General features: G+C 31.9%; 10 protein-coding genes, 1 long non-coding RNA gene and 1 pseudogene across 26 annotated transcripts; 5 read left to right on the top strand and 7 right to left on the bottom strand.

Moving 5' to 3' along the window:
- Positions 1–17,330: 17,330 nt before the first annotated feature.
- Positions 17,331–20,711, bottom strand: LOC123892496. Its single transcript, XR_006803202.1, has 3 exons — positions 20,503–20,711; positions 20,299–20,406; positions 17,331–17,555 (listed from the first exon to the last, which is right to left on the bottom strand). It is a non-coding gene; the product is annotated as an uncharacterized LOC123892496 (long non-coding RNA).
- A 2,349-nt stretch (positions 20,712–23,060) lies between these two features.
- LOC123889396 (mRNA-capping enzyme-like) lies at positions 23,061–31,740 on the bottom strand. Of its 2 annotated transcripts, XM_045938716.1 has the most exons (17): positions 31,487–31,740; positions 30,805–30,922; positions 30,006–30,154; positions 29,262–29,345; positions 29,119–29,181; positions 28,768–28,899; positions 28,471–28,671; positions 28,198–28,317; positions 26,927–26,967; positions 25,785–25,947; positions 25,492–25,629; positions 24,791–24,913; positions 24,612–24,710; positions 24,267–24,356; positions 24,105–24,189; positions 23,704–23,834; positions 23,061–23,583 (listed from the first exon to the last, which is right to left on the bottom strand). In XM_045938716.1, exons 1-17 carry the CDS (start codon positions 31,499–31,501, stop codon positions 23,440–23,442), a joined length of 1,896 nt encoding a protein of 631 aa, XP_045794672.1. In that variant the 5' UTR covers positions 31,502–31,740; the 3' UTR covers positions 23,061–23,439. The 2 variants fall into 2 exon arrangements, with proteins under 2 accessions (XP_045794672.1, XP_045794671.1); XM_045938715.1 differs by having other exon boundaries at positions 28,471–28,899; positions 31,487–31,720.
- Positions 31,741–32,380: 640 nt separating this feature from the next.
- LOC123889677 (small nuclear ribonucleoprotein SmD1a) lies at positions 32,381–35,322 on the top strand. The gene is made up of 4 exons (XM_045939116.1): positions 32,381–32,543; positions 32,641–32,717; positions 34,679–34,870; positions 34,986–35,322. Exons 1-4 carry the CDS (start codon positions 32,530–32,532, stop codon positions 35,045–35,047), a joined length of 345 nt encoding a protein of 114 aa, XP_045795072.1. The 5' UTR covers positions 32,381–32,529; the 3' UTR covers positions 35,048–35,322.
- Positions 35,323–36,308: 986 nt separating this feature from the next.
- Positions 36,309–36,926, top strand: LOC123893148 (outer envelope membrane protein 7). Its single transcript, XM_045943071.1, has one exon. The coding sequence runs from the start codon at positions 36,455–36,457 to the stop codon at positions 36,668–36,670; it is 216 nt and encodes a 71-aa protein (XP_045799027.1). The 5' UTR covers positions 36,309–36,454; the 3' UTR covers positions 36,671–36,926.
- A 1,392-nt stretch (positions 36,927–38,318) lies between these two features.
- Positions 38,319–45,908, top strand: LOC123889772 (protein trichome birefringence-like 10). Of its 2 annotated transcripts, none has more exons than XM_045939265.1 (4): positions 38,319–39,336; positions 43,437–43,826; positions 44,045–44,203; positions 44,823–45,908. In XM_045939265.1, the coding sequence occupies exons 1-4, from the start codon at positions 38,933–38,935 to the stop codon at positions 45,187–45,189; spliced, it is 1,320 nt and encodes a 439-aa protein (XP_045795221.1). In that variant the 5' UTR covers positions 38,319–38,932; the 3' UTR covers positions 45,190–45,908. The 2 variants fall into 2 exon arrangements, with proteins under 2 accessions (XP_045795221.1, XP_045795220.1); XM_045939264.1 differs by lacking the exon at positions 38,319–39,336 and adding an exon at positions 41,740–42,483.
- Positions 45,909–48,708: 2,800 nt separating this feature from the next.
- Positions 48,709–52,114, bottom strand: LOC123889932 (aluminum-activated malate transporter 2-like). The gene is made up of 6 exons (XM_045939454.1): positions 51,744–52,114; positions 51,262–51,402; positions 50,873–51,148; positions 50,061–50,173; positions 49,823–49,966; positions 48,709–49,423 (listed from the first exon to the last, which is right to left on the bottom strand). Exons 1-6 carry the CDS (start codon positions 52,051–52,053, stop codon positions 49,076–49,078), a joined length of 1,332 nt encoding a protein of 443 aa, XP_045795410.1. The 5' UTR covers positions 52,054–52,114; the 3' UTR covers positions 48,709–49,075.
- An 8,588-nt stretch (positions 52,115–60,702) lies between these two features.
- LOC123889218 (splicing factor 3B subunit 2-like) lies at positions 60,703–65,276 on the top strand. Of its 13 annotated transcripts, XM_045938454.1 has the most exons (12): positions 60,705–61,201; positions 61,303–61,434; positions 61,880–61,999; positions 62,086–62,188; positions 62,441–62,524; positions 62,708–62,729; positions 62,835–62,901; positions 63,076–63,153; positions 63,359–63,389; positions 64,529–64,648; positions 64,726–64,819; positions 64,927–65,276. In XM_045938454.1, the coding sequence occupies exons 3-10, from the start codon at positions 61,937–61,939 to the stop codon at positions 64,543–64,545; spliced, it is 465 nt and encodes a 154-aa protein (XP_045794410.1). In that variant the 5' UTR covers positions 60,705–61,201; positions 61,303–61,434; positions 61,880–61,936; the 3' UTR covers positions 64,546–64,648; positions 64,726–64,819; positions 64,927–65,276. The 13 variants fall into 13 exon arrangements, 7 of the variants coding, with proteins under 7 accessions (XP_045794407.1, XP_045794409.1, XP_045794408.1 ...); XM_045938451.1 differs by having other exon boundaries at positions 60,703–61,201; positions 63,359–64,648; XM_045938455.1 differs by lacking the exon at positions 64,529–64,648 and having other exon boundaries at positions 60,706–61,201.
- Positions 65,277–68,018: 2,742 nt separating this feature from the next.
- On the bottom strand, positions 68,019–71,094 carry LOC123889789. Of its 2 annotated transcripts, none has more exons than XM_045939285.1 (7): positions 70,937–71,094; positions 70,781–70,838; positions 70,224–70,526; positions 70,092–70,140; positions 69,579–69,673; positions 68,835–68,914; positions 68,019–68,363 (listed from the first exon to the last, which is right to left on the bottom strand). In XM_045939285.1, exons 1-7 carry the CDS (start codon positions 71,071–71,073, stop codon positions 68,306–68,308), a joined length of 780 nt encoding a protein of 259 aa, XP_045795241.1. In that variant the 5' UTR covers positions 71,074–71,094; the 3' UTR covers positions 68,019–68,305. The 2 variants fall into 2 exon arrangements, with proteins under 2 accessions (XP_045795241.1, XP_045795242.1); XM_045939286.1 differs by having other exon boundaries at positions 70,781–70,833.
- A 3,460-nt stretch (positions 71,095–74,554) lies between these two features.
- LOC123890629 (preprotein translocase subunit SCY2, chloroplastic) lies at positions 74,555–81,419 on the bottom strand. Its single transcript, XM_045940267.1, has 13 exons — positions 81,239–81,419; positions 80,702–81,154; positions 79,951–80,039; positions 79,613–79,692; positions 79,401–79,490; positions 78,940–79,031; positions 78,454–78,537; positions 77,826–77,967; positions 77,345–77,461; positions 76,979–77,108; positions 75,951–76,074; positions 75,737–75,843; positions 74,555–75,259 (listed from the first exon to the last, which is right to left on the bottom strand). The coding sequence occupies exons 1-13, from the start codon at positions 81,354–81,356 to the stop codon at positions 75,170–75,172; spliced, it is 1,716 nt and encodes a 571-aa protein (XP_045796223.1). The 5' UTR covers positions 81,357–81,419; the 3' UTR covers positions 74,555–75,169.
- Positions 81,420–85,835: 4,416 nt separating this feature from the next.
- LOC123889408 (mitochondrial Rho GTPase 2-like) lies at positions 85,836–98,426 on the top strand. Its single transcript, XM_045938733.1, has 14 exons — positions 85,836–86,081; positions 86,283–86,415; positions 86,887–87,036; positions 87,543–87,719; positions 87,832–88,083; positions 88,693–88,761; positions 88,896–88,951; positions 91,871–91,952; positions 92,030–92,241; positions 92,384–92,453; positions 92,589–92,701; positions 94,514–94,664; positions 97,682–97,868; positions 98,025–98,426. Exons 1-14 carry the CDS (start codon positions 85,882–85,884, stop codon positions 98,096–98,098), a joined length of 1,926 nt encoding a protein of 641 aa, XP_045794689.1. The 5' UTR covers positions 85,836–85,881; the 3' UTR covers positions 98,099–98,426.
- Positions 90,049–90,166, bottom strand: LOC123893349 (annotated as a pseudogene).
- Positions 98,427–116,187: 17,761 nt separating the features above from the next.
- Positions 116,188–117,447, bottom strand: LOC123889848 (protein FANTASTIC FOUR 1-like). Its single transcript, XM_045939352.1, has one exon. The coding sequence runs from the start codon at positions 117,194–117,196 to the stop codon at positions 116,339–116,341; it is 858 nt and encodes a 285-aa protein (XP_045795308.1). The 5' UTR covers positions 117,197–117,447; the 3' UTR covers positions 116,188–116,338.
- Between the last annotated feature and the right edge of the window lie 6,455 nt (positions 117,448–123,902).

Raw genomic sequence — 123,902 nt, 5'->3', positions numbered from 1 at the left:
CATAAAAATATTGTTTACTTTCTTTTCTAAAAAAAAATATGATTTTTAACAACAAAAAGAATGTTGGGATTTATCCACGTAACTACGATATTTTATTTTGTTATGGACCAAATATATTAAATAAACATAAAAGGTAAAAAAAAATAAAAATTATGCAATAGAAAGAAACAACAACAAAAATAGAAAGAAACAAATATTTTATTTTGTTATGGACTAAATATATTAAAGATTAAATAAACATAAAAAGGTAAAAAAAATTATGCAATAGAAAAAAACAACAAAAAATAGAAAGAAACAACAACAAAAAAAAAAACAACTAAATTAAGTTGGGGGGAAGGAAATCCCCATTAAATCAACAAGAGGGTAGATAGAAAGAAGAGTTGGGCACTGCCTCCAAGAGATCATGTCCCCCTCAAATTCTGCTCCGTGTTTAGCTAACAAGTTCGTACAACTATTGTCTCCCCTCAAGGAAATGATGGAAAGACAAGAGTCAAGGATAATCAATGAACCTCTTGATTTGATGAAATCAAATAACATGTGCGTAAAGGTGAGTTGTAGAAACTCCACCATGAATAAAATTCAAAGTCGACTGACAATGCGATTCACACTCATCAACATAACGAAAACCATTATTCCGATTTTCAAACCATCATGAGCCATGTTAGATTTTTCTTTTTTGTTACATAAAGCCATGTAAGATTTTATTAAAAGAGAAGAGGCATGATTATGCCAAGAATGTACAAGATACAATGAAGCCACCTCTCAACAATCAACACTAACAACCCCAAACTAGAACACAATACTGCATGACTGAAGCTAGTGAAACAAGACACCATACAAGGCATCACCCATGCCTTTAAATAGTGGCAATTGAGAAATCAACAATTAAGAGAAAACAAAGAGGCTGCTCTTCTTTTTTTCATAATCTATTTCATAATTCTTGCAAGAGTTTTTGCTCATATTTAAACTATAGGGTCATGGAGTACTAGTTAAGGGATAAAAGAAAGGTAAATTTTGCAGTGAAATGACATTTTTTATATTTTAAATATTTTGATTACATAATTAGTACTCCGACCGAATGTACTAATTAGTATTTTTTTTTTAACTATATCATATATTAGGAAGACATAAAGAATGGAAACAAAAACCTAAGAGCAAGTTTAGTTTCCTTTGATTTTTTTCGGTTTCTATAATTTTTCAGTTTTAAACCAAGTATGCCCCCATGATTAGAAGCTCTTCGGAACAATTTTTCAATGTAATCAAATTAAGGCCACAAACATGATAACCTTTGAGTCAACCACAACATTGAGGCATATTTTGACTATCCCAATCCACCACAGCATGATAACGGATTGCGATTTGATATTGTAAAGAAGTACTCAGTTTTTAATCTTGGCTGTCGATTATTGATCGGATGGCCCAAATTGATAAAATTATAAAATCACTTTAAAATAATCTTATTTGTACATGTTATATCAAACGGTCCAAATTTTAAACTATGTAAAAATTGTGGTAATTTTAATAGCAGCAAATCTATCTACTTCAGATGATAACCGGACTAGAGAATCTATCTACTTCGCATGGTAATTTTAACAGCAGCAAATCTATCTACTTCTCATGTTAGGTAAATTTTGTTTTTGAGCCATTGATTTAAGTGGAAAGAGAAGAGGAAAAGTAGAAAAATGTGAATTGAATGGTGTGGGTTGAAAAAATTGAGGAACATAAGGAAAAACTAATTGAGAGAATTCATTCTCATAACCGGACATACATACAAGAAAAAAAGTGCAAAAAATGCAAACTGATTATCATATTACACCCAGTGGCGGAACCAGAAAAAAATATCGTGGGTGGGCCAAAAAATAGTCAATTTATTTTTAAATTGAATTTTTTGCTCCTTTATTTTCACATGTTACAATTTTGGTACCAACAAACTATATATTTACTCTAAAATTGTGATTTTTGGCTATAAAGGTGATTTACTGTCTCAAACATTGAATATAAAGATGAAATATCAAATTTGAGACCAAAATTCACAGCTTTTTCCCATTAAAATTCGCTAATTTTACAGCAAAAAAGTAATAAAAAAATAATTAAGATAGGACTAAAATTGCAACAAATGTGAAAATATGGGACTTGAAAAATTTAATATTAATTAAACATATTTTTTTATGTCATTTCATATTTATATATGCTAGTTCAACTGCTAATTTTATCTATTATTATAAATTCAATTAATTATGAACTAACATTTACACTAATATTTGAACTAATATGTGTACCGAATTACTTATAATCATCAATAATATACTATAAATTAATATTTACATTAATATTTGTACATATATATATACCGGGTGACTTAAAATCATTAATAATACATTTAAATTAATACTCTACATATAAAAAAAATTATTTTTTGGGGGTGGGGGTGGGTCGTGGCCCACCTCAGCCCACCCCTAGGTCCGCTGCTGATTACACCCAACAAAAAAAATGCTCTTCCTAGCTTAAACTTCAACATTGTAATTATAAATCGGATCAAAGTTCATCTCAATGATTTTCCAAAATGCCTTCAATTTAGATGTTTTCTCTTCCGACCCCGCCTTTCTTTTATACATCCCTAAAATCTTATTTTGCCCTTTTTGATTTGAAAAAAATTTGAACACAAAATTTCGATTTTTACGAACCAAAAAAATTGGAACACAGAATGTTTCGGTTTTTACTAACCGAAATAAATTGGAGCACAAAATTGGAACAAACAAATTCATCAGAACAAAATTGGAACTAACCGAATGAATTACAATGTTTCAAATGGATTGTTGCTCAATCTATTCCTACCACAAAGATAAGGGACCATGCCATGGAGCAAATGAATTCTTCACCATGAATTGAATTTATGGAAGTGATTTCTTCAGCATGAATTGAATTTATGGAAGCAATTCATAATTTCTTCACCATGAATTGAATTCATGGAAGCAATCACCAATTTTGATGAACTCATTCCAATCAAAGAAAACACCGTGTTGGTCACAAAGACAGCGTGTAATCACTTGGAATTGGATTTGTAAGTACTTAAGTTCGCGAACGATGTTGGTCACGAAGAAAGCGTGTAATCACTTGGAACTGGTAATACAAGAATTATATCGAACGATGTTGCTACAGCTGCAGAATTTTCTCTTTTCAACAGTCCTTATTTTTCGGTTTTTACTAACCGAATAAATTGGAACACAAAATTGGGTTGTGGAGATCTTGTCGGAGTTTCCGTCGCCGGAGCGTTCTCGTTGTGCTTTTGTAGGGATGTGGTGGTGGTTGAGATTTGAGATAGTGATGAAGGTGGAGGCTCTTGTGTGGTTATATAGTGATGGAGGTAGTTGAGAAAAGGATGGAATTTTTTTTTTTTTGAGAAACAGAGCAGGTCGTGAAAACATGGTGTGGTTGCTGTAATTTGAGAAAAGTGAAAACAAATTCGGTTTATATTAACCGAATTTTTTAAACCATGAAAAAAATCGGTTCGTATAAACCGAAGTACCCCTAGGACAAAAACGTCAGTTTGGGGGTAAAAAAGAAAGGCGGGGGGTCGGGAGAGAAATCATCTTCAATTTATTATGTGGTCCGAGCAACAAGGTTTTTTTTTTACGAAAGCTAAATCTAATAACGGTAGGAAAAAAACTCATGGACTAAATTGTTACCATTTATCAATGGTGATAGAGAAACTCTATTTGAAGCATGATACTCCTTTAGTCTTTGTGACCTTGTTGAAATTATTCCAATTTGATTTTTTGCAAATAGAATTCTCAAGACAAAGATTGAATTGTCAAAACTACATGAGATGAATTTTTTTATTTTTGTAGAATTGACAAGACTCCATGAGATGAATTGGAGGTTCACTAGAAAGTACAAAACATTTAAACAGAATTGTCAAGGATTAAACATAGAATTAACAAGACTCCATGAGATGAATTGGAGGTAACAAATGTTGGTATTAAATACAGTGTGCTTATAATATTTAGGGTGTCTTCTCATGTGCACGAGTAACTTTATTTGTCCAATTTGAACCAATTCCTTATTTGCCTTTGATCCAAAATAGGAATAATTAATGTATGATTGATTTAGGAACTCATAAACTTGGCCACACTATATAATACTTTTGGTCAATTATGCTGACCGGTTTTTCTAATATCCGGTTGAGTGCATTTATTTAATACCTGGATCGGGTAATATAAAATGTTGAACTAGAGCGAACCATATCATTTCATGGGTGTATTTACTTTGGTACAACCGCTAACCCTCTGCAAGATACATTTTCTTACACCTTTTGCTTGCTCACGGACCAGAGAGAATGGGAAGAATGCCAAAAAAAATATGTCTTTCATCTTCTCCAATTCTTTTGACATTCTTTATTTCGTTCTTTTTTTACATGTAGAATTGCTTTTTCCGCCAAAAATACTTTCCATTGCTTTGAAATAATGAGTGTTATCTTTTTTCTTTTATCAATGCTAGGTTTGCCAAATGATTTATCCATAACATAATTGCACATGTCTTCAGCTTTTGCTAAACTATCCATATATTCTCTCAACTCTCCTCCTTTAGCTGTCATAAATAAAAATTATGTTATTGATCAACATAACTATTGTTTTGCCTTTGAATTCTGCAACCACAATAAGATTCAAAGCCAGAATTTTTAAAAAATAATTAATGTCAAGTATGTAAATAAACATAAATAAATGATGAGAATCGGTAAAGTTTATCATAGTGCACTAGCCAAATATAAATCAATAGATTTTACCTAAACTTGTGTCTCATTTTTCAAGCCAATATTTGAATGTTTTTGGATAGACCGAAATACATTGCTAAAATAAAATATAAAAAAGGTATGAAATATTGTAGCAATGTGGCGGTGCTACAAACCGACAAACTTTAACAAGGAAAGATAGGAGAGTCAAAATTATTTACATGATTTGACATTCCCTTATAAGGAGAATCGTCTATTAACGTTGTAATTGATTCGTTAAAAAATCTTTTATCCCAACAAAGATTGGAATCCTCCTTATCCCAAAGTTTATTAGACTCTTTAAATATGATTTGCTTGTTAGGATTTTCAATAGTGAAATAAGTTGTTTCGTTGAGACTAGTTCTGCAAATAAAAAACCAAGAAATTACATGATCATAACTACGAAAGAAACTATGTAAACAAATGATGAGATAGATTTTATTAGTCACAAAACAATTTAAGAAATGTTTATCCAGCAAAAAACAAACTTGTGTTTCAAGTCTTTTATCAAAGAGTTAATTATCATGTCAACATTTGTCCTATAATAAATAAAAAAAACGTAAGCAAAATTGCAAAATTATCAAAGAGGGTTGATAAATACTTTTTCTTTGAAGACCATATGGCAACTTCAAAATTATCAAAGAAAAAATTTGTAACTCAAGATAGGAAGACCTCATGAATATTGAAATCTAATTCAATTCAAATGCAATCTAATTAGTAAAAGAATTAATGATTCATCAAAATACAGAGAACATCAATGAGAGTATTGAATTGACTAAGTCAAATATAATCGTTACAAGCATATAATCATCACTCATAACTCTCAAAGATTCTCTCAAAGATTCTTTCGTATTTTATAGCATGTGACCGTTTCTCGTTTATGCTCAATATATACACAAACATTGTAAAGCAATACCAAATCATTTGATTGTTCACTAGTACAGAAAACACTTTTTACATCTGGCCAAAACCCCCTTTTACATCTGGCCCAAGTCAGAGGTAGACGTACGAGAAGTAGTAAGTTTATGCTTTTTACATCTGACATTCGCCAGATGTAAAAGTATCCCCTTTTACCTCTGTTCTCGTGTTTCAGCTGACCAATTTTGTTTTTTTTAATTAAATTGGACCTTTTACATCTGACCAAGTCACCAGATGTGAAATAGTAACTTTATTTATTTATTTTTTTTCCAAAATCCTGCGTTTTTTTTTTATATTTTAAATCCTATTTTGTAACTAAAAAAAACCAAAATAGCATTACAATTCAACATTCAACCAAAATACAATTACATTCAACCAAGTCATTACAATTCAAATAAAATACCAAGTCATTACAATTCAAGCAAAATACCAACTCATTCATCCAAAATGTTATAACTTTCAAGCAAAATACAAGTCATTACAATTCAAAACATCATAATTAATGTGAATCCATTGTAACATCACACAAATTAACCTAGCTAGCTCCTAAGCCTCATCATCGGCAACATCATAATCTACCTCGGGATTGTATAGGTCAAGAAAACAAGTTACCCAGCTGTTTCGCAATTCATAACCTAGCTAGCTCCTAAGCCTCATCATCGGCAACATCATAATCTGCGTTTTTCTGCAAAAATTGATAATTTAACCACCTACAGTCCCATTTCATTAGCTATAGACATTATATCATATACTATAATTACAGTAGAGTTAAATTTGGGTTTTTAATTTAACTCACTCTAAATTCCATAAAATCCTATTGTTGTCGTGCATTTATTAATTATGGGAAACTAAGGTAGCAAAACTCGTACTTACGAGTTTCCATGAAACTCCTCTAACAATCACCAATCTCCAATTTCATACCTTTCTCCAAATGGCCATGTCCTTCCATTTTCATTCAATTCTCAGCTCCAAATACTTCAATCACAGCCTCTTTCTCCAAACAAGCCACATATAATTACCAAGAATGAGATTAGTGATATTTGTAACACCAAAAGAATAGAATAATCCTAGAGAAGCAATCAAAGAGGAAAAATATAAGCAATGAGGAAGCTGTAGAAATTGATATTGGAATGGAATTCTCATATGAATTCAACAAAGAACATGCAAACAGAATTTCATGATAAACTCACCAAAAACAGAATTCAACAAATTGTGACTACTAAAAGTCTAAAACTAACTCTTTTGTAAAAAAAAAAAAAAGAGAGTCTAAAACTAACTAAAAAAACAGAAAAAAGCTGCAGACCCTCACACCTGAAAAAGGAAAAGAAAATTTGGGGATTTGTTTGTAATTTCAATACATTCAGTTCCTATAGTGAAATGAAAGTCTCTCACACATTTAAGTACCAAATTTACTAGTATTTACTAAAAAAAGTATAGGAAACATACCAAAAAAACGTAACATTGCTCCAATGCTTATTTTTTTATAAATGTAACATTGCTAACAAAATATCAATACAATATTCTAGAATGAAATCCTCCAGGGCTTTCACGTTCATGGCCAGGACAGAGGATTGTTAAATTCATTTAATCAAAGGTGAATGACTACAGGACAGAGGAATGTTAAATTCTTTTAATCAAAGGTGAGTAATCACTACTCAGTTCACGGAAACTTTTAACTTTTACCCCTAGTTGGCCAGTGATCAACAAAAAGAAAGGAAAAATCAAAATGAAAACCAACACTGTAAAAATGAAGGTTGAGATATGTTCAAGTTTTGCCTCATTGTTATTCCCTGCTGTTTCACATCACATACATTACATTTGATACTTCTTTCCTCAGCTTGTTCCAAACTTCACATAATTCCATCTCCTAATTACTAAAGACATTATTACACCAAACAGTAACACACAGTTTGGTTTACAATTGTCATTTCAGTGTTTCTGGTAAACATACAAAACCAACAATTTAAGTTGTGGTTCACAACCAAAATTGCGACCAAAACACCTAGATTTCTCATCTTCACAACTACAATTGCAGCCTAACTAACCACATTTTCGATTATTTTCATAAAGCAAGCAACCATAACTTAAAACCTTTGATAAAACCTATAAAACTATGAGGAAAAGTAAAAGTTCACCTCAGGTGTAAGAATAATGGAGCGATTTATATATGTTGCCCAAGACTTGAACAAGTGAGCACCAGCTCCACTAAAAACAAAGCAATTAACAAAGCATGTATATTAGCTAATAGGAAACCTTAGCAATGTCTAAATTCATATAAAGAAACATAACATCGATACTCGTATTAACCTATTAAACACAAATGCCACATGCTTTTCACAATGCAAAAAATAAAACCATCACCAGCATTATTACCTTGGGAAAACAAATATGTGGTTCCTGCCTCCAGATAACCGAAAATAAGGCATTTGGCTAATAACCTAATCATCACATAAACAGAATTTCAGCTAAGTAATTCCTAAGATTCATTTAGAACATTAGCAATACACTTTAAATTGAAACGAAAGAGTTTTTTACTTTAACAAAAGTGTTATTAATTTCTTTGTCGTTAAGTCCACCCATCATACGTGCACATTTAACATAAGATGGAACAAAAAACAGATCTGCTTCCTCCTTCTTTTTCGTCCTGAATCTTGATTCTAAAAGTAACTTGTGTATTTTTACCTGCAAAACAAAAGTAGTAATTAGTAGGGTTTTAGAAAATTATAAATGATCCCAAAACACAACATTTAGGTTTTTAATGTCAATAAAAAAGAGAAACATAAAAAAGAGACTACCAGGGCAACACGCCCACAAACCAAAAGCAGAACAAAAAGATAAAAACCCCAAAAAAACGCACATAAAACCAAACAAAAAACGCACATCAGCAGGACATAAAACCCCAAAAATTACATATTATTATGATAATAATCATCATCAAAGATATATAATGATAATAATTAGAATTCAGTCTTTAACCAAACAAAAAGAAATTAAAAAATTTGAGAATAGAATCGGTACCTGTTTGTGTTTTCAGTTGTAGGGAGAGGAACGATAACAATCTGAGAGAAGCTTCAATTTGTTTCACTGAGCTTCGATTTGGGGCTTAGGGTTCGAGATCCAGATCGAGAGAACCACTGTGAGAGAGAGGACGAAATCGAGATCGAGAGAATGAGTGAGAGAGGACGAGTGACAGTGAGAGTGAGAGATTGTCGAATCGAGAGAGGAATCGAGACGAATCGAGGGTTTGGGTTTGTTCTTCGGTTTTGTTCTTGACATCGAGAGAGAGAGTGTTATATTTGAGTGTAGGTACGCGTCTGAGAGTGTTTTGCACTTGAATCAATTATTTGGTTCCAATTTTTTTTTTTTTTTATTTACTCAACCTGACTTGTTACATCTGAGGATATATTTGCCCAGATATATATTTATTTTAGACAATTTTCGAGATAATTACAGTATTGCCACCGCGTTTAGTTATGCTTCTGGTACATTGAAGTCAGATGTAAAAAGTCTTTTCTATTTATTTTTCACATCTGTGGATATTGAAGCCAGATGAAAAGGCTACTCCATATAGCCTTTTACCTCTGACATATGCTCGTCAGATGTAAACATGATGTGTAATATGTCATATTTGTACTAGTGGTTATATCTATACCAACTTCCAGTATTGTTAAATACTAAATTTGGTTTAAAGTTTTTCAGCAAATTTTGCACAGTCTACTAAGACTCCGTTTATATCAAGAACAATAAGCTTGTTCTTCAAATTTGGAACCTGAGTTCTATTTGGTTGCAAGTCTTTCTCTTGATTCCAATCACTCTCCATACACTTAAAAATCTCAAATAGAGTCAACTCTTTACATATTTAAGCATAGTAAGAAGTAAATGTGGTAAAAGAACTTATACCATAGTGGGTTGAGTTAAAACAAATTTTACGTGGTTAATTAGGTGGCATTTAGCATGGGGAAGTGATAAATTTGTCCACCATGGTCTAGTTGATTTCTAACCATTGGATTAACTATGGAACACAGATTTATTGTAGTCTGTCAACACTAAATTGTTTTCACATTATCTTTCAGTTCACTACCATCCATCTCCTTCACTCTTGTGTTTTTGCTGAGAAACCAAAAAATTAACAAAATTAAAACTAAAATTACAAAGAATTGCTTCTCTCCAAAAGCATGCTTTCTTTTCTTTCTTTAAAACTCTGGGCTTATTATATGCTGATTGTTTTTCTTACCATAGGTGCCAAACGGAAAATAATCCATGATTGTTCTTCCTCCGTTGGGGATATTTTAATCTCAATGCTACCATTTCACAAGAAAGAAACCCAAAAGTAAAATAAAATCAACGTCTCAAACGTAAAACTTGTATGAATCATAGATCTGAGTTTATTGAAATTTAATTACTATAAGATTTATTTTTTGGAAACAGTAAAATTGGGAGGTTTTTATGTTTATGAGTTTGAGATTGAAACAAGGGGCTTCTTGTTTAATTTCTATAATATTGGATATTAGTTTATCTTGCATAAATTTTAGATATATTTTGAAAGTTAGTTTATCTTGCATAATTTCTTGGAAGATTAGTTTGAAAGTTTGAATATGGGTCTTGAGGTTGTTGGTAATGGTTGAGCAGAGGAGGAAGATAGGTTGTAGTGGGTGGATGAAAATAATCAAGTGTTGCTGCAACTATTGTAAAACTATGTTTTCTATTTGATTTGATGGTTAAAAATTAACTTGACCACGGTGGGGAAAACGTTACTAGACCAGGCTAAATGCCACCGGTTAATTAAGGCGAAGGCAAAATCTCAATAGATATTATATGCAACTATCTTGATTCCCAGTTTACTTTTTACCACACGTCTATTTCTTTGGAAAAGCAACGACAATGCTTGCTTAAGATTCGTGGGAGGTCAGACATCAATTGATTAACAATCTCATTTTTGGGTTCTGTGTCCATTAGTTACTGATACGCCACATGCGGTGTATGGTGAACGACATTACAATTTTACAACATGTGAATGTTGTGGTCATGGATTCTGATATCAACTTTTGAGAGATATATTTATCCGAGAGTTGAATCTCTTTATATGGCTGCAAGATTAGCTGGAAAAAAAACAAAAATTCAACATGAGTTCAAAAGAGGGGGACAAATATAAAATATAGAGTTAAATAAGTTTTTCACTCCTAAAAAATTTTAAACTTTCATTTTTAATTCCCGTAAAAAAAGTGTTTACGGAAAATAAAAATGGAAGTTTAAAATTTATATACACTTTTTTTACGGGAATTAAAAATGGAAGTTTAAAATTTTTTAGGAATGAAAAACTTATTTAACTCTATATTTTATATTTGTCCCCCTCTTTTGAACTCATGTTGAATTTTTGTTTTTTCCCGCTAATCTTGCAGCCATATAAAGAGATTCAGCTCTCGGATAAATATATCTCTCAAAACATATATATATCCCACTACACATTTCCTCCATTCTGTGGCAAGGACATGTAAAATGGAAAGATTGAAACTTACATCTTCTTCACTTTGGCACGGACATGTAAGAGTATGTTTGTATCCAACTTTGTACTATTATTGTAAAAAAAAAAATCAATCAATCTTTGTAAGATACTCATTTCTAAGAGAAAATGTCTGTGTAATTTATTTTATAACCGATTCATAACAAATAGGAACAATACAAAAGGAAATACTTATAAGAAATGAAAAAACAATGTAAAATGAAGTTATTAGAAAATAAAATGCAGTTATTACCAACCATCAAGGCAAAAGTGCACCCGTAAATTCCAATTTTACCTTCACCTCCTTTGAATATTCTTAGACTTGAGTGCAAATTAACCCAACTTGTAGCTCCCCAAGCAAAAAAAATAATATCATCTACGTCTGTTCACGTGCTTTGAATGTATGTTGTTGTTATTATTTACCATATAACCTATGACAAGTAGAGTTGTGGGTCGACAAGCTTTGTCGAATGCTGCATCGTCCGAGTTATCATTAACTCCATTTATGATGCTAACAAAATTATAGAGTTTTATCTCGTTAATGTGAGATAATCTTCTATGTTAACTGATTTGTTGTCCATAAAGTTATTTCCCGTCAATTGGTAAAGTGGTTATCATTAGAATGTCATGTATGTTTTAACACATCTCACTACTTCTAGCACTTTGTAACATATATGATATGGGAACGGGTGCCTTCAAAATAGGCCAAAATACAAGACGTTCTAATGATAACCGATTTACGAATTGATGGTAAACAGGTGGTTGTGGACATTGTCTCGCATTAATAGGGGTGAAACCTGAAGAAGGTAAAAAACACGAGATGGAACTCTATAATTTGGTTAATATCATCAATGGAGTTGATGATAACCCGAAAGATGCAGCACTCGACAAGGCTTGTCAAATCACGACCTTACTTGGCATAGGTTGTATGGCAGATAATAATAGTAACAACACCATACACTCAAAGTACGTGAACATTGTAAGAGACGTAGATGATATTAAATTTTTTGCTTAGGAAGCTGCACGTTGAGTCAATTTGCACTCAAGTCTGAGAACATTTAAAGGAGATGAAAGTAAAGTAGTTGGAATTTACGGTTGCACTTTTACCTCGATGGTTGGTAATAACTTCATTTTATTTTCTAATACTTTTTGTTTTGATTTTCTTTTACATTGCTCTTTCATTTCTTATAGGTATTTGCATTTGCACGTATACCTAAGATTGTTCATATTTGCTATCAATCGGGTATAAAAGAAATGACACCAACATTTTCTCTTAGAAATGAGTATCTTACAAAGATTGATCGAAAAGAATTTTACAATAATAGTACGAAGCCAGATATAGACACACTCTTACATGTCCTATCGTGCCAAAGTGAACAAGATGTAAGTTTCAATCTTCCATTTTTTTTTATTTTTTTTTATATTTTAGGCTTTCTCCATTAGTCAATAACTTATTGACTTCGGAGTAGGGAGAAAATGCATAGTGGTACATAGATTAAAAATGAAAATTTAAAATTTTATAGGAATGAAAATCTTATTTAACCTTATATTTTATATTTGTCTCTCTCGTTTGAACTCATGTTAACTTTTTGTTTTTTTCCAGCTAATCTTGCTGCCATATAAAGAGATTCAGCTCCCCGAATAATATATCTCTCAAAAGTTGATATCATAATACATGACAACAACATTCACAAAACACCACATGTGGCATATCAGCAACTTATGGACATGTAACCCAAAAGTGATATTGTTGATCAATTAATGTCTGACCCTCCCACAAATCCTAAGAAAGCATCGCGGAATCTTTTCCAAAAAAACAAACTGGTGGTCAAAAAGCTAGGAATCAAGAAATCTGCATATAATATCTATTGAGATTTTGTCTTCACCTCAACAACCTAAAATTTGTTTATCTCAACCGTCTAAGGTATAAGTTTTTTTTTATTACATTCACTTCTTATCGTGCTTAAATATGTTAAGAGTTGACTGTATTTGAGGTTTTTTAGCATATGGAGAGTGATTGGAATCAAGAGAAAGACTTCCTACCAAATAGAACTCAGGTTATAAATTTGAAGAACAAACTTATTGTTCTTGATATAAACGGAGTCTTAGTAGACTTTGCGAAGCTTGCTGAAAACACTAAACGAGATTTAGTGTTTAACAATAATACCAGAGGTTAGTATAGAGATAACAATCAAATGATTTGTATTCAATTTCTATGATTTTTTTTGTCAGGTAGACTAGTGGCTAGATTCTCCAATAATGTCTCTGGTAGCTACCATTTGAGCTACACTTATGAGACTTAATTTCTATGATTTTAATACAGTGATTGTGAATATATTGAGCATAAATGAGAAACTGTCACATGCTATTATTGCTATAAAATAAGAAAGAATATTTGAGAGTTATGACTTATGAGTGATGATTACATGCTTGTAACAATTATATTTAACTTAGTCAACTTAATGCTCCCATTGATATTTTGTATATTTTTATGAATCATTAATTATTTTACTAATTAGATTGCATTTGAATTAAATTTGATTTCAGTATTCACGAGACCTTTCTATCTCGAGTTTTTGGAATTTTGCTTTGATAATTTTGAAGTTAGCATATGATCTTCAAAGATAAAAATATTAATCAACCCTCTTTGATATTTTTGATAATATTTGAGTTTTGCTTATGTATTTTTTTTATTACAGGACAAATGTTGACATAATAATTAACTCTTTGATGGAAGACTTGAAACACAAGTTTCTTTTCTGTTGGGCAAGCATTTCTTAAATTGTTTTATGACTACTAAAATTTCTCTCATTCATTTGTGTACTTAATTAGTTTCTTTCCTAAATATGATCCTGGAATTTCTTGATTTTTAATTTGCAAGACCAGACTCACTACACCGAAACCACTTACTTCAATCAAGAAAACTCTGACAAGAAAATAACATTTAAAGAGTTGAAGAAACTTTGGGATATAAGGAGGATCCCAACCTTTGTTTGGAGAAAGGATTTTTAACGAATCAAATATATTGTTAATAGACGATTCTCCCTATAAGGGAATGTTGAATCCTGTAAGTAATTTTGACTCTCTTTTCTTTCGTTGTTAAAACTTGTATTCTTTCGTTGTTAAAGCTTGTCGATTTGTAGCATCGTCATATTACTACAATATTTCTAACCTTTTTATATTTTGTTTTAGCAATACACTACGGTCGATCCCAAAATATTCAAATATTGGCTTGGAATATGAGACACAAAGTTTAGGTAAAATCTATCGGTTTATATTTGGCTAATGCATTATGCTAGGCCTTACCGATTCTCTTAGTTTTTTTTATTTGCCTACTTGACATTAATTTTTTTTTAAAAAAAAAAAAACTTATGGCTTTGAATATTATTGTGGTTGAAGAATGCGATGACAAAACAATAGTTATGTTGATCAATAACATAATTTTTATTTATGACAACTAAAGGAGTGGAGTATATCTGGGTGGTTTAACAAAAGCTGAAAACATGCACAATTACGTCATAGAAAAATCATTTGGCAAACTTGAGATAAAAGAAATAAAGATAACATTCATTAATAAGCAATTCTACATATAAAAAATGAAATAGAGAATGTCAAAAGAATTTGTGAAGATAAATGGCATATTTTTTAGCTTTCTTCCCATTCTATTTGGTCCGAAAGCAAGCAAAAGGGATAAGAAGCTGTATCTTGCAAAGGGTTAGCAGTTGTACCGAAGTGATTGTTGGTGCTTTAGTGGTAAAAGTGAACATTTGTTTTTTAACTTTATTTATTTTTTAAAGATTATGGCTACATCAAGTTTGAACATGGTTGGAAGAGATTGTGTCAAAAGTCTAATTTTAGAGGTGACGATATGTTCGAGTGCAAGGAAGTGTACGAATCATGGCTCATTTATGTGTCAAAAATTGGAAGCGCGAGTGATGATGAATTCTTTTAATGTTCATGGTTTATTCGCAGGGTTAGGTTTTGTTTTGAAAATGGATATAAGTTTTGTTTTGTTGCTGTAAAATTTATTCGATCTCATTTTCCTATTATTATTTACTTGATTTTATTTGTATTTATTAGTTAAAATCATTTTATTAGCATTTTACAAAATAAATAGGAAAAAAAATATAAGGTCCTCCAAAATCGATGTCGCAGTTGAGTTAATACTTAATAGTATAAAATAAACAAAAGTTGAAGACATTGGAAATTACCTTTTGGATGATCAAATCTTGTACTCCCTTGCTATTCCTGCTTTATCTGATCTTGTCATTTCCTATATGCATGTGAAAAGGACAATTCAATTTGTCTATCTATCCCATATTTGACCAAAGTTTGTGTGGTTGGGGTATAGAGTTGATAAATATTTGTTAACCGCATGGATATGAATTAGTTTGAGTTAAAAATTGGTCATGTATCAAAAATCTTGTGAAAGAATGAGATTATATATTAAGGAGAAAGACATGGAACTATATATGAAAACAATAATATAATGGATGAAACAGCTAGTATCATAAGTTCATAACATAATAGTCAATAAAAAACTGTAAAAATTGAATAACTTAAGTTAAGGTTTCATAAGACATAAACTGTTATCGATTTAATTAAAGAAATTACGGTCGTTAATATGAAAATGTTGATGAATGACAAAACTAAGTGGTCTTTGATAATTTATTTTTTTTGGTCAAGGGTCTTTGATTATTTATACCATGAAAAAAGAAACTTACAGGAATTGGTGCAGATATGTTAGTAAACATAAGATAAAGTACAACATATGGTGTACATTACATTCACCGATCCAAACTAAACATAAGATATTTAACTAAACAAATACATGAAAACTTAAACAAAATAAAGTACCAATATCTCAACTTTCATTCATTACATTATATTCCTCAATGGACTTCCTAACCTGCGGCAGCAGAGAAGAAAAAAAATTAGAATGCTTGTAGCAAATTACTTAACCCAACTAAATATAGATCAATATAATAATAATAATAATAATAATAATAATAATAATAATAATAATAATAATAATAATAATAATAATAATAATAATAATAATAATAATAATATGTGTTAATACTATGGTTATTTCAAAGTTTCTATATAGATATTATTTTTATTTAATAACCACACAAACAATTAGTTTCTAAAATCATTTACAACTACCCTAAAAAACGTAAAATTTAAAGGGATTATATTTTTTTGGCCTTAAATTTTATATTTGTTTTCATAATTTTTTTTTTGAACGGCAAAATGATATTTATATATAAAAAACGAATTGGAAAAAAGTACAAGTGGTACTCAATCCACTTCTAAAGAAAAAGTACAAATAGTACTTCACCCAATCCGAAAAAAACCATACCCAAAACTATTTAGCTATACAATCAAAAGGATTCGTACACCACTCATAAAACAAGCAAGGTGTACCAATTTTTTTTGCCAAAAGCCATTTCCAAGAAACAAGCTTAATTATATCCACCATCTCTTGTAACTCTACAATTCACCCCAAAAAAATCCTATCATTCCGAGAGCGCCATAAAGTCCAAATGACCGCATGCCAAACCATAAGAACACCTTTTCTACCATGCTTCTTATTTGTTTTCATAATTAAATAAAAGTTTCAGATTTTAAGTTTCCTAAACTGATTTCTAAACTAAAGATTAATTGGTGATAAGGAAAGAATAACAAGGGCGAAGAAAACATTCTTACAGGTAAAATCTATTTGTTGGTCTTTTAATTTGTTTCTTTCCCCCACTCATATATAACTCCAAATTCACTGACAAAATATTTAATCACATTATCATGATATATGAGACATTGATTTGTCAGTGTATTTGCAAACTAAAATGTTAAATTAACACAACTTTCTCACTCTGAGATGGGACTAATGTCATTCTTCAAAGTTTTATGGGCATATGTGAGAATGGAACACTATGATACTAATAATATAAAAAGCGTCATGCTAACCGGTGCCCCGGGGCACTGGTTAAGGAAACCAAAATTAGAAAATTTTGAAAAGAAAATAACACTTTTTAAACTTTCGAGAAGTTGACTGCACAAATTTCAATGCCAAATTACTATTTTTGCATCCTTAACTAGTGCCCCGGGGGCACTGTTTAGCATTTTCCATATAAAAATACCTTTGGGCTCCATCAAAGTTGTGTAAGCCATTTTGGCTGCACTCATCTGAGCATCCTTCTTTAGTTCTACATTTTTCACATGCATGATAACTCAACCATTTTATCTCCACTTTTGCATCAAATGATGGCATGTGATCTTCACCATATTTTTCGGTGATATAAATCGGCTCAGAATAAGGTCATTCCTTTTGTAATAATTCGTGCAGGAGACCCTTGTAATTTATACCTATGATGACAAATTTGACTTTATTAGTGTGGTTATTTTATTACTTTGTTACTTTCTAGTCATGTTATTAAAACTTTCTAGTTTGCGATGAAGAATTAGGGCTCGTTTGGTGCGCATAATAGGATAGTGACAGAATATGATATATAATAGGATAGTGATAGGATAAGATATCAATAGGATAACAGTTATTCCTAATTATCCTATCGTGTGTTTGGTGCACACAGGATAACAAACATGATAACTATTATATCATATTTTTAATACATATTTGTTCATAACAATATGATAAGATACATAACATATTTAAATGACAAAATTACCCTTGTAAAACAATTGTTATTTTTTAAAAATTATATTGTAATACTTTGAATTTTATAAATAAAAATATAAATAAGTAATCAAATAACTTTAAATTTTAAATACAAATCATGAGAAAATAAACAAATTAAGTTTTTTATATGAATCATGATCAAATAAATAACTCAATTATACATGTTAGATAAGCTAAATAAATATATGATATATCTCATATGTAAATAATAAAACTACCATTGCAAAAGAATTATATTTAAGTTGTTATTAAATTTAAATTAATATTCCTATTTTACAATTTTTTAATAATTAGTTTACTTTAAAATGTTGTAATTTTAGGAGAATTTTGATTTTTTAGATTATATAAATTACAAAATTACCCTTGTGAGAAAATCACATATATATTTAAAAATTAATTATTTTATTATTAATTTACTATCAAATTATTTTATTATTTATATTTTATTAATTTTCAGTTTTTTATTTTAAAATATATTTTATAGAATAAATCAACAATTTTTTTTCTTATCATATCTTGCTGGTAACCCAGGTCAAATTCAGGATAAGGATTTTAACTAGAGAAACATGATAGGATAAGCTTTAGGATTAACTTATCATATTCTGCCGTGTCACCAAACACTGGATTAAGGCAGGATATGATACAATTATCCTATACCGTCTCTTATATGTGCACCAAACGGTCCCTTAGAGAATATAAGACCCTTCTTTTTAATATAAGACACCAATTAATTCAATTCTCATGAAACAATTTATTTTTATTTTCTAAGACACCAATTAATTCAAGTATATTACGCGTTTTAGCGGTTGTGACTAAAGGCTTCCGTTGATATATGGTAGTTTTCTTCTAGTTTATATGTACCTAAGTATGACTTCCCCTTCTTCTCCATAAACAGAGAACTCTGTCATCAAATATGAAAATTTTTAAAATTTTGAGTTTGGATTATATAAAGAGCTACAATTAGTTTTGATCCTCTTTTTTAAGTTAAAGTTGATTTATAGTTACTTTGGCATATATGTTCTTAAGGAATGAAAACACAATATCATCAAGTTAGGAAGAAACACTTCATGACTGATCGTAGGCCTGATTCATCGCAATTCAAATGCATTAAACTAAATAGATCATCCAAACAGAAAAAATCAACTTTGATATAGATCATGGAAACATAAAGCAAATTTACACATAAAAAATAAAATAAAAATTATTGATTAAATAATAATATTTACATCTCTCTGCCTCATTAAAAACCTTAATAAAGGGAAAAAGAGTACAAAGATTCAAATTTCAAACATAAACATAAATAATAAACCTACTCTTTTTTTCTTTTTCTTTTTTTTTTCAAAGATAAACATACTACTTAATTAATTATATGTGAGAAACACAATTCTTTCATCTCCTTACATGGTGATCTAAGAACCACCACCAACGAGCTCCATCAATGTGTTCTTAAGACCATCTAATTTTTTTGCAATTTGATCCTTTATCATATTAAAGGAAGCCAATATGATAAAGGATCAAATTGCAAAAAAATTAGATGATCTTAAGAACACATTGATGAAACTCGTTGGTGGTGGTTCTTAGATCACCATGTAAGGAGATGAAAGAATTGAGTTTCTCACATATAATTAATTAAGTAGTATGTTTATCTTTGAAAAAAAAAGAAAAAAAAGAAAAAAAGAGTAGGTTTATTATTTATGTTTATGTTTGAAATTTGAATCTTTGTACTCTTTTTCCCTTTATTAAGGTTTTTAATGAGGCAGAGAGATGTAAATATTATTATTTAATCAATGAATTTTTTATTTTTTATATGTGTAAATTTGCTTTATGTTTCCATGATCTATATCAAAGTTGATTTTTTCTCATTTGATGATCTATTTAGTTTAATGCATTTGAATTGCGATGAATCAGGCCTACGATCAGTCATGAAGTGTTTCTTCCTAACTTGATGATATTGTGTTTTCATTCCTTAAGAACATATATGTCAAAGTAACTATAAATCAACTTTAACTTAGAAAAGAGGATCAAAACTAATTGTAGCTCTTTATATATAATCCGAACTCAAAATTTTAAAAATTTTCATATTTGATGACACAGTTATCTTTATGGAGAAGAAGGGAAAGTCATACTTGGGTACATATAAACTAGAAGAAAACTACCATATATCAACGGAAACTTTTAGTGACAGCAGCTAAAACCATTAGTATTCAAAAAATGTGGTTTTGTCACTGCCAAATTAAAGTTAATATAACATACCCTACATTTTTATATGTAGATTTAAAAATAATAAAAAATAGGAAAAGATAAATATTCAGGTATTTGTGATGTAGGGGCACCAAATACCAATAGTATATGTTGATGAATTTTTGGTAAAAATTTAATGGAACAATTTATGTTAAGATAGAAATCGGTTACCTGATTTAATCAAAAAAATTACAGTCGATAACATGAAAATGTTTATGAATGACAAAACTAAACACTCATCTTCAACCATTGTACTGAAGCTCCGAGCTGTTCAGTGAGCTAGAGATTGTGGACAAAGATTTAGTACACAAAGAAATACCATAATACACATGAAAATAAAACTAATTAATATGAAGAAGTAAAAATTCCATGTACCTGAAGTTAAACCAATAACTTTTGTTGCTAATTTTTTTCTCATCTTTGCTTTGCTACTTTGAATTTGAATAATGCTAAAGTGTGTGGTTTCTTTGTGTATCGAGTCTGGCTACCCTTTATATTAGATTGAAGATTATTTGATGGGACCCTTTAAGCTATAGTTACATTTACAGGTTACACCAATGACATTAACTCCTCATTAAAACATATACCTGGCATGGTTTGTGAAGAGTGGTTGAGAAGTTGTATCGTCGTGTTGTCTAGCTTTTGTAGTAGGTGTATCAAAGGTAATTGGTGGACAGCTAGTGTGTCTTAATGTATTGTGTTTGGGTCGGGCTAATGGGCCGACCCATTAGTCTACGACTTGGGCAATTTGGGCTTCAAAAAACATGGTCCAGATGCAATCAGATCTTTTTGGCTCAAGTCCATGTACTCCATGTGAAAATCGGGCTGGGTTGGACTAGTCCATCGGGTTTCGGGATGGCCTATTATCAAAAAAGTTAATGCAATTTTGTAAAAATAATATTAATTAAAACATAAAAAATTATCATCTAATTAAAAAGTTATTATAAAAAATATAGTTAATTGTGTAAGCTTGTTATATTTACCTAAAAGTTTTTAAAAAAAAAGTAAATTTATGATTTATTAATTTGATTTAATTTTTTTTAGGAATCAAACTAGAGTTTAATTGATATTTGGTGATGATGTAAAATTTATTTACACTTGCATACAATTATATCTCAATAAAATTGATAATTACGAGGAACTAATACATAAAAGTAACATAAAAAAATATTGAATAAACGGAGAAAAAAATAAAATGAAATGGACTGGGCTGGCCCATTAGCTCACATGGCCCATGTAGGCCATGCCGGACTCTTAAATATGTGGCCCAAAAATAATTGGGCCGGACTAGGCTGGTTCATATATATAGTCTAGCCCATCGGGCTGGGCTGGGTCGGATCAGCCCATTTGGCAGCTCTAATTGTGTAGTCCAATTTTTGAATAAATAATATGGTGTTATATTTTACGTTAAAATTTGAGTTTATGATGTTTTCTTCATTGAAAACACACACATAAAATGGAGATCGAGGTTCAAATCCCGGTCATGGCGTCTGACACTAACAATTTCGACATTTTTTCAGTTGAAGTAGGATTTATGGACAATTTGAGTTTATATCTTATAGCTTGTCAAAATAAATTTATAATAGAAAAAAGATATGTTTGGTAATTATATTTTTTATGAGCTTATTACTTATTTTTATTAATTATTAATTTATAGTTTAAAGCTTAATCTTACTTAAAAACAAAGTCTATATATTTACAATAAATAAGTCTATATATTGTATTCTTTGTTATTCGATCCAATTTTTGAACAAATGATAAGGTGTTATCTCAACAACTTTTTATAAAATGTAGGTAGAGTGTTTAATGATGTGGGTGATCAAGCCATAGGTAATCTAATTTAAGAAGAGTTGCTAAGATCGAAAGGAAACCCGAAGCTGCTCCTTTCTTCTTTTCTTTTTTCTAGAGTTAAATATATTTTTCCCTATAATTTTTCATAATTTTCATTTTAGTTTCTAAAAAAAAAATTCACACATTTAGTTCCTGAAATTTTTTTCCGTCAATATTTTTAGTTCCTATTTTTTATTCAACTCGTATATACTTTCAAATTTTTGAATGATTTTTTATATTCACCTTTATAATATTATAAGAAATCTCCGATAAAAATTCAGAATTTTTTAACATACATGAATTATTTATGAATTTTTATGTGCAAAAAACTAAAATTTTTTTTATTTAATTCATCTTTTGTTAAAAAAAATTAAAATTTTGTAACAGAAATTCATATAATGTACTAAACATGACCCCAGAAAAAAAATTTAAAATTGTATGCACAAGTTGAATAAAAAATAGGGACTAAGAACATTGAAGGGAAAAGCTTTAGGGACTAAAAAGCATGAAAAAAATCTTCAGGGACTAAAATGAAAATTTTGAAAAATTTTAGGGACCAAAAAATAGGGCTATTGCCCAAAAAGAAAAAGTCCTACATAGTTACATAAATATTCCTATGCATGTAAGTCCCGGAAAAATCATCGAAAAGAAGACTTGATATTTCACTCGGAGGTGTCCCCATAATATAAGTATTAAAAGAATCCAAAGAAAAACTAAAATTAGCCGGTCAATCAACATTTCTATTTCCTTCCCGCAAGATGTGATTGAAATGCATCCGCTAGTTCAATTATAACGGAGGTGTCATTGCTCATATTTAATTAAATATCATATTGGGACAATCTGGGATACACCGGAAATAGAAAAGAGCACACCATTCATTAATTCATGTACTTGACTACAACAACATAAGATTCAAATCAGTAGTGACTAAAGACAGAAATTAAGTACATAAACAAAAAACAGAAATTAAACACAATATTATAGATGAGTCAAACTAGTGACACATTCGCTAGATGACGTGATTTCTTCGTGTAAAATAAGTATAATACTCTTTTTTCTTTCTTTCTTTCTTTCTTTTTTGGTTACAAAAGGGAAATCAGACCTTATTTGTAAAGATATTAGTGGATGGAATATTGTATTAACATACCCCTGTCAAAGCCATTTGTGTTGAGCCTTTTTTTTTTCTTTTCCAACAAGATCTTAGGAACTAGTCTTTGCTTTATCTTAAAAAAAATAATACATAAAATTGGCAAAATTGCTAATATACAACAACGATCAAAATCTTATCGGCCACAGACAATATCAGAGAACCTAAACCTCTTTTTCAAGGTAATTGGAGGGATGCTATTGAGAATGAATGAATGGCGTAGTCATGTAATAACTTAGGCAACAAAATTGCAAAGCTTTACTCGTGTTTGTTAAGTCTTGCTTGCTCTTCAATTAAGTACCACTAAATTGGACATGCTTTGTTTTCATGGTAACTCACTTGCGTCGTGAAGAGACCATATTCTGGTGAGCCTTGATATCCCTTTGTATTCTGTCTGCATACAAGGGTAGCCGAATGATCTCACTAATCTCATTCAACAGGACCTCTTCTGTGATATTATCCTTTATGCTTCGCATTACCTGAATAATTGTTTTTTACAAAATACAAAGTTTAAAAGGGTTCTCTTACTTGAGCTAATTAAACAAAAACATGGATAGTGTGAAGAAAGCTTAATATAATGGAGAATATAATAGTATAACCTTTCTATAAGTATTGATATCATTTGGAGTTGCTTTATCGGCTCTTATCCGCATACAGACCCAGTGATGCTCCGCAGCATCCCAGTAGCACTCAATAATCCTCCCTGAATAGGCAGAAATATCCGTCGCATCTGAAAATCATTTAGAGCAAATAATTAATTAAAAGTCATGGCTACAGATACAATATTTAGTTAAATCAATCAGAATTATTATGTTATAGTTATACAGACTCGAGCAGATATGAAGTTTTGCTCAAGGAATATTTATAGCTTACAACACAAGCCAATCCATGCATGGCCAAATATTGGATCATTCATTTAAAGTAGCTATCAACAACGACGACACAACCTAAACGACCAACGAATACACTACAATGGTCTAAAAAAACAAGAGACCACAACCTTTAAAAATAACAGCATTCCCTTCCATTAATTTCCTCTTTCCGCGTTCAAACAGAAAAAGCAGGGGTCGGTCACCGGCTCCCACCTGTCACCACCACAGAGTGAGTTAACGCCACATGAACTAAATTAATTTCTGAACTCAAGGTAAAGTAATTAAACAACCTCAAAGTGAAAATCAACAGAGTTCATCTCAGGGTATTTCCACTTCAGAAGACCTTCATGTGTGCGAGGGACATAGGGATCATCCCAACCCTGATAAAATCCAACATAAAAAACATCAAACAAGTTGTGAAGGTATGTTCAATGGTCAATAATGACTCATATTTCAAAACAAGAATCAGCTGAAAATTTTTGGACCGCTCACTAGCAGAGCATCAATTCTATACAGCATTCTCAAAGACCCGACTTTCCTAAAAGCCAAGCATTTATTGATTCAACGGTGTTATACATCAAAGCTCAACTGGGGACATTCAGTATTTGAGAGAAATACTAATTTCTAATTATTACCTGGAATACAAGGCCATCTGATGAATGTGAGAGTTGTGGAATGAATTTATGAAGGAGCTTTGACACAGTAGATAGTAACCAAAAACCCTTCCTCCTCACCTGAAACAAAATACAAGTATTTAAACAAATAGCTAATCCTACTAGAAACTGTTTCAGAGTAGAAATATCATTATACGTACACCAAATGGTTCCAAGTCATATCTATAATAAGGACTTATACTCTTGGAAAGGGCTTCTCTTTCCATGTTCCGAGGTTCAATTACTTCTTTCTCCAGCAATTTCCACCTTTCATAGAATGGCATCTGCATGCATTATAACCAAAATGGTCAAGTTAAAAGTCTGCCAAGCATATGTGTAAACACCAATCAAAGACTTTCAAGGACCTCGGCATGAATTAGTGTATTTTGCACCATTTTTGAAATGTTTTACCAACAATAAAAATACTCTCGGGATGTATTTGGCCTATTATTAATTACAAGTTTATAACTTAACAATCAACACTACGACCCTGATAACGACATTTTAAATTATTTAATCATAAGCTATAAGTAGCTGAAGTTAACGATACGGATTGCTCAGTGATCCCGCTCAAGGCTCCATAACACTCAGAGGTAAGCTTAAATCCAATTAGAAAGCTTACAGATGCTCAGTCAATACAGGATTGTTGGGAGATATTTATAAAACTGATTAATTCGAAGACCTTTCTAGCAAGTAGCAATATAATTCAGTGTTCAACTGAACACTAAAACATTGATTCAGAGGTTGCAAAATATATATAAAAAAAACATCAACTGATCTAAACTTATGAATAAAATTTGTAGAATGAACCAACCAAGAAGTCAGTAAAATCTTTATACTACGGTTGTCAATCAATGTGTACCTCTGTCAGAGAAACTTGATTGATTGCTATCAGATCATAAATGAGGTATCTTCTTTCTTGCTTATGTGTATGTGGATCTGTGTCAATAATCATCTCCCCATCAAGTAATGTGTAGTGGTGATTCCTCTCAGGTGTACCCTTGAAGGTTTTATGATTAAAAAGAAAAAACATTCAAGAGTTATTCATTAGAGAATCAAATATATAATTTAAGGAGCCACTGATCTTCCAGATTTCTAGGTATATACGTATAAAATTTAATTGACAACAAAAGTGAAGTGGATAAACATATATACCCCATTTGAGTATCTGCAAGGAAACCGCATACAGATCCTTTGGAAAAGAAATTTTCTGTCAATTAAATAACATCCATCCCCAGTGATTAGCATCATATACCGTGTCCCATCAGCTTTCCATGTGGCGTAGTAATACCTCTGTCTTAAGAGTTGCAAATTTTCCCTGCAAAAACAAGTTCATCGAACATTATTTGGCAACAACATAGAGGATAATTAACAAAGACAGATATTTAAAATGATTATTTTAATAGATTACTCTCCCCTCCCATGAACGTAAATGAAAGTATTCCCTTTTTCTCAACATAATAAGTACTAAACATTTATAGGAATAGAAGTGCTATTTGACCACAAAGCGTCTATTAAGGACTAACTAACAGATCCATTACCAAATCTGTTGGGATGAACAGCATTTTAAAGTTTATTGTAGCATATTAATCTGGAATGAAGCAAAATGATTGAGGCCAAATTAAAATATACATATAGAAATCTGGAATGTGAACTTGCACCATTTTAATCTATGCAAATTTCTCAAAACCCAGTTATGATAGTTTTAACTGATGAAAATTTAGCTCAAAATTTAACTGATGAAAGTTTAATGTAGTATGGAACCATGACTTCATTAACATCCTGGTGTAAGAGTTTATACATCTCTCCTAGTAAGACCATGTTATGTTTCTGAGCCTGTTATAAGTTATAACTATTTTTTTGTCTATGCACAATCCAGGTATGTAGGTAAAAGTGAATGTAAATGTTAACCTCCTAAATCTATGCATCAAAAAATCTAATCAGCTTATGTTCCTGGGCGCTACTAACTCTCCAGCAGCATAAGTTACACAGTTAACCCCTTCTATCCTTTGAGAACTGCTAAATTTATGCCAACCAGTTTTACAAAAGATATTGCTAAACAAAACTAATCAACTGCACAAGATGCTCTTTTACAATGAATGACTGAAGCAAATTTGCAATTAAACCAATAAAAGCAAGTTGACATTTTAGAACACATTCCGGATATTATTACTTCTTTTAGAATTGATAAAAAAAACAAGTCCACCCATCTCTCAGCAATAGCGAAGCCCATCATGAAGTTATTATAATTCACAATGCCATAAAAATCAAAATAATCAGATTTGGTAAGTTTCGACCTGTTCAGAGAAACAGGGTGTGATCCGGGAAAGCCTTTTCCCTGAAAAGAGATAATATCAAATTTGTGTAGCAAAAGATAATGCAATGCAATCAATTCTTAGTATAAAAATTTAATTTTTCCATACCACACAATAATTTGGCTTCATCATTTTTAGTAATATCGGAAGGAAGTATTAGAGATAGGGAGTAGATAAATATTACAGCAGACAATAAGAATAATTCTAAAAAGAAAAGAAAGAAGAAACAGAGGACTCTAAAATCCTGACAAAAAATATCAATGTATTCTTAGATAGCCGTCAACTAAGCCAAGCCAACATCTCTGCAGACTACTCACAAGAATGTTCAAAATATAATCAAATGACTTTACACTAAAAAATGGAGGCCAAAATAATGCTTAAAATTTTAGCATATCACTACACTAATTTGTCCTAAACCAAAGATAAATAAGAATATTTATACTTTATTACTTTACATAAAGTTGCTAAGACATGGAAATATTGAACCCATGCACCAATACAGGATAATAATACTCAATATTTTACCATTTCAAAATCCATAATTATTGTGCAACCTTATTTATTCCAAAATTAAGGCATTAGTGTGTCATTGTGTAATAGATGGTCATTTTTGTTCTTTCCAAGCAGTTAAAGTTTGAAAAGGAATGTCAATGGGCCTTAATTATAAAATGATGGAGCATCACCTGAAGCCATTAAAAAGGCATTCTACACTTCAGAAATATATAAATATAAAACAAAAATAAACTCGGAAAAAAGATACTTGTTAATATATATATATATATATATATATATATATTGTACATACAGGTTGAAGTGACTAATACAGGAAATAAGTATGAATCTTCAGAAATTTATAAAAAAGAAACTACAAAGGTACATAATACATGCCAATAGTGAACATGAGACAAGAGACAGAGATAAGTGACAAATAGGTTTTGAGGACAATTACAAACACTGCCAATGTGTAAAACATCATATTTGCAATATTTTTTAAATAGCTGGAAGGCTTTATTTAAAAATGACCATCTTTCGAGAGTATTAACAGATTAAAATCAGGTATATTATTAAGAAATAAAAAAATACAATTTACTGGCTGAGTTCAAGAAAATAAAAGCATGGCAGGTTTAGTGATTCCCTTATATGACAGTGACATAGTGTCTCTCCATTCCATATCTGATTATACAAAATATGATGAGTTTAAGTCATGTTGAAGACAAATATATAGAAATCAACAAAAAGCCACAAATACCCACCCCTTTGCCCATCTTGAGCAGTTGATAACAAACTTCTTGCATTGGACGTAGCTGGTTTGAAGGAATAGGATCTCCCAAAACATCATCATTTGTCATTATTTCATTCCTCACAATATTCTCCTAGAATATCACCAAAGTTACCAAACATAAGTAAAATATACAACTCCCAGAAAATAGTTGAAGTGAATTAAAGTTTCTTAAAGATGATTTCAACAAAGCAACCATATCGTCTGAGAAGGTAACCATGTTATGCAAATGAGAATGTGCATGTACCTGATTCAAAATGTCTGTATAATTGTCTGTAGCTGAGACAGACACGCCATGATAGTCAGGGTCAGGGAGGCTCTTCCATTCTGGAGTTTGTGGACAAACAAGATTTTCAGGCTTATTTTCATTAAAATACATGTACAGGGCGTCAATATAATCCTGCTTGTAAATTCCTGGGGGACGTGCCTGAGCAAATTTATTTATTGCCTGGAAGGTAACAGGCATAAATGTGCACAACATAAAAGTTATCAGTGTAAAGTGGCTGTTGAAACAAACCTTTGAACAATTTATGGTTTTACTCACCTCAGTGACAGAAATTGATTCTGTACGCACAAGAAAGCTAACAATCATATAACCTGTACGATTATGCCCATGAGTGCAGTGTACAAGTATATATTTCTTTGTGTTTGGTCTTCGAGAGCAAAAATCCAGAACCTAAAAAGAATGTCTAACCGGTTAAAACCTCAAGTGAGTTATCATGAACTGTACCATCATACCTAGAAATGCTAACAAAATTTGAAGAAAAAGCAAAATTGAAACTTTTTACTATTAGTCTGTGAGCATTAATCAGGTACAGAATCGAAACAAAATAATGAGTAGAAGTAACACACATGAACTGCAAGTTGACAGATTAATATTACAAATGAAAGCTACCTCATTGCAAAACTTTTCTACAGATTCATCATCGGGTACAGAATCTCTTCCTTTGCATCTTATCTACCACAAGCAAGTCAAAATTACAAACCCAATTGCAATTGATGCTTCAAAAAACAATAGCATTAAATATCATATGCTACCTTTACATGGCCAATCCCTTCTTTTTTCCAATCTGATAATTGATAGTAACGAGTAGTATTTGTAAGATCAATCACTAAACCAAGCTGCAAATTTAATAGAGTTGAGCATTAACATGCTGGTGCAGCAAAAAGTATTCAGACAAAGTTATGCACAGGACAAGTATAAAACAATAATACCGAAAGATACTCTTAAATTGCTTAAAGTCTTCATTTTATTATGTCAACCTTTGGTTCAACTATTCAGGTGAGGTAACAGATAGAACATGTAAAAGCCTCCCTATGTTGCAAATTTGGCCTTTTCTGTATTTATTAACAAGCAAAAATGAAATCTAAACACTCACTACCTTATTCTTCCTGCTTTTTATGTCTTTTTACTCAAACCCTAAACTGACAATCAAATGGTGCTCGTCCAATGAAACTTACTTTGGAACACTAAATTTCTGCAAAGCCCGTGAACAACAGAACAAGTTCCTTTAAATGTTGTGAAGTAATTAAAATATAAAATAAGAGCATGTTTGACAATTTATATATATTTTTCCAAATCACAATGTTAATCACATAAAAAGATGACAAGTCGCATCAAAATGTTTAGCGAAACAATTCTATTGATGAATTTAAACAATGATATCACGGCTCATGCACACCAAAAATATACTATTATCTCCCTTTATGTTCCTGGAAACATGTAAATCCCAAAGTAGAACAGATTTAACAGAGTATATTGATGGCATCTGGTAAACTCACTTCTCTACCTAAAGCTCTCTGTTGATTAATTGCTTGCTTGGGAGTATATCTTTTATTTGGAATGTAATCATTGAATGATTCACCAAGGGGAACCTTTGAAGGGATTATGCATCCTAGTTCTTGCCCATGTGCTGGGCAGTCTAACCAACCTGTAATACAAATATTAACTAAACATTAAAAAAACAAAACTGGAAAAATAAAAGCATAACATAACAGTGATAAATATTTTTATAACTTACAAGAATAAAAGTAAAATATTAGTTCTCAAGAATTGAATTAGTGTGTAAAGAAAATTGTATCATTAAATCGGACATGAAAATAACTTACCAGAAAACCAGGCATGTGTCATTACAAAAATAAAATGACTAAATATTTGAAGAAAAATGCCATCATCGGGCAATAAGGACTTGCAATAATCATTTGAAAGGATGTATTTAACTTGAAAAATTCCAAACAAAACAATGCTATCTAGAAACAAGGTATTGGTTCATAATAACGGCTATGAAACATCCCTATATATTGCAATACCTACAGCATATAGTTAAGAATTCCACAAAAACAACTCCCTCGTATTGAACTCTCCTAACATACACAATGCAGGAGTAAAATCCTTTGGATGCTAAAGGTAACGTATAGCTTCATTTATTTACATGGGTTTTTTAATTTGTATTCAATTCTAAAATGGAAGAAAAATGCAACTTTCTTATCTGTTATCTCAATTTTTGAAACTACGAAACAGTTCACAAAATTCATTAACCAAATCTTCAATGTGCATTACATACAATAAAATAAAACCCACCAGGAGGAAGTGCATTCCTATCATAAGGTGTAGAATTTGTATTATAAGTTCTCGGTTCATGCCCTCGATCCATCTGAGGGAGCTTTCTTTTCAAATCTCTTCTTGCATTTTCACCATTCTGATACATAAACAACTCATAATAAGAAACAGCATAAAAGCAACCAAACCACATAACATTAAGATTGCAAAGCCCGATAGTAAAAGAACTTGAACATGAATAACAACAAAAAGAACATATTCATGTTTCTATCAAAAAATGCACTCACTTCTGCATAAGAGAGTTCACTAAGCAACTAAGCATCATCTCAATACACTTTCATTCATATATTGATAATCCAATATAACCAATCAAGCAAATTTTCACAAAGAAAAACGCACAAAACATCATTGAGGTGCAGTCTTACTTTAGTTGCTAATTAGAAAACCAAAATTTTCAATGTGGAATTGAATTTGGGAACTCGCATAAGATTTTGAAAAGTTTTGCATCATCAAATTACAGTATAATACACAAAATCAATGAAATCAATGTTAATTATTTCAACAAACAGCAAATTGAATTTTAATATTAGTACTAAGTTAGTTATGAATCGTGATAATTGATTAATCTATATTAATTGAATTTGCAAGTAAGAAAACCGAAGAAATGAAGAATTGCGGTTTGGAAAAAGGAGGAATCTAGTACCATTTGATAGCTCATTGGATGGATTGGGAAAGAGAATGAGAGTGGAGCGGAGAAGAAAGGGATTAGGGTTTTGGTTGGATGTAGAAGAATATGAATAAAGAATAATTGAGATTCGGAAGTGAAGAAGATTTTCAAGTTGAAATTAAAAAAAGATGTGTTATGTTTTCTTTGTTATACGCCACCACGCAAAAGCATATAATACGAGTCTTCTTCTGCCTCCTTCAGGAACCGACGTAGCCGCATTCTCCTTTATCTCTTTTCAATTTCATTTCATTATTTATGAAATTGCAGTTTGGTCCCTATTTTATTTCATATAAGATTTTGGTCCTATTTTTTATTTATTAAATTTTTTTTTTGTCATGTAAAATTAACGAATTTAATTTTTGTCCCTATAAAAAAGTCACATGCTTTTAATATTTTTTAATATAATATGAACTTATATATGATCGAATAAATTCTTCTATCCAGTTTTGTTTTTGGTTCATAGTTTGAGGCTAACATTAGGATAAAGATGGGTATTTGAGATGATTATAGTTTTTGAAAAAATTGATAATTGGAGGTAAGTCTCTTTGTGTTAGATTTTTGAGTCATATTTGCATAGGAGCATTTTTTTTTTTTTACAATAACCATCTCTTATCATTTGTGAATCAATCCCGTTTGCTACTGAATTTTTTCTTTTCGCATGCGGCTCACGCCATTCGAGGTGGCCCAGCATTCATTCATTTTTTCAAATGGTTCGTCACATAAGAAAGTTATTAACCGTTTGATCGTTTTGACTACTTTTAAAGAAGAACTATTGAGAAAAAAAAGAAGAAGAACTATTATTATTATTATTATTTATTTTTAAAATTTGTATTTACTTATTTATTATTTATTTCATATTTTATTTTCTAGCGGTGGGTTTCTTTCTTTCTCGCACTGAGTACTGAGTAGTACTACTAAAGACTAGTGTCTCGTTTGGAGCCGAAAAACACCTCATTCACTGTGCCGCGCGATCTGCAATTTTTCCACCGTGACTCCGCTCTTCTCCGTCCACCGCCACCATGAAGCTCGTTAGGTATCCCCTCTCTCGTTTACTCGTCTCTTTCGTTTTTCTTTACTGTTTTCTTTTTCAATCTGAAGCTAAAATGTTTATACGATGAAATCTCGACCAGGTTTCTCATGAAGTTGAACAACGAAACTGTTTCAATCGAGTTGAAGAATGGTACTATTGTTCACGGCACCATTACAGGTACTCTTCCGCTTTTGTATTGTTCTCCACATCCTCGTTTCGTTGACGCTTTTGTTAAACCCTAATTTTGCTCTGTGCTTAACATTACCGCGTTTTAGTCTTTGATGCTCACTGGTTTCACTATTGCTTAACCTAATGCATCTTTTGACCTAGTTCTCTAAACGTTACCCTAAAAAAAAAATTAAAAAATTATTTGACAATAGATTGTAATTTTTTTGTTTGTTGTGCATAGTATCTAAATGATGAGATTTCACTTGTATGTTCTTATGAAGCAGGAGATGATTTAGCTAGTGTATATTTTAAAATATTGAGATTTCACATATGCTATGTGTGCCTAAACATAATAGGTTATTTTAGGTTCAAAAAGGGTGAACAAAGAAAAGAGTTCTATTTAACTAGTTTAAATTGCATTTGCACATAACATAGTAAATGCTTGGGATGCTATGTGTGTGTGACATCTGCCCATGCCCATTCTCTCATTTTTAGGCCAATAGAATAGAATAGACCATATAAATATAAATAAACTATGTTTTATTATCATTATTATTATTGTTATTCGGTGTCGGATGGATTGAATTCTAAGTAATTCATTAGTTTCTTACAATTTCATATTTATTAATTATGATATCAAGTGCGTAGGTGCTTACACTTCATATTTATGAAATATGATATCAAGTGTCTGTTAGCTGAGGTAGGTTTATCATAATCAACAATTATCTTATGAGGAGCTTCCACCGTGAGATTTTAATTAGTAGTTAACTCGTATGAACAAATTCCTGTCATGCCATGGCAAATGGCTAGTAGTAACTACCTGCTGTTCTTGTTAAAAAAAAAAAGAAGTAACTGCCTGCTGTTTTCAAAATGTCGGTGCAATAGGTTACTTTTACAGCGTATCTAATATGATATGCAGTCGTTTTTTTATTAGTTAGGGGTCAGATGTCGTTGTTCTGTATGGAGTCAGTTGTAGTTTTCTGCTTCTTTTTATATATTTACATTTTTTAGACAAAAATTTCTAGTAGCCTCTAGGCGGCTTGTTTCGCTTTGTTCAAATTGGTATAGCCTAAGATAGGCTTGTTTGTCCTGGCATTTCTTTGACATTCTGGTCTGGGCTTTTTCTAAGAGAGTTGTCAATTCTTTTCACAATGAATGTGATAATTCTTTTCCTATCGTTGGTTATCCTTACACAATGAATGTGATAATTCTTTTTTGTTTGAAATTTAAACAATGTATTGCTCTCCCCTTATTTGTACAATTGGTCTGTAGGAAGATGTTTGATTTCAATTCTCTTCTATTGTTGTCAGCTTATTGTTTTTTTATTATACTCTGCAGTATTTATTTGTTTATATATTCTTACTTTTATTATAGCTGTCATATGCTGCAATACCATCTGCCATATTTTGTATACTAACTGATGCAATTTTGTTTGATAGGCTAATGAATTTAGAGTTCCCGTACTGCATTAGTCCATCTGCATCATTTTATAGCCTATCTGTTACATCTGTTCCACTAGTTTAGCCTTACAACTTATTAATCCTTACTTGACGGAAACACACTATTCTCCTTCATCACTTCCAAAGTTCCAATTGAATCCCCTGAATTTTGTTGTCTTTGATTGTAATTTTAGAATGTCTGTAGTCCAGGCGGTTCTTCCATCTTCATGAATAAGTAGCGAATGCAATCATTTTCTTTTATGCAATGTTTATAATTAGTTGAAACTTGAAAGTAGACATGGTTTGTGAGTATGATGAATCCTTGTATTTTAGACTGGCACTATATTACTACTTATAATCCATATACAATCAAATTAAGCCCCAAGGAATTTCCTTGCCTATAACAAGTGAATACATATCAGCTCATGTCTAACTAGTAACTAGTGAATGTTTGTGCTTTCATCTGTGTGGGGTTAGAAGTGTTTGGGAGTATTAGTTGTACTGATATTTGGACTTATTGCTTTGCTACAGGTGTTGATATCAGTATGAATACACATTTGAAAACAGTCAAGCTAACTCTAAAGGGGAAAAATCCAGTTACTTTGGATCATCTCAGTGTAAGAGGCAACAACATTCGATATTATATCCTTCCCGACAGCTTGAATCTCGAAACTTTACTGGTTGAAGAGGCTCCTAGGGTCAAGCCTAAGAAGCCAACTGCTGGTACTGTATACTACTATTTGATTGTTACTATGATGTTTTTCAATCAGAGCCATTATGTTTAGTTGGATTGTCATCTTGGCATTTCTAATCGTCAAAGCTTTAATTTTAATTGCAGGGAAGCCTCTGGGGAGAGGACGGGGGCGAGGACGTGGACGCGGTCGTGGTCGCGGCCGTTAAATCGTGTATCACAAGTTTTATGGATTTGGTTGTACCTTTATTGTAGGGAAATTTTCTGTGCGGTTTGAAAGACATCAACTGAGTGTTATTGTTAATTAGCTGTGGAGTGTTAACGATGTTATTTTCTGACATAAGTGCTTTGTAGATCTAGTTTATAATCCCTAATGAGTAATGTCAGATGCCAATCAACTGAAAGAAGTTGCCTACGCAGGCAACTAGGTTATAAGGAATCGTTTATCGGCTGCCTTGGTAATGGAATGGTTGTGTTAATTTAATAGTTGTACTTTCTTTTTTGAAGCAAAATTCAGTACTTTTGTTACATATATGTTGCTTGAAAAAAAAATGATAAATTAGCTGAAAGTTGAAAAGTTATTTGAAAATTCCAAGTTAGTAACTTAGTATTGAATTAGAAAAGATTTGCAAAATTATCTGATAAATATATAATAGAATGATATAAAGGAAAATGTTATTGTGATCTTTTAATTTAAAAGCATGTTTTCTACTACAGTATTTCTTATTGCAATTATGTAGTCTGGGATGTCATCATAACGAGTTTAACTTTTCATTAACAAATGACAACTGACATTTGTTATTTTTAAAAAGTATTTAAGTCAATATTCCGTAAATATTTTGAAATAAAAAGTAAACATACATATTACATGGACAATTACAAAATTTGTTCAACTTTTATTTATTTATTTTTGATCAAGTAGTCTAGTGGCTTGAAAATTTACCTTAAAGGTGAATAAGTGAAGCGTCCCGGGTTGAGTTCGAATCTGGGCTCCTGCACATATAGTGCGATGTCTCTGTCAACTGAATTAAGCTCACGGGAAAAACTTTTATTTTTATTTTTATAAAAATAAAAATTAAATTTGTATCAAGTGAGACACACATCTCTAGGGAAAACTACAAACTTTATCAAGAATTTACGATGAAATTTAGGCTCAACTTCAACCATTGGTATAAAAATGCAATTGACACATTTATATCATTTCAAAAGAACTTTTTTTGTTATAGGAAATGAGATATAAAGAAGGGAAAAAAAAACTAAGGAACAAACCCTATTAAAGACTAATTTGGTATCTATAACGAATATTGGGGACCAAATTCGTACTAATTGATTTACGTGATAGATTGAGTAAAAAACAAATAATTAGTTCTGAAAAATAAAATAAAATAATTTTATGCGATGGTTATTAATTACGTGTAAAAAACAAAATAAGGTAGGTGCCAATTTAAAAAAGTTACGTTTGTGATTTTGTGGTAGAGTGGTAGGGCTTAGGATATATCCAGTATTTGGGATTTTGTGTTGGGGTTTGTTTGTGGTGTTCATAATAAATTGAAAATTTGAGAGTGTGAGAACACGATTGAATAGAACGAACGAGAGAAGCAAAGCAACTGAAGCAAATGGGAAAGGCAAAAGAAGCGATTGTGGTGGTGGGAGCCCTAGCATTTGTTTGGCTAACAATCGAGCTCGCTTTCAAACCCTTCCTTTCTCAGACCCGTGATTCCATCGACAAATCCGACCCGACCCGTGACCCTGACGATGATGCTCTTGCCGCTGCCGCCGCCGCCGCTCCTCCTCCTGCAACCGACGCTGGTGATGCCACCGCAGATGCCTAAATTTGACTGTGGCGATGTCGCTGTTGCTGTTTATTAGTATTTCTTTCTTTGCATTTTTTAATATTTAAATCTTATCATGTGTTATGTTATGTTATGTTATGTTATGTTATGTTATGTGATGTGCAATTTTAGGATTAGGGTTTTAGAATTGAATAATACCATCTCTCTCCCCTTGTCTTTTTAACTTTTGCAATCATGGTGTAAAGAAACTACTGCAATTTGCAACTGCAAAATCATGATAATTCCTTGTTACTGTTGTTGTTTTATCCACCTCGTGTAATTCACCATGAAAGAAAGTGTGTTGTTGTAACCGGAGCAAATGATAGCTCCATGTACTAATTATCGAGCTAAAGTGATTAATGAGTTTATTTTAGGACGAATTATTTGATAGAATTTGTAAAATTAGCTGACCGATTTCTATGTCGACTGCCTTTGTAAAATTAGCAGCTGGTAAACATTTGGATTCTATCAAATTGTTTTAGTGTCTGATCAATGACCGACTAATTCGAAAACACTAATTTTACCGTCCACTTGCGGGGGTTAGTATATAGTAGTTTATTTTAAGGGTAGATTCTAATGGTGGCTCAATCACAGAATTTCCCTCTCTACCATATTTTCCCAGCCTCTTTGATACCGTAGCATGACCAATATCAACTTAGGATAAGGCCTAAGCTAAGGGTAGGTAACAACCACATAAAGCACACCATAACATAATGGGCCACACATTGGTTTTATTTATTTAATCACAACTATAACAAAGACTTTTCCATTAATGTAATGGAAACTAGCTAGTAATTGACTTTAGAAACTAAATACACAAGAATAACATGCTACAATAAAATAACTTAAAGAATAAAATATGTCGACATATGTTAATATGATCCAAATTTTAAAATACAGGAATTTAACCGATAAACTTAAACACAAAATTATATATGATTTTGACATATGCTTGCAGTTTTAAAAACTAATAATTGTCATGTTATTCTTGTGTATTTATTTATTTTCTCAAGTCAATTAGTACTAATTTAATTTCCATAACATGTAATAGTGGGGGCAAAATGGGCAACGCCATGGACTTGATCGATAAGCTGGCACATAATTAGACAGCTTGGATGGGCATTCATTGATGACCTATGACTATGAGTATGACAAATTGACAATACTAGGAGGAAGGAGCACACACGGACACGGCTATGCCACCAAAAAGATTCTTAAAAATATTTTGTCTATATTCTTAGAAGCTTAAAATATTTTTATTTTGACTAAGAAGCTTAAAATTTACAAAAATAATTACTTCTATTTTTTATTTTTATCTTGAATATAAGTAAATTTCATTACTTTTACTCTATTTAATTTAATAATAGCAAAGTGATTCTAAACTCACACACATAAATAGAAAAATCGGAGTTCGAACTCCGATAATGACGTTCGACTTAACAATTTAAAGTATGTCAGAATCATGGTAAGTGTGTCAGAATCACGGTGACCCGTAATTTTTAAAAACTAAATTTTATAATTTTTGCAAAATTACGGTGGATCACCGTGATTCTGACCTACCAATATAATACCATACATAGGTTTAGACAATTAGAAGAGAATTACTTCCACGTCTAATTGTAGGCAATTGTGTGGTACAAACTATTCCATACTCATTCCATTCATTCCGCTGCACTCACCACACGTTTCATTAATTAAGTAATTTTTTTCTAATCATGTCACCTGTATTTCATTTACAATAGGTCAATAGCCCCTTATCTTCGGACGGGTTGCCTCTGGTCACTCAACAACGATTTCGTGCGTTTCAAGTATCTTACTTGTTCAATTAAGATTAGATAATTTAAAACTTAAGAATCATGTACGATTAAAATGAGATAATTTCATATAACATCACTTAGATGAGATGCTATAAGTCTCGTATAGTTTAACTAATATTTTGAATGTGATAATTGACTTGAACATGCAACAATATTAAAACTTTTAAAAAGAGTTTGTCATCGTTTAAGTTTCACAAGATTTAAAAGATTAGTCTTTACGGTTTTATAGGAAATATACCCGATTTATAGAATTAAAGAAATAGACAATTTTCATAAGTATATTTATTTAGTTAGTAGCTACAAGAATGTTGAAATATATGACTTTAGAATTCTCCATTTCTCTCTTCCTCTTATAACCTTGTTCTTGTTCTACTTCTTGTTCTTCTTCTTATTCTTCATAAACTCACTCAATCAACAAATCTTTCTAAGAATAAAAAAAAATACCATGACCCACATGGATTTTCTCAAGAAATTCAAACGCTTTAACCCATTAGAATCTTCTTTAACAATCCTTGGATTCTTCTTTCTTTCCATTCTCTTCTTCATTGGATGTTTCTTCTATGTTGATTATAAAAGTATACTACTTCATTCTAAGGGAACCAAACTATTTTCATTCCATTTTTCTTCTCCTTCACCTTCTCCCCCTCCTCCTCCTGTTGAATTTTTGACTCAACAAGGCGATAACTGTGATGTTTTTTATGGAAATTGGGTTTGGGATGAAACTTATCCACTTTATAATTCTTCAAATTGTGCCTTATTGGATGGAGGTTTTCGTTGCTCTGAGAATGGTAGACCTGATAGTTTTTATACTAAGTGGAGATGGCAACCTAATGATTGTAACTTGCCAAGGTTTGGACTAATCCCTTTTCATATTTTCTACCATTTTGGTTTGATTTTGGACTTGTTTTTTGTGTTTTTATTTTGGTTCGTAGAAATTGCTCAAAATATGATGACAAAAAAGTTCTTTTGTTTATTGGTGTATCAATGTTTAGTTTTTGTCTTATGGAGTTGATTGTTTATAATATCACCTTTCATAAGCTTCCTTGTATTATATATTTTTCCAAAATCAGTTTTTATTTTATTTTATCAGCTACCCTTATGAATTTGTACTAGGAACTAGGATTTTTTTTAGTGTTTTTTTAGGTTGTTAAATGTGTTTAAAAAAGGTTATAATTAACTATAAATAATAACATCTAAGGATGTCAATGTCTATCTGTTAACGGAGTTTCCCATAAAAATTATCTATTTATAGCTCTAAAGTCGAATATTTTTTCCGCATGAAAATGGGAATGGAGGGAAAAGTTCTCCCGAAAATATTTCGGGGCGGAAATCCGGGAAAGTAACCTCTACCATTTTGCTTTTATATTTAATAGAGTCTAAATTAAGTTGCCCTGCATAAATTTGGTGGAATATATATCTTAAACCCATAAAAAATGTGTTGGAAATTAAACATGGTAGAGTATGGTATAGTAGCTAGTAGTACTTCCTGAAAATTAATGCCATATTAAAAATTTAACATATTGAATTTTTGAAAAGAAATAAAAATAATACGTTGAAACTTAGGGAGTACCTTTTTTTATTTACTTGTGGTTTCCAATTCGAATCCATTTTTATTATTTTGTGGTGCTTCTTTCTCCTACCCTTATATTATTTTATGCTGCTTGAGTCACAAAGGAAATTCCTATTTAATGGGACGTGCTTAGGACTTTCTTTTTGAGAAAAATAGATAGAAATAGAAAATTAGAAGAAGAGAATAAGAAAAGATGGTTACTTCCACGTCAAATGGTACCCATTATTCCATTCCCATTCTCATTCCATTTATTCCCTCCACTCTCCACACACGATTCATTAATTAATTAATAATTTTTTTTATAAGATTAATTAATACTACTATCATGCCACTGGTATTTTATTTTATCACTAATATTTTAAGAGTATTGCTAGTTAGTAACAAATATTTATATGTGAAAGAGAAGAATTCACAAAATTAGAGAAATTGACCTATCAAAATTGGCTAATCATACATGGGAGGGAGGGAGTGATTATAATTTGTAAATGTTAAATGTTGCCACATAAATACAAAATAATTAGTTTCTAATGCAAACAAAAATACAAAATAATTTTTAACTCCACAATTCATAAGTCATTTTAATCCTTAAAGTTAAATATGACGATTAACTCATTCAAAAATGCTAATGTTATGCTCTCTGACTCTTCCTATGAACACAACAAAGTGGTGATTAAAAATAATCCAACGGTCCAGATTAACTTTCTAAAATCATGAAAAAAAATCCCAAAACATCTCCCCTCCACCCATCTCCCTCAAAATTCAAATGATTTATGGGTTTCAAGCAATTCACGGCCCATACAAATCTCTGTGATTTCAACTTTTTTCTTCCATGTTTTTATCTCTGTTGGTACTTATCTGGCTTTTTGGGTACATATATAATTTATCTCCATTTCCCTATCTCTTTTTTTTGTTTTCCCCTTCAATTTTATTTTTATGAGTTGTTGCACCAGATCGGTGATGGCCACATATTCTCTCTATCTCTCCTTCTTCATTCTTCTAATGTTTCTTTTGCCTATAGTATCCACTCCAATTTTTTGTCTATCTCTTGCTCTCACTTTCTCTCTATTCATGGTCTGGGTTTCTTTTGTGAAATGAGGCTTTTATTTATGAAAGACACATTTGATTTGTTGATTAAGTTGTTGATGAATGAGTTTTTAAATGGTGCTAGGATGATGGATTTCAAGACAGTGAGGGAGAAGTGATTTTTGTTTTTGAGGGAAATGTTTTGAGAATTTTTTATTCATAATTCAAAAAATTAATCTAAACGGTTGGATTTTTTTTTGTTTACGATGAAGCTGATGATCGAACATACGACATTCTTTGGCATATTATTTAAACCTCTCACCAATAGATCAAATTCAGTAGCTTAAACCGTTGAATTATTTAATCATCACGTTACATAGCAATTCGGATCAGGATTGCCACATCATCTTTTTTGACTGAGTTAACAATCATATTTAATGCCAAAAACTATAATGACTAACATATTTGCATAATCAAAAACTATTTTATATTTTTGTTTTAGTCAGAAATCCAAAATCCATTTGAAAGTGAGTTATTTTGTATTTTTACTTGAATCAAAAATCAAATTTTCAGCTAATTGCATATTCAAAAACCAAAATAGCTGTTACCCTATTATTATTATTATTATTATTAAAAATTATTATTAAAAAATAATAAAATAAAATAAATTGCCGCCCATTCCCCCAAAAATATAGGGGAAAATAAATACCAATAAATCCCACACCCTTTAACACAAACCAATCCCCAACTTCCTTTTTTATAACTCCCACTTCATTCATTCATTCATTCACACATCAAAAAACTTCCCTATTTTCCATCTTCACAAAAACCACTTCCATAACAAAACCACTTTACCTTTTCCAACCATTCATTAATGCTTCTCTTTACATTCTTTGTTTCTTAGTGTGGACCCCACTTTTAACCTTGTTCTTGTTCTTCTTCTTCTTACACTCACTCACTCAATCAACAAATGTTTCTTCTGAAAACAAAAAAACTACCATGACCCACATGGATTTTCTCAAGAAATTCAAACGCTTTAACCCATTAGAACCTTCTTTAGCAATCCTTGGATTCTTCTTTCTTTCAATTCTCTTCACTGGTTGTTTCTTCTATGTTGATTATAAGGGTATACTTCTTCATTCTAAAGTAACAAAACCCTTTTCATTCCATTTTTCTTCTTCTCCTTCACCTTCTCCTTCTCCTCATCCTGTTCAATTTTTGACTCAACAAGGTGATAACTGTCATGTGTTTGATGGAAATTGGGTTTGGGATGAAACTTATCCACTCTATCATTCTTCAAATTGTTCCTTCTTGGATCGAGGTTTTCGTTGCTCTGAGAATGGTAGACCTGATATTTTCTATACTAAGTGGAGATGGCAACCTAAAGATTGTAACTTGCCAAGGTTTGGATTAACCCCTTTTCATATTTTCTACCCTATTGGTTTGATTTTGTTTTTGGAGTTTTTTTTGTGTTTTTATTTTGGTTGGTAGAAGATATTGATGACCAAAAAAAGTTCTTTTTTGTTTATTGGTTAGTAACTTAGTATCAATGTTTAGTTTTTGTCTTATGTAGTTGATTGTTTATGATATCACCTTTCATAAGCTTCCTTGTATTATATATATTTTTTTCCAAAATCAGTTTTTTTATATATGGGTCACTCTTATGAATTTGTACTAGGAAGTGTTTTTTTTTTTTTTTTTGAGGTTGTTGAATGTGTTTAAAAAGGTGTTGCTTGTTGGTATGAAGTTGATTATGGTTTTTCCTTTTTGGTTTTCTTCTAGTGAAACTGAATAGTCCTTGTCTATGTAACTATGTTGCTATTTTCATTATGATTAACTATAGACAATGGCGTCTAATTCAAGCCTAGCAATTAATTAGTGTGTCTATATTTCTTTCTCCAAAAGGAAGAAAGGAATAATTTTTAAGTTGGGGTTAAGCTGTTTTGATGTTTACTACTCTTAATTTGACAGTTTATTCTTTTTTTTCTTACTTTTCTACCTTTACTAAATGTATGTTTGGCATCATGATGAGTATGTCAGAATCACAGTGAAACTAAATGTATGTTTGGTATCACGATGAGTGTGTCAGAATCACGATGATAAGTGATTTTGTAGAAGCTACATAGTGTAGCTTTTTTGGAAAGTCACTGTAAGTCACCGTGATTCTGACATACCCACCGTCATACCAAACATAGGCATTCTTCTCGTGTGCCTGCAATTGTATGCGTTTTAATTTGCTTCATATGGAGTATTTTGTTTATGCATATAATACAGAGTGCTATGTTACGGCAAATTAGTTCATGGCATGTGCCAAATATATAACATGTTTATTTTCTTCTTGTTTTGCTTGTAACAGATTCGATGGAAGGAAGATGTTGGAAAATTTACGAAACAAGCGGTTAGTTTTTGTTGGTGATTCGATTGGAAGGAACCAATGGGAATCACTACTTTGTATGCTATCTTCTGCTGTTACAAACAAGAGTTCTGTCTATGAGGTTAACGGGAACCCAATTTCAAAACACACCGGCTTCTTGGCATTCAAGTTTGCAGATTTCAACTGCACGGTTGAATACTATAGGTCTCCGTATTTAGTAGTTCAAGGACGGCCTCCTCCTGGGGCACCTCATGGGGTAAGATTGACTTTGAGAGTGGATCATATGGACTGGAATTCTCATCGGTGGAGAGATGCAGATGTGTTGATTCTCAATGCTGGACATTGGTGGAATTACGAGAAGACCGTCAAAATGTAAGGATTTCTTTTTATCATTGTTCCTTTGTGATGGATTGTTATTCTTAATAATTCAATCTTCGAGTGCTACCTTATCCTAGCAGATTGATATTATTTTCTTTTCGTTGAACAATGCAAAAGCTGGACACTATTATTAGCAAGGAATGAATTTATATGAAGACTATTGTTATTGTAATTATATGTGAGTTTGATTTTGGTCTTTTTTTATTGCTTAGAGGTTGTTACTTCCAAATAGGGGATAAAGTGAAGATGAACATGTCTATAGACAATGCATTCAGAGTATCAGTTGAGACAGTAGTTGATTGGATTGCTCGTGAAGTAAACAGGAACAAAACATATGTCCTTTTCCGAACTTATGCTCCTGTGCATTTCAGGTTTGCCTAAATTTTCAATCAAACTTACCTGCACTTTTCTCTTTATTTGATCGAAGTTTGTCTGTTATATGTTTTTAAATGCAAAATTTGATCACAATATCATTCCTTCTCCAATAAACACATTAGGATTGATGAAATGATATTGGTGTGAGCTTAACTAAATTTTACTATTACATAGTTGTTTTAGAGGACCTTGCCTTTCACTACTGTTTTTGGCAAGCATTTTTGTTCTATGAATCACCGACACAATCACAGGCACTGGATGCGATACTGGTACAAGCACGTGAGTCAGTTTCGACACAAACACCTGTCAGACAATGCACACATTCAATCTGAAGTGTTGGTGCTACATAATTTTGTTTATTGACTAAATTTTCTATATAAGTTTGACACAAATTTTAATACTCAAGACACAGAACTTTCTGCATCTTAAGGGCATTCCTTTTAGCAGACACGTGCTTAGTCTTCTATGACTTTTTATCTCATTTATGTTACTTTTTAAATGTTACATAGGTTATTCTTGTTGTCAATGTAGAAATTCTGAAATTTGAATGGATTGGTTTCTGTCTAGCTGATCTTGTTTTGTTGCTTACCATTACTTTCTTTGTGAATGTATTAGGGGTGGTGATTGGAATACTGGCGGTGGCTGTCATTCGGAAACACTACCGGATTTAGGCTCCTTGCCGGCACTGTCTGACGATCATTTCAGCACCGTCACCGATGTCTTGTCACAACACGCGAATAAATCCAATGTTTTGAATTTGGACTTACTTAATATCACACAAATGTCAGAACGGAGGAAAGACGGCCATGCATCTATTTACTATCTCGCGAAGGGCAAAGTCTCTATGCAACGGCAAGACTGTAGCCATTGGTGTCTCCCCGGTGTTCCTGATTCATGGAACGAGATTCTTTATGCTCTTATTCTCAAGAAGAAAGCTTTTTCGGAGCGTAATACAACAAAAGTTTCTCAAGTTTCACTATAAATAGTCTAGACAGTTTGCAGAAAATCAACATATACAAATCTTCGCCACAAACAATCATTCTCTGTCATCGGTGAATGACATGAAGTTCAAAGCTAAATTTGCCATTTTTGCGGTCAGTTTCACTAATTGTTGCAACTAACTATTTGTTAGTTTGCCCTGTCTTGTTACAAAGCAAAAAAAGTTAACATGTTTGGTTTAAGAAAAATGTCTGTTGTTTCCATTTTCCAATTTTTACTAAGTTATAAACACATCATTTTAATTTCACCTTATTTCTTTTTTTTTTCAAGATTTGTATACATCATAAACTATACAAACTAGTAGTTTTATTATGTTGTACAAATCCTTGAAAATTTGAAATAAAGTGAAAAAGATTAGTGTTTATAATTATTAGTTAAAATTGAAAATACAAACAGAAAATGTTTTCTTAAATTGAACATGCTTGTTGACAAAAATTCATGCAAAATGATTGTTTTGACCCACTTTGTAGTGGTCTTCCATTTTAGATTAATGTTGGGATGGTGAATTTGAGGGATAGCAAATAGCTTATAGAAAATTAATAATCACTGAGATATACACTTGATGTATCAGAAAGCATATACAAATCTCAAGTGACATTTGCTCTTGAAAAGAGTAGTGGAAGTTATGTCAAGTTTTTTGTTACATTTTGTACATACTATATATTTTTTGTTGGTTACTTGGTTTCACTAGTAATTCCTAAATGTGATGCTTTGCATTTTGCTCCTAAATCCAAGACAATTTACAAGGGTTGGTCTAGTGGTGAAGACTCTCCTTAGAGTTTGCTCCACTTCCTGTGTTGGGCCAGTCTATATAGAAGGAAAAAAAAACCCCTGACTTTAAATGGACAATCCCACAAGTAGGTTGTGGGATTGATGTCCCTCGGATTAGTCAGTCCTTGGACCAGATACCGTGTCTTAAAAAAACAATCTCAATTCGTACCCCTAAAATGCAGGGGTTTACCGGAAGGCGGAAGCATGCTTCCGGTACTATATTTTGACAAATTTGAGCAATACAGGGGGGCGATTGAGAAGCTGTCTAAATCCAATAATAAACTATACTAATATTATTACGTTTGTGATTTAATTTAAGTTAAACGGTGACCAGCTCTAAAATCGATTGATGCATGTAATCTAGTTCAAGTTTCAAGATCTATTTGAATGATTCCAAATCATACAGGTTACTACTAGTGTGATTTTTTATATTTTTTGACTAAAGGTTACAACTAGTGATGACATTACTTGAGAGTGTCATTATGTACTTTGCGTGAGCCATACTTACTACTCAACATTGTATTCGATAACATCAAAAGTAAACTTAAATTTGAAGTCATTTTCTTTTATTATTGTGTTCTTATAGTAATAGTAATAAACAGATCCAAAATATTCTTCAGAAACATATCCAAATAAACGAGGCATAGTATCAGTTAAACAATTGGCCTTTCCCCTCGTGAAGATAAAATTTTGCATTTGATCTCTCATTTAACATGCACAAGAATCATAGGGTCAAATCCCATGTAATTTATCATAAATAGTAAAAAGGAAAAATCTTAGCAGCAAATCTTTGAACAGCAAAATACACATAAACTACCAACACTGCCATAATCTTAGCAGCTCGATCACATAGATTACAACAATAACTACTAGTAAGATCAATTGCACAAATACAATAGACATTCATTAAACACAATAATTTTTTAATTGTAACTAACAATAATTGTTTCAACAATTTCCTCATGTGTTCCACAAGTTCTCAATACTAGTTAAACTAACAAACATGAAAAGACAAAAATTGCTACTTCAAGTTGAAACTATCAATTGTCACGAATATCGAGGCCTAACTCATCCTTACAAAACCGGCTTGTAAGTTGAAACCGACTTATACACTTCAAATTCTTTGGTGCCACTACTAGGTAGGTTTTCATCATCGTCCATATCGGGATAAGCTATGTGTTTTCCTACAAGAAACAAGTCTCCCTCCAATGACTCTACAAGATATGCTCTATCAACATAATGATTATAGCCCCCCAGATGAAACAACATTAGGAATGACCTCCATCTTTGCAAAATAGATTTTTGAAGGGATTTAGTAGGGTTATTTTTGTACCTTTGAATATTCATCCATCTTTGCAACCCAACCATGACTCGAACCACACAACCTCTTGCTATGATGTACTTGTAGTTGAAAGTGGTAAGTTTTGTTGGTTGAAATCCCATATAAACATTTCTTTGTTCTACACTTTCTTTTGGGAATCATAAGCATGGGCAATACATTGTTTTTGACGATTCTGATAAATAAACTTTGCGATTGAATACCAATTCTTGCATAACACACTGAAATAAATGTGATCTATGCGCTCTACCAACTTGTCAAAAATCAAACTTAGAGGGAGTGCTTCTAAGTTTCCTCAATCTACCACTACCTCCATTGACAAAGAAATTAAAGATACTGAAAATCAAATGGTAAAATTGGGAGTATATTTATAGGATTTCAATTTCAATTTCAATTTGAATTCAAATTATATTTTCTGTTACAAGTTAGTTGATTTTCAGTTACATTATAAAGTGGAGAAGTTAGTTTATATCTATTTCTGTTGAGGCTTTTCATTTTCTGTTATAAGTTAGTTGATCTTCAGTTACATTATTATAAATACATACATAGATACATACTAGTATTCAATATTCATTCATTCAACCACATTCAGATTTTTATTTCCACACTCTCAGCACTCATTCATCCTTTTCCTTTCTCCTTCAACCTTTTCTTTTCTTCAAGAAGTCAAAACCCAAGATCATGCTTCCATTTGTAAAACATGTTCTTTTTGGGACCATATCAACAGTATCATCGAATTGAAGACCCTCAGGCGTGGTCGAGGCCACTGGTTAGGTAGGTATTACTCCGGCGAATTCTCCATGGCTGCGGTTCAGGCAAATAGGGATATGGAAGATAAGTGCCAAGTTGAAGTTGGCATTGATGCACTCTTTGTTGGAATTTATGATGGCCATAAAGGCGACACGGCTTCCACCTATCTTTGAAATCATATCTTCACTGAACTATTAAGTGAGTCTTCTTTTCATTAAAAAAAATTGTGTTAAAAAGTCTCACATCGGATATGAGATGACCTTGACAAGTGTTTATAAACAAAGTGCAGTCCTCGCCTTACAAGCCGGTTTTGTGAGGATGGTTTAGACCCATACTTATTTCTAATAATTTCTAACATTGTTCATTCTTCTTTCATTTTCATTCTTTGTTTCTTTCTCATTTGCATTTTCATTTCATTCATATGTGTTTGTTATTATCTTAATAACATTGCCTATTTTTTTTCTTACCTTTAATTCTTTGAATGCTGTTCTTTGAGTGTGGATATGGAATTGAAACATGAACTGAAATTTAAAGGAATAAAGTGATTCTATATCCCAGAATTGTTTTATTAAATTATTTTGTTCTTCTTAAAGAAATTATAACTGATGTGATGTTTTGAGGCATAAGATTCAGTGCACATTGTTTGAACCCTATGTGGATGAGCTCAATAATTTTATTGTTGCTGGTGATTACAACAATGCTGTTGTTATTGTGCAACTTGCTAAATAGAAAATAGAATATTTATTTAAGCCTTTATTTCTATTTATTTTTTTCATTATCATGGTACAAAGACGGTTAATTTGTATCATATACTACGTCAATTACCTTTTTTTTTATATTGACACATACGTCAATTACTTAGAACTTAGAAATTAGATAACGCACTCAAGCCCATTTATAGTTTATGAGACAAAATCTTGAGTGGTTAATACTTAATACTAATAACTTCATATATATGTACATATACATATAGAAATCTAGATTTTCTACCGCCAACTTTATCATATATCTATGAAGAGACTGGAGTCACACGGGTGCGAAAACCGGCTTTATCTTGAAGTTCCCCGGCCTCTATAACCAATTCACCTACCTTCTCAACCACTTCCATAAGCAAAAACACCAAGCTTGCAATTGCTAGCATTTCACCATTCTCAAATTCTGAAATATTGGAGGTTGAAATCACCAAACTCAACTCTTCTCTAGTTGTTTTCAACTTAGCTATAATGTTTTCCCTTTCTTCACATTTTCTCATTTTTTTCAAGCTATCTCCAACTTCTCGTAGAGTCCAAACAACCCTTGACCCAATTGCTTCACACTGTTCTAATTGGGCTTTTGATCGCTTCAAAGTTGCAGTGGGCTTAAGAAACAAAAAAAAAATAATCAGCCCATCAAATATAATTTCATTACCTTTGATTATTTTTGTTTTGTTTTAAAATTTGTTCACATTTATATTTTATTTACTAAAATTTGTTCACGTTAAAATTAATCAATTTACTATGTGTGACATATTAATTTTAGTCATTACATAGTTCATATTTGAGTGACTAAAATCAAATGGTTCACATGTTCTATTGACTAATTTAAACATAAACAAATATTATAAAGACTAAAAAAACGTAATAAGCAGGCAAAAATAAAAAGTGATGTATTTACAATAATAAAGAAAAACAATTTTTTACTAGTGTTAAGTAAATTTTGATATATTTTTTGTGACTAAAAATATTTTTAAACACTTGAATGTAAAATAAATAAGTACATTTTTTGAGGCTAGGAGGCAACGTTCCAACGCAAGAATGAGTGAAGCTAGTTCTCGAAGAATCTCTCCAATCTTTAAGTATTTTTCCCATGGGTAGGAAAATCCAAATTTTCCATGCCAAGGTTCCCACTTTGCAAAATTTGCCTAAAAAAAAGAGAGTAATATATTTTGATTCCATTTCTCAATAAAAAATTATAAGCATAACTTAAATTAAAAAATTGCAAATACTAGTAATTACCAATGATTCATCCTTTGACTTGGAGTTCAACACTGACTTGCAAACTGTGAAGTTGGTAGCATCGGGTTGATTTTCCTTTTCCTTGACTGATTTTGAACATTCCTCTAAGCAACCTAAAATAAAAAACCATAAGCTTCTTTTGAGCTTAACTATAGTATAGTGTTATATATGATGTAATCTCATCCACTCATTCATTATATAGAAGAATTTTATATTTGAGCATGGCAGTCTTTGTTAAAATATTTTGGCCAGCATAGATTTTTTTTCTTATATATATAGAAAATAATTAGGAAGTTATATACATATATATATATATTGAATATATGTATTTTTTTTATATTGTCATTGAGTTTAAATTTCACTCTCAAAAGTTAGGCCATAAAATAAGAATATCCAACCACATAGATTGAAAAATTTAATAATGTGATACTTCAATACATAAAGAATATTGAATTCGGGTGTTTGAGAGAAGCGACCATATAAGATACCGAAATTTTAGAGATACCTATTTATTTTTATTTAGGATCTGTTTAGTTGGAAGAAAAAAAGTGGAAATGAATGAAAACACATAGATCGAATAATGAACTTGAACTAAAATTTAGTTTAAGTTCTTTCGATATTGTATTTTGCTTCTTTCCTCAACTCTTGATCAGCTCCAACTTTTGTTGTAATTGTTGTTTATGTCTCTTTTGGTTGATATAGGGACCACATATTTGGTCATGAAAATATTTCATTGTTGTTTTGATATGTCAACAACTAAAAAAGCATAAACTATATAATATATTATGAGAGAATATTATATAATATAATACCTTGAATTGTATTTGCAAGATGGTGGAATCTAGAGACAATGGAATCATGAAGTTCATCACTGGCCCACAAAGGATAAACAAATAAATTGACACAAATAGCAACAATGAAACCCATTAGGATTGTCAATAAACGTTCTCTTGCTAATTCCCAAACTTTAACTCCTGGACGTGCCCCAGATACCACTACTAGATTGAATGTTAGCATAAATACCACCACTCCATAATCATATCTGTTCTTTATTTTTGGAACTAGTCGAAAATATGTAGCAAATGATCCTGTAATAATAATATATATGTCACACCTTATGTTATATATTAATCACATGCACTTCAAACTAATTACTACTATATACAAGAAAATAATGGTAAGATATTTATCAAGAACTTACCAAAGATATATACTGAAGTACTAATGAAAATTGAGTTGCCAACTCCTCCAATGTTTTGTGCCAAAATTGCTGCTAAGCATCCCAATCCTCCTCCAACAATAGTCCCTATTCCACGGTTGAAGCCTTTTCCAAGTGTAGCTCCTAATTAAGTATAACATGTTCATCAAGAGGCATTACTATGAATTGGATCAAGTTGAATATTCACACAGTTGAACGCAGTAATGAATTTTAGCTGTTGATTTGAGATTGAACGGTCTAGACCGCAGAGTTAAATTACATAGTAAAATGATCTCAGCCATAGTTTAAATCCGATAGCTGAGAGCTGTAACTGCATGACGCAGTTACAGCAGGAAATCCAATTCGCTATAAATTTTGTGAAAAAAAGAAGTTGCATTACTATATATATGCAAAAAATATGAATTGAAGTAATATTTCATAACTTAATTATATATGTTATAGCTAGTGAAAGTATATATTTATACCTGCATTGAATTCAAAGATGACAACAACAGTCATGATAGCCCACATTGCATTTTCACCAACTTGATCAAAGAGAGGATTTATAATGTAAAGAAGTGAAACCAAAACAAGTGAGAGTCCTACTTTGATGCTATGAATCATCTTCTTAATGTCATGTTCACTTTTTATCTTCCTCTTATTGTTGTCCCTTGGAACAAAAGAACAGTTGATTTTATTTTTTCCAATATGAGTGTTTGTTTCTTTCTTCATTTGAGCAATATTGTTGTTGCTATCTTCTTCATTTGTAATGGATATAACATGACTTGATTCCATTTTGTCTTTATTCCCACACTCTATTTCTTTTGCCTCTTGGACTATGACTTGGTCTCATTCTCTTGGAGAACCCCTATTTATACTATGGCATGTGAGTGGAGAATGATGAAAGGTTTAACTTGGGAAATATTATTAGGCATGGCAACATGATCCTACACTCTAAAAGTAAAAGATCTTCAATTTATGTTAACGAATATATGTCTTCTTTTTTTTTTTGGAAAATTCTAACTAGTTTAATATTTATTATAAAATGGTAAAATAAATATCAAAATAAAAGGGGATGTCAAAGTAATAGTTTATGTATATCTAAAATAAATAACAAAAACAAATGAAACCAAAATGAGTATTAATAGTTTATGTTATAGGATATTTATTTTTCCTCCTCCTATACTTCTACAAAATCAAAGTATTTGAAAGTATATTTTTGAGTGAGGAAAATAACTATTTTTTTTTTTTGTCTAGAAGTATACTTTTAAACTAGGTAAAAAAATTGTGTTTTTTCTTTCTTTTCTTTAGAAGTATATTTTTGAAGTGTATGTGGTGGGTGAAAAATAAGCTACATCGTCTTCACCATGTAAATCAAATCAAACAAGACTTTGATTTAACCCTCCTTACCCTTAGTTCACTCCACTTAATTAAACTAACAAACATGAAAAGACAAAAATTGCTACTTCAAGTTAGGTCATAAAATAAGAATATCCAACCACATAGATTGAAAAATTGTGTTTTTTCTTTCTTTTCTTTAGAAGTATATTTTTGAAGTGCATGTGGTGGGTGAAAAATAAGCTACATCGTCTTCACCATGTAAATCAAATCAAACAAGCCATAGAGAAATTTATTATTTTACTCAATTTTTGACATCAACATCGTATATTTATACGGTTTTTTGAATTTTATATTACTCTCTTCTTGACTTCGACATCAACAATTATTCATTAACCTAGACCATGAAAGTATGGTTATAGTCCCATTCCAATAGTGAGATCCATAGCCTACGGGTCTTTCCCAAGCCAGTAAAAGAAGAAGGTCTTTTCGATGACTACCCTAAGCCTACAAGTAGGCAGGACGGTAATTCATATAATGTTGATTTTTAGGTGTAAAAGCAACACCGTTCTGATTTCATGTCATCTGATCAAAGTCTAACAATAATTACACACGAATTCGCTCGTTTGATTTATTTGCATAAAATTTCGTCTAATTTTAAGCATGACTTTACCTTTGAACTTACTCTAATTCTTGAATTTTAACTGTATAAAATTTCTACTCACATTTAATCAAAGCTGATTTTCTCTAACAAAATTAGGACAAACTCATACATATATAATTCTCAAATTGAATTTCATTGCAAAACCTAACTAGCTAGTACTAGTGGACGTGGCCCTTTTTACAACCCCTAATCAAGATATGAGTATAGAGTATGAATAAGAACCACCAATATATATCTGTTGTGCAATTATACCTTGATTTAACGGACACCCTTAATTAGTGACCTTAGTGGAACACGTATATAATCACACCATCATGCGTACCTTATAAGAGGTAATGACTTTTCATAATTAATTTCATTTCTTTCTTTTTGTCAAAAATGAAATATTTCATTTCTTCTTTTTCGTTTTTCAATTAAAAAATGTGATATTTGAAATTTCAAAGTTAGTCTGTAAAAAAGAATTATACAGTGAAATGTTAATATTAAAAAAGAATACGAGAGGGGAATGTATACTATTGTGCCTAAATATAAGCACCATTTAGAAGAAAAATAGTTGTCCCTAAAAATAAGTCATATTTCAAATTACTCGATTTTTTTTTAAAATATATCCCTTATTATATTGATTTATCTTGAGATTATTTTTTAAAAAAAATTGTCTTTGAGAGATGAAAATTCATAATTAGATGTATCAAAATTGTCTTAGTAATATATATTCATGACTAAAATATATCAAAATTACCAACAAAAAAAATTGGGTTATATTCTCTCTACTTGAAATAATCTTTTTTTTAGATGTAACTTGAAATAATCTTATTCAAGACATTATTAATAAGTCATTAAACATGAACACCTCTCATGGTTGGAATTCGAACATTTGTTTGCCGCGTTGTAAAATTTTAGTATCTTATATTTGATCTAACATAGCACACATGTTACAAACTTTTCTTAGTATGTGTAAAAGAGTCAACAAGGTTTATAAAACTGACAAAAACAATTTTTTTTTTACTTAAGAAACGGACAAAAACATTTATCATGATATGAATAAACTCTAATTATGTACCAAAAAAATAAAAAAAATAAACTCTAATTGAATTTTATGAAAAATGAAAAAAAATAACAAGTAATTAAATCCTCATTAGATTGAGCTCAAATACAGTAATTGAATTTCAATTAATGATAAATTGCTTCGAATGTCAATCACTTCGAATTCGGACAAAAATCATTCTTAATCAAATGTTATTAATATTTTTTTTATTTTTATTGAGCTCCGAATTACCAGAACTCCAAAATGCTCCGATGTAAATGATTTTTATCTATTTTGTGCTGGGTTCCGTGGTAGGTTATTACACTTCAATGATAATTAATCAGATTGCTAAAAACGTAAGGCTAATTTTTTAGATAATCCCTAAGGTTTTAGATAACCCCATTGAATTGAAATATAGTGATGTTTGCACTTAGAAAGACCATGCCCCGACACACTTAGTCTCCCAACTTTCTGCAACATTTTTGTTGTTTTGTGAAGTTAGTGGTTATATATGCTAAGATATTCGACCAATGTATTATGTTCAAAAGATTATCATATTTCAAGTGACCTTATAGGTAAGTAATGTCTATTACGAATTTTTACCAAATTCGCAAAAAATATAAAAATCACTATACAAGTCACTATTGGTGTAAGCCCAAATTTGGCATGGTCTTTCTGTTCCTATACACGTTTCTAATTGGGGTGATCGATCAAATTTCATCCAAAATTTTCATTTCCACTTTACCTCTATCCGTAAAAAAAACAATAAACTTTAGCTCTAGTAGCGGTCATTTCAACTATTAAAATCAGAAATACACAAATAAGAAAAGAGAAAGACGGCTAGGGCTTCAATAAAATATCAATAACTTTTTATTACAAAAAGGTTACTAGAGAATATATAATAAAATCTAATGGATTCTAAACTAATTAACAGGCTCAATAACATAGACTATTATTTTATTATCTAACATCAACAAGTTTATAATCTTTATTTTACGGGAAGATTGTTAGGTCCCGAGCAGATGACCGAAAGATCATTCAAATTGAACTCAGAATAACTATATAAGTGAGTTGGACACCACACTTTAACATAAAATTTTATGGCATTAGATTTATGGGTCTTCTCACTTATAAAGTGTTCAACCTCCACTTTTTTAAGTAATGTGTGACTTAACTCACACTTGCCACAACAATCTTCCCTCAAGTGTGAGTCATTCAATTTTTTATGTTCTCCCTCAAGCAGAAGTTTTTTCATTTACACACACTTGCATCGTCGTTGCTGCTGCACTTAACAGAACACGCCGTCTGACCACCTTTATCAGGAAGACTTTCGATACAAGGCCAAAAAAAGTTTACAATTTATCTTTTTAATCATTATATTTATTTGATTAAAATAGATACAATTGGTATACTTAGACTTATTTATTATTATAATATTTTTCAAAGGTTATTTTATGTTTATGTTCTCATTATTACACTATTTTTTTTAAACTAAAGTTATTCTCCGCGCGTAACTGCAGAGACTAATTTCCTCGAGGTAACTGAGATTCATTTAAGGGGTTGACATCTCACAACAAATGTTTTTCTATACGCACCGACCGGGGATCAAACCCAAGTATCAAATGGTTAAGGGACCCAAGTATCTACAAAATGCTTCTCCATTATTACACTATTTTTATTATTACTGTATTTATTTCTAAGAAAATCCTAACAAATTTGCTATTATTTAAGCATATCAAAGGCAACTTTTGAATAAAAAATGTGTATTTTTTTTTATTTTTTATCAGGTAGCTCAGTGGCTAGAAATTTCAGCCTTAAAATGGATAAGTGAAGTGTCCGTGATTCGAATATAAAATGTGATATCCTTACCAACTGAACTAAGTTTACGGGACAAAAATGTGTATATCTTACATTAGTGAGTGGTTACTTGTATTTTCAAAACAAAAGTTTCTTTTATGGATTTCTTAAACCATGCTCTTATGATATTTGTTGGCAAGGCACTGATTTTTTTTATGGTATCAAAGGCACTCATTTTTATTTTTTTTAAGTAGTTTGGTGGTTAAAATTGCACCTTTTAAGGAAGTAGGAATATCAGGGTTCGAACTTTAGTACCTACATATTACATGCAATGTCTCTACCAACTAAGTTAGGCTCACTACGACTTCTTAGCAACTCTAGAGGTGTGTTTTGAGAAGCATGGAAGTGTAGGAAATTTTATTTAGCATTGATAGTAGGAAGAAGTTGATAATTAAAACGAGTGTTGGAAGCTCTTTATATAGTGGCCCCAGGCTATAACGAAGGTAATCAACTATTAACGAAAGTTCCACGTCGGATGTCAGATGACCTGAACATGTGTTTATAAACTAGAGATAATCCGCACCTTACAAGCCGGTTGTGTAGGGTTGAATGCTCAATACTCAATTCTAAGATGATATCAGAGCCTCTGAAATTCTGGCACACTAGTAACACGATGTTGAACACGATGCTCCAACACTGTATGTTTGATCCGATGATCCAACACTGTGTTCAACACTGAACTAGACGAACAATAAGGAAATATAAAATGCACGAAACAGAATAACACAGTTATTTGTTAACCCAGTTCAGCATAACAGCCTACTCTGGGGGATACCAATCCAGGAGTGAATCCACTATGATAGTATTAGTTCAAAGCCCTCAATAAACGCCCCGTTTATGACTTCTCACCTAATCACCATCTGTGCTATATTCTACCTAAGTCACACCTAGGTATGAGAACCTCCGCTCAACTCCTCTTAATCACAGCCACTGTGATCGTACACGTTACAATTTACAGATGAAGACACACTTCTTAAAACATCCACCAATTCCGTACTTCAAAGATTAGGAATGGTTCATACACACTATCTTCTTGCTTAGAAGCTCCGGAGATATTACAACACAGTAACACACAGTCCTTAATCTTGCATCAAGGTAATACAAGAAGAGGAACACAATTAACAATACTATAACCCTAAACACACGCTTTGTAAAACTCAATTTCGGCTTCAGTGATTTGCACAAGGGTTCAGTCTTCCTTTATATAGCCTGAGCTAGCACGAGCTAGGTCTTGAATTGGGCTTCAAAAAACGCAGCAGGTCCAGAAGTTACTTCAAGGAATATTCTTGAATCAAATGTTTTGTTTCCATAAATAGTTGATGCATTCTGAAACAAAACTAGGTCATGGCCGCCTTCTAGAACATTAGGAAAAGCGTGCTGCTTGGTGCACAAGTAAAAAGGCGAGATTTCCATAAATAGAACTCCACGCGAGATTAAAAAAACATCAGGCCCGGCCCACTGGATGTGGTATCCAATGTTGAAGCATTCCATGCAACATCTTGCTTGAACTTGATGGTGAAGCATTCTGCTCCACATCTGGCTTGAATATTTGTTTTAGTAAAATGCGTCCATCATAAAACACCAACAGCCTCTATGACTAAGTGGTCTGGAGTTCGATTCCTGAGTGGAATTTAAGCATATGGTATGTGGAGTTATGGATTATATGCTTCAAGCCCAAGTGGCACCCAATTCCTAACTAATTAATCATTTTTTTTCTCTATTTAATCTAACAACTCAGCAAGTTGGAATAGTTGAATATTTAGGTGGGTGAAATAGTGAGTATTTTTTCAATTGTAGTTTGGGTGATTTTGACAACATTGTAACTCCTATATGTTATGCAAACTCTATATATTTTTGCTCGTTTCTTGTACCCTCGTCTATTAGAGTCTATTAATATATTTAGATACTTGGTTTGAGTAGAGTAATTGGTCTAAGAGGAACATAGTTTTTTTTGGCTGTAATCTTACTTAGGTCTTGGTTGCTAGATTGAGTACTTGTATATACTTTTTTTATTGGAGTAAGTTGAGTACCTATTGTACTTTTACCTTATGTTTTTTCCTTATTAATAAAATCACACTGTTTGATAATTTAGAACTTGCATGAAGAATATTGTGTTTGAACATTTTGTATGAGAATTAGTGCCGAATAACAATTGTAATTTTTTAAAATGATATTATGGATCGATCCGTCAAACCTACATAAGATTAGGTTTGGGCATTGTTTTCAAAGTCTATATATTTAAACTAAATTTTTAGCCTTATCAAATAAAGTTTAGAGGGTAATTCAATCTGAATTAAAATGAGTTGGATAATCTGTTTTGGCAACTCTATTCACACTTATAAATAAACTCAAATCAATAGAGACTATTATGGATTGGGCTTATGCGCCAAATCGCTGAGGAAATCCACCTTTTGACCGTCGAGCAAGGTCCAACAGCTAAAGGCCCACGAAGACTCAACTCTGGTCAACGTACGACTTGCTCAGTGCATTCGTAACGTCCGACATCAGAATGATGAACATTTACTGTTGATCATGGTTTTTCAGCCGTTTTCCAATAGTCATTGATGACATTAAACATGTCCATCAACAATCTTGGCCCAACATTGAGAACTATATATACTCCTTTCATACAGAGGAGTCAGGTATATTCTAACTTTTACTAAAAACCTTGTTTCACACTCACCCTGACAGAAGCAAAATATAAAGATCGAATAATTGACTTGAGAGTGATGTTTAACCTTGCTCCATACACACATTTAGGGAAGGTAATATGGAGATTCACTCCTTCTTTTAGTGCAAATCTTTTATCTTTTATAATATTAATTAATAGTAAAAAGTAACTTTTGTAGGTCTATATTTTAAAAAAAGTTTTAATTAACCAATTGAATTGTATTTGAAATAATAAAAAAATTGAAAAGAAAAACGTCATTTTGTACTATGCCTGCACGACTATGAAGCCCTGATATGTGACACGATACCGATATGATACGACACCGATACGGGAAAATTTTCAAAATTCCCAATACGATACGTCCGGGATACGTTATTTAAAAATTTAATTTAAAATTAAATATATAAATGCACAATATATAAACATAACTAAAATCGATAATGATAAAAATTAACATTCAAATTACTCAAAATAAGAAAACAAGTGACAATTACATATATTAAGTTAAGTACTACCCAAAATGGGGTGGGATGAGTAGTTTAACTGGTTAAACTAATTGAGTTAAGAGTTAATGAGTTGAAGGTCCAGAGTTCAATTCATGACAAGGAGAAAAACTAATAAAGACATAGTTGGTAACGTCTCATACTCTAACATTCAATACTTAAGAAAAAATACGAATTGTATCAGTCTCCTCTTCTACGTTTCTATTATCAAAAAACATTAATTGCCCAATACTTTTTCAATCGATACGCGTATCAGATAAGTATCCGACAAGTATTGGTTATATTTTATTTTAAAAAATAATATTAATTGCCGATACTTCTCTGATATAATACTTCTCCTAGACGTGTATCGGAAAATATTGGATGAGTATCGGTATCGAGTACATATCGGACACAATACTTTGTCATTTTTAAAGTATCGAGGCTTCATGGTTGTTTGTACAATGTAAACGCTGACGTTCGTTCATTGGTTTATAATATTTTATTAGGAAAAAAAGCATGCACTATAATTTGTCATTTGTGTGCTTATATATTGTGTACGACATAATCCACCAAAACAAATATTGTGTACGATATATGTACCATCTTATTTATTATGGGTCGACAAACAAATTAGATACATGTTGCACGCGGTAACTACTTTGCTTTGTTGGCCACTAATGCAATTTTTCTATCAATAATCATCATAAATATAAGGAAGAAAAATGAAGAAATTAATGCAAGAAAGACGAATTTTCACGTTGGCTCCGTGCGATTATGAAAAAGCTGCCTTATAGGGAGCTTTAGACTCACTGCGACTTCAGTGCTTCTCAGTTCTCGCCACGTTTCCAAACATGTTCTTATAGTGTACTATGTACTAGTAATTTTGTTTCAACTTATAGAATTCATTTCAAGATGTTTGTTTCCTGAAGTAAAATTTATTTTATATTCATAATTGTTTGTGTTCTGAATTGGGTCAAGACTCATGCTCGTCAATATACTTGGTCTAGTAACACAAAGATCCAACAAACCCCAATCGTTGGAGTCATAAATAATTGGATACCGATGGTAAAATAAAATTAAAAAAATTATCTTTGTGTTTTTATATCTTACTTATACTAAAGGATGAGTTGTTTTCCAAACCCTAATTCCTTTGACAATTTGTAACTCTCATCCCTTGCCCAATGAACTCTTTACACTTTTGTATATTGGCCAATCATAACTTACCACCTCTAGGTTTCCATTTCATCTAACCTAATTTGCTTGTCCTTTGTAACCCTAATGTTCTATCCAATAGTTAATTGGCACTTAATATATGCTTAGAAAATCACATGTTGGCAACTAGAAGCTTCTATGTGGTTGCAATGATTCAGCCTGCATCAATTCTGTTGGACCTCTCCTTGCACCAATTGGAAAGCTCCACTAAATATAAGATGGCAGGAAGTAAACTAACTGAATGAGGACACAGATTTGGTTCAGCACACAAATTTCATCTCTCTGTTAAGAAAGAATCTACCAATTCCCCAATCCTATACCCTCACCATTCTCAAACTCTTTCTCTCACCCTCCATCTCGTCCTTCACAATCACAACCACAACCACCACCACCACCACCTGTGAGGGAGTGGCCGAGTGAGAGATTTTCCGGCGGGAGACAGAGAATTCCGGCCGTGGAAGAGAGAGTTCCAACCGATATAGAGTTCCGGGGGCGTTTCGCGGTAATACGGCGGTGGTTGGCGACGGCGGTGACGGCAGTGACGGAGCTTCTTTCTCCTTCTTTCCTCTGGTTCAATCTTACTTTCTATACATTTATTTGCTTCTTTTTTTTTCTGTTGCTTTTTTTTTTTTTGGTGAGGATGGTGGTTGAAGATTAGAGGTGGTGGTGATGTGTGCTGGTTATGGTGGATGGTGATTATCTCGAAATTCATCTTCTAGATTTCATCTTTCTCAATTTGTGAATATTAATCTCTCTAATTGTTTTTTTGTTTTTTTGTGTTGGTTTTTTGCAGGCTCTATGAAAGAGGGAACCTGCTTTAACTTTGCCTGTTATATTTGAATAGGATTAGCACAGTTTCAGCAAGAGGAAGGGGAAGCTTTGCCAGGAAAACTCTCACACATGTCTTGATCCACATGCTAGCAGAGTTAGTTGACCTCTTCTTTTTATCTTTTCATTGAGACTTTCCCTGTTGTGGGTTTAAGCATAGTGAGAGATAGAGAAAGACAATTGTGTGTGAAATGAGAAAAATTCAATCTTTTGTTTGTTTCTTCAATGTTTTAGCAATTGGAATTTGGTGATAATGGATTCTCTTGAATATTATAGTTTCTTTGTAAGATTTAGCTTCAGAAGCATATAATCTTTTTTTTCTATTCTTCTTCTGATTGATTAAAAATTGGATTTTTTTGGGGACAATTTGTGACTTTGATTTAGGGAAGAGGCAGTTGTGGAGTGGAGTGTTTCAGAAATTATATATGTTGTTAGATCAGAAATTGAAGTAGATCATGGCTTATGTAATTGGTTAAATATCTCGGCTAGCGTTTCAATTTAGTACCCAAACTTATGTCATTATTTTTTCCCTTAATTTTTAGGTGGTTGAGAAAGTTGAAATTGAGTATCTACCAGAGAAGGTAGACCTATATGAAGGCATGGATGAAGAATTTAGAAAAATATTTGAGAAGTTTAGTTTCACTGATGTCGCTGCTTCAGAGGTAATAAATTGTTCTTAATTGTCTTTTTCTCATTGCAACTTCTTTGTTTTATTGTTTTGATTAAAGGTTTTCTATTGTACTACTAGGAAACTGATAAGAAGGACGAGGTGGCAGAAAATGCAGTTACTAAAAAGAAGGCTGGTTCTGATTCTGACTCTGACGATGAAGAAAACGAGCAAGAAGAAAAAGGTATAGCAATGCGTAATGTGTTTATTCTAAATTTGTTGTATTCCTATGGAAATGCATTCTTAAAAAGTTTAATCTTGTGTTCAGCTTCAATGAAGAATGAAAATTGCTGAACTGAAACAAGTTAGTTCAAGACCTGATGTTGTTGAGATAAGAATGTTTTATATAGTACAATTAGTTTCAAGTTGTTGGGTCTCCGTTTCTTTCAATGCCGTTTTGCAAATGTTATTGCATAATTTCCTTTTCATTTTTCAGGTTTGGGATGCTACTGCAGCAGATCCAAAGTTGGTGATGTTTTTGAAACCAAGGCATTGGTGTCAAAAGAGAAAATCTTTGCAGGTTAGTCAGCATCCTGACTGGATAATTATAGGTTAATTTTTTTATTAATGGCAAATGATAATTATAGGTTAATGATGCAAGCATGTCTGATGGTTGTGCCCTGCATGAGTGATGTAGAAATAGGGTGAGGACGATGACGTCGATAAGGTTTCTCTTATATATGTATGTATGTGATGCTTGCAGCGGAGCAGCTGTGGCAATCACCAACCCTGGACTTGTAGGTGTTTGGAAATGGGCATTCCTTGAGTTTCTCTTTTGTTATCTCTGGTATATTGATTAGGAATATGGTGCTCATACTTGTCTTATGTTATATGACTGGGACCTATAGTCATATGACATTTTTGCATAATATTAATGGGCATTTATTTGTGACAAAGGTGCTAATAGCTCTACTTTGAATTTTCAGATGCCTTTCCATTGTGCTTAATGCTCGGGCTGAATTCGTCTTCAATTTTTAATGATTGATATTACTTAGCTTCATTATATAGTCGATGCTGACATATATTAAGTTATTAGTTATCTCATCAGAAATTATGTCATTGTTTTGGCAGGGGAAACATGGTATTGAGAAACAACCCTTTCAGCTTCCTGATTTCATTGCTTCCACTGGTATTGAGAAAATTAGACAGGTAATCTGACCTGTTTGCTTCTATGTGTGTGTGTGTGTGTGTGTGTTATATGTTAAATGCAGAGTGACTCCCAGTGTGATGATAAAGGTACTATTAATTTAGTTTACCATTGAGGCTTATCTTTAGCTATGAAGTGAAAATATTAACAACATATTGATTTTGAGTTTGCATACTTACATCATACATTTTTAATTTGCTTGGACAGTTTGCATGCTCTGATTGTTCCATCCCAACAAGTGAGCTTAATTGTTATTCAATTTCTCCATTTTCTTTCTTCTTTTTCTTCCTGTGTTTTTCTTCCTAATTTTGCGTGTATCATTGTTGCTTTTCATCTTTAGAGGGTAATATAAAAGTTCAACTTCAGGAAAAAAAGATAAAGGATTAATCCGAAGTCCCTTACTGCACATTAAATATTGTAGTCCCTTACTTTAAATTCATGCCTTAAATTTGCTAAATGATCACATGGTCTATCTTAACAATTAACATTTCCGAATTTCAATAACCATAGTCTATGAGTGAACCTCCAATTCCCTGTTTTAAATTGTGTTTTTATTTTAACAAAAGGATGCATCTAACACTTGATAGTGGAAAATGTATTTTGCATAGAAAACCAAGGTCCCAGGAAATTAGTGGGGAGCTTTACATCTCTAGAGTGTGTTTTTAAATTGTGCTTATTCTCTGTATGAGTGTAGCCATAAGTGTAGCTTTCAAGTTTTCAATAGAGGTTTTTAAAGAATCCTCTTGATTCCTTTTGTCAAAAGTGTTTTTAATGATATAGAATGTTTTCATTTACTTTGATGTTTCCACTTAGCTTCAATATGTTGGATTCTATTACTTTCTGTTTACATCAAATTTTTGTTTACTTCTTAAATGGCCATTATTGATTTGGCAAAGATGAAATAATTTATTTCTAATCATATATGTTTTAACCCAATCAACCAATCATATATGTTTACTTTCACTTAATTACTTTTTGTGTTATCTCCTTTTTTGTTTACTTTTTATTTATGTAAAAAAATTGGTCTTAAACACTCTTTCTATGGAGATTGAGTTAACGTCCAGTTTAGCATTGTATGGAAGACTATGTTTAGGTACTATAAGATATTGCTTAAAGGTGTTAACACATTTTCTATATTTTGTCCTAGCTTCAATATGATGATTCTATAACTTTCTATTTACATCAAATTTTTACTTACTTTCTTAACATTCACGTCTACTTAACATCAGTGCCCTGCAATTGGAATAAAAAGTTACACCTGTTACATGTCTTCTGTCCATATAGAATAGACTCACTGCCTTATTTATTTTTTTACTTAAGAAGTTGCAAGACATGGTGAAAAGGCAAATGTTGATAAATATGTAGTAGCAAATATAGGTGATGGGAGGAAATGAAGATTAAATAGAAGAGGTAGTTATTATATATGAAAAAAAGTGGTAGAATGAATGAGATCAATAAAACAGGTGGAATCAAAGGTGGAATCACTTCAAAACTGAGGTAAAGTTTTAGGAGTTGATTTTAACATTTTCCTTGACCATCTTAGGAGTTGACATGTGATTCTATTTATTACTCAGGTCCAATATGATGGAACAATTTTTTGTAACAAATGATTTTGCTTCTCCTGTCATTTTTTATCCTTCAGCTTGGCAAAGTTGAATAAATAATTTGGTATGTGAATATTAATCTTTGTTTGTTTACTGATTTTCTTCTGCATTAGTATATAGTTTATTATATAAGATAGGATGGTTTATTATATTTGTTAACCACCTTGACAGGTTCAATGAGAGTGTCTAATTCTTTTACATTATAAGATGGTAAAGAGGTCATCCAACAACATGGAATCAATTGGTATTAGACAATTTGCAGACATGTATTTAATATTATATTTGGAGTGGTTACTGAAATTTGAGTTCCTATATGAAGAATTAATGGATATGAATGAACTCAAATGCTCATATATTTCTCTCATATTCTGTTTAACATGTGTTTTTCACTTTGGATTTGTAGCTGGTCTATTTCTAGAAATTATATTGGCCATGCAATCATGACTTATTTATCAATTCTATTGGTTGCATGTACTCTTGGAACTTGCTATCATGTCTTTAACAAAATTCTTCTATCATCATATCATGCGATCATTACTCCTACCTATATTTTGAATAGTATTCCTATGTCCCAAATAGCACTCCTATATATTCTCAAATAGTAGTAATCTTCTTTCTAAATAGTATCACACTCTCAAATGTTTGTGAAGGAATTATTGTTCATGAAAAAAAAAAAACTTTGCCTTTGTATAGGAAGTCAAGTGATGAGTATTATTTACTTGCGCAATATTTCTTCTTTATAACCGTATTAATTGCGCAAAAAAGGTAACAATTAAATTTTATACATGTCATGGGTTTTTGAAGGCTCAACTATAAAATAATAGATTATGCTTAACTCACTTGATTAACAACATCCATGATTGAAATATATATGGTTAACTCAAATATATGTGCATATGATCTACATTTATGTTTGCAATGATCAATTACGTTTAACCCACTTAATTAAGATTAAATTATATGATGCCTTTAATTTAAAACATCCTATATTTGCAATGATATATTATGCTTAACTCACTTGATTGACGGCATCCATGATTGAAATAAATTTGGCGTTCCACCAAATGAACCAATTTGATTAATTTTTGTATGCTTATGACTAACTTCCTTTGGCTCATAGCATCCATGATTGACAACAACCATGATTATTATATATATGACGTTCTTCCAAACCCGTGCATCGCACGGGTCGGTTACTAGTTTTGATAAATGTTGCTTGTGTTTTTATCAAACAAGTTAGAAAACCGTTTTCAAGGTTGAAATGTGTCTTGAGGACAATCTGCCAATGTACATGTGCAAAACCATAATTCTGATATGATATACTCCCTCCGTCCCAAAAAGAATGACCCAGTTGACCGAAACACGCATGCCAATGCATAACTTTGGCGACTAATATCTTTAATTGTATAATAGTAAAAATTATAAAAAATTGATATTTTGAAAATACTCATCGAGACGAATCTAACAACATCTTATATGTTAATATTTATTTTTATTTATTAGTAGAAAAATATGGTCAAAACAATATATATGAATAGTGCATATATTCAAAATGGGTCATTCTTTTTGGGACGGAGGGAGTATATGACAAGATGTATCGTGCCTCAGCCTAAGGTGCACGAATAATTCAAGCCAAAATCGAGGCCGTGCTTGTCAACATGATGGCATGAAACCCACTTGGGTTGGTGCATTAGTATTGGCTTGGGACTTGGGAGTGTGTTCCTCTTGAGATCTGAGGTTCGATTCTTTCTGGCGCCAATTTGGGTGGGCTAATTTAGCTTCTTCAAAAAAACCTGATGGCATGAATTTTATAATTGCAGGGAAACAATGTGAATTGCAGGGACTTGCACAAAAAAAAAAATAAAAAATTCAGAACCTTAATTTTAGAGAAGAAAGGGATTTAGTTTTCGGTCCGTTCCAAAATGACACTTGTACAAAAGAAAGAAAGAGATAGACGAACATTTTATTACTAATCAATTCAACCAAAAAACGTATACATAATATCGTATAACGGTAACTAATCTCCGTTCAACTATCTGTAGTCCATAAAAGGCGGGTTCTCCTCCTCCAATCAATTTTTTCATATGCAGCACAAGTCAGAGATTAAATTTTTGATCACCTGCTTAAGGCGTCCAAGCCACTTAACACTAGGACCAAATCATTGTTTGTCTGTGATGATTATTATTTCTATTATTGTTATTATTTTACCAATATTAATATTATTATTATGAAAAATTAATGATTTAACTATCCAAATTGCTTATTTCATAATTCTACAATGCTTTAATTACAAATAAATAAATTTATTATTTTTTTGCTAAAAAATAAGACTATTGAAATAAGTGGATCACTGTGTTTGTATGGTTTTTATTTAGGTACATGGGTTTATTTATCATTACTGATCGTTGGCATTATTAGCAATTTCGAATTTATACCAACTAACACCATCATCATCTAAAAAGAGCATGGGTAATATTAGGTTACGGTCACATTAATTAATTAATTAGTGGAGAAATTAGGTGAACGGAGTCTAGAATATGAATCTACAATATGAATACTCATCGAAAAGGAAGCAAAGGGAGCATTTTACATCCCTTCAAGTTCTACATCAAATTCAACCAATTGTACCTGAAATGATTGAAGAATGGTGACAGGAAAATATATAAACTTTGATTAGTGGTTAGTGGAATGTCCACTATGTTGACTTACTTTTGTATACACAGCTACGGAAGTAAATGGGAGGCCAGCAGCCACATCACATTATCATGAGTTTTGGTATATATCATTAAAAAAAATGCTAGAATTATATATATAAACTGTTAAGGGTGAGAGTTATATTATCATATTATGGCCAATTTTGTGTGGTCACACTTTATGTACCGCACCTTAAAACTTATGGAACATGTTAAATCACCAACTGAACTAAAATGGCACCGGCCATAACTAAAGACTATAGTTATATAACATGGATAATGCGAGTCTCAAGTGCATTAAAGATGTCATGTCGCACCAATTCAAGTACACCTTCACATAAACAGGTGCATGTGTTCTAAATCAAATGAATTAAACTTACCTGCAAAAAATTAAAGTGTCTTAGTATAAGTGATACAGTTGCCAATGCCATTAGTCCAAAAAACAGCCCATATCAGTTACCAATGGAATCTTGTTAGGTGATTGCTCTTCTCCCCCCGTGATACTCAAGCAGGCAAAATTCACTATCGGAAGATATCTTCCGGTGGGATTATGTCATGTTATATGGAATCTTTTCATAAATTCAATATTCTTGGGCTTCTATTGCCCATGAGAAGATGCAATCACTGGTTTTTCTAACGGATTTGTTTGATACAGTATGTAATTCCACCGGCACAAACACCTATCTTTCTTACCTTCTAACATTTTGGTCTAAAATGTTAAAACAATAATGATAACTAAGCTCAACTACTTCGCATCATAACTAAAATGAAACAAGTGTACATTAGCTTCTATTCAAGCATAAGTAATATATACATACAACATGATCTTTTTATGATATAATATTGGAATGGAGATTTCATTCTTCTGCCATTGCATTCATTGCAAGGCCTTTTATCACATGTCGGCATTGAAACCTGTGATGTAGAAGGTTTAAGTCATTTGAAAGTCACAATGTTGAATGATATAAGGGTCATACAATGAAGATAAAAAGACTAGAGGTCATATAATGAAAGAGGATGGAAATATAATTGGTAAATGTGAAAAATAATGCTACTTAGAAAGGCTAGAAATGTTAAACAGTATACAGCAACGCAAATTTATTGTCACTTGGCAAACAGTGATGATCTGCTCTTTACACAAAAACCTGATTAAAAAAAATATCCTAACAATTATTTACTACTAACAAGACAATGTGCCACATCAAGAATGGGCTGAAGGATTTTACAGTAACATGTTTTCTGCAATTTTCACCTAGATCAACAAATATAGGTCGAATAATTATAAACAAGCATCTAGTTATGCGGCATACAAAAAGCAATTCATCTAAGCAAAAATTTGTCATCAACAGATAAATATTCACATCATAAGAAATCACATGATAATACCAGATCAAATCTTCTGAAGTAGAAGCAGCGACTTCCTGATCCTGGTTCCGGCACTTAAACAATAGCCTGAGAGGCACAATCTGTGGTGAAAATGCAGTTCAGTTGCTGGCAATACATGCAACAATCCCCTCTAGAAAAGTCTTATATAGAAACATATAGTACATAAGAACCTATTACTAGGAATTGGGAACCTTTGGTCTGATAAAAACAAATTAGCTTGCATCTCCTCATTTTAATTAAAATAATATTTATGTAATTGATTCCATTTTGCACCATGTTAAACAGGTTTTGGATATGCCAAACACCCTCTAAGATACACTTAAAGATTTACTTTTTTGTTCGAAATAAATATCCTGAAGCTTACTCGGGGGGAGTGAAAAAAACAACTTGTTTCAGTTCCAAAGGAGAACAAGTCGACGGGAACAACAAAAGCATCAATCAAAGTCATATCTTAAAATTGAAGTGTGGTAACTAGGTTTTCAGTTGAATAATTTCCAAAGAATGATCATACTAATGAAGAAAGCCATAATTGAATTCAGAAAGCAGCAAACATAGATAGCACTTGATATCTTCTTTACCAAATAAACAAGTCATCAGCAACATCACTCACTATAAAGACAACACTAACAAATACAGCATATGGTGTCCTATGCTAACAGGAATCATCATATACATCCAACATAAAAAAATAGAAAACCACAAATTAAATATGACCCCCAAATACATCCAACACTAACAAATTACCTTTCTGTTGTACTTAAAATCACGTTTGGGCAGAAAATGCTGAGGCAGGTTGAAAGAAGAAGGGGCCTTGATTAACACAAACAGTTTGTTAGGACCTACACAATAGCAGATAAAATAAAACCATCGTTTCATTATTATAAAATAAAGCAAAATAAATAAATGAGATAACAGGAAGAAAGTTCCTTCCTTCAAACTAATGGTAATGGTAAACATTCAAATTAATACTTCAAAGATACACCAGACATCAAGTTGGTACAAGGATTTTGGACAACAATGTGAACCATGCAATGTTTATACCAACATCAATTCAGTCCCTCAACATGTATCCAATTATCAATTTGGTCCTGAAATTGATAATAATTTATACTACAAAAACCAAACTAATGTCCAAAATCTTCAAAGGACCGACTCGATCAACGTCTCATGTATGGTTAGAGGACCAATTGGAGTATTTATCCTTCACAATGAATATTTATCAACTATAAAACTCAATAACAACCAGGATATAACTACCAGGATAAGTAACAGACCCAGCATCCTTTGATATCAACGTTCGAATTGCCTGTTAAAGAAAAAAAAAAAAAATGACCTCACACAAAAACATTGCAATTGCATCTCAATCAAAAATTTCATAACTTAATGAACCTTTCTGGAAAGCGCCTCAGCAGCTTTGTTCCTAGCAAAATCATCCCCGGCATTGGAAACATCAATTCGACATGGAAATTCCAATACATAAACATTCTGAGGTCTAAGGGAGCTACCTCCAAGAGCCAAAACAACTCCACCTATGGTATGAACCTCATTGATCATCAATTTAAGTGCAGTTTGTACATTCGAAAGAGAACTCATCAACTTATCTAATCTCTTTATTCCTACTTTGATTTCCCTCATTCTACTCACATGCTTCCTCCTAAACGACGCCTTCACTTCATTTCCCATATCCATCTCCTAACATCAACAAATTCAAAATCCCAAGCAAATTACAAACATAATCATATGGAAAATACCAGATACATCAATTATTCAACGAATCTAAAAAAATGACTTGTCTCTTATAAAAAGAATCTCGGAGATAGTAATAAATAACCACTTGATTCAAACAATTTCTACTCGAACAAAAATCAGTGTTGTTAAATAGCGTAGAATTTGAACAAAATGTGCTGAATGCTGAAAATTGAAAACTAAAATAAAATGAATTTTACCAGTTGCTTATACTCGGAATGCATTGAATCGAACTCAGCGCTCATATCTTGCACTGTTCTGCATAAAACAAAATGTGGCGAATGATGAAAATTGAAAACAAAACGAAGAACGAAAAATGAAAAAATTGAAGAGTAGAGAGAGAAGTTAGGAATTACGAGGGGATTTGCTGGTGCATATAAAGAACGAACGCTACGACGTCGTTGATGGTGTGAAAGATTGCGGAGGAATCCATGGTGTCTGATGTGGTGTAGATCTCGGCGGGATCCATCTCCGGTACCTGGACGCTGCTCATTTCCCGGTGTTCAATTTCAATTTTCAAATGTCAAATAAATATTAAAAAAAAGTTAAAATGAAAACCCCCGCCAATTACAGGGCTCGGCTGCTACCTTGTATGGCCCAACAAATAAAACTTCTTTTTTGGCCCAAATGTTGTTTGATGTTTTCTCTCCCGACCCTCCGCCTTTTTTTTATACCCAAATATCTCATTTTGCCCTTTGTGGTTTGAAAAAATTTGGCCAACTTATTTTGGTTTATACACACCGAAATTTTTACACATGGAAAAAAAATTCAGTTTATATAAACCGAAATAACATAAATGTTAACAAAAGAAGAAAGATTTATGTGAAAATTCGTGTAGAGCTACATGTGGTAAATTTAGTATATCTCTCTGAATATAAGTCGTATGCTAATGATTTTTAATCTAATGTAAAGAAGACAAAATTTAATACAGGATTGACACCGGAATTGTTAAATTTCATTAAGTATAGTATGAGAAAATCTACCTACAAATTTGAGAAAAGTTTCTGCTCTGTTTCTGTACCAGTACTCATTATTTGGTCAAACTGAACCAATTGGATAGTTAACCCTCAAAACAAAAATTATATTTGTAATCTTGACACCCTAAGCTTTCCAACGAGTGTTCGTTTACTCAAATCGGACATCGTTTAGTATTTCAAATAAATTGTGGAAGTTAAGTATCTGATGCTGAATTTATGCAGGAAATCTGGAAGAAAAAATTGGAACACAAATTTTCGGTTTTTATTAACCGAATTTTTTGAGCATGACAAAAAAATTGGGTTCGTACAAACCAAAGTACCCCCAAGGGCAAAAACGTAAATTCAGGAGTAGAAAAGAAAGGCAGGGAGTCGGGAGAGAAAACATCATGTTGTTTAACCATTTTATTTATTTATTGACAAAAAGAAAACATTTTATTATTGATAAATCAAATGTATCAAACTGTGAAAATTAACTCCCTCGAGTTACTGAGATATTTTTTTTAAGGTTTCAACCCATTTTTTTTAATATGTTCAAACTACTTTGTGTATATTTTATATTTATCATTTAATTCAATAAAATAACACAGCAAAAAGAACATGGTTTTGAATCATATTTGCATTCAAAGTCAAATTTCAAAGGTTTGATAAGTTAAAGGACCAAGTAAATTAATTTTGAATCACATAATTTTCGCTTTTAGATTGAGCTAGGAATTGTTCTAAACTTCTAATGTGATTTTCCTAAATATGCTCTGTATTTCTTTATTTTTAATTTATACAAGCTCTAAAAGCTTGAAAAGCTATCATCATTGGTAAATAAAAGGAGAAACAAAAAATTTTGATTGATATTTTCAAATAAAGTTCAATTATCAATCATTTTAGAATTTCTTCAATATATAGCAATGCAAAATGAGAAGAAAAAAAAGTTAAAAATTTCTGTTTTAAACTCTATTCCAAACACGTCCTAATTAATTGCATTGAAAAAAAAAGTTTAAATGCAAAAGAATATTTATATTACATGTTTATTGTACTTCTAATTTGAGAGAGATTACACAGTATCACCATTTCCTTTGTTTCTTTTTAGGGCCCGTATGGTGCACAGGATAAGAGACAGGATAGGATAATTGTATCATATCCTGCCGCAATCCAATGTTTGGTGATACAGCAGGATATGATAAGTTAATCCTGAAGCTTATCCTATCCTGTCTCTCTAGTTATAATTCTTATCCTGAATTTGAGCTGGGTTACCAGCAGGATAGGATAAGAAAAAAAAAATTACTGATTTATTTTATAAAAAATATTTTAAAATATATAAAATAAAATTAATAAAATATAAATAATAAAATAATTAATTTTTAAATATATATGATTTTCTCACAGGGGTAATTTTGTAATTTATATTTTCTAAAAAATCAAAATTTTACTAAAATTACAATATTTTAAAGTAAAATGATTATTAAAAAATTGACAAATAGGGATATTAATTTAAATTTTATAAAAAAATTAAATATAATTCTCTTGCAATAGTAATTTTATTATTTACATATGAGATATATCATATATTTATTTAGCTTATCTAACATGTATATATTATTGAGTTATTTATTTGATCATGATTCATATAAAAAATTAAACTTGATTATTTTCTCATGATTTTTATTTTAAATTATATAAAGTTATTTGATTACTTATTTATATTTTTTATTTATAAAATTCAAAGTATTACAAAATAATTTTAAAAAAATAACAATTGTTTTACAAGAGTAATTTTGTCAATTAAATATGTTATATATCTTATCATATTATTATGAGCAAATATGTATTAAAAACAAAATATAATAGTTATCATGTTTGTTATCTTGTGTGCACCAAACATAGGATATGATAACTGAGTATAACTGTTATCCTGCTGTTATCCTATCTTATCTTTATCCTGTTTTATATCTTATCCTGTCACTATGCTATCCTGCGCACCAAACGGGCTCTAAGCTTACAATAAGACAATGATAGTTGAGTCAGCTTTAGGGGTGTACATGGGCCGGATTGGGTTGAGTTTGACCAAAACCAAAACCCGAACCACATAGGATACTCCGGATTGGGTCGAGGAAAATAACCACCCGTTATAACATTGGGCCGGGTTGGGTAAATTCACTAATTTCCGGGTTGGATCGGGTTGGGTAGTGGGTTACCCAAATTATTTTTCTATTTTTTTATATTAAATATTTAAATGTCGAATCATCCTATTTTTTCATAAAAATAACTGAACCATATTATTTTCTTGAAAAATAGTGTAACTTTTTTCACTATAAAAAATAATCACATATTTTTTGTGTAAACCCACTAATTTACGGGTTAGAGAGTTTGCTACCCAAATAATTTTTTTTTGCTTTTTTTAATATCAAATGACTAAATGATGAATTATAATATATATTCATGAAAATTATTCAAGTTTTTCTTTTTATTTTTTAAATAGTGCGATAAATTATCATATTTGTTTATAAAAATTATTCAATCTTTCTATTTTCTTAAAAAATAGTATAACTTATTTTCAATATAAAAAATATTTAATGATCAAATGGAAAAATCTTTAGTATTTTCATAAAAAATATTTCAAAAAACATAGCACTAGTGGGTAAGTGAGTTTTTTGGGTTGGGTCCGGTTTTACCCGTAACCCAACTTTTTTTATGGGTTTTTCATTTTTGAAATCCATACCCACCCACTTGCCCGACCCAACCCATTTTTTTGGGTTAGATTGGGTGGGTTTGACCGGGTTAACCGGATTTGCCCGACCCATGTACACCCCTAGTCAGCTTCATACAACCTATTCACAATCCATTCATCGCTAACCCGATACCTCTATCTAAGTAGCACTTGCAATAATAGTGATTTTTGAAATGTATTAAATCAGTAATTTAATAGATTACCAAGCTCCATAGCTGAAAAAGCCAATTTGACACAAACAGAATATGAGCATGTTATACTGTAATAGACACTGTCGATTGTTAAAAATAAAATAATAGACGCAACCGTTTACTCCATGCATCATCAATGGTGCACAATTTGGACTGTGCTCAAAGGGTTTCACTGATCATTCTACAGGCGGATACAACATACAGCTTAAACAACAAATGGCAGATTTTTCTCTGGTTGCAATATAATTAATGCCTACCACTAAGACCTTTTCTATGGAGATTGGAGATAAAGACGATTTTAAGGCGATTAACCTCCTACATTACCTTTTTTTATATTACATGCCGTGTCTAGAACACAATTTCCTGTACAAATATCAGCTGCAGCTACAACTGTAACCTAACTAAATACTATCCTTTCCTAAAATCATCAAAAATTCCTTCTAGAGAGAAATTAGAAAATGAGGCTTATGAATCAGTAACTACCACGCACCGACAGGCAGCATTTAGCTCCACATTACTAGCAATGCTAACGGACCTCAATACTTGAAGACCTATAAACCAGGCATAACTCGCCAAAAATCCAAGCTTCTGGAAATATTAGTCAGACGGGAAGTTTTACTACTTACTGATGCCGATGAAAGCAATATCCTCCAAGTTAAAACAAAACGGCACAGTGGAATGACAGCATGGCTTTTCCAGAAGTTATACACCATAACGTCTCAAAGCATTGCTTAAGCTTGGCATCACATTATATGCTTGATACGATCTTCTTAGTTCAATAATGGAACCAACCTGGACCAATAAAACCAAGGGATACTCAGTAAAACTGCATTATACTAAGCAGTTGAATATAGCACTTGATAGTCTATGTTGAAAGAAAGTACATTCCAAATGTATAATACCGTATATACTATATAGAAATTTGACACTTCAGCCAATTACCAAATTCAGTATTTTCTGTAGAGGGGAAAGAGTTTATAAAATCCTCTTAATAACCAAGAAATGACAAGTATTTCGTGTGATGAAAAGAGTGGAAAGAATAAAATACTAGAGTACTACCATTAGGGTACAAGTGAGATGTATGCGAAATGACTCAACATAACAGGTCGATGTTGTGCCCCCAAATTTAAATTACTTAGAAAGCAATGCAAGCCCGATAAATGAAGCTGGCATAAATTTCTTGCCTGACTGTGTATCACCAATAAGTTTGCATGCAAATTATAATAGAACTGATGTAAAATAATTACATTAAACCTTTCTTGCACTTACAATAATTAGAACTGATGTAAAACCAATAGCAAATCCAGCATTGGTACGCCGTAAATAGTGATCAAGAACACTTGAAGTAGTGGCCAAAACACTTAACAATAGCCCCCCTGCAAAATTTTCACGAGGCAGCAGATGAACATCACATAATAGGAAAATATTATATTTGCTAAATATCAAAAGGAGCCTAAAAGTGTAGCTTTCACCCATAACAGACCCCAAAATCGTGTGGATGCCTGAACCTTTGAGAGGTACTCTATTGTAGCCTTCCCGGGCTTAACATTTGGTATTCTTGCACCCATCTTATTCAAGTAATCAGCAATTTCCTTTGGCAAGTTAGCCTGTGCAAAATCCACATATAAAAGGCCTTTTACAAGATAGATACAAGTCGTTCTGAATTACTGATATTTTAACATAGTATGGAAATGACTTGGTGCTACATCAAACAAAGAATTCAAACTATTTACAATTATGAACCATGTATTTTTAATTGGGTTGAAAATTAACAATCAGAATAAGCAGCTCAAAATTCATATCATTTCAATAAGTAACAGATTTGGTATCTTTTTTCCATATTCTCGGTTGAAATCAATTTTTGGGGGGTGAATTCTCCGTTAAAATCTAATTCAATCTCAGACTACAATAGTACCAGATAAACAAACCCATTGGCTACATATAATGATTTAGTTCAGGTTCCACAACTATACTCTGCAAATTTTGGTTGAAGTTTTGCATAATTAAGAATCAAGTATGTCTTTGTAACTAGAATTTGAAATAATGTGCTACATCCGTAACATTTTGGGATATCATGCAAACTTTGTTAAAACTCATTAGTATCTTCCTTATTGTTTTCACTTGAGACTGGAGACTTTTCAGACAATGTGTTACATTAGGCTTAAGTTTAATCAATAAATTACATTTACATCAAAATGACACTAAGGTACCGTTTGGCCTGGCTTGTTTTCCTCTTCTTTTGAGCTTATGCAAACAGCTTATGCAATCTAAATTATGTTTTATGCTATTTTATAAGTTCATACTAGTCAAAATTGTATTTTTATAAGCTATTTTATCATAAACTACCTTGAAAAACTTATAATAATACATAAAAATTGCATAAGCTGTTTGCATAAGCTCAAAAGAAGAGGAAAAAAAACTAGGTCAAACGGTACCTAAAAAAACCGATTAGAAACTACTTATATCAAGTACATTGGTTCAATCATAAAATAGTAGCAAAAAGAAACTTACAATATCAAATATATTGAAAAGGAAGACAAAGAAGGCATATATTGAATAGTAGACCCACGGTTCAGCACCAACAGAAGTTTCGGGATTCAATATTTCCTTCACATTCCCCCAAAAAGGTGACCCAAGCAAACTGCCAATTAATAGTAATATTAGAAATTGCACTTCACAATAGAGTAGTAAAGCTGATTCAAAAAACATAAAGAAAACTTCATTATTTTTTTTAACAGCACATGACTAGCAACAGGCAAACACATTTCCTAGCAAACGGAGAGAGATAGAGCGCTAGCAAACTATGGGACCGACAAAATTTGAATCACGAGTTCAAACCAAGAGTGCCAGTTGAAATGCAAAATGGAATGTACATACCCAGCGACAATGCTTGGAAAGGCCAAGAGGTAAGAGGTGGTAAGAACAGGTTGCATCCCTGCTGGATTTATATTGAAAGGAATATAGGGCTCCACTTCAGTAATAGGCGATTGCTCCCTGTTTAAAATTATGAGACATGAAAGTCTCAACTGTCGGCATCAGTACACTCAAGATTATCATTTAATTCCTTCAGAAACATATAAACTGTCTGTCATAATAAATAAGGGAAATGGATTCTATTGAGTATAGGAGCTAAGTTGAATATAAGCTAATATTCAAGCCACAAAAGGCACAGCACATGAAAAACAGAATCTACGGTTTTCTTTTCTGGGGTATGGAACAACTTTCCTCATGAACCAACTTGCCAGAAAATGTCAAGTAAAAAAATTTATGGGTGGGAGAATGTCATAACTCTAGTAACATTTAAACTTTCAATGAGGATAACAAGGTTCAATTGTCTGGACAACTTCAATGACATTACCTTGCAGCAGAAGCAAGTTTGAAACCATAGTACTGAAGCTTTACTTTCCTGCAACCTTCAGTTACTACAACTGCCCACATAGTGACTATTGTGAAGAGACCCAATACTGCAAGCACATATGGCCACCAACTAACAGCACTCACTGCAATATCAAGAAATATGAATCAATACAGCCACAAATAATTCGATGATGGATATAAAATAATATAACTTTAGGTATTTTGACCTGATTAAAGTTGCATAACATCCTTGTAAGTTGTAACATTACTCTAAGGTAGTGTATGGTAGACAAGTCAGAATAAGACAGAACAAAACGTATGGGTTCTATTCTATATTTAGTGTATATTAAAAATAGAAAAAACATACAAAAGGTCAAAAAGTGGTACATTTTAGTTCCATTGAAAAGGATGGAACCAAAGAGAACATAACTGAACAGGCCATCTGTTATATTTTGTCCCATATGGCAAAAACTACTCTAACATAAATGCTCCTATAGATAAATGCTCCTATAGGCCAAACTCAAGATACCAGACATGCTGCGTCAATAAGTTAGAATTTAAGCTAGAGACAACAGAAAGGGAGATCAGATAAATTTTCAAAAGCCGTTTTTTTGCATCCAGTCATGTACCTGAAAGCTGAGTAAGCATTTTGTGTAATGTCTCCATATACCCCGTCAGTATTCCAACACATATGATAAGAGATGAACCTTGACCTGAAGAAAGCAATATCAAATGATTTCATAATGATAAAAGCAAACATCCAATGCATGTCACCAGTGTGTCTTTGAATTAAAATGGCATAACTGACTTAAGTATCGAGAATAATAATTGTTTTCTTATCCTTTTGCAGTATGGCGAAGAGACATAGCATTTTAAAACGGATTGATACAACCTTTCATGAAATTGTAGACTATTTGTTTATTATGTATGGTTTAAGGATTACATATGACTCCAAAGTCCTAAATGAAGACACAAATCACTGAGGAATGTCTACATAGGATATATACACAGTTGATATTTATCCATAAGTTTTCCCATCATATGCTTTGGTTATCTTTTAAAATTTTAACTCCAATCAAGTATGACAAAGTCAAAGTATGTGGGAAGAAAAATACCAAATCCAGATTCTGATATGGTATCACATATCCATGTAATAGTCATTGCACCACAAACCAGCAACGAAGTTGTCACCATTACATGTTTGATCCTGCAAAAGCAACAAATATTTTAACAAGACAAAAATATCAAACAGAAAGAGTTCAGACAAGGAGTTGTTCAGTAAAAGCGTGGTAAACAAGCAAAAGAAAATGAGATCCATATCATCATAAAACATAAGCCAAAGAAAATGAAATGTAGGATAACAATTTTTAATGTAACAAAGACCAATGTCACTGTTATGCCTGGCAATTAATAAGACTGCTTAAATACATCTGTTGGGATTACGATATACGGAAAACCATCTTTTTAACCTTCAGGGCTAACATATGTTAGCAATTTTTTAGGGAATATGAATAGTTGAATTCTTTGTTAGATTATTTAAATTTTACTTTAAAAATATTGTTTTATGAAAAAATACCTATAACTAGCAGCGTAGATTGAGTATGGAAGTGAGTAGAAAGAAACTACTAGAGCTTCTATAATTGCAAAGCCCAATGACATCCACCAACTGAAAGAACAAATGAACAATTCATTAAATGAGGTTCCTTATATCATGAATCACACAAATGGAATTAGAAAAACGTGTAGCTAGATATTAGCTCACTGTTTGATATGGATAAATTGACCCACATATAACTCTTAATCTTCTCATGCCCATCCAAACCTTCTTTCCGCAACTTTACTAGAGAAGGAACAACATGACATAATACCTGCACATGAATATCTTTGTATAAATGCAGTTCATAAAAGGCCAAAATATTGAAAGAAATTAAACATATACGAGTAAGATGAACACCACTGGACTCCGCATAATAGTAAACCATTTTATAAGGATGCATAACATTAGCAAAAAGATCATGAAAGAATTGAAAATGAAAATCATACGTAACTAAAGGAAGTTAAACATCCTTTGGCCTTCAAAGTAACGGGCAAAAAAACAACTTACTCAATGAACGGGAGGGTTATACCTGCATAAGGATAGATGCTACTATCTGTGGACTGATTCCAAGTTGGAAAAGAGACAGCTTCAGCTCAGAGGAGAAGTCACCAAGTTCATCTGCCAGAAGCTACATGAATGACTGTTCACGAGTATAAACTCAGGAAAAATATCTAAGCAAAAAAAAAAAAAAAAAGATTGACTTGCAAAAACAGCAGTTGAACACCAGTTCAAATAGAAGTGCTATCAAAACACTCTATTACTGCCGTTAATTCACATGGGTTTCACTAATTTATGTGGAATTCAATCCCCACATATTGGGGGTTCATTCCCAATTGATGGTCTATGTAGCATCAATACTCTATATTGAATATTTGAATGTGTGTCTAATGTCCGACACCGACAGATGTGCTTACATTCAATGAATTCTATATTTTCAAATTATTACCATTTTCTATATGTCAATGGCGTGTGTGATATCTGTCAATGTCAGTGCTTCATAAGTGATGGAACCCATGCGAATCAATAATAAAAAAAAAGTGTTAGAAAGAGTGTATGTTGTTTGCACTTCTCATGGTTCAACTATCCTGTCCACTTCACAATCACTAGCTATCTTGAACTTGCACCTAATTTCTATAACCGCTAGCAAACATTTCTCCTAACAATTTTCTTATTCAATAGTTTCCCTTTTGGGTTTTGCAGGATTTTCAGCATGAAAACCATTCAACTCACAACAAGAACACAAAAAAGTAATCAAAATAAATGTATGTAATGTAACTTACCAACAGATGAACCAGCAACAAAGCTCATATAATCTTTAGGTATCAACCTTCTATCAAATCCAGGAAGAGGAATAAAATAACCAACACGACTAATCACAATTAACACAGCAGTAACAAACAATCTCCTCCTAATCTCACTCTTAAAAAACGTTTCAGCAGCACCATTAATAACAGAACCAAAACGCACAAAATTCAGAAACCTATTTTTGAACGTTTTAGGTTTAACCTCTAAAATTCTCAAGTTATCAGAAGAAGCAACAATTGCTTCACTATCGTTACCACTAGTTTCCGGAACAACTTCTTCACTCAAATGCGGTGTCTGAACGCGCATGTAATCACTTCCGAGTCGGTCGGAGAAGTTAACGTAAATTCTCCGGTTAAGCGAAGGTGAATTTGTTGTGAAAAGCGAAACCCTAGTTCTAATTGTGTGGATTGTTTGTGTGTGTCTTCTTCCTGTGAGAAGAAATGCGTGTTAATGGAAATTGCACGAGTAATGTTTGATTATGGGAAGCAAGAGAGATGGAAAAGTGAACTGACCTGGAAATGCGTTGGGTTTGGGTCGGAAGTTGTGGGGATGGAAGTGGTAGAAGGAGAATCGCGTTGCTTCCATGGCTAAACTTGACAAAAGTGATGATAGAGTGATCGCTGAAAGCATCGAGAACAGAACGGGTCTGTGTTTTTTTGTGTGTAACTCTAACTTTTACAAATTTGCAATTTTAACCTCTTAACTTTCAAAATAGTATTTTTGATCCTTAATTTTTTCAAACCGGCAGATATAGCCACATAACCAAGTCAACGCATATGTGGTCAGTGACTCACATGTCATGTAAGCATGTCTTGTCAAGTGGACAATAATTCACATATCACGTCACGTCAGTATGTGTGACAAGTCATGTTGACGTGACATGTTAGTCATTGTTCACGTGACAAGACATGTTGACGTGACATGTGACTCATTTGTCATATGTGCGTTGACTTGGTCAAAATTAGTGAGGGTAAAGAGGCTAAAGTTACGGGGTCCAGAATTGCAAGTTTGTGAAAGGTAAAGGGCCAAAAAAGCTATTTTGAACTTTAAGATGCAAAAATTGTAACTTTGTAAAGTTAAAGGACCAAAAGTGTAATTTAAACACAAAAAATAAAAAAAAATAAAATTGACTTTGACTTTAAAAAAAGTTCAATCCCACGTTTATCCTTGATCCCAAATTATAAGTTATCTTAACATGTTCATTCAATTAGAAAAATGAAGTTATAACTTTAGTGTCATATTTACTATTGCCTCAAAGGAGTGACACTACTTAAAAAAATAAAAAGTATTTTCTACATTTTTAAGAGATTGGTTATACACGTTTCAAGATATTTTTACTATATTTGGGTTTCTTAACTAGTGTTTAAGAGGACTATTTATCATTTTCCTCAATTTTATAAAAGAAAGAAAAATTATAAGTTATTTCACAAAATTATCTTCTATTAATGACATGAGAAAGATATATTAAAGGAATTAGAAGAAGATAAAATAATGAATAGTAAATGGTAAAATAGAAAAAATAACATTAATCTTCTATTGGTACCGTAAGATGACTTGTAATTTGGGACAAAATGATTATTTTCTTTCATGTATATTTGGTTATGCTTGAACAAATTATGATTTTGATTATTTTGTGTATTAACTCTTCGGTTTCTAAGAGAAAAGTCAAAAAACGATCGTAGTAATTCAGACTTCGGTTATAATAACATCGATGTTTGCGGATCAACTTTAGCATTTTCACATTGTTTCCTGCTATCGATATGATGTTAATCACTTAGGTTGATGATGTTTCTCCTTTACTCTTCTCACACACTCCTTTTTAAGACAAGAGTTCATTTGCAATTTGCAAATATACTCTTATGTTAAAGTAGGGCATGGTGCAAAAATAATTTATTTTAAACTTGTAAAAGTATACAATTTTTTTCTAGTTAAACACTAATTATTTATAATTACACCAAAAATATCCTTAATTTCTTTTCAAATTTTCGACTACCAACATTTCCCATTCTTTCCTCATCTTTCTTTTATCCCCTTCATCATTTCATCTTCACAGTTGTTTGTATCTCTCCATATCATATTCAAATTTAAACAATTTTCCTTTAAGATTTTCTTTGATCTGTTTCAATTGTTTATAATCGACTTTACTTCTCTCTCTTTTTTTTTTTTTTAAGAATGCAGCACCTACTTAGGAATTCACGAGGATAAAGAGAGTGTCTTTCATTGGAAGAAATACATGTGAACTAGTTGATTGTCCAGGCTATTGTTATACCGAGTATTAACATCAAGAGCAACAATGTGCAAAAACAACCCAAAAAAAATCCAGGTGCCTGAAGCATACTAGATTGACCATATACAACAAGTTTCTTTCTTGATGGATAGACGAAATGACAAAGTCATTATAAATTCATACACACAAGTGAGAGAGCCGAAGTTTGAACCCTGATCATGACGTTCGAGCTAGGACTTGTGGATCATATACAACAAATTTCTATTATTTATTACCCACAACAATGTTGAAAGAAGCTCTAATTTCTCTCTAGCCTTTCTTCATTTGAGATAAGTGATATTTAGTCTTCTTTTTTTTTTTTTATCGGGAATCACCTTCTTCATTGTTCTTTTTATTGCCATTTATATAAATATATTTGAGTTATTATTTTTCTATTTTTGTCGCCTAAGTGTGGCATCAATGTTTTATTTGTCGTCTTGTGTGGTGTTTTATTTGTTATACTCTCTTAATGCGATATTTTTTTCGTTTGAAGTGACAGATAACTTAAACTCATTATAAGTTCAAACAGTGGCGGCTTGCACACATGTGCGAGGTGTGCGACGGCATCGAGCCTCAAAATTTTGAGGGTCTCAGCTCAAAATTTTGAGGTTCTATAATATTACTTATATATTATTTATACCTATAAAATATCAGATTTATATTAATAGATTAATTTTTAGACCTTAAACTAATAGTTGTATATTGTTAATGTTCATATAATATCATATGAGTATCAATAGATTAGTTATCTATAGTTGTAAATATAGTTTTAGTCCATTTTAATCTTTGCATAAAATTTAACCTTAGATTAGGAGGTTCTTTTTTGACGTTATATACAAAGACAATTATTTTGTATTTCTTATCTCATTTGATTTAATGCAATTGGTTTAATATTGATAATCTATATGTTTACAAGAATAAAAAGTGATTTTTTTATATTATACGCAATTTAAATCGACAGTTTTTTCTTTAAAAAATTTAATTTTTTATATTAAAGGGCTACTGTTATATTTTGCACAGAGCTTCCTAAAACTCGGAGATGCCTCTGGGTTCAAACAATGATATACTAATCCGAAAGCATAGGTACTATAGCTCGAGTAAGATGTTTATTGCAACTATCACTAAATTTGATTTTCTCTCAATCTCTAAAATAATTTTTCAATATGCGACAAAATCGGTCATCTCAACAACCATATATAATCAATTTTTTTGTACAAACACATGCCAATATTTGTTTTCCCAAAGTTGACTGCCAGACTAGTTGTTAAAATTTGGTTTGTTAATACTATATTGTCGACCAAAAGTTTTATAACTGTCTTTAGTGAGTATTTATTTTAATCTATTATATTATTACCATATTAGCATATATAAATGAATTGAGTTTATTTTATGTCAAAAATAAATATTCTTCCATACATTAATTAACTACTCTCTTTTTCCTTCACCACGTGAAATGAATTAGAAAAATGCTTAATGGCACGACAAAATTGACGTCACAAACGCACGACACTAAATTGCCAACTCATAATAATGCACATATGATTCATTCGCTCTCTTAATTTTAATTTCATTCAAAATACCAAATATTGTTTGCCTGGCTGCAGAAACACCTTCTCATGATGTAAGTTATGATCCCTTTTATCTTTAAGGTCATGCTAACTAATGTTATGGAGATACTAGTTAAGAGATAAAAAGTAAATTTTTTGTATTTGAAAATAATTTTTTTTTATAAGTTAATTTAAAGACTACACAAATTCTAAAATATTTATATTATATTTGGTTTTCCTTAACGGTGTCTCAAGAGTACTAGTTAATATTTTTCTTGTTTTTATTTTAATACAAAAATATATGGAAAAACATTATCGAAAGAAAGAGTTGGTATGAATTATCCATTTCTTCACCGAAAAGTAAAACCGTAAATCGAAACAATCCAAATCGAAAACTGCAAAAAACCGCATTTAGTTTGAACCGCACATATTATTTTTCTTCTAAACTGTGTGTTTGATTTGCAGTTTTTATTTCAGAAAATCAAATCAAACCGCAATATTTAACTTAACTTTGTCAACTAGTAGCAATCAACTTATTACCTAGTCCAACATAGCAAGCCGAATCGTACGTATGCATTTTTGTCTCGCAGTTTGGATGACTTTTATGTTCAAAATCAAACCAATATACACCGCAACAACTCATGGTTAAATTTTACTTACCTCACGGTCGAACTCTAAATTACTATCACACATACATTATTATCATAAAAAAAGAAAGAAAAAAAAAAAAGCAAAGTGTGACTCTAACTATTAAAATATTTAATTTAAAAAAATATAAATAAAAATGGAATAAAATCACAACTAGCGCACATACATTATTATCAACATGGATATTTATGGTCGTACAATTTCAACGAATTGGCGGTCGTGCCATATAGCATGGCTGAATGAATTAACATAAAAAACTTAATTCACGTATATTCAAGTTAATCGATTTTACGTATATTCACATGTGTGTATGTAAATTCAATTTTCGTACATTTAAATACATTTTATTTTATTTTTTCTATTAACCTTATAGTTTTCAGAGAAATGGTTCGGTAATCCAGAGTTCGATCGCAAACTTGTGTTGTCCTCCGCCTATTAATCACTTGAGTTGAATATTTTAGTTATACCTTTTAAAATTTAAAACAAGAGAAAAACATTTTTGTAAATTCAGAGTGTAACTAAAAATACTTGGGGTTTAATTAGAAAAATAAAATAAAATCAAAATACTAATAAAAGAAACAAAAAATAGTTACAGTCAACAAAAAAAATGGTTTATTAAATTCCTATATATGAACACCGTTTTGAATATTTCACGTTTTTCGTTCTTCTTTCTGCATCTCGCATCGCAGCACCAATGACAAAGACCGTACCCGCTAAAAATGGAGTTCGAGTCGTCGTCGCCGGTGATCGAGGCACCGGAAAATCAAGCCTCATAGCTGCTATAGCATCAGATTCATTCCCCGATTCCGTTCTTCCCGTCCTTCCCCCCACTATCTTGCCCGCTGATTTTTTCCCCGACTACGTTCCCCTTACCATCATCGACACATCCTCTAGGTAACCTAACCTCTGCATTTAATCGATTAATTAATGCTTATTTCAATCAATTTTTTTTTACCTAAAATGTGTGTTGTATTGGAATTTCTTGATCGTGATGATGATTGTTGATGGCTCGATTTGAAATGTTTGGTTAGTTATGTGCTAAGATTTGTTTCTTATATAGTGGAATGGAATTTGTGTGGTTGTTGTTTTGTGTAGCTTGGAGAAAAAAAATAAGCGTAATGAAGAACTGATAGGTGCTGATGTTGTGGTTTTAACATATGCTTGCAATGATTCTCAGTCGTTTTCGCGGTTGAGTTCTTATTGGTTTCGGGAACTGCAGAAGTTGGAGGTTGGTGTGTTTTTATGTATTTTGCTGGTTTGATTGAAAGAATGCTAGTATACTTTTTCTTATATACTTTCTATTATTAGGTGAATATGTATGAAGCACAAATGATTAGGCGTGTCGCAGTGTTCAACATTAGTATGACACGGACAACTCAGACAGGTGTCCAAAAAATAATCATTTGTCCTTTACTTTGACACTCATTGGATTAGTGTCCGACACTTGTACTACATGTGTCGGACAAGTGTCCCAAATTTATTTATTTTCCTTTTCTTCTACTCTCTTTAAACACATATCAGTCATATCTACAAGGGTTCAAGATGTGTGAAACAACAATACTGATCAACGAGAGATTTAAGACATTACATTTTGATTATAATATTTTTATCTTTTTCGACATGGAAGTGTATATTGCTATTTGCTATCACTTTTCTTTTTGATGACACATGAATATATATCATCCATTTTGTGATGCAGGTAACAGTACCTGTAATTGTGGTTGGTTGCAAGCTCGATCTGCGAGACGAAAGCCAACAAGTGAGCTTAGAACGTCTCATGGCACAACTTCTACAAGAGTTCAAGAATGTTTCCATCTGCATTGAATGCTCTGCAGCGACACTATACCAGGTATATTGCGTTCCTGTATTATCTTTCACGAGGTGATGCTAACTTGTTTAGAAAGAGTACATTATATTTTCTGTATACAAGATGGAAATAAGTGTATGTTTCTTTTTTACTTGATTAAATATCAATGAATCCTATAAAGGTTTCAATGGCTTTCATTACAACAATATCTTACATGTTAATAAAGTTTCCAATGTGTTTCCCTATTCTAAAATACAATCGTGTAGTTTATTGAAGGCCAAATGCCATTTAATCCTTGTTCAAAAAAATGCCATTTAATCATCAAATACAAGGACTTCAAAAGATTCAAAAACAGCTAAATAGGTTCGCATTTCTTCTTTACAAGTAAGTCAGGTGTGAAGTAAGAAATTCGCGCATCGCTGCAATATTGCAGTTGTTTAGTTATGTATATAAAGAAGGACACCATCTTCATAATATTACTATTTCTATATTTGACTTCAAATTTGAAAATAAGTGCTTGATATGTCATGTTGATTTTTCATTTTTAGGTCCCTGAAGTTTTTTATTTTGCTCAAAAAGCTGTACTACATCCAGTAGATCCATTGTTTGATCATGAAAGTCAAGCTTTAACAGATCAATGTGTTAGGGCGTTGAGAAGAATATTTGTTCTTTGTGATCGTGACATGGATGATGCCCTCAATGATGCAGAACTAAATGATTTTCAGGTTTTTGATAGATTTGGATTTTTTTTATTTATTTCTGTTTTATTTGATATACTCTCAGAATGCATTCTTTTCGTTTGTGGACCCTTTATTCAAGTTTTTAATACATCTACAGGTTAAATGTTTCAATACACCATTGCAGTCATCTGAAATAGCCGAGGTCAAAACAGTTGTAGAGCAGAAAGTACCGGAAGGAATCAATTCGCATGGTCTTACTTTTCCAGGATTTATGTATATACATAATATGTTCTTAAGAAAAGGGCATCCGGAGACATTATGGGCTGTGTTAAGAAACTTTGGATATGATAATAATTTAAAACTCAAGGATGATTTCCTTCCTGTTCCATCTAAGATTGCTCCTGATCAGGTTATACTTAGTTCTATAATTATGGAAATTTCCCATTGTTTTCCTGTCCAGTTTAAATGGAAGAGGTTGGAGTAGTGATACTATCATTTAACAAAAAATGTGTGTCGTTGTTAAATTAGGAAGACTTAAATGTTATCTGCTGGTTATGCATGTTAATTAGAATAATAACTATTCACTAGTAGGTTTTCTCAATGTTGATGACCGCCTAACACCATGTGGACTTTGGGTTTTGCAAATATTAGCCGTGGCCTTAATTTCTTGGGTTTAGGATTGGTGATTTAGAAATGGCGCTTACATGTTTCATGATTGTTGCCTATATATTTCCTTATCTGTTGCCATTTTTTGTACAAATATGGCAGTTTCAATCAATGTATTATTATTGTCTGTTGCTAATTATTACTGAGATGGAGAGAAGAATGCAGATATTTGGCGTTACTGTTTTTATGATGCAATCTTGTCAAGTCAAATGCTTTTAAAAGAAGCACAAGGCACACTTAGCACGTTTTGCCAAATAGTATTTCGAGCATTTTTGGTCATGAAGTCATTATAAATGTAGTTATTTTACACTTCGTCACTTCCTATTCAACTTTCATTGACATAATCTTACAGAGTGTGGAGCTGACAGGTGAAGCTGTAGAATTTCTAAATGGCATATTCCGGCTATTGGATACTGATAAAGTATGTACTGATGATTTTTATTATCACTTCCTTAATCATATCATGCACTTCAATCCATGTTCTTCTTTTATATGGTATTCTGGATCTAACATTATTTTAATTGATTTGTTTCTTTGAATGTTGATACTGTATAGGATCGAGCCCTAAGACCTGCTGAAGTGGACAAGCTCTTTTGTACTGCTCCGGAAAGGTGTGAACTTGCAACCCCAAAAAAAATAAAAATAAAAAGAATCTTTTTATGCATATAAAAAAAAAATGAAAACTTGCCTTTTGATTGTTTTGGAAACAGCCTCTCCGTTGCGGCGGTAAGGCTGCGTATATATCTACCCTTCCCAGACCCCGCTTGGTGAGAGCCTCATGCACCGGGCTGCCGTAGAAATAAATAATTAGGGATTATATTTTCTTAAAAAAAATTGTAGCTATTGTTGGACTATTATACTACCAGTCTTATCTATTAAGAAGCTTGGAATCTTATTAAGACTGTCGGGTTCAAAAAGCAATTTATTTGAGTCACCACTAGGAATTTGGAAATTGGAATATGTGTTGTGTTAGGATCCATCTTCTAGGATGAATAAGGAAGTTGTTAATCAATTGGCCCATTGGTTTGATAAGATTAGTTAGTTATGTAGTTGAATTTGTTGCGAAGAATGAGATAACCTTAAAGGGAAAAACACTCATGGAATTCTTGATTTAGACTGATCTCTCAATTGCTAGAGAAGGCATGGTGGCAAGAATTGATGCAGGGCCAATGGTGGCGCCCACTTCTTTACCCAGAGGTTAGGCATGAGGGGCAGTGATAAAAGTGGATAGGGAAGTGGTGAGTATGTTGTCTCAACAACCTTGAGTGTGACGAGTAACGTGTTGGATCAGGGCTTATTCAAGGCTTGCGGCACTATGAAATTGCCCTGTCATGAGTTTCTTTAGAGGATGGAGGAAGGGAGATGTTTCAGATGTGGGCGACCATTTAGTCCTGAGCATAGATGTCCAAAAACAGAGGTGCAGGTCATGATCCTTGCTTAGGATGAACAATCCAGAGAGGCTGCTGATCTGCTACATTTGGAAGGGAAACATGCATATGCTAGGGATATGATCAGCAAGAAGTCTTGCAAAATGGGAAACCTCAGTTCCCACCTTGAGGTAAGGTGGAATTTAAAGGGGAATGTATTGTTAGGATGTATCTTCTAGGTTGAAATAAGGACATCTCTTAGTCTATTAGTCCATTAGTTAGATTAGTTGATAGATGTATTGTTAAGAGGGAGAAGGCACTTGAAGAATTCTTGGTGGAAAATGATATCTTAGTTTTTTTTTTTTTTTGAACAGCCTTAACCGAGGTGTGTAACAGGAAAGCCCGAAGGCTGTTACCATCCCTGTCGGGGGAGATGCCAACCATCTCTCCTTTTGTTGCCGTGTGCCCATTCTCTGTACTTCTTTCTTTCCTCTACACCCCCCTAAGATTTCCATCTTAGGAATCTAACAGTTTGAAGGAATGTTTTTCACTTTTTTCTTGACAAGTCTGTTTCTGTAGAATTAAAACAGAATTTTATTCTACTCATTGACAAACATAAGATTATCCTACTGCATTATGAGAGCTCACAAGGCAATATTTTTTTCAAAACCTAGATACAAAATTTTACTGATAAACTAAAATTCATGATAAATTCCACCCTGTAGCGTTCAATGATCTATCATGTTGGAATTATGGGTTTTAGATAAAAGTAGGAGAGAAATCGAATATTATTGATAAAACTCGATAGTAGTTTGATTTTGATAGTAACTTGATAGAAAAGACTAAAACTAATCTCTACATATATGGATACAATACTCCTAATTCTAAATAAATTGAGAAATCGGGAAATAAAATCCTAAGAGATAAACTGAAGCCAAAATATACAAATAGAATTAGTGGGCACCTAAACTACGTGCAATCAAGGAACGCTCTAAGAGATTAAAGCAAAAATCAGGAAATAAATCCTAGGAAATAAACTCTCTTAAGAGTTAGACCACCGTGTTGAAGCCAAAAATACAAATAGAACTAGTGGGCACCTAAATGAGGCAACACATGCCACAACTAGAGGCAAAACACCAATCAATTGATGAACAACAACAAATAGAGGTGTCAAAAACAGAGAGCAGCGACAACAAAAACACTGATGCATAGAAACATCAAAGGTAAGAAGGAATCCATACTAAAAGCAAAATATGGCTGCAAAATCTCAAGATCCAATGCTCGATCAAAGCCAAAACAATACGAGATGTGGGCGAACATACTGAGCGAAGCGGTGTTGCAAATGTCGGCAGGTGTACCTCATGCGTCGGAGAAGGTTTACTGTTGTGACAGTGCATGAGAGCATGTGACTGAGTGGATGGTGGTGCACGCTTTGGCTTTTGGCAGATCAACAAGTTTCACTTTTTCTGAGGGTGGTTTAGTCAGACAATCTCGCTGGAATTTTCTTCCGATGGCGGCAAACAACTGCCAACAGTGATGGAGGCCAAAGATGGAGGAGATCATGCTGGAAAAGAGGAAAATGTTGGAAACAAAGACGAAAAAAAAGGGCGGGGGGGTGAACAAATATTATTAATCCCATACTTTAGGGAACTAGACAGAGGAATAGCAATAAGACAAATCATGAAGGGAAACAAGGCTCCTAATCATAAATAAATAGAGAAATGAGGAAACAAATCATAATAATATGTAAATAATATAAAAATTAATCCTGAGAGATAATCTATGATACTCTAAAACTGTAAATTAGTCCCAGGAAATAAACTAAGGTGATATAATATCAAAGCTATTATAAGATTTTTTCTTATATTCTAATACATCAACACTATCAGGCCCATCTCTTTATTTCTTTCCTCTATTTCTATATATATGAATCAATGGCCCACCGTGGGTTACCTTCGGAAACACTAAAATTTTAGACATTTGCCAAGTGAAGCAAATCTAATTGCAGTTTAATTTTAATTTTATTTATCATTCAAATGTGATCTTTTATTTGCAAATTCACTTTGTTTCCTTTTTCAACTGTGATAATACTGAAATGATTTACAGTTGTACGTTAGTTTCTCCACTTGATTCTAATGTTCGGTACTTGGTTTTGAATTGCAGTCCATGGAATGATGCTCCATATAACGAGGCTGCTGAGAGATCTGATATGGGTTACCTATCTCTTAACGGATTTCTATCCCAGGTGGGGATAACATGTACGGTGTTTTAGTCTTCATAGTGAGTTAGTTATTGATATATTTCTTAAACGTTTTGATGCAGTGGGCCCTTATGACATTACTTGATCCACCATGTAGCTTGGCGAATTTGATTTACATTGGATTTAGTGGTAATCCTGCTGCAGCACTCCGTGTTACTCGTAGGAGATCAGTTGATCGCAAGAGACAAGCAACAGAAAGGAATGTGTTCCAATGCTATGTTTTTGGTTCTAAAAATGCTGGGAAATCTGCTCTGTTGGAAGCATTATTGGGAAGGTGTGCTTCTAAACCAATCACCAGAGTCAGTGCATCTTTTGAATATTTATCCACTCTTAGCAAGTGCAGTTTCATCCACTCTTAATGTTTATGTTCATTTTTCTTCAAAGCAACACTTACACCACCGATCTTGATCTTGTAGGCCTTTCTCAAATAATTATACTCCAACAACAGCCGAGAAGTTTGCTGCAAATGCCATTGACTTAATAGGGGTGAGTTTCATGGTTGTAGGACATTATTATTGCTTATAAGAATTTTAAAATTATGCTCTATTTCTTTTATGCTCTGCATCGATTGAACAAACTCTATTTCTTATATACTGATCCTGTTGTTTACTATTACTATAGGGAACTAGGAAAACTCTTGTATTACGGGAGATACCTGAGAGTGAAGTATCGAAAGTTCTGGCAAAGCAGGATTATTTAGCAGCATGTGATGTAGCTGTTTTTGTGTATGACAGGTATGGTGCCAATGAATTTGCGTGTTCATGCTTTGTTACATTTACGCTGTAGGAGTGGTTGTTTTGCACTCCTGTGTTGCTTTCACCAGCATTTTATTTATGGATAATGTTAGTAGCCCTCCTATTAGGCATACTTATGTAAGGTGCAGGCCCAGTAGCATCCCTAGCCTAATTTAATATTATGTGTAGAATAAATAGAAGTTGGAAGAGAATGTTAGGGATTCGTTTATTTACTTGGCTGAAGGTTGGTCGGTAGTGAGACAGGATCTCTAATCCTGTCGGTTGTGGACTTCTAGTAACTGCTGGAATGAAAGTTATAACTTCCCCATTCTATTCCTCTTGTAATAGTACTGTAGTTTCCTGAGAGTTATTGTTGGAAATTCTACCTTCATTGCGGTCCTCCCCCGGCCGCCTAATTGCGGCATTTGGGCTGCCTTCATTGCAGTCTTCGACAAAGTGGTGGGGATAGAGCAAATTGTGGAAAGGTTAAACTTGTATCTTGGAAATGCCGAAATGGGTGTTAGCTAAGAAGCAACACTCTCCATGTTTATTTTATGAGTGGAGGGTTTTCCCTTCTGATTGTATTGCTAGATAGTCTTTGGGTTTGTGATTTTGGGTTTAGTACTTACTGTACTGTTCCTACAGTTTGTGGGATGACTGATGAGTACCTCTTGTACTTTTTCCATCTTTATATATAATATATATTTAGTCCCACATTATTTAGAGATATGGGCCTGTGTAGTGTTTATATAGCTTGGCAACCCTCACCTTACAAGTCGGTTTTGTAGGGTTGAGTTAGGCCCAACCCAAATTTATAGTTATCAATAAAAAATATTTTCATTCAGTCTACTATCTTGGTTATAAGGGTCCAGTTTTAACACGATATTATTAGTTCGTAAAAATGATGTATCAAAGACATGCTTGTTTCCAATTCCCATATATGCGTTGAGTGTATGTAAAAATAATTGCCTAAGGCCTTGTTGAGAGTTAGGAGGGAAAGGATTTGTAGGGGATGAAGGAAAAGTGAGGTGAATCTATCACCACCTGCTTTGGGAGTGTTTTTATTGGGGAGAAGAGAATACTTTATGGGTGATATTTTCTTTGTTTTGAAGAGTATTATAAAGAGAGGGAAAGGATTTGGAAATTCCCACCAATACATCACTTAAAAATGCCCGTCTTAAACTAGTTAGTCTTTTACATATTCATTTTACATATTCATTTTGATTGTATTGGAAATAGACATGAAGTTTTATACAGCTTGCATTTTTATGGTTCTTGACCTCCTAGAGAAATGTGCATATTGAGTTAGAGGACGATTTGTTATATGTCGAGTTAATAATAGCTAATGAATTAAAACAAATGATGACATAAATTTTTTCATTAAAATCCGACCTGACCAGTTTCATGCCAACACCATTGCAATATTCCTGCTAGTATAAAGAAGGAACGAAAAACTCAAGGCATCACATATGCACTTATTTTCATGCGAATGCCATTGGCAATATTCTTGCTAGTTTAAAGAAGGAACAAAAAACTCAAGGCATTATGCACTTGTTTTTAGGCAAGGCTATCCTTTCAAAGTCATGTTATTTATTATTTATAATTATAATAATTGATTCTTATGTACTTGTATTAGTATTTCTGTACAAGATTCTGAGAGGTCTCTACTTCATGCCTATTCAATTGAGGCCTCTTGTGTAATAAACTTTTCTCAATTGAACTAATCTAGTTCAATTTTTAGTTGCATATTTGTTTATTTTTGGAATTTTGTTCCTGTATCTTAGTTTTTGCTCTCTTCTGCTTGTTTTTCAGCTCAGATGAATATTCATGGAGGAAATCACGAGATTTGCTTGAGAAGGTTGCTGGACAAGGTGATCTAACTGGTTATAGAGTTCCTTGCCTCCTCATTGCTGCTAAGGATGATCTAACTCCATATCCAAGGGCTGTCCAAGATTCAGTCAAGGTATTGCATTTTCAGCCAATTGTTATTGTGAAAAACTGAATATATTATTATATTTCAAGTTATGAATAATTTACAATCACTAATGTGTTTATATAGGCTATTCTAACCTAATGGGCTCATGGGCCGAATACAAATTACTAATAGAAGATTACTCATAATAATAGAATATTTACTATTTATTTACAACACTCCTCCTCAAGCTGGTGAATGAATATTTATCATTCCCAACTTGGAAACAATTCTTTCAAAGTTATTGCCGTTCAGCCCCTTAGTTAGAAGATCTGCAAGGTTGCCTTGGGAAGAGACATATGGAGTGCAAATTAGACCACTATCTAATTTTTCTTTGATGAAGTGTCGGTAAACTTCAATATGTTTGGTCCTATCATGTTGCACTGGATTATGAGCTATGCTAATAGCAGATTTATTATCACAATAGAGTTTCATTGGTTCATCACTCTTTATCCTCAAGTCTTCCAAGATGCTTTTCAGCCATAGTAATTCACATATACCTTGTGCCATTGCCCTGAACTCTGCTTCAGCACTAGATCTGGATACCACGCTTTGTTTTTTACTCTTCCAAGTCACAAGATTTCCACCTAAAAAAGTGCAATATCCTGTAGTTGATCTCCTATCCACAATTGACCCTGCATAGTCAGCATCAGTATATGCTTCAAGTCCCATACTTCCATTTCGTTCGAACAAAATTCCTCTACCCGGAGTTCCTTTCAAATATTGAACAATTTGGAGTGCAGCTTGTAGATGAATCTCCTTTGGTTGGTGCATGAATTGGCTGACCAAGCTTACAACAAAGGCAACATCAGGTCGAGTATGTGATAAATATATTAGTTTGCCGACCAATCTTTGATACATTTACTTATTAATCGCAACATCTTCTTCTGCATTCCCCAACTTTATATTTGGATCAATTGGTGTACATGCAGGCTTGCATGCTGTCTTGCCAGTCTCTTGCAAAAGGTCGGTAATGTATTTTTGTTGGGATATGAAAATTCCTTTCTTAGAGTGAGCCACTTCTATTCCCAAAAAATACTTCAATTTTCCCAAGGTCTTAATCTCAAATTCCTTGGCTAAGTGTTGACTTAACATTTGCTGCTCCTCTTCATCATCGCCTGTTATGATAATGTCGTCCACATACACCAATAACATTGTGACTCCCCCTGACTCAGAGTGTTTAACAAATAAAGTATGGTCTCCTTGACTTTGTTTGAAGCCCAAACCAACCATAACTTTAGTGAATCTTCCAAACCAAGCTCGTGGTGATTGCTTTAGTCTATATAAAGCCTTTTTTAACTTACACATTGTGTTGGCAGCAATATCTTCACGATATCCAGGGGTACATCCATGTAGATCTCTTCTTCAAGTTCTCCATGAAGGAAAGCATTTTTTACATCAAATTGCTGCAAGTTCCAATTGTAATTAGCTGCTAAAGATAATATCACCCTAACAGTATTCACCCTAGAAAGGAATTAAGTCCTTGATTGAAGTAATCTTTGGCATTATCAGACCTGACCCTCTTAATACTCACTCCAAACTGGTTTTTTACCAATTAGAAGAAATGTAGAAACACAGAGGTAACCTCGGACTTTTGTCTTAGTAAGTAGACCCATGTAACCCGAGTGCAATCATCGATGAAGGTTACAAACCATCGAGCACCCGATATATTTGGAACATTAGAAGGACCCCACACATCAGTATGAATTAAATAAAATGGAGAAGTACTCACTTTATTACTGACCGGAAAAGAGGCACGTTTGTGTTTAGCAAGTTCACACACCTCACAACAAAGACTCTCAACATCTAAATTTTTAATAAATGAAGGAAATATTTGTTTCATGACTCTAAATGAAGGATGACCAAGGCGACTGTGGTATAGAAAGACCTTCTCCCTGTTGGTCTTAATTAATTCCGAAAAAAGTGAGTTGTTGTTGTTGAGTGGATTTGGGGGGAGATTTTGGTTATCCAAGTAATAAAGACCATTCCATTCTCTCGCATTTCCAATTGTCCTCCCCGAATGCTTATCTTGAAAAACACAAGCATTGTCATAAAAAATAGCATTACATGATAGGTTTTTTGGTGAGTTTTTGTATGGAAATTAGGCTAGTAGACAATTTGGGAATGTGAAGGACATTTCGTAGGATTATAGATGGACTTATTTGGATATCTCCTTGATCTGCTACAGTTAAAAGGGACCATCTGCTGTGGATATTTTCTTGTTACTGAGACAAGGTGAATAAGTGGAAAATTGTGTGGGTAAGGGTGTCATGTGGTCGGTGGCTCCAGTATCCAATATTGGTTATAGGGTTTATCCGAAGCATTAAATCCAACAGAAAATTGAGACTTACCAAGAGAAAGTGGAAACGGAAACATGCCTGAATATGCCAGAGAAGTTGTAACCATTGTTGGTGTCTCCAATTCACTAAGAAAAGATTTCAAAATCTTTATTTCATCTTGGTTGAGTGGAACAAATTCTTTTTTTGACATATTGACCGATGTCATGTGATTGTCTTAATAAGGAGAACAAAATAGCAAAAAATCCAAGTTTTTTTTCTTTTCGAATGAACAGTGACGCAGGAACAGTACTGCTATGAACAGTGATTTCGCAACTGTTTGCTGAAACTGCAATGAAGGCGGTAGTAACAAATCTTAATCCTGCAATGAAGGCATATGACCGCAATGAAGGCGGCTAGGGTTTATGCGGAAGCAAGGCCCTCAAAGAACGAGAGCTCTGATGCCATGTGAAAAACTGAATATATTATTATATTTCAAGTTATGAATAATTTACAATCACTAATGTGTTTATATAGGCTATTCTAACATAATGAGCTCATGGGCCGGATACAAATTACTAATAGAAGATTACTCCTAATAATAGAATATTTACTATTTATTTACGACAGTTATCGTATTGAATAAGTTATGCAAATTTGGTAGCTTTTTTTTGTGCTACATAGCTTATTTTGTCAGTTCCGAATGTTATCATCTATTTATTTTTGATATAGGCTACTCAGGAGTTGGGAATAGAGGCACCTATTCACGTAAGTATGAAATTAGGCGATTCAAGTAATGTGTATAATAAAATTGTTAGTGCTGCAGAGCACCCTCACTTGAGCATTCCAGAAACTGAGATTGGGAAAAAGAGAAAGCAATACAATCGGCTTGTTCAGAACTCTCTTATTTTTGCTTCAGGTGTTTCTCTTAACTTTTCCTACCAGAACTTGACACACGATGCATACACTAGTACTAATTAGCAAAATATCCATTTTTGTGTTGTTCAACTGTTGATTGTTAATTGGCAAAAAGAAATGTTGATTGTTAAAATAGCTTTCTATGTTTAATTTACAGTTGGGACCGCTATGGCAGTTGTTGGTTTGGCAGCATGCCGTGCTTATGCAGTGCGGAAGAATTCTTCTGCTTAGTCATCAAACAACTTAACTTGTGGTAACAGTTTTGACATAATTGTTGAATTCGTGCTCAGTATTGTATACAATACCTTATTGGGAAACCTTAAGTTAGAATGTGTTATGCATAGGAATTACTAATTTCATTTATTCTTTGTTAGGTTAAGGCTTGTTATATAGTTTCCTCAATATGATTGTTTCCAGTCTGTTTTTCATTGTGGACTTTAGTGGATAAGTTACATTGATTTGATGAAATTACAATTATCGCTCTTTGTTTTGTTGTTGTGAGATACTGCTTTGTACCAAACATCATTTTGCTTAAATTTAACATTATGATTTGGTCAGATTAAGATGAATTAAATATGGATTGAGATACTTTTTACTATTTGATATCAATATGTGATTTTAGTGGCATGATATTGCAAATCTTTGTCTATTAGATTAAACTCAAAGTCTTATTAATCAAGTAAATGAACTCAATTAGTTACTCCTTCCGTTTCCTTTTAAGTGTCTTTTTAAAATAGTAACATAAAATTATTAATAAAGTATATTTTTTTGCACTTTACCTTCTTTATTATATCCTTATTTTAATCTACCAATAAATTCTTATTTTTTTGCACACATTTTCTCTTTCCAATAAATTTAATATATTATGTAAAAAAAAATTAATATGTTATGTACTAATTTTTTTTTTTATAAAAAAAAAAAACTTTAGTTTTTCAAATATATAGCAATAATTAGTTTTATTGAAAAAGATAAGAGTAATTGACAATGAGTATAATTGATAAATCATACCTTTAAACTACCAAAAGTTCAGTTAAATAGGAACGCTAAATTCGACGTCAAAAGACACTTAAAAAGGAACGGAGGGAGTAATAAACTTCAGTTAAAATATTCGGGAGCATTGAGTTCGAATTTTGGTTGAATTTATTCTTAAAAAGATTTTACTTATCAATTAGTCGAATCGAACTATAGATTGTCAAAGGCTTCTTTTCTCACAAACTATAGGGCAAGCCCAAAAAACTGAAAGTCTTGCTTTATAGTTTTATGTATTTTCTTTCCGTATTTTTGTTGATGAATTTGTGTTCTGCATGTTTAAGTCCTTAAATCGACATTTATTGTTTGCAACGGCTTAGGTTGGGTAATAGTTGCAACACGAAACTGCCATTAGATTTTAGATAATATCTTCTGTCATTCTATTCATTTTCTCGCGCACGCTACGAATTTACCAAAATACTTTCGTCCGCTATAAATTTATAGTCACCCTACCTATTTTCTCGTACGCCCTAAAATGTTTAGCTTGTGGATGAATATGAATAGAGAAATAGTTGTCAACTTGGGAAATGGAGTCTAGGCTAAGTTCAAAATTTTCATGCTCTTCGCTCCTTGAGTACTGTTACCTGTTAGAGTAGTGTCACAGGATACCCGTGCAATGTGTAGTGTGTACTGAGACTGCCACACAAATTTCTTCATATTCCTTCACAAGTTTATATTTTTTTGGCATGTTCATTCATTTCTTGCTTGATACTACTATATAGCTACAGGTTGCTGCCCCCACCAATTACAGGTGCAAACTGCAGTGCCATATCATAATTCACTCAATATTGTTAAAAGAAAATCTACCCAAGCCACACAGGGCTTCGACACGTTACACATATTCTTTGTACAAGTTTGTACAAATATATCTTATTGATTTGAATGAGGTTTCTGTTGTTACTTTAAAAAAGTGCAAGTTTATGGTCCCATGTAAAACTGTATGGAATACCCTTTTTAATTAATTTCCAATTGTGTATAGAATGTGGGGAGAGGGTTGTGAAACCATGTGAAAGCATTCTTAGTTAGAGAGTTTGGAAAATATTTCATTCTTAAATTGTCATTATTTGTTACGTCTCTTGTGTCAGTCAAATATTTGACAATGTATTCGACAGTCGATTCACTGGTGACCTTAGTGAATTTTGTAAACTTGGGGATTTTCCATCCCCTAGGAAGTTTAGTTTGCAACACATATTCAGATAAGGCCGACATAAAATTTGGCCTATGTAAACCCATATTAAGTCCATTTTGGGCTAGAATAGTTTCGACCAAGTGGGCTAAATTATTTTGTCCCCCAATATTGTTTTGTTGGACATTTCTAACCACTTCATTAGCATTTTGGTTTATGTTAACCAACAATATTCTTGGGTGTCCTTCTAAGTTTCCAACCCTCTTTGGATTTATGGTTCTACCGAAGATAAATGCAAGTAAATGTAAGCATAAAAAACTTGAAATGAAAAGTATATTCGACTAAAACGACATAGAAAGAATGGTACACATAATCGTACATTGGCCTTGACTCTTTTCTCGCGTTAACATGGATAGTTCGAGTTTCTTAAAGATTTTCAATGAATGATTTTGTGACCCCTAATTCTTACACAGAACTACTATATATAGTACATTAGGAATAACTATAAATATATAACATGCGACGGATAGATTTTTCGACGCGTGTGTTGCTACGTGTCTCATATGCACACGTGTCTTTGACGACCTTATCTTGTCATTTGGCAAATGTCTCGAACTTGTCGAATGGAAGAGTTTTGCAATCCTGAAATATTTTAAGTCCACTACAAATCCTGTCGAAGCATGCTTGTGGATTCTTGTAACTTAGTTCATTTTAACTAAGTATCATCCTTTAACTTCGACAAACCAGACTTTTCTTAGTCGAAACTTGCACAGCTAACACTCGGCCCATTTTTTACAGCTATACTATATATTTATATTTTATATGAATTATGTTGTGGGAGAGGGACTAAAAATATCCTTTTTTATAAAAAAATTCAAGATAAGAACTATTCTTACAAATTGTAATATTATGAAGAACTAAACATACCATTAAAATTTAATATGAGTTAAACTTAAAAGAACGTGATTTTTGTAGGACTAAAAACTTATTTAACTCTAAAATGTTTAGGTTGTGGATGAATATGAATAGAGAAATAGTTGCCAACTTGGGAAATGGAGTCTAGGCTAAGTTCAAAATTTTCATGCTCCTCTCTCCTTGAGTACTGTTGTTACCTGTTAGAGTAGTGTCACAGCACACCCGTGCGGTGTGTACTGAGACTGCCACACAAATTTCTTCACAAGTTTATATTTTTTTGGCATGTTCATTCATTTCTTGCTTGATACTACTATATAGCTACAAGTTCTTGCCCCCACCAATTACAAGTGCAAACTGCAATGCCAAATCATAATTCACTCAAAATTGTTAAAATAAATCTACAAAAGCCATACAGGGCTTCGACACGTTACACATATTCCTAGTACAAGTTAGTACAAATATATCTAATCGATTTGAATAAGGTTTCTGCTACTTTTTTTAAAGTGCAAGTTTATATGGTCCCATATTTATCTGGGATTCATGTCAATTCCCTTCAAGGGCAGTACTGTTATAGGACTAAAAGAGAACAAATCAGGAAATTGACGCCAATATTTAGAGGAGGCTAGGCTACCTACCCTATTTTAGCTAGAAGAGCAGCAAGTGTTAGAGGAGTACCTTTTCTGAATGGAATTTTAAAGTGTAGTGTAGTGCTTGTTGACAACAATTAATTTATTTTATTATACTTCATTCGGTCTTATATATAAGTAAATAAGCAAAAATTTCTTTTTAGATTTATTGAATAACTGATGTATATGATCTATAATATAAACTAGATGATTCTGATTATTTAATGAACCTGAAGAAAAAATCTTTACTTATATATAAGACCACAGAGTATATATCCATTGCACTTTCCTTGAATTAGTGCAACAAAATAGAAAAAATTCGACCATGATATCTCATACATTGTATCATAGTTCCACTTCCATGCATGTCTAAAACACTATGCATAGATGGTGGGAGACAATGAAGACTTGAGTTTCAATTGTATAATTTTTACTCTTTAAGTTAATGGAATTAATTGGCTACTCTAATCTAATCTAATCTAATCTAATGCGCTTAATTTTATATTAGATCTTATTAATTTTAGTTTTTTAAAAAAATACTAGAATATATATGAGATTTTTCATTTAAGTTACTTGTATATTTTTGAAGTCATATGATTGCTTGCTTTCATGCCATTACCATTGAGCACACTGCACACCCTTGTCTCGCCTTCGTTGCCATTGTCCGACGGCATCTACCATTGTCGACGTCGCCATCCACGATATCGCCCTTCCCACCAACAATGTCATCGCTCTTGCTGCTCAACACCCTTCTCCATAGCAACCTAGTAGTTCTATTATTTTTGTGATGACCATGACCTTCTCTACTAAGTTTTGGCTAAGGCTAACTCAATCTCCATAAAGATTTGTAAAGTCTGGAGTATCATTCTTTACGTGGTTGGCTCCGATTATTTGAAGCTTGAATATTTAAAATGGATCTCTAATTAAAAAAAATTTAAAAAGAATTATACTCCATTTAAATTGTAAATAACCCAAAAAAAAAGTAAAAAGCACAAATAAAAAATAATTATTATTGTAAATGGTTTCAATTCTTAGGTTTTCCAAATTTTTTTATCGGTTTTAACTTAATTTGAATGGCTATAACTAAAATTATGTAAAAAAATTGGTAATGTTGAGATTTAAATCTAGAACCTTGCACCCACAAACATCACATCCTATCACTAATCTATTGATGGACATTTGATGCTTTATGAACATTGAAATATATTACTATTATAGGGTCTCAAAATTTTGAGGCAGGCTCTAACATTTGTCGAAAAACTTTGAAGTCCGATGTCGCTATACACCTGACACATGCATTGTAGCTGAGACTATTTTTTTTATTTATAAATTCACTTTTTAAATCCTATTTTTAAACTTTAAGGTTTTTTTTAAAAAAATTTAAAAATAGGATTTAAATAGGTTTTTTTTTATACAGCTAACATTATTGAATTTTGTGCATAAATATTTGAATTTAGTATGTAATTATAAATATTAGATGTCATGAATTTAGTTCAGTTGGTAGGGATATTTGTATTTTATATGCTTGAATTACCCTAATTAAGAGTAAAATTTTTAACCAATAAACTACATGATAAAAAAAAAAAAAACTTTGATACCATAGGTTTTGAGTTCGAGCTAACATTATTATTTTGGTACATGAGGATGAGCTAACATTGTTTCATAAACACTAAAATTAAACGTCTTCTCAAACACAGAAAATATTGATATCATGAGGATCCATTCCAAGTAGTTGATATAGGTGGGGGGGCCTCAGAGGATACTCTTGGATTCTCTAGATATCATTAATAATGGACATGGCATCTGTTGTAAGGGTTTGACCCCAAGAAAATTATATTCATCAACAAACTACTCCGTCATCATCTCATAAAAAATGTGTGATTTTTTTTTTCATGATCTTATCCACTAAATCGTCTAATATGGTTCAAATGTCAATTCTGACATTAAATAGTTTTAGCCTCATCTCAATCGTAGTTGCGGATGATCGAACTGTGGTCCTCCGTATCAAGTACAACGTCAATCATCACTAAACCAACTAACGATTGGTAATGTGTGTAGTTTTTCAAATAATCATATGTTGCGTTGATTTTAACAATAGAATAAATTTTAGTATTTATTGAAAGAGATTTGCCAATGCGTGCACACATTTTTTTATGAAGGTTTGTATTAGTAACATACTCCCTCCGGTCCTTATTATAAGAAACACTTTGAAAAAATCACACAGACCAATGAAGCACATTTAACATAGTTATTTTCATTTAATACTCTTATAAATTTTAATTTATTCCATGTATACCCTTATTTAATTACTCTTTATTCAACTAACTTACTTATTTTTAAATTCTCTCTCATAATAAATAAGGGCATAAGTGAAATTGAACATTTAAAACATTTGAAAATTGGTCAAAGTTTCTTATAAAAAGGACCAAATTTTTTGCCCTAAGTGTTCCTTATAAAAAGGACCGGAGGGAGTATATCTTAGGATATATATTTGCTAATACACACCTTCTAAAAAATAAGTAGTTGCATTATAGCAAATGTCTATAGAAGTAATTGCTAACATACATCCACTTATATGTCTGGGTGTATTTAACTACTTTTTAGTTTTTGTCAAAAGAAAAACTAATTTTCAATTATAACTTGTTAATAGGGGTGTGCATGGTTTGGAAACCACACCACACCACACCTAATTGATGGTTTTGGTTCTAAACCAAAACCATTTCAATAACAAACCGGTTATTTTTTAAAACTAATTTGGATTTGGTTATTAACCGGATCGAACCAATTTATAACCGATTTGTAATAAAATTTAAGTTATTCACATGATCCAATTTTAAATAGGTTTTTTACTTAAACTAATTTTTTTTATTAGTTGATTAAAAAAAATAGATTTATTAATTATTTTAAAAACATAATTTTTCATTAATTTTATGATTGAATTGGTTTATAATCAACCCACAAAATATTTTTTTTAAACCCAAATTATTTTTTACTTAGCCGAAAACTTATTTTTTATATTGTTTTAAAAATATTTTTTATTATTTAAAAAAAGAGTAATTTTTAAAATTAAAAAATCTGATTTTTAAATACAAAAAAAACTAATAAATAGGAAAAAAATTAAAATACTAAATTTTTGAAAAACTAAAAACATTAAAAACTGATTTTTTAATTATTTTTAAAAAAAAACTGAATTTTTTAATTATTTTTAAAAATTAAAAATATTAAAAACTGATTTTTTTAATTATTTTTAAAATAATTATTAAAAATCTAATTTTTAAAATAAAATAATATTAAAATAGTATGGGTGGTTGGTGGTGGCCGGCCGCCGGAGCACCACCACCGGCCGCCGTGAAAGTTGCCGGAGGTCCACCGGAAACCGCCGCCGCCCGCCGCCGGAGCGCCGCCGCACCGGCCGCCGGTGGTCCGGCGTTGACCACCGGTTGACCACCGGTCCTCCACCCCTCTTTTAATTAATTATTTTATTATATAATAAAGAATTTTAAAAAATTGAAGATTGGACCTGAATTAGCTATTGGACCTAAATTTTCAAACCAATTCCAAACCAAATTACAAAATGTGGTTATGGTTTATAATTGGTGTTTTTTTATTGGAGTGGTGTGGTTTTTTTTTTAAATGGATTTTGCAAACTAAAATTGGATATGGATTGGTTAGTAATTTGGTTAAGGATAACCAAATTTTTTGCACACCCCTACTTGTTAACACAAACTTTCTAAAAAACAGTGGATGTATGTTAGTAAATCTCATAAATCTCATGTGACATTGCTAATTTTTTTTTAATGCTAACGCAAATTTCCATTGTATTATTTCAGTCCACATAGCTTTGATTTTTTTTTTTTAATAAAATGTGAAATACCTGACTATTAAATCATTGACACAAACATGTGTAAAAAAAAAAAAACATTGACACAAACATATTGGAAAAATAATGTGAATAGCGTGTGTATATAATTAAAAGGGTTCGCTAATGAATTTCTTCCAAACACTCTTTAAGTATCTTAGACTTTTATGAAATTTTTATGAAAATGTGTAAAATCAATGCATTGGAAATTAGAATGTTTAACTTTTTGAATAAATCATTGACAATTATTTTAAGATAAAAAATTATGAATTTAATTTATATACACAGTCTCATTGTTTAAAGTTATTTTACACATATATTCAATAATATATTAACACATAATGTGACATGTCACATTCATTAAATAATGTGACAACACATTATTTAATGCATGTGTAAAATAAATGAATAAAATATTTTTTTAAAACACATGACATGTCACACTCATTAAATAGTGTGACAACACATTATTGAATGCATATGTAAAATATTTTACGATATAATACGATTAACTATATACTACGATTAAACTAAAAAAGTATCACAGATGAGACTCTTTATAATAAAACGGATGGGGTACGAATTTGCAACTCCATCGATATATATGGCTAGATCAATGTATAACATATCAGCCGGTTCAACTCAGAATCAGTAAATCCACCAATTGATTCAACCATTCTCGATCCATACTATCAGACCGAATCAAACTGGTATGAATTGGATTGAACCGGAGTTGGTTCTACCCGTTCATTGTTTTCTATTAAAAAGGAAATCAATACTTATTTAATTTTTATTTATTAGTCTTGGATTTTAACCATAAATCTATGCTGATCAGCTGATTGAATCATTAAACTATGGCATGAAAGCTGATGTTATGATATTTAATATAAATTAAATATATTGTGATCGTACCAGGATCAAAGATGACCTTTGTTCAATGGTGCTCCTCACCCGTTTCGGTGAATGGAAGAGAGTTTTGTACCCGCACCTGCTCCGACGCTCAAGTCAGAAAGAGGTAGAGTAAGGTTTTAAGAATAGAATAGAATAGAATGTATCTGACCCCTCTGCATCAGAGGAGTATATATAGCCCCTGACGCTGGGCCAGAACCATTGATGGGCGTATCAACGTCTTCAATGACTGTCAGAAAACGGCTGAAGAGCCTTCATGGATAGTAAATGCTCATCATTCCGATGTCGGACGTTACGATACGTTGGGTATGTTGTATGTTGACTTGGGCAACGTGGTCTTGGACTACTCAACAAGTGGCTTCTGCTCGACAGTCCAAGAGGAGGATTTCCTCAGCTATTAATTATTAGGCCTTACGTCCAGTCTAGAATATATTGTTTTTTTTTTTTGTCAAGTAATCTAATGACTAAAAATTTCACTTTAAAGATGAATAACTGAAGTGTCCGAGGTTCAAATCTCAACTCATACATATATGATCAAAACAAAATATATAAATATTACATATAGTCAAAATGTGTCATTCATTATAGAACGTATGGAGTATGGTGAGTGGTGACTTTGGTTGGCAGCAACTGTGTTATGGGCCAGGGCCATGATCTTGTCTTACGACTTACTATTTGGGTCTCCAATAAATTATCACACGACTTTATGTGCAATTATCTCATCAATTTCTCTGATGACATTGGCCATGCATGCATTTAACTTATTTATAATTAATCAACTATCCAACTATATGATCAAATATAAACTACTTAAATTGGAAACAAAACGAATTAAATTATAACTTCAAGGATACTTGAATTAATTGAATCTCTTATGAAGCCATTACACGATCTAGTGGAATATGGATTAGGCCAATGACAAGGATCCAACATTACAAATTTGATAGTGAAAGGACATATATAGCTGGTAAGTATTCAATATTCATAACATCATGTGGCAAACAACATAGTTGAACAAGGTAAGAGCTAGTGTACATACGAGTGGAAGACCACATGTCTATTTAATGGGGATACAATAACTTTTAGTTTAACAAAGTTAGGAAGGTCTTTTGATTCTCAATGTGTGGATGGCGTCCTCCTTAATTAAGGAGACTATATATGAAGTAGATTTTTTTTTTTTTTACTTAAAATAAATATATGGCAAAATTACACTACAGCTTCTTTATCTTATTTTTTTGTAACACTTTGGTCTTTATTTTTTTTTTGTAACAATTTGGTCCTTTATCTTTTTTTTTCGTAACACTTTGATCCGTATCTTATTTATTTATAAAAAATAAAAGACCAAAGTGTTACAAATAAAATAAGATAAAAGACCAAACTGTTACAAAAAAAGGGACTAAAATGTTACAAATAAAAAAATAAAGGACTAAAGTGTTACAAATAAAAGATAAAGGATCAAAGTGTTACAAAAAAAAGATAAAGGACCGAAGTGTTACAAAAAAATAAGATAAATGACTTGTAGTGTAATTTTGCCTAAATATATCCATTCATTCAAATTGATACATCGATGCAATACAAATGCAAAGTCGCTAAAAATAAAAAGGATAAATTTGCGAACAAACTCATAGTATACATGTTAATAGCATAAAACGGCAAATTGGATAAGGCTACAAATTTAAATATGACTATATTGAAGTGTCCGGAATATCCATGCATCCGGTTCTGTAGTATTGATAACACCAAAGTCGACGTTGATTGAATCTGCACTAGATCGAACGAATCTTTCAAGCTGAAACAAATAAACACCGCATAAAGACGGGACAACAAAATTATATGGTGAATTTACGTATTATAGTATAAAAAAAGGATATGAAGATTTAAAAGTGGAAAACATCTTTCAACTTACAATCTTGTTTGTAGAGTTATTACTTCTAACCTAAATTTTAAGAAAATGTTCATATTTGGACTATTTCACATGGGAGATGTGTAATTTCATTTGGCTTAATTACTTTCAAAACAAAAGTTTATTTCGAAAGTGATGTAACCGTACATTCAAATTATTCGAATGTACCGTAGAAGCTCCCAACACTACTAGAAAAAGTTCAAATACTGACGGAATTTAGAGACGGAATTTGTTTCTTCTCTAATAGAGATGGAATTAGAGACAAAAAAGAGATGTTAGAGACCGAAATTCAAATATATGTATTAGTCACGGATTTTAGAGATAGAAATTTCTGTGTCAATAAAATTTTGTGTCTAAATCCGTCTCTATTTTATTATCTTTATAATTATAATTGAAATAAATAGTTAGAGACGAAAATTTGAGACGGACTTTAGTCGTGTCTAATATTTTCTGTCTTTATATTCGTCTCTGATTGGTCAACTTAAAATTAAAATAGTAAACATTTGTCAGACAGAAGTAATCCGTCTCTGAATTAATCTCTCTCTAACTAAGGAGGGTGTATTGGATTGAGATTTCATGGGATTTTAAAAGACTTTTTTATGACAAAAAAATCTTGAGGTATTCAATCAAGACTTTTACAAAAGTTAAAAAATCTTGTGGTATTCAATTAAGACAAACATGATTTTTTTTTCAGGGCAATAAAATCCGTTGGTATTCAATTGAGATTTGGTACTACTTTTAAAATGTCTACTGGTATTCAAAAGTCTACCGATTTTGATGGATTCTTCTATGGAATGAATTTTGAGAGACTTTTTAGTTGAAAATACACTTGATAGACTTTTTCAACAATCTCACCAAAAGCCTTGAGACTTTTTTGAAATCTCCAAGACTTTTTATTTTCATCATCACTGTATCAAATTTTTTTTTTCTTTATTTTTTCATAGTTCATCATCACTGCACTCCTTCTTCTTTTCTTTGTTCACTTGTTCAAGAATCTCACCAAAAAACTTGAGACTTTTTCAAACTCTCCAAGATTTTTTACTTTCATCATCATTATATCAGTTCTTCTTCTTCTTCTTCTTCTTCTTCTTCTTCTTCTTCTTCTTCTTCTTCTTCTTCTTCTTCTTCTTCTTCTTCTTCTTCTTCTTCTTCTTCTTCTTCTTCTATCAAATATGTTTTTTTGCAAAAATATATTTTAACAAATTCTACATCTTTTTTACAAACTTTTGATTCAATACAACTTTTTACGGCAATTTTTTTTCGTTACCTTCATCTGCTTCTTTTCCCATCAATGGTGATAATGGTTTTTATTTGTGATTAGAAACATATACGTGAAAAAAATGTAAGGCTTTTTTTTTGTTTAAAAATTTGGATTCCCAAAAAAATATAATTTCTTTTATTAAAATTTATTGATTCTTTTAAAATTTGCCTAATATACAAAAGTTTCTTAATATATAAAGTATTATGAAATCTTGATTGTAAAAAGTTTTTTGAAAAAAATCTCTCAAAATCCATTCAAATCATGTGTTAAAAATCTTGATTGTAAAAAAGTCTCTGTAAAAAAGTCTTTAAAATCTCACAAAATCAATATAGTCCAACAAAATCTCATAAAATCATCAAGACTTTTTTTGCCAAAATTGTCTCATGAAATCCCAATCCAATACACCCCCCTAAATAACATTGAAAATTTACGCCAATTTTTTCACTGCTTTTTTCACTATCCGCCAAACAAATTCACAGAATTATAATTTTATTTAATATTTTTTTATAATAAGATTTTTATTTTAATCAAACAAGATTTTTATTATGTTTTGAATTAAGATTTTTATTATGATTTTTATTTTAATCAAATTCACTATCCGTCTCTGAATTAAGATTTTTATTATTATTTTAATCAAATTCACTATCCGTCTCTGAATTAAGATATTATTATGTTTTAAATTCAATGTTTAGAGACGGATGTTTATTTGATAGTGACAGATAAATTCTGTCTCCAATCAAAGACGGAATATAAAATTCATCTCTGATAGGTTAGAGACGAGGAAATTAAAGACAGAATCAAACCGGTCTCTAATTCTGTCTCTAACATGCTTAGTGATGGAATATTGGCATTTTAGAGACAGATTTTGCCCGTCGGTATTTAAGATTTTTCTAGTAGTGCAATATATTTTTGTGTAACTTATTATTAATCGTTGGATATAAATATTTTTATTTCTTTTAACATATATCTCACGTATGATAAAATGTTTATGCATGAGGCTTTGCCCTCTTTTATACAAAAAAAAATGTTAATGCAGAACGAGTCAGCATGCTTATGTACAACAACAACATTATATGATTCTAATATGGCAAATATTATGACACAAACCTATTTGTCAGATCATGTTACCTACCATATCTGGGGGGGGAATTCTCAAACAGTAGACAAAACAACAAACAACAAACACCAAACGGTATTTATGTATTCCTCATAACATAGTGACATATTAAAATCAAGGTTCAACATTTAGGAAGCACCGGTATAAGTCAAAGATGATCCGGAGTATAAGTCAAAGAAACATTGAGTCCATTGTGCATGGAGTTTGAGAGGAGTAATGGGATGGTGGCTGGTGAGTTTGAATTCCCTCCCTCATGAATAAAAATTGAAGAATATTATGGTGTAATCTGATTGAATGTATGTATAAAAAAATGTGAATATTTGGATATGTACTGATATACTACTCTTGAGGTGGACAATTTTGATAGGTTTTACAAATTGTGTTCAATATAGAAAATTAATAAACACTATCTATGAACCTTCAACATTTGTATTGATACATATCCAAATAAAATGTGTACTGAAAAATTCACAAAAAAAATTACTTACACTATTAGTAGTACATACTCTCTCCGTCCCAAAACTTTGATCTTTTTAGAGTTTTGCACGTGGATTAAAAAATAATAAAGATTGATAAATTAAGTTATTTTAACTCTTGCTTTATTAAGAAAGAGAAAATCCATTTAATAAATGTTTTAGTTTTTGTAAGGGTATAAATGGTAAAATATCATTAATTGTGTCTTGGTTTCTTAAAAGGACCAAAGTTTTAGGACAAAACTAAAAAGCTAAAAGAATCAAAGATTTGGGATGGAGGGAGTAAAAATTAATTTCTTTCATCAACCACCCATTTGATAATTTTCTGTATCCGTCTCGAATCTAGATTACCTGCAATATCTCAGCCATTAATTTTAAATTGAGATTTGCTATTGCAGGTAACAAATCTCTGTCACTGATTTAAAATTGAACAGTTCAAATCACTTAGCAATAAAATTAAGTAGAAACGACCTCGACTGTCAATTTCAAATCGGATGGTCCGAATCTCTTATAGTGTCGTGCGGTAACAACGGAAAATCCAAATCCATATGTCTTTGCCAAATTGAGCCTATGTCACCTTCGGTTGGACTCATAAGACCATCTCCAATGGTGGGTACTTATTTTTTTAAGTACTAGTACCTAATAGGTACTCCCATTGGAGCAAAACACAAAGAGTACCTAATAGGTACTGGTTCTAAAATAAGAAGTGGTACCTATTTTGTTTTTGTGGGTCCCATTTATAATGATGTATAGTTATTGGTGGAATGTGTTATTGGTGGGACTTGTTTAGAACTTTTTAAGAGATTTGGGTTGGAAGGATTGAGTACTTATTAGGTACTATCATTAAAAAATTTATAAATAAATGATGTATACATGTGGGGTCCAGTTAAGTACTCTAAAATGAGTATCTCCATTGTGGATGCTCTAAGCTACTAGCGAGTAGCGAGGTCACATGATAGAGACCAAAATCAACAATTTGAGATATTTGAGATATTAGAGCACATTTGCAATTATAAGAGTAACCTGGAAAAAATTATAAGATCAAAACCAAAATTTTCACAACTTTGACTATAAGATCATTTTAACTTTTGCTTGCCTTCAATTTTAAAAGGAAATATCCAAAAGAAGATTCTCAAGTTTATTCTGAATCATCATGAGCATAAACATATGATGCCCCACTCATCTATGGATGGTACACCTATAATTGGACCAGGATTTCTTATGATCGAAAAATGTTGCAGTCATGCAATCAGTACATTATAGATCATTTAATTGAAATTAAACGATAAAGATTTAATATTATGAAATATATTAAAATTTATTGATTCGATCATATGATTAAGATTTACCTACCGTCACTATTTAATTACAGTGAATTGATTTTTCTTAACATCACAAATGTTGCGTCAATTTTACAATTGCGGGGATCCTGACTCCATCGACATACATCTCAATAATTAACATTGCTGCCGCTTTTACAACAACAATTATCTTAGTTTAAATCATGATCATTCATATCTTAGTTTACAACAGTGCAAGTTTTGTATGATCACAAGACCAAATGTATAGTGCTCATGCGCACACACATACACATATAATTATCTCTAAAATGTTAAATATTTTTTTTTTATCTATTTTTTTATTATTATAAAAAGTGTCTCCTTGTGAATGTCTAAACACTAGTGAGGAACAAAAAATACGGGAAGATGCGGAGCAGCTAGTGCGCGCGTCCATTCAGCAAGCGCGTGATTTCTGCGCGCATGGAGGCAGCTTAGGACCGGGGCAGCAGCAACAACACCAAGAAATGTTGACAGTAACGACAATTGGAAGTCACCGGAAGTTGGAGGAATAATAGAGGTCATTTTATTAGAGCAAAGACAATGTGATTTGAAGCCACACTCCCGACAATGGAAGCGGAGGCAATTGGTTTAAAGGAGACTATCACTTGTCTCAGACAAATAGAGTTCTCAAGAGTGTCAATAAAACTAAATTGTAAGCTAATAGTGGATGTCATTAGTGAAAAATCCAACAACCGTACCGGATATGGTAACATTTTAAAAGCATGCCGATCACTTTTAATTTAAGATAAATTTTACAGAGAGACAAGTAAATTATGTTGCTCATACTCTAGCAAAGACGTCAATTTTTTATGCTAGTCATCACATCCTTGAGCCTATAACATTTTCTATTTTTTCTATTTATGAGCTTGCTATTATTAAAACAACACTATATATTTGATTCTTGTGATCATACAAGACTAGGTATTCATATCAACTGCACTTGACTTGATTGAAGACACAAATTTTAAAACTCTAGGTGATCGACAAATGGCAAACACAAAACCAGAAAAGAATAAGTACAATGCCTTGCATATATATATTTTTTTTCTAGGTGATCGACAGATGGCAACTCTATGTGTTACATTTTTTTTCTATTTTATTTGTATGGCCGTAGGTGTTCGAATAAGAAACTTGAGAGGCACCAATTTTCATAGATACACCAAACTCTATCACCTATATATCGAATCCACAAAATGAAGTGGAAAAAAAACATCCACTTTAATTCCTCTTTAAATGATCTTTCATAGATTTTTTTTATAGACAAAATTATGTATATATAGATATTAACTTAGTACCTCCATGTGACAAAAAAATAAAATTAGGGGACATGCAGATTGCCCCAAAGATTTTTCTTACTGTGAGATGATATGGTGAGAGAATATGTGCTTAAAGGACATAAAAACAAGGTTCTTAAAGGTAGCACATGATGTTAGGGACCAAATGATGCATGTGATGGGGTTCAAAGTTTTATTTCACTACTAGTGTCATCCAAACCCTCAACACAAAATGAGTTAATGTATGGATACCCAAACTCCACGATTAACCATTGCCTTCCCTTCTTCAAGAATGTTACACCCAACTTCAATTCATCTATAAATACCTTATACCTTATAATCATGTCACATCAACACAACTAGGTTATAACACTTACTTTGATCATATAATATCTCACATAAGAATCTTTTTCTTATCCCACATTAATTTGGTCCTTCCTAAGATTTAGGGTATCCCAAACTTAAATCCTTTGCATTAGCTATGGGTTTGATTATATTTGGTTTGGTATTTAATTACATTTCAAGTCCATTGTGCATTTTCAAATAGGTGCCAATTTGACTTTGGTATATTTGCAAACCTTTTGGTCGGCTATTGGACTAATCATCCACTCGAAATTTAGTCGCACTTAAATCTATCGGCTTCACCGTCTTTTTATTATCAAATATTAGTTGTTAGTATATTATATATATCAGTAGTCAAAGTTTGAACCCTAAATCTCTTTCTCAAATCTTTCGTGTGTCCTGAGATCAGCCAATTATTTTAAACGTCTAATTAAATCTTTGTCTCAGGTTCAACGCATATTACCAACTGCATCACGCCGGTTGGATGATGTAAGAATCCTTTAATAAAGGAAAGAAAGTAGGGCCAATTTTTAAAATTTACAATGTGTTGATAACATGATGATGGAGTGATTGAAGAGGAGTGGCAAATGGTATCACATGGGTGAGATACACTATACATGATGAAGTCAGTCCATGTTATACAGTTTTGGGGTCCCTCCTTCCTCTCCTCCTTTTTGATAGTTACCAGGCATTGGTACTAAAGGCCGTACAACACAACTTGTTTTTAGGTTTTCTATTGAGGGAGAGGTTATACATGCAACAATTGCTTTTCAATTCCCCCCACTGATTTATTACTAGATTAAGAAGCCATGCACTTTTTATACCCTCCTTCCCTCATTCTTAACCCTTAACACTTCCCATGAGCTAGCAAGATTCCATGCCCACCCATGTTGCTCTAACTGACATACATTACATGCTTGTAGGGAATGCATCACATCTCTTCTCAATAATGATTGGTATTTTTGCTATTGAGGTCGGATCGGAACCTTAAAATTGCGAACTCGGATGTCTACAGCTGACTTTATGGCCCAACCGCAACGCATACTCTAAACTAGGATATGGATTACTCGGATATATTCATGCAGTCAGAGAAGATCTGACCGTCTGATTAAGATCCGACGGTCCAGATATAATGCAGTCATACAATCTTATTTATATCTAGACCGTTCGATCTTAATCAGACGGTCAGATCTTCTCTGGTTGTCTGATTGCATGCAGTTTTGATTGCATGCAATCCAAATCCGGATTACACGCAGTAATTGTGTCATGCAGTTACTGTTTCTAACCATCCGATCTGCAAACAATATTCGAAATTGTTTACAATTAATTTTATTAGTGTGTAATTTAGAGGATATAGACTAATTAAAGGTGGAGGATAAGATGTAGTACCTCGTTATCCTAATGAAAGCAAACAATGAGCGTTGTTATCCATGTGAGGTATTGCTTGTAATAGACAAGTTAGGACACACGTGAGCCTAACAATATGCTCAAATTGAAACGGTATTTTACCTTAAGTATTGCCAACAGAGCAAAGTCTTATCATTAGAAAGAAAATGGGACTACATCACTCTTTATGTAATATATATAGATTTTGACGTGGGAAAAGAAAAAATAAGACAAGGACCATAACAAAATATGATAATCAACATATATAGTGCAATTAAGGTTTTGGGTCCACATATGTGTTGGTATATTATACCCCACCATTAGTTTTTTCACCTTCCTTTTTCTTTGTTCATATTTTCTTTTTGAAGTTTCTTGTATGGATTGGAATTAGTTGTACACCTTTACTTCACATGCTCATTTTTACTCTTTTTTCTAATAAAAAAAATTATAACCATGGAAAATTGTTGCAAGTGAGTAATCACTATGGTAAGCCAATTAGGATGAAATTAGCAAATAAGCTTAATATATTTTTTTTAAAGATAAAAGATAGTTGTATCATCTCATTCGAACATTCTTTTTTGTCTTAGCTTCGTCTGATTTTTAGGAGAAAACGACTTTGGTGATATAAAATTCTGCCGAGAGTCGGATAAAGTCCCATAAATGATTTTTCGAGCTAGAAAACACATAAAATACAATAGAAGAAAAAAAAACCAAAATAAAAAGATAGAGAAAGAGACTAGCACACAAAGAAGGGAGCAAATAGATACAAGGACAATGTCCTAATATAACTAATAACTATAATAACTAACTTCCATTAGGACAATGAGAAATAAGCTCCAATCATAAGTCTTCAAATCCTAAAACAAGAGAGAGATAAATAATAGTAGTAAAACAAACAAAAATAATAATATTCAAAGACATAGTGAAATAGATGGAAGTTGATCAAAGTAGCCATCACCAAAAAAATCTCTATTCCCACTTTCCTTGCACCTTCTTGGCCTTGCAAACTTTGTCACACCCATCTCATCTTCCACCTTCTCAACACACTCTTCCTCACTCACAATATCATCATCATCATGCTCCTTTTCACTCTCACCACCTTCATATTCTTCTTCTTCAACTTCTTCTTCTTCTTCATAATCCTCATCATCACCATCATAATCATAAACAGTCTCAAAAAGACATAGCTTAAGCCTACCATCGCTACGTTCTGCATGAAAATAAGGAGTAATAGAAGGAGAAGCAATAGCTTCTAATATTAACCTACCGCCTTCGCGGTGAGGCCTAACATGAACACCACCAAAATCAGTTATTGAAGTGAGTGGTGGTGGAAAATTACTAGCTCTATTAACTCTTCTAGAAACACAATTATTCGTCATGATGTTATTGCTGTTAACATCATTTCTTGTTTCAAAAGAAAAATCATCACAACTTTCACCGGCATTACTACCGGTTTCACTTCCAAGGCTTTCAGTGCACATTTCTAAGCTTTTTTCACTTAGCATTGAAGCAGAACGTTTCACAGTTGGATGAACATAAACTTTTTCATTTCCATTTTCAGTTTTAGTAAGATTTTGTAGGAAACTCCATCCAGATTTTGTGTCATTTTTGTCACATTCATTGTTGTTGATGATGATAGGTTTCTCTTGTTCTAAGGAAGGTGGTGAAATATTTGATCCTGGTGGAGCCAATTTGAGCCTTAGTACACGTGGCTCCATCACACGAGGTTCAAGACAAGATTGTAACCCTTGGCACAAGGAAGAAGACATTTTGTCTTATATATTCAAAATGGAAAATGTTTTAAAAACAGGGGAAGTGAAACAGAGGAAAAACAGAGGATTTTTTCTAAGTTAAAACAGAGAGAATATTATGAGTTGAGAGTCTTAAAGAAAAGCCATGGTTTTTTGTTGTTGATTATTTTGCGTGTTTGAGATGAGAATGAAGATTAGGTTTGTTAGGGTAAGAGAGAAAATTAGAAAGGAAGAGAGGAATGGTGAATGGTGATGAATGAGGAGTGAAATGGGTGGGTCTAATATATAGTTGGGCAATGGGGTGAAGCTAGAAACCTTTGTTACTTTATTGTGTCTAGTGGGGAGAGGGTCCCTATTCCCTAACAAATAGGAAAGTGGTGGTAAATAATAGTATAACTTTTTTCTTATTTCTATAAGTTTGGTAGCTTTTCAAAATTAAGTTATTTTTTTTAATAACACTCCTTAATAATTAGGGGCATTTATCTATCGATTAATGAAAAAATATCTTATGCATGTAAAGTAAAAGTTAGTTGTGGATATACCGCATGTAAATCTACATATTTGATTTATTCTGATTGATTGTTGGATAAATATCCGAATTAATAAAAGCTAAGTTATAGTAACTACTTTTTAGTAATATTTTATGTTCTGGACTGGGTCTGAAGCTCATTCGCTGATGAAATCCTCTCCTGAACTGTCAAGCATAGCCCAATCGCGGAGCAGCCCACGAAGACCAAACTCGGGTAAACGGTCACAATATCTACACATATTGTAACAATCGACGACTGTGTCTCTCCAACCCTTTTTCCGGCAACCATTTGATGGCATTAGTGGCCATCAACGACCTTGGCCCAGCGTTGAGAACTATATATACTTCACTCAAAAAGTCGAGTCAGGTATTCCTTTCTGAAAACCTTGTTTCACATTCACGCTGACTTGAACGTCGGAGCACCTGCAGGTACACAACCTTCTCCCATTCACTGGAACGGAAGACAAATACCACCCGCGAGATTATCTCTGATCTGGTTACTATGAATTTTTATTTCTTTGATTTACATGACTTGAATATTTTACATGCCTTAAATATGGTTTCATTAATGAGTGCAACTTTTTCCACTATTGACACCCAAAAAATAAACATGTTTCCATCATTTATTTTGAGTTAAAAAGTTTTCATCACTTGAAGCAATATAAAAATCAACATGGTTTACAGTTTACTCTCCATGTATCAAATCAAAATTTTAGAAATTCTTTTAATCTAACCCTTTGATTTTGTGCCATGCTTTAGTATTATTCAAGTAGTAACAAACATTGAGTTGTTTATTTATTTATGAATATAAAAAAAATGTGAGAATGTAACTAAAAAAGTTAACTTTGGCATCTAAGACTAAATCCCTGTTCGCAACAGTCAGAGTAATAGAATTTGATTCATCGTACAAGTGCTCTGCTAAAATGCTAAAATTCATGATGTTTTCTTTTTAAGTCCCTTGGTTCTTTTTTCCTTTGGATTTTATTTTTTGTCCTTTAATAAAAACTTCAGTTGTTACGAACTGAATTTTTTTTGTCTTGAAAAAAAAAAATTGATTTCTGTTAACCGAATTTTCCCTGAATTTGAACTAGAAAAAACTTCGGTTTCTGCGAACCGAAGTTTTTAGCAACGACAAAATTGGAATATTTGGGGGTATAAAAGATACATGGAAGGCCTGGAGAGAAAACATCAAATTTCATTGCCACAACTTAATTCACGCATATTGGTTTGTGAGATCTTTTTTTAGTAAATGATGGAGAGATTAATTCCTCGAATTTTATGAGACTCGAATGAATCACAAACTCTCCATAGGAGTTTTAACACTGCTGTATGTCCAAGCTAAAGATCAAATTCATGACCTTAGTTAAATTAGAAGAGATTTGTGTCATATCATTTAAGCGTTCTTCAATTCTTGGATTACTATAATAACATGATTTTAAAAAGGTTAAATTACACTTTTGATCCTCAACTTTTAGAAACTTGCGATTTTAACCTCATAACTTTTATAATAGAACTTCTGACCTTTAACTTTAGTCTCTTTGCAAAATACTAATTTTAACTAAGTCATCACAGACCGTCAGTTAAGTGACTCATGTCCCACTCCTGCATATCTCTAAAAATAATAATTTTTTATAGCACAAGTGTGAAGCACAAAACTATGAATGAAAAGTGTGCAGTAAGTTAATTCATCTCTTAAAGGATGAGGTAAGATATGTGGGAATGAATAGGGTGGTAAAGGATGAATAGAGTTAAGAGTGAAAGTTTTATTGCAGTGTGCTGAGAAGTGAGAATGACTTATCTTTATAAATTAAGCAAATCAATTTGCTGCCACAGAAAATCAAAGTGGTGAAAAAAAGAAGCAGACAAACTGACATAGTCTTCCCTCTGTTTGTCAACTGAACTTTTTATTGTGACCATTGGTTTGGCATTGGCATTACCAACAATAGAACTAAACTAAATATAGTAGAAAAACCAATTGTGTAAATTCTAATCACTATTTACTATATATAATACAATCACAATTGGATTAGCATCATTCATGCATTACCAATATAATCTATCTTTGTTTCTTCAATTATTACTATATATAATACAATCACAATTAGATAAACAACTTTATATATCTCTCCACCTAAATTCTTATAATAGTAGTAATAACAAATTTTGTTGTTATCATTTAGAAGTTTTAAAATTGAGATGTTAAGCAAGCCATTAGATTTGGTCTAATGGTAAAAAGTTTGGGTAGTATGCATGAAGTTCCAATTTCGATCTTCAAAACAAGCACTCGTAGTCTCTTTCATTTTAATCGATTTATAATAGGTGGTCTCGAATTTAAATCTAACCTTAACCTTAGAAATACAACATTGTTAGTAGAATTATATTTTTATTGATATAGACAATTTTGTTATCCATGTGATTTTACTGTTAGAACTTAGAGATTTTTAGAGAAAGAATTGAATTGAGAGAGATCAAGGGGAGAAAGTTATGATTTCATTAATTGGTAAAGAATGAATACATGCGGCGTAATATACAACAACCACAGTTACTTGCAAACTAAGTAACTAACATAACTACTTCTATAGCTGGAAGCGTACCTGCTAACTCCCTAACAAACTTGACACTAATTGTCATAACAGAAACCTAACTGTACTAATTGTGAACATCTAAACTGTACAGATGCTACAACATCTGATAGAACATTTGAATTACATTTCAACATTTACACGGTTGGAGGGATTAGGTTTTACGGTTGCACATATAGATATTTTACTTATTACTTATATAAAGTTTCGTTTGAAAAAGTTATGAATGTTAAGTTAGTTGTTAGTCAATTAGCAGGAAAGTTATTTGATTAAATTCAAAGCATTTAATAAAATATATTAAATAATATAAAAATTATTTTTAACTAATAATTATACTTTTTAGTTAAAATAATGAAGATAAAATGATTCGCTATAAATTATAAATTTAAATGCAGCTATGTGGAGTAGCATTTTAGAAAACTCTATAAACTAATGAATGAGATTAGAAACAATAAACAATCTTGATCATTTTTATTGGAGAAATTGTAAGCTAACTAATATATTCCATTTTTCTTTACATTTTGATGTCTTCTAATATAAGAGGTCTCCAAACATTTTCTTGACTTTTTCACTCAATGGTGAAGTTTACAACCCCACAGCACTCTTCAAATTAACATGGGCCAACATGGTATATATTTTCTGGTCAGAAAAAATAAAAGTAAGAATCATTTTCGTCATCACTTTTTTCTGACTTTTCCTATTGGCCAAATCTCTCCACAATCCATAAGTGTACGGAAAATGATCATACTAAATATTATTTGCTTTTTAAATTAAAAGCACCTACTTTGTAAAAGCACTTACATGGACGTCTTTTAGCCAATCTCTTCTCTCCTCTCCTCTCGTAGTCTAAAAGTTTAATCCATAAAATATATATCAGCTTATTCATAAGAACATACAAAGAAATTATCAAGAGAATAAAATAATTCAAAAGCTTAGCACAATTTAGCAAATTAAATTCTATTGGCCGTCACCAGTTGAGCAATATGTCATGCACACATGTCTACAAAACAATGTTTTAAAAATCAGATCAGATATTGAATCGATGAAACCTTCAAATCTTATATAGTTCAATTTATTCGATCAAAGTTGAATCAGCAAGTTACAAATAAATAGAGTTTAATTATAGTACACCGTCATTATAATTTTTTTTACACATACATCCAATGACGTGTTGTCATATCATTTAATGAATGTGACACATCATTTAATTAAGGAATATTTGTTTTAAAATAACTTTAGACTGACTGTGCATATAAATTAAATTCAAATAAATAAATAAAAAATGTCAAAAATAAAAACGGTTAAACCAACTACCTCTAAATCGAACTGCAATGCATCAAATCAAACAAACCAATAAACTGACCAATTACCGGATCAAATGTTGAAACGGAAGATTTGGTCCAATTTTTAAAACATTAATCCAAATTACAAATTAATATACACGTTTTCTTTTTTTTCTTCTTTCTTTACAATCAATCAACAATGCAAGTATATAAGAATCTGCATATTCAGAAAAGTGCTAAAAATTCACTGGAAATAATGTCGAAATGCATCATCAGCATACACACATTATTAGTGACATTACAACATATGGGATAGTAAAAAGTTGTCCACTTGTGCAACCATGTTGTACATGAAGTCATGCACAAAAAGGATTGATCAAATTAATTGTGTGGCAATGACTCTTACACCATGCAATATTTAGCATTCAAGATGCTCACATTGCCTTATCCATAATCACTGAAGATTGGAACTTATATGAGTGGCAGTGAGTGAAGCTAACGGTTTTCCTGGAAATATATAGCTTTTCACCTCAACACATTGAAAAATAATCACAGTGCTTAAATTTGGTGATTTTGCAATTAATTATGTTTAAAATATGATCCTTTCGAACCTTAGGATTTCTAACATGAAAGTATGTAGGAGTGTAGTGTTGATGGCGGATATAGTTTTGACCCTGTCCAAAATAAAACTAGTTTAATTAGCAACTAGTTTAAAGACTCGTGCATCGCACATGTCATTGATTTTTATTCGATATTTGAGTTTGTCACTATATTAATGTAGAAAAATTATTTTAAATTAAATATTTAAAAATTTGTTATATAATATTGTTAAAATATAAGTGGAATTATTGTGTTAATTATTTCTTGTAAACCTATTATTTATTCAATTTTTTATGTTTTAGTGCAAATAATGGTCCCGTGTTATATTTTTAATCAAAAAATAGAAATTTTATTAGGAATATTTAGTGTAATTTAGTAAGTTTGATACTAATTAACTTTATTATTATTAGTGGTTAGTAGTAAACTTGATAGTAATATTGTTTATGTTTCTTATATTTCTTTTTTATATTAATTAATTCTGTATTCTTATTTTTATGTAGTCTTCTTATTTTTTCTATATTCTTTCTATAATTTATTTTTTTATAAGATTCTATAATTTTTTTATTGATTAAACTTTCTATAATATTTTTATTTTATTTTTTCTTCCTATTTTTAAGCATATCATCTTTTTTTTGTATATATCTTATATTTTTCTATATAATTGTTTTTATTTTGTATTTATCCTATATTCTTTCTATATAATTTTTTAGTGAAATTATAATGAAGGATATAAAATTTGCAACATGGTTAAAATCAATAAGGATAATTTAGGAACTTTGGTGGTAATCGATTTTAATATATGAGTAATAGATATAAGACAATGCAAAAAATCATAAACATATGATATTGTTACTAAAATATCTAGTCAAATATGTTAATGGTGTGATGGGTGAATGATCATTAAAAATTATTTTACTCCATTGGTATATGCTAATTAAATAAAATTCTTATGCTAAAGGGAAAACTACAGAATTATTTTTCTCTTTTAACCCACCATTAGGATTTTTTAGTACTCCTTGAGAGTTGAGACACTCTAAAAGGTATTCCCTTGGACACTCTGTGAGGCAACTACGTATTTATATCGATAAATTGAACTTTTTTTTGTTGAACAAAATACTTATTATATATTAAGAAAAGGTCAAATATAAAAATTTAATATGATATTAGATTGATCATGTCACGCGTTATTTATATCCATATATACACCAAGCTACCATAGTATTTGATGTGATATAGGATAATGTTAGGCCTTGAGGGGGAAATTTTACTTGGTTGGATTGGCACATTGAACAACCTTACAAATAATTTTTTACACCACATTTTCACCAAAAACATTAAGACATTGAGTTTATGGGTCCTCTCACTTATATGTTGCTCAACCTTTATTCCGATCAATGTGAGACTTAACTCACACTTTATAGATCTCAATATCTCCCCTCAACTGTGAGTCGATGTCTCCGTATCCACAATTGATCATCACTCACGTATTGCTCCCCCAACTGGCTCTGATATCAGTTGGGCCGTAAGAGGAGAGTATCACTAGGTTGGATCGACAAAAATTGGGATTGAGCAACTTTTGACACAACACTTTCATCCAAAATCTTAAAACGTTATGTTTATGAGTCCTCTCACTTATATCTTGCTCAACATTTACTCTTCCAACCAATGTGAAATTTAACTCACACTTGATAGATTTCAACGGATAAAAAGATAAAACCTAAAAAGAATTT

The sequence above is a fragment of the Trifolium pratense genome, linkage group LG6 (assembly GCF_020283565.1).
Source record: "Trifolium pratense cultivar HEN17-A07 linkage group LG6, ARS_RC_1.1, whole genome shotgun sequence".
NCBI classification, from domain to species: domain Eukaryota; kingdom Viridiplantae; phylum Streptophyta; class Magnoliopsida; order Fabales; family Fabaceae; genus Trifolium; species Trifolium pratense.
This window is presented reverse-complemented; position numbering and strand designations above follow the sequence as displayed.

Excerpts from the sequence above, each read along its gene's own strand:
- LOC123889396 (XM_045938715.1), bottom strand. Across the intron at positions 29,182-29,261 it reads AAGGGATTGGCCATGTAAAG|ATAAGATGCAAAGGAAGAGA; the intron begins GTAGCATATGAT and ends TGCTTGTGGTAG. Across the intron at positions 26,968-28,197 it reads TGCTCAAGATGGGCAAAGGG|GGAAAAGGCTTTCCCGGATC; the intron begins GTGGGTATTTGT and ends ATCTCTTTTCAG.
- LOC123889677 (XM_045939116.1), top strand. Across the intron at positions 32,718-34,678 it reads TGTTCACGGCACCATTACAG|GTGTTGATATCAGTATGAAT; the intron begins GTACTCTTCCGC and ends GCTTTGCTACAG. Across the intron at positions 34,871-34,985 it reads GCCTAAGAAGCCAACTGCTG|GGAAGCCTCTGGGGAGAGGA; the intron begins GTACTGTATACT and ends TTTTAATTGCAG.
- LOC123893148 (XM_045943071.1), top strand. The coding sequence starts at position 36,455 with ATGGGAAAGGCAAAAGAAGCGATTGTGGTGGTGGGAGCCCTAGCATTT.
- LOC123889772 (XM_045939265.1), top strand. The coding sequence starts at position 38,933 with ATGACCCACATGGATTTTCTCAAGAAATTCAAACGCTTTAACCCATTA. Across the intron at positions 39,337-43,436 it reads AATGATTGTAACTTGCCAAG|ATTCGATGGAAGGAAGATGT; the intron begins GTTTGGACTAAT and ends TGCTTGTAACAG. Across the intron at positions 43,827-44,044 it reads TACGAGAAGACCGTCAAAAT|AGGTTGTTACTTCCAAATAG; the intron begins GTAAGGATTTCT and ends TTTATTGCTTAG.
- LOC123889932 (XM_045939454.1), bottom strand. The coding sequence starts at position 52,053 with ATGGAATCAAGTCATGTTATATCCATTACAAATGAAGAAGATAGCAAC. Across the intron at positions 51,403-51,743 it reads CATCTTTGAATTCAATGCAG|GAGCTACACTTGGAAAAGGC; the intron begins GTATAAATATAT and ends ATACTTAATTAG. Across the intron at positions 49,424-49,822 it reads GCCTCCTAGCCTCAAAAAAT|CCCACTGCAACTTTGAAGCG; the intron begins GTACTTATTTAT and ends TTGTTTCTTAAG.
- LOC123889218 (XM_045938453.1), top strand. The coding sequence starts at position 61,937 with ATGGATGAAGAATTTAGAAAAATATTTGAGAAGTTTAGTTTCACTGAT. Across the intron at positions 62,000-62,085 it reads CTGATGTCGCTGCTTCAGAG|GAAACTGATAAGAAGGACGA; the intron begins GTAATAAATTGT and ends TTGTACTACTAG. Across the intron at positions 62,902-63,075 it reads GGCATTTATTTGTGACAAAG|GGGAAACATGGTATTGAGAA; the intron begins GTGCTAATAGCT and ends TTGTTTTGGCAG.
- LOC123889789 (XM_045939285.1), bottom strand. The coding sequence starts at position 71,073 with ATGAGCAGCGTCCAGGTACCGGAGATGGATCCCGCCGAGATCTACACC. Across the intron at positions 70,839-70,936 it reads ATGCACCAGCAAATCCCCTC|AACAGTGCAAGATATGAGCG; the intron begins GTAATTCCTAAC and ends TGTTTTATGCAG. Across the intron at positions 68,915-69,578 it reads ATTTTAAGTACAACAGAAAG|ATTGTGCCTCTCAGGCTATT; the intron begins GTAATTTGTTAG and ends TTTTCACCACAG.
- LOC123890629 (XM_045940267.1), bottom strand. The coding sequence starts at position 81,356 with ATGCTTTCAGCGATCACTCTATCATCACTTTTGTCAAGTTTAGCCATG. Across the intron at positions 81,155-81,238 it reads CAAACCCAACGCATTTCCAG|GAAGAAGACACACACAAACA; the intron begins GTCAGTTCACTT and ends TTCTTCTCACAG. Across the intron at positions 79,032-79,400 it reads ATCTACGCTGCTAGTTATAG|GATCAAACATGTAATGGTGA; the intron begins GTATTTTTTCAT and ends TTGCTTTTGCAG.
- LOC123889408 (XM_045938733.1), top strand. The coding sequence starts at position 85,882 with ATGACAAAGACCGTACCCGCTAAAAATGGAGTTCGAGTCGTCGTCGCC. Across the intron at positions 86,416-86,886 it reads GGGAACTGCAGAAGTTGGAG|GTAACAGTACCTGTAATTGT; the intron begins GTTGGTGTGTTT and ends TTTGTGATGCAG. Across the intron at positions 87,720-87,831 it reads CAGAACTAAATGATTTTCAG|GTTAAATGTTTCAATACACC; the intron begins GTTTTTGATAGA and ends ATACATCTACAG.
- LOC123889848 (XM_045939352.1), bottom strand. The coding sequence starts at position 117,196 with ATGTCTTCTTCCTTGTGCCAAGGGTTACAATCTTGTCTTGAACCTCGT.